We start from the raw sequence: 144,179 nt of genomic DNA on the forward strand, positions 1-144,179 counted from the left end.
AGTGCATTATCCCCACTGAACATCACTGCTGTAAACAGAGTAGTATTCGCAATACACAATGGCATTCAGAACCTCGAGTCCTTGCCACAGCAGCATACAGACACTCTGTAACTGGCAGAAGTAGCACAGCACCTTGCAAACTAATCACCCACCCACTTTGCCAAGCCCTTCCTGTTCCATTTGTGGACTGTCCTCATTAGCCATCTTAGAACCTATAAAATTAGAAGCAATTGATCCTTGATGTCTAGGAACTGCCAAAGAGGAATGAGGTGTTAATTATTCATAAATTGCCTCACCCCTTACATGATAAGGCAATCAACTACACAGTAACAGCTGTCTAGACATTTAAAGCATTAGATTGTGCAAACTGCAAGAATCTGGTAGAATGCCTTCATCAGGTTGAAGAAGTGTGGATTAATTATAAAATACATCCCCACACCTACTTTCAAGCACTATCTAAATTAGCCCATAAATAGTTAACCTTTATATTAATTGTATGCACATTTAAACCACGTTGTTTTATTTTGAATTTCAGATTATTTCATGATATTCCAATGTTCCCTACACAGTGAGTGGCTTTTGTTTCAACACAAGGCATCAATTATTTATAATTTTGTCCAGAGTTTTAGTCTAAGTGCAAATTACCTCCAACATCATTAGGCATTTTTACGGCTCCTCCATCATGTGCTAAATTTCAATTAAGCAATCTGCATCTCCCTGTTGCCAGTCATTTCAACTCCCCCTCCCACTCCATCACAGGTATGTCAGTCCTCGGCCTCCTCCACTGCCAGAAGAATTCCAAGCGCAAACTGGAAGGACAGCACCTCACTTTCTGTCTTGGAACCTTGCAGCTCAACAGCATGAACATTGTATTCTCCCACTTTGAGTAATCCCCACACCCCTCCCCCCCAACACAATGCCTCTTCTTTTCTTCCCTTTCCTAGCCTCTCTTTTTCCCTACTCCCTTTTTCCCTCCTTACCTTTGACCCATCCCCTGGTGGATCTGTTCTCCCCTCCTCCCCAGCATCTGCCTATCACTATCTCTTACCTACATCTACCTATCACTCCCTTGTGCCCACCCCACCTCCCCTCTTTTGTCCACCTATCACTGCTCTGTTTTTCCCTCCTGTATATTGAGCTTCCCCTTTTCCTACTTTCAGTCCTGAAGAAGGGTTCTGACGTGAAACGTTGACCACCTGCTCTTCTCCACGGATGCTGCCTGGCCTGCTGAGTTCCTCCAGCATCATAGTGTTTTTCATCTGGATTCCAGCATCTGCAGTCCTTTGTTTCTCTCTCTTTAGAATTCAGCTTGGCTTGTTGACTAAGATTTATAGCTGCATCACTAATGAATTGAAGTCATTTTAGTGTAGTCTCTTGCCTCTGATTCAGAAGGTTCATATTCAAACTCCACTCCAGGACTTTCACACAACCTACCAACTGACATCAACCTACTCTGGTTATTTGTGCTTACTTTTCTCATCTTTTGTAATTTGGCAATGGAAGTACTCTTGCTGATAAGATTGTTCCAGCAAACTGGGGCATCAAGACAATGATTGTTTTGATGAGTATCTAAATTGCTTATAGGTGGAATAACACTGCAGTATGAACTCTTCATTCAGGATACATCATTAGCTTAAAGATAGACCAGGAAAACAGGATTGAAATATGTGATTTTATTGAGTTTGTAGTCTTAGCTAAAAAACATATCTTGAAATCTACCCTACACAGAAGCATTTTATTAACTAATATTTTTAACCAATTTTTAACAAACTGTTTATGAATGCCAATGTTCATCTTGCATTTATAAACAAAATTATCATCTCTCATGTAAAATGATTCAACCAAAAGTTATCCAACTCTGAAAAGAAGTGGAACATTGTATGATAAACAAACATATCTTTTGGCCATTCTCAGCGTGCACTAACAAGTAAAAAGTCATTCAGTTCCATCCCCACTATCTTCCAATATTTAGTGCACTATCAGTTAAACCAATCTTGATTCCTTCAGTAAGGAGAAGGATAAACACATCATTCTTATTATCAGTTATTTTGTTGAAATATTTCCTTCAGAACACACTGTAGCAATAAAATGGCAGAGGTGAAAAACAATGCGAATGGCTATCTTCTTCATTTGAAAATATTAATACTTAAGAAAAATTCTGTACATCAATGTACAGTGGCAATTTTCTAAAAAAAACATTAAAGTGTACAACCATATTTTCTAAAACTTTAATAACAAAGATTTATAACTGGATAACTGGATATCTAATAAATCAAAACCGATTTGATGGAATGACACTGTCCATAATCCTCTGCAGGCAGTGTAATTGGCAACAATTGTTAATGCTGCAATTTCATGTGTAAGAACCAATCATGCTGCAATCGTTATTGGTTGCTGTCTGAACCATGGATCACTCATCACTTGTCTTCAGAAACCCTTCAGCAGCCTGAGCACAAAGATGTTTTGACAGTTCTTCATTGTCACCTTTGCAGTCATAAACATTCCTTCCAAGAGCTTTGAACAATGTGCCAAATGTTTCACATAAGAAAAGCAAATAGTAAATCAGAAATGGTAGTATATTGTTGCTTAAAATGAAGCATATATTTAATTGGTTGTGGTTTCTGCTTGTGTTGAAGATGCTGAGGTATTGCACAATTTGCCATTGTTCAGCTGGAAAACTCAATATCCTGAAATTTCGAGCCTCAGTGGGATATTCTTCAGCTTGAGATTCAACAAAGAAGGATGAAAAGTGCAACACTCCTCTGGCACCATCAAGTCATATTCTACACACAGTTCTGAAAATATAAAATCACAGTCACTAGTAACAACAGGTAAATATAGATGAATGCACTATTATCAAGATTGTAAAAAAACCTCACTTATTCAATATCAGTAGTATGCTGAACTGCACACATTGAATTAAAAAAACCCTCCATTTTTATTGCTACCAACAATTAACACGTATACATTTTAAAGGTTCCATAGTATGACTAACAATATAATTAAAGAAAGATATATTTGTATAGTGTCTTTCACATCCTATTCAATATATCCTAATGTTTTTTTTCCAACAATTACATACATTGGAAGTGCAGTCTATACTGCAGGAACAATGATAATCACAAACATCAATATCCCGAGAATCTTTGAATGATCTTTGTTGAGGGATAAATATTGGACAGAACTACGGTGGTAACTTCTCTGCCTTGCTCAAAAGTAGTTTGTGATTTCTAACGTCCATCAAAATGCATCTCTGATAGAGTGTTGCTGTCCCTATACTGCATTGCCAGGTCATCTGATATCTTTGAGATCAAGCCCCTGGATGTGAGAGTGTTAGCAACTGAGCTATGGGTGGCATGGTTTAAAAAAAAGTCATTAATAAATCATGATGATAAAAGACTGACAACTTTCTGGTTAAAGGTGTTAACCTTCCAGTTGGAGTGTGATGTGCTAACACTGTGGAACAATTCAAATCCAAATTTATACACACTTGAAATTGTAACAGACTTGGTGACACACTAAATGGTGTCATTGACAGTGTTATCAAGTGGCACCTACTCACCAATAACCTGTTCACCATTACTCAGTTTAGGTTTATCCAGGCCTACTTTGCTGCAGACCTGATAAAAGCTTTGGTCCAAACATGGACCAATGAGCTGAATTCCAGAGGTGAGGGTGAAGTGATGGCCTGTGACAACAAGGCAGCATTTGATGTGTTTGGCAAAAAGGAGTCTTGGGTCCCCAAGGAAAACAGGTATCCAGGGGAAAATGCTCCAATGATTGGTGTCACACCTTGCACAAAGAAAGATGGTTGTTGTTGTTTGGGGCTTGGAGGTCAAAAATACTAGCTGTTTGGCATTTCTGCAAGAGTTCCTTCATCAGAAGACTGCAGTGGTTCAAGAACATGACTTAACACCACTTTCTCAAGAGCAGTGAGAGATGGGCAATCATTGCTGAGGTTGCCAACAATGCCCATGTCCTGCAAAAACAGATTTTAAAATTGTTCTAATGCTTCAAAGGACCTGAAAATATAGTCACATAATTGAACTATTTCTGACTCAGAATAAAAGATCACAAGACAAGGGAGCAGAAGTAGACCATTCAGCCCATCGAGTCTACTCCAAAGAAAAGAAAAAAAAATGAGGAATAGGGGAATGTCCATGAGAAAAAAAACTATTCCTTTCTAGCCCCAATTTCTGGCCTTATCTCCATATCCCTTGATACCTTGACTAATTAGATAACTACCTATCTCCCCCTTAAGTGCTTCCAATGATCGGGCCTCCACTGCTGTACGTGGCAAAAAATTCCATAAATTCACTACCCTCTGGCTAAAGAAACTTCTCCTCAACCCTGTTTTAAACCTGTACCCTCTAATTCTAAGATTGTGCCCTCTGGTCCTGGACTCACCCACCAAGGGAAACAGCTTGGCCACATCTACTCTGTCCAGTCCTTTCAACATTCTAAATGTTTCTATGAGGTCCCCTCTCATTCTTCTGTACTCCACTGAGTACAGTCCAAGAGCTGACAAATGCTCATCATATGTAAGCCCTTTCATTCTGGGAATCATCTTCGTAAATCTCCTCTGAACCCTCTCCAACATCAGCACATCCTTCCTAAGATATGGGACCCAAAACTGCACACAGTATTCCAAATGAGGCCTCACTAGTGCCCCGTAGAGTCTCATGAACACCTCCCTATTTTTATACACTATACCTCTCAAAATGAATGCCAACATAGCATTCACTTTCCTTACTGCCGATCCGACCTGGTGGTTAACCTTTAGGGTATCCTGCACGAGTACCCCCAAGTCCCTTTGTACTTCTGTACTTTGGAAACAGAAATAAACGGGCAGATTATTATCTAGAAGGGGAGAAAATTCAAAATGTACAACGGCACATTTCTCAACATTGAATCTCGTCTGCTATTTCTTTGCCCATTCTCCTAAACTATCTAGGTTTCTCTGCAACCTACCTGTCTCCTCAATGCTCCCTACTCCTCCACCTATCTTGGTGTCCTCTGCAAACTTAGCCACAAAACCATTTACTCCATCATCCAAATCGTTAATGTACAAAGTAAAAAGAAGCGGCCCCAACACTGACCCTTGCAGGACACCACTAGTAACCGGTAGCCAACTAGAACAGGATCCTTTTATTCCCACCCTTTGCTTTCTGCCAACCAGCCAATGCTCCACCCATTCCAATATCCTACCTGTAATTCCATGACCTCTCATCTTATTAATCAGCCTCTTGTGCGGCACCTTGTCGAAGGCCTTTAGAAAGTCTAAATACACAACATCTACTGCCTCTCCCTTATCCACCCTACCTGAGATTTCTTCAAAAAACTCCAATAGGTTGGTCAGGCAGGATCTTCCCTTCACGAAACCATGCTGGCTTGGACCTATCTTGCCTTGCACCTCTAGGTATTCCATAACCTCATCCTTGAGGATCGATTCTAATAACTTTCCCGCCACCGATGTCAGATTAATAGGTCTGTAATTTCCTTTATGCTGCCTCCCATCTTTCTTATACAGCGGAACTACATTTGTGACCCTCCAGTCCTCCGGAACCATGCTGGAGTCTATCGATTCCTGGAAAATTATCACCAGTGCTTCCGCAATCTCTAAAGCCACCTCCTTCAGAACCCAGGGATGCACCTCATCCAGTCCTGTAGACTTATCTGTTTTTAGTCCATTTAGCTTTCCTAGCACCTTCTCTTTAGTAATCTTAACTGAACTCAGTTCCTTTCCTTGAGACCCCTGACTATCCGGTATATTGCTTATGTCCTCCACAGTGAAGACTGATGCAAAATACTCATTTAGTTCCTCTGCCATCTCTTTATCATCCATTATAATCTCTCCCGCACCATTATCGATTGGTCCTATATCAACCCGTGTCTCTCTTTTACTCTTCATATACTTAAAAAAACTCTTAGTATCCTTTCGAATATTATCTGCCAACTTCCTTTCATAATTCATCTTTTCTTTCTTAATGACCTTCTTAGTTTCTTTCTGCAGGTTTTTAAAAGTTTCCCAGTCTTCTGTTTTCCCACTAATTCTTGCTTCCTTGTATGCCCTCTCTTTTGCTCTTATTTTAGCCTTAACCTCTCTCGTTATCCACATTTGTGCCTTTTTTCCATTCAAAACCTTCGTTTCTCTTGGAATATATCTATCCTGCATTTTCCTTATTTCTTGTAGAAATTCTATCCATTTCTGTTCTGCCGTCCCTCCAGCTAGCTTACTCTTCCAATCAATTTGGGCCAGCTCCTCTCTCATACCACTGTAATTTCCTTTGTTCCACTGAAATATCAATATACCAGTTATCAGCTTCTCCTTCTCAAATTTGAAACTGAACTCAATCATATTGTGATCACTAGTTCCCAATGGTTCCTTTACCTTTAGTTCCCTAATCGCTTCCCGATCGTTACACAGCACCCAATCCAAAACAGCTGATCCCCTGGTGGGCTCATCAACAAGTTGCTGCAAAAAGCCATCCCGTAGACATTCTACAAACTCACTCTCCTGAGATCCACCGCCTTGCTGGGTTTCCCAATCCACCTTCATGTTAAAATCCCCCATAATTATCTTAACATTGTCACTCTGACATGCTTTTTCTATTTCTAACTGCAACTTATAGTCCACAGCCTGACTGCTATTAGGGGGCCTATATATAACTGCTATTATTGTCCTTTTAACCTTGCTATTTCTTAGCTCCACCCATAAGGATTTGCCTAAACATGCAGCCTGCAATAATAATTAAATGACAAGTCTGAGTTTTGGAATAAAATTCATTGCTCATCATTTTATAATAAACAGATCCCAAATTTCACTTTAACAAATCTGATATAGAATTTAGAACTCTCCTAGAATTCCATGAGTTTTAAATCAAGATAATTAGATTTCCTCTAAGTTAGAAACAATATCAAGCTTTAACCTGTCAAATGCCATTAGAAGAATTAATTATATGGTTGGTAACATGATAACCCATACTGGCGTACATAATTCAAATATAAACACAACTCTATATGTTTAAGTAGTTTTTAAATCTGTATCAATCCTACTTATTCTAAGTGTCACTCGTAATAATATTGACAGATCTGCTGGGCTTTTTTATTTTCACAAATTAAATGTATCTTTAAAAAAGGATTCTTCTTCTGTTTGGATTAAACCAATCAGCATAAATTTCTATGCTTTGATTAAACTTCCATCTGACTGTGACTATGTGTGCTTGTAGATATGGAAAAGAGATAAGAAGGGGACAGGCATCTGGATATTTCTAGTGTTTTAATTTGTAGGTTTCCTGTGCTTCAGCTGGGCTAAGTGCAATGTCTGTCAGAAAATTAGGGTCAGTTGGATATTAAATTCAGATTTAAACTGGCAGCTTCCATCTTTACCATTTTCTATCAGCAAGAGACTTCTTAAGCTACTGTTTTACATTGTCAGTATTTATCTGTCAAAGTATATTCACATCAACATTGAAAGAATTCAAAAGCAGAAAAACGTTGCTTGAATGTATGTTTTACATCTGTCAAAAAATCCAAATGGGTCACCTCCATCATTTTGATTGCTGCAATTGGCTTCCATATTGCTGCATATATTTTAATCCCTGAAAAACAATAGGTTAAACTTTTGGAAAATCCAAACTACCTCCTTCTGATCTCATTCCTTTTTCCATTAGTGAAGCACAACAGGCAGAGATCAACTGAAAATCTATTGACGGTAAAAGTAAGCAGCAATACAGGAATAATTGTATTGCGAGACTTACAGGCAAGTGACAATTTGCTCTCAAGCAGTATCCCCCCCAGCAATACTGATTCAACAAATGTTGCTCAATTGTCCATGACTTACTGCATTCAGAGCAAGTCCCCTCATACAAGATCCTATCACTAGTGTAAACATCTTGATATCTTATCCTGCCATGGCCCCTTAGGATTATATATATTTCAATAAGATTACCCTTCGTTCTTCTGAACTACAGACCCAATCTGTTTAGCCTCTCTTGATAGGTTAATGTGTAAGCATAATAAATAACTCTACTTTCAGTGAGTAGTACGAATTCATTGATTTCCAAATTTACTGAGGTTTGGTCCATGTTAGTATTATATAGATGATAAAGATTAAGATTCAAATGAAACATTGGTGGTAATGGAATTGATTATGATGCCTTACCCCATTATCTTCATTTGGAACTTGCTCCACATTGTACTCCATTTGGTTCTGCTCTTGGCCTCCATGGTTTAATGATGGGAGATCTCCGAGGTGTTCTGCACCTTCTTGTTTTTTGCTCTCTATATTAGTTCCATCTGTCTCAACTGAAAAGGATTGCAGACAAAGCGACTCAGGTTGATCCTCGTCTTTTGGGCATGTATCTGAAGGTGGGATTATTGGGGTTTCTATGTTTGGGCTAAAGACAGTAACGTGTTCTGGAGAAGTTTCAATGTCTGATGGGTGGAGAGACTCACAAGAAGAACCCGTGTCACTACAGTTAGAGTCTCGCATTAGAGGCCAAGCTTCCGAGGCATCACTATCAAAGGAGGGTGTAAAGACGTCAAGGAGAGAAGGTAGTATATCTCGACCACAGTCTTTGTTCCTGTGTGAGACAGAAAGCATGTTACAGTTAGCGAGGTGGTTGATAAAGACTAGCTGGCATACCAATCACTCAGCAGTGCCCAGACACCAAATATGATGTGATAAAACATGCAAAGTTTTGTGTATAAAACATATCATGCAACAGTAAATGAAAATTCAAAAGCTGCAGGTGCTGGAAATTGAACATAAAAGCAAAAAATGCTGGAAACACTCAGCAGATTAGGCAGCAGCTGTGGGGAGAGAAACAGAGTTACATCTCAGGTTGAAGACCCTTTGTCAGAATCGGTAAAGAGAAAAAATGTTAGTTTTGAGTTGCAGGGAAAGTGGGGGATAGATAGGGGAAAGGGAATACCCTGATAGGGTGAGGCCAGGTTTGCCATGGGGATGAGTTGTAGAGGCCAACCTGTCAATGAGTTAATGGGGCAGTTAGAGAGAGAAAAATTCTCTTCTTTTTCATTTCCTGTTATAATTTTACTCCTGCAAGTCGAGAAACCTGCTTTGGCATGGTATTATGTGGCAGGAATACAAGCAAAACTGCATGCAGAATAGGGGAAGGTGCAAGTATTCTCTCCGCATGAGGGCAACCAGAGACTGAGAATGAACAGAAAGGAACGTGAAAAGGTGCAAAAAAGGAAAGCAGAAAAAGCAGACAATTATAACACACAGACACATCAGGCAGGAAACAAAGAGACCTTAAGCCATGAACTAATGTTTCAAAACGACATGAGACTAACTGGTTAGCGCTGAAAAAATTGACTGTTAATTGTTGCCTAGGTGAACTGTGTGAGATTGCTGTTGGACGTGAATACTGAGATACTTCCAGCATTTACCTTTTAAGGTGCTCTGATGCAGATGGTGGGTAGGAGCTTTCACTACTGTACTCCAGACTGCAGGTATCATCAAAACAACAAGATGGAACCAAGTGAACAGGACCTAAAAGGAAAAGTGCAATGATTGCAGGGAGGAAATAAACAGAAGAGGGGACGACCACGTCCCTGCTGTCAATTTTGGAGGCTCACAATGTTCCTGTTAACCTTCTTAAGAGAATTCTAAAGCAGGTTGTGCCGATTTTCTTTTCTCCTCATTCCCATTTTTCAGTCCTTACTATTTTGCGACTTCTTGTTCTTTGTATCTTTCCCATAATCTGTGCTAGTTTTTCCATATTGTATACTTTTACTTGTAGTTTTATCTCCTATGTCTTTAGTTAGATGTGGCTGCTTTTTCTGGCACTCAGAGCTTCTGCCTCTCCAGAGTATGAACTGTTTCTGTACCACATTAAATCTTTTATCCTTTAACAGATGTACCTAGGCTGCAATGGCCCTTGGGCTGTCTCTGTCTCATTACATGCAAGTCAGTTGATCTAAATCTAGAAAATGTCGGCAGTGTTTGGTATTTCCCTCTTTCATACACCGCATTGAACACAATCATATAACAATTGCTATTAGATGAGTAACATTTTGCTGCGAACTAAATCTGGCTCATAATTGCTACTATGTCTAATATGGCCTGCCCCAAAGTTGATTCTATGACATACTATTGCAGGGAACTATCCTAAACACTATTCTCAGTATGCTCACAGACTTTATCTTCTGACAATGAGCTAGCTAGTCCGCTCATCCCTATCTATACGAGGGATTAAGTTATGCATTCTGCCATTTCACAGCTACTACCAGGCATGTTTACACAGTACTAACCTCAGTATTAAATCCATTTCTACTTCTTGCTTCTACTTCAGAAGTCTCTGCTTCCTATTTCCCTCTTGTTATATACATATAGCATCATTGAAATTATTTCTTTTTTTAATTTCATCTTTAGATAATTGATCACATACGAAATGATCTTCAAATATTATGTTCCTATCAAGTTTCCCTTTTTTGTTACTTTCTCTGACTTATTTGTCCTTTGATAATATAATTGAAAAGAGGCAGGTGACCTTCTCCCGAGCCTGTGGACAACCTCTTTTATAAATAGTTCCTCAGAACTGTAAGAGTCTGTGTGGATGACTCAGTCCCCATATTTTATACCATCCCTCATAGTCGTTCAAAGATTATGCTCTGTTGAGCAGACTTATTTGACCAGAAATATAAAGCTGCAGATACTGCTGAGAATGCTAATCTGTAAGCAGTTACAACAGGTGGAACTTTAGCTCAACCATTAATTTTAAGATGAAACAAAATGCATTAGAGAAAAGACTACTATCTTAAACATGCACAATTGAGCCAATGGGCTCAAATGATAGAAGGTGTAAATGTTTGATCAAGTTATTACAAAGCAGTATGCATTTAATTTTGGACAAGCAAAATTAGAGACACTACTTAAATTTATTGTTAGGTTTAATAAGTCATCTCCTCCTTGCTGACAATCAACACAGGCACACCTCAAGGATGCATGCTTGGCCCACTGCTCTACTCTCTCTACACTCATGACTGTGTGGCCAAACACAGCTCAAATGCCATCTATAAATTGGCCGATGATACCACTGTTATTGGTAGAACCTCAGATGGCGATGAGGAGGTGTACAGGAGTTAGATAGATCGGCTGGTTTAGTGATGTCACGAAAACAACTTTGCACTCAACGTCAGCAAGACCAAGGAATTGATTGTGGACTTCAGGAAGGGGAAGTTGGGAGAACATTGAAGGGTCAGCAGTGGAAAGGGTGAGCAGCTTCAAGTACCTGGCAGTCAACATCTCGGAGGATCTATCCTAGGCCCAACACATTGATGCAATCACAAAGAAGGCACACCAGCGGCTCTACTTCATTAGGAGTTTGAGGAGATTTGGTATGTGACCAAATACTCTTGCAAATTTCTATAGATGTATGGTGGAGAGCATTCTGACTGGTTGCATCACAGCCTGGTATGAAGGCTCCAATGCACAGGGTTGCAAGAGGCTGCAGAGGGTTGTAGACTCAGCCAGCTCCATCACAGGCACAACCCTCCCCACCACTGAGGACATCTTCAAGAGGTGGTGCCTCAAGAAGGCGGCATCTGTCACTAAGGACCCTCATCATCAGGGACATGCCCTCTTTTCATTACTATCATTGGGGAGGAGGTACTGGAGCCTGAAGACCCACACTCAGTGATTTAGGAACAACTTCCTCCCCTTCCCCATCAGATTTCTGAACGGTCCATGAACCCATGAACACTATCTCATTATTCCTTTTATTTGCAATGTTTATTTATTTTGTAATTTAGGTAATTTTATGCCTTTGCATTGTACTGCTGCCGCAAAACAACAAATTTCACGATATATAATTCAGTGATAATAAACCTGATACTGATTCATGGAGAAATCAATAAAACCCATACTTTTCCCATCAAAATGAAATTAATGGTAACAAAATAGTCAGATGAATGGTGCATGAAAACTAATGTAAACTGTGTTGCTTGCAATCTTACTATCTTTGCATTCAGCTTACATTTCACATGAAGTGTGACCCTCTGCTGTTTTAAACACCAAAGAAGTATAATTAAGGCAAACCACTGCAATGGATGTGTCAGTGTTCCCTGTAATAACACAGCCCTTTGGGCATCCTTTTTCATACTTACCACAAGTCTGTGCTGGACTTTGTTGACAGTATGCACAAGTTCGGTGTGGACTCAGATTAATCCTCTGCCTGTCAAGTGATGACAGTTCTGCTCTATTTAACTGAGCATCCTGCAGTCTCATTGACCCTTGGAAGAAGGGAAGAAATAGCGAAAGTAAAAGAATGGTGTTTTATGCAGATCTCAGTAATTCTCAACACACTGTTTCAGTAGCCCACACCCTCTTTTTGGGGACAAGTATTAGTGACATTGATTTGTTAGCTGCAGCTTTCAATGCTCAGTTTTTCTACTCTCAGACCAACAGAAGAAGTTTCTTGAGAAAAATAGTGACTCAAATTACAAATCTTCTTGCATGACTAGAACAGTTTTAATCTTTCCTTTACAAAACAAAATTAGCATACCAGTGGGTACTAATGTTTTTCCACAAAAGCCAAGAACGGATTTTGTCTTGTTTTTGGTGCACACATTAACATTGCAGAAGAGAGCTGGATCTTTGAGTAAAGGACATAAAAATAATATTGCAGATTGTTGTGTTAATCCATCCCTGAGGTACTCCAAATGAGATCAAAAGCATCATATTTTGCAGCAGTTTACCAATGAATAAAATAAGAACAACCAGCTCCATAACCAGCATTCTCAGAACTTTTAAAAGCTAGTACATTTCAATTATTTGGAAATCAATTCTCATGCTAAATACAAACAGTGTGTTTTTGCAATCCTTTCTGCATATCAATGCCACATGCATCAACCTACTGAACATGGCTGATAATTTGGAATTGGTCACTTCACTGAGATCTTTGTTCAGACATAGAGACAGGCTTAATAGAATATAATTGAAAACATTCCTTCTTCATGACAAACGTGTTTTTTAAGTTTAAGAGTCCTCTCCACCAGGCTTGGACTCAATCACTGTGTTAGACAGGTCATCTGCCTCCCAGATCAATCTTTAAATTTCACAACATATTTTGTATAGGTATAATAAAGCTGCTGTCTATGTGTGGTCTGTATCTTTGTGCTTGAAGTTAGTGGCTGTTTATGGGTAGTTTCAAATCCAATTGCGTATGTTGTCTGTGCAGTGAAAAGAGGTTCTATTTTTCTCCCTACTGGAAAAGGACTGTTAACTGTTTGGCTCAATGAAAGACTGGGAAGTAAAAGATATTTTCCACTTAATCCGTTCACAATGAGATCACTTAACTACACTGATATTTTAAAGTCATAATGACATTACAGAACCCTGAGGACTAGGTGGTTAGGAATGAACTCAGCTGATGTCCAAATTGCTCCCCTTTTTAGGATCTCTTCAGATTTGTCTGTACTGGAAAAATATATTAATAACCCTCTTCACAGCTCTTGTTACAATATTACTTTGCAATGATGATCTTATTGTCTGTGCATATGTACAATAGCAATATTTAAGAGGCATCTAGACATGCACATGAACAGGCAGGGAATGTTGGTATATAGACCATGTGCAGACAGATAGGATTAGTTTAAATTGGGCATAATGGTCAGCACAGACATCATGGGCTGAATGTCCTGTTCCCGTGCTGTACTGTTCTATGTAGCTTTTGCTGTATATATCAAATCCCACACATATTGATTAAAAAGTTGAGGCAATTTGTAAACTAATGAGCAGCTTCCAATGTATCAGCAGCTGCCAACTTTTCCCCTTGCTTTCCTGCAAGTGATGGGTTACTCAGTCACATTGGTGGCAGGAAAGACAAGGTAAAAGGTGTGCAGTCTATTTGACTGTAATGATACATTATTCAGTTCATTTCTTTCAGAATTAGTAGCAGGGTTCGATAAATATCCATAAAAAATGGCTGTACTTGTCCCTGTATTTGACACAAGCATGTTGTTTTATCAACTTTACCCATGATCAGTTGTCCTACCACAGATCAGGAATTAACTCTCGTTATTGATCTGCAGAATACCATTCCCCACCAGGCCATACATTTACACTGAGTGATTTCAGGTCAGAAACTTACAATTGGGATTTTTCTCCATAAATTGTTTCTTGCAATAGATGATGCAGAGGATGAGGAGAGCGAGTAGGACCATAGCCAATGCACTGCAGATAACTGCAGCCAATGCAGTGTCCCGAGGACTGGAGGAAGTCGATGGGATCTTCACGAGGTTCACTCTAGTGCTACCTAAAAACAAGAGTGAGTGGAAATGATTGTCAAGAATGACTACAAGACCTCAAAATCTTGAATCCCATACTTCAGCCAGAAATCACAACCATACTACTTTGTATTCTGAAATATACATAACAAGGCACTTCTACTGTTCAGGGCCAAAAGCATTTAGGTTGGGCAGCACCTGTAGAAAGAGAGATAGAGTAAATGTTTCAAGTCCAAGACCCTTTGTCAGATTTGAAACATAAACTCTCTTTTTCCATCCACAGATGCTGCCTGACCAGCTGAGTGTTTCCAGCATTTTCCACTTTTACTTCAGATTTCTAGCATTCTCTTTTGATTTTCCAAAAACAATAAGGTGTAAGAAACTGCCTAAAAAGGCATGACAAACAGCTGGTGTGCAGTGGGCCAATGAGTGTTTCATTCATGGGTCCATGTCTGTCAAAATCAGTACTGTACTAAATCTAAGAAATTACATGCCAGTGAATAGGCCAGAAGTCCCTTTGCTTCACGTGCTCCAGCAGTCAGGACTGGCCATGGGTGGGGACAAGGTTCAAGAGCAGAGAGTGGTCGGGAATGTCAAAGATTAGGCAAGGATTGGTAGGCAGGATCAGGATGAGGACCACCTGCTATGGAATGGGGAAGGGTGGCATTTATGGGAAAGAGATGTAGGTTGAGATTAGGAAGTGTGTTTGACATGGGTTGGAGGTCAGGTGTTGAAGGCATGTTAGTTTGAGAGGTAGAATGGTGGGTGTGGGGACTGTCGGGCAAGGGTCCTGAGCTTGAGGACAGGTGTGATTGGTAGTCAGGGCTGGGTCGTTGAGTTAGAGGGTCCAATTGTCAGTCAGGGATTGGAAGTCAGGTGATGGGAGATGTTAAGTCAGGTGGCAGATTGGTGGTTGGGTGGGGTCAAGGAAAGGTCATGACCTTGGTGTGGTTGGGGGTCACGTTCAAGGGCAGGGGCATTGGGGGTGGGTGTCTGGGTGGAGAAGAGAATAAATAAACCTGATTCAGGTTCCAACTGCCAGTCTGCAGCAATGTTCACAGACACAGTTTGGAAGTTTGAAGCAACGTAAAAATGTCTCCACCCATTAATTGAATCAGTATTATTAGAATAGTAGTAATTGCTGAAGAATGAAGAATATCAGATGAGAGTTTAGTACAAATAAACACTTGCAAACATACTGCACTTTTCGCATTCCTTTCTAGGACATTCAAAGTGATTTAAGACCAATAAGCTACTTTTGAAGGCTAGTCACTATTAAAATATTGGAAACCCAGCGGCCAACATGCACACAGAATCTCTCACAAACAGAAATATGAAAAGCAAAAGGCTGCAGGTGTTGGAAATCTGAAATAAAACCAAAAATGCTGGATATAACTCTGCAGGTCAAACTGTAATTTGACAAAGACCTGATAGTTTGTTCTTTAAGTGCTGTCGACTGAGGTATACATATTGGCCGAGACACAAAGGATAACTGAAAAGCAAAAAAAACTGCAGATGGAGGGATATGGGCTGAACACAGGAAATTGGGACTAGCTGGGTGGGCACCGTGGTCAGCATGGACTAGATGGGCTGAAGGGCCTGTATCCGTGCTGTATTGCTCTATGAATCTATTCTGGAAATCTGAAAGAAATATGAGCAGGTCAAGACAGTATCTGTGGAGAGAGAGATAGTGCCAGCTGAACCATAGCCAATGGACTGCTTCAGAGAAAGAAGATAAGAAAGATCAAAGGCAATATCTGAAATTATTCACAGTGTTGAGTTCCTGATCCCTATAACATGCCTGATTAGCTCAGATGCTGTATCTCAAGTGTACTTTAATTTTCATATAACCAGCTTTTCCAGTTTGTATCAGATTGCTTGAGTTACTGGGTATTTCCAGAATTCTCTTATTTCAGATTTCCAGCAACTGCTGAGTTCTATATCTCACACTTCCAGCACTGTTTGATTTTTCTTTCTTTCATGGCCTCATTCATCTCTTTCAGATTACATTTCCTCCAGACAGATCATTATAATTACCAGGACTTCAGCCATCAGCACCACCATGTGCATCACAGTCTTGTTTGGTCTCTATCCTATCACAGACAACTCTGTTGTTTACCCATTCTCTTCCCCCCTCCTCTCTACAACTTAAGTAGTTTGATTACTAACTTTTCCTAGCTCTGATGAAAGGCCATCAACGTGAAATAATAACACTGCTTCTCTTATTCAGTATTAATACTTAGTATGTCAATCGACTTACATACTGAGCATTCCCAGCATTTTCTGTTGTTATCAACGGGGATCACTCCTTTGCTCTTATTCAAAATTGTTTCTTGGGATTTATATTATGGTCTCCTGAGAGGGCAGGGTCTTAGTTTTAACTCTGTAAGACGACATTACCGAGAGAGCAGCAGTCCCTTGGTTCTGGACTGCAGAGTCAGCCCAAATACTGTATATGTTCCCAAGTTGATGTGGGACCCGTTAATTGTCTGTTAAAAGCACTGTTAATTTTTTAAATTGTTTCCCTGATAAGTTCAATACTATGTCAATGTCAAGTCACTACTTGTTTTCTCAGCTTCTTAAAATGCCATGAAATAATTTTCATGGAGTGGGAATTACAGTTTCACTAGAAATATTGAACATCAGAAACATTCACAAATACCACAACAGAGAGAAACCTTAACCATTTAGTAAAGACTTGGCATGAAAATTCAGAACTCTGAATGTTCACAGAAGAGATTACACTTCTCATTTTGGTCCTGAGGTAATTCTTTGGTTATATTGTTTCAGAACATCACTGTGTTCAAAGGGGAGAATTACATTGCTGATTTACTGCAGCAGTTCCAGCATTTCTTCCATTCACTCAGAAATAAATTATTCCTTCCATTGCAGGAAGCTGGCTAACAGGAAAACACACTTGGCAAAAAGGTTGAAATGCATTTGTTTTCTTTGTTAAAATAATAACAGTGGAGTTTTGAATTAATGAACATGCTTAATTTTACAGAATACAGAGCAATCTCCACCCTACTTGTTTTCTCTTCTTAAAATGCCATTGTAGCGGTTGCTACCGCGGAATAAAACAAGAGTCTACTCGGAGGATTGCCAAACAGAACTGGTTTATTTTCCCGCCTTGCGGGGGCCCTTTAAGGGAGAAAACTCCCGCCCAAAAAAAAACCGGCAATGACGTAAGTCCTACGTCATCAGGGCTTTCCCGTGCGCAGGTTCTCCCCGTCGCTCGGAAAGATGAGGCCCGCCGCCATCTTGGGCCTCGTCGCTCCGACGCCGCGCGACCCGACTGCCGAGCCGGTTCGCCCGACTAGATGGTGAGTCGCCACACAACCCCCCCCCCAGAACCGGCGAGACAGTCCCCAAGGTCCGTGGGCTGTGCCAGCTGCCGCTTAGGGGGGCGGCCTCTGCGTCGCGGCGTGGCAACCTCGACAGGCTGTTGCAGATCCAAATGGGCCGGTTTGAAGCGGTCTGCCGTGAAAACCTGTTCCCTGCCTCCAATGTCCAAAATAAAAGTGGATCCGTTATTCTGTATGACTCGGAACGGTCCCTCATATGGTCGTTGCAATGGCGCCCGAGGTGTGCCCCTGCGAACGAAAACAAACTTACAGTCCCGTAGTTCCTTGGGCTGGCAGGATGGGGCTTGACCGTGCCATGAGGTGGGAATCGGGGCCAAGGCGCCGAGCTTCTCGCGCAGTCTTTGTAGAACTGCTGGGGGTTGTTCCCCTTGGTCCTGAAGGGCAGGTATGAAATCCCCGGGGACAACTAGTGGCGCCCCGTATACAAGCTCAGCTGACGAAGTGCGGAGGTCGTCTTTGGGGGCAGTGCGTATGCCGAGCAGGACCCAAGGCAGCTCGTCAACCCAGTTAGGACCCTTCAGGCGGGCCATCAAGGCCGATTTTAGATGGCGGTGAAAACGTTCCACCAACCCGTTTGATTGAGGATGGTAGGCCGTGGTGGTGTGCAGCTGCATCCCTAGCAGGTTCGCTAATGCAGCCCAGAGACTGGAAGTGAATTGGGTGCCTCTGTCTGAAGTGATGTGGGCCGGAACGCCAAAACGTGAGACCCAAGTTGTGAGCAGCGCTCGGGCGCAGGAATCAGCTGTGATGTCAGTCAGGGGGGTTGCCTCAGGCCACCTCGTGAACCAGTCCACGATGGTAAGGAGGTACCGGGCTCCTCTTGAAACCGGCAGAGGGCCCACGAGGTCGACGTGTATGTGGTCGAACCTCCTACGGGTAGGCTCGAACTGCTGTGGTGGGACCTTGGTGTATCGCTGGATTTTTGACGTCCGGCAGTGCGGACAAGTCCTGGCCCACTCACTGACCTGTTTGCGCAGGCCATGCCAGACAAACTTGCTGGCGACCAGTCGGACAGTAGATCTGATGGATGGGTGTGCCAACCCATGTACCGAGTCAAAAACGCGTCTCCGCCAGGCTGCAGGGACTATAGGGCGGGGCTGACCAGTCGCAACGTTGCAAAGTAGGGTCCGCTGACCTGGACCAACCAAGAAATCCCGGAGCTGCAGACCCGAGACTGCGGTTCTGTAGCTGGGCAGTTCGTCGTCGGCTTGCTGTGCGTCAGCCAGGGCCGTGTAGTCGACACCCAAGGATAGGTTGTGGATGGTTGGTCTGGAAAGTGCATCAGCAACAACATTATCCTTTCCGGAGACATGTTGGATGTCAGTTGTGAACTCGGAAATGTAGGATAATTGTCTCTGCTGACGAGCTGACCAGGGATCGGAGACTTTGGAGAAGGCAAAGGACAGAGGCTTATGATCGGTGAAAGCGGTGAAAGGCCTGCCTTCTAGAAAGTATCGGAAATGCCGGACCGCCAGATACAGCGCTAGAAGTTCCCGATCAAAAGCGCTGTACTTCAGTTCGGGCGGTCTAAGGTGTTTGCTGAAAAATGCCAAGGGTTGCCAGCGGCCTTCGAGTAGCTGTTCCAGTACCCCACCCACCACGGTGTTGGACGCATCTACCGTGAGGGCAGTCGGGACGTCAGTCCTGGGGTGTATCAGCATCGTGGTGTCTGCCAGGGCGTCTTTGGCCTTAACGAAAGCAGCCGCAGCCTCGTCAGTCCAGGTGATGTCCTTGCCCTTACCAGCCAGCAGCGAGAACAGAGGGCGCATGATATGGGCTGCTGCAGGGATGAAACGATGGTAAAAGTTGACCATCCCAAGGAATTCCTGTAGGCCTTTGACTGTGTCGGGGCAGGCAAAATGGCGGATAGCATCCACCTTGGCGGGTAGGGGTGTTGCCCTGTCGCTGGTGATTTTGTGGCCGAGGAAATCGATAGAGTCAAGTCCAAATTGGCACTTGGACGGGTTGATCGTGAGGCCGAAATCGCGGAGGCGGGAATACAGCTGATGGAGGTGGGAAAGGTGTTCCTGGCGGTTACGGCTGGCGATCAGTATGTCGTCCAAGTAAATGAACACGAAGTCCAGGTCTCGGCCTACCGTGTCCATCAGCCGCTGGAAGGTCTGCGCGGCGTTCTTAAGGCCGAACGGCATCTGAGGGAATTCGAACAGGCCGAATGGGGTGATAATCGCAGTTTTGGGGACGTCATCCGGATGGACCGGGATTTGGTTGTATCCCCTAACAAGGTCCACTTTGGAAAAGATGCGGGCCCCGTGTAAGTTCGCTGCGAAGTCCTGGATGTGAGGGATGGGATAGCGGTCCGGGGTGGTGGCGTCATTCAGCCTGCGGTAGTCGCCGCAGGGCCTCCACCCTCCGGTGGCTTTGGGGACCATGTGCAGGGGGGAGGCCCAGGGGCTGTCTGACCTGCGAACAATCCCCAGCTCCTCCATGTGACGGAACTCTTCCTTTGCCAGGCGGAGCTTGTCTGGAGGTAATCGCCGTGCTCGGGCATGAAGGGGTGGCCCTGTGGTAATGATGTGGTGTCGTACCCCATGTGTGGGCCTAGAACTTGTAAACGAAGGTGCCAAAATCGATGGGAATTCGGCTAGGAGCTTGGCGAAATCGTCGCCAGAAAGGGAAATGAAGTCCAGGTGCAGGGCTGGTGGGCTGATTTCTCCCAGGGGATAGGTCCGGAGAGTGCTAGAGTGAACTAACCGCTTCCTTCGCAGGTCGACTAACAGGTTGTGGGCCCGAAGGAAATCGGCTCCTAGGAGTGGTCGGGCGATGGTGGCAAGGGTAAAGGTCCAGGTAAAATGGCTGCCGCCAAAGTGTAATTGAAGCGTACGGGTGCCGAAAGACCGTATCGTTGTACCGTTGGCGGCATTGAGTAGAGGACCTGGTGGCCTATCACGAGTGTCGCAGCCTGTCGCGGCCATCAGCGGCGGCTGGCCCTGGTGTTTCCCTGAAACTTGCAGGGTGGGCGGCATCGACGGGCCTCCGCACCCCACCTCTGATGGTAGAAGCACAGCTGGTCACCCGTGTCGTCGTCTGCGTTCCTGGGGCGTGGCTGCTCGGTTGCTGGGGCCGGGCGAGGCGGGCGTTGGGCTAGCGGCCTGGTGATTTGACTGACGGACGAACCACTCTTGCGCTTGGCCCTCCACAGGACATCTGCCCGGGCGGCCACCTCACGGGGGTTGCTGAAGTCGGCGTCAGCTAACAACAAGTGGATGTCATCGGGGAGCTGTTCCAAGAAGGCCTGTTCGAACATCAGGCATGGCTTGTGTCCCTCGGCCAATGCCAGCATCTCATTCATTAGGGCGGATGGGGATCTGTCCCCCAGGCCATCCAGATGAAGCAGGCGGGCGGCGCGCTCACGACGGGAGAGGCCGAAGGTCCGGATCAAAAGGTCTTTGAAAGCCGGGTACTTATCTTCCTCCGGAGGCGACTGGATGAAGTCTCCAACCTGGGCGGCTGTCTCCTGGTCCAGAGAGCTAACCACGTGGTAGTACTTCGTGGAGTCGGAGGTGATCTGCCGAAGGTGGAATTGTGCTTCGGCCTGGTCAAACCAGACGCTGGGCCGAAGTGTCCAAAAGGTGGGCAGCTTGAGGGCCACTGCGTTGGCTGCTGCGCTGTCGTCCATTTCGCGGGTCCAAAAGCCGTTTGGACCATCGGGGTCACCAATGTAGCGGTTGCTACCGCGGAATAAAACAAGACTCTACTTGGAGGATTGCCAAACAGAACTGGTTTATTTTCCCGCCTTGCGCGGGCCCTTTAAGGGAGAAAACTCCCGCCCCAAAAAAAAACGGCAATGACGTAAGTCCTACGTCATCAGGACTTTCCCGCGCGCGGGTTCTCCCCGTCGCTCGGAAAGACGAGGCCCGCTGCCATCTTGGGCCTCGTCGCTCCGACGCCGCGCGACCCGACTGCCGAGCCGGTTCGCCCGACTAGACGGTGAGTTGCCACACCATGAAATAATTTTCATGGAGTGGGAATTACAATTTTTAAGTTTTTTATAGTGATTACAGAGCAATTGTAAGGTTGTAATAAACCTTACAAATGCACTCTCACTCCACTTCTTTCAAGGTCAATACAGTAAGGTGTGGTAACCAGAACTGTGCACAGGACTCCAGATGTGGTCTAAACAGGGCTTTGTATAGTGCTGACAAAACTTCCTTTTATGTTCTACTCGTATAATTATAAAGGCTAACATACATTAGCCTTTTTGATTTTTTTATATGCTTATTGGTATTTGAAATCTGAGCTGGAGTCATCACACAACTGTTATAAAATAAACCACTTTAATTCTGGAACTGTGCAAGAAATAAAAAAAAGTTGAAACACTCAGATAGTCAAGTAGCATTTGTGGAAAGAGAAACAGAGTTAACATTTCAGCTCAAAGACCCTTCTTCCACCTGAAATATTAACCGTTCCTCTCTCCTCTGACCTGCTGAGTGTTTCCAGCATTTTCTATTTTCATTTCAGATTTCCAGCATTTGCTGTTTTATTTATTTTCATTTAAGATATAGACTCTTAATTTACTTATTTTTTACATTTATTCCCAACCTAAGCATATAAACGTCATGAAATTTTGATGTAAACATGCATTTCACACATAACCGTTGAAAATCTATAATAGCAACAACATACTTGGGAACATTAAAAAAAATGAAGTTGATTACTATTTGGAAAACAAAGTAGGGTATCAATACCTCCAAAACCCTTTCAATGACAGAGTTAGAGGTAACTCTTGAAGAATGTGTGAATGAAAACTGTTTTCCTATCTAAATATAATGTTATCTTCGTGTTTATATTGTGTGGAATTGTGCAAAATCAAAGTGAATCTTGAATGCATTTGCTGATTGGGAAACAAATCCAAAGGTTTGATGACCAAGTTTTTGAAGTGTGTGTTTTACATGCAATTACACCCAACATAAAGTCTATCTCCATACTTACTGAGTGATGACAGAATCTTGAATTAGGATGGGTAATAACTGAGGAAAGACTTAGTCATATTTTTGCAAGTTCCTTCAAAGTTGTTCAAAACAAAAAATTGAATTGAATAATGAGTGAAATTGTCCTAGTTTATTTCTACTGGACTTAGTGTGCTCTGATCTATTTAGTGGGAATATATGCTGCAGTATATTCATCTAAAATGCTCACTTCAGTGATCTAAGATAATTCGTATGCCTCTATAACTTAAATCAGTTAGCTTGATATAGACCAAGAGGCAGAGTTGCCTAGACTTTATGGTTCAGTACTAAAAATGCTTTACGGACTGCGTAACTGGACAACATTCAAATGGGCAAATTTACTAAAATATTATGATAAATTCTGGTACTCTTAATCTTGTTGATCCTTCAGGAGGTGCATGGGAGAGTTCAATGAATGTTATTTCAGCCTTCAAAGCTTTACATAATTGAGTGACTGCAAGGCAAAAAAAATTACTGTTATTAGACACACAACAGTTTAAGAAAAGTAAATCCTACATGAAAATAATCCCAGCATTATGAGGTCTGGCTGCATACCACCGTGACAAGGTGGTTGGCCTTAACTTGCAGATGAAAGCCCTGGGGACTGGAACAAAGAAGTCTGCTTAAACAAAGAATAGGAGGAAAGTTTTTTTTATTGGTGAAACAATTCAATAGAAATCTAAAATCTCGACTGGTTTCCCTTTGTAGTAGCATTTCTATGCTGTATTATGCTTTCTGTCTGACTTTACCTGAGTGAACCTATTCTGGTGTTCTAGGCAAAGCCAGGGTGAATCATCGACCTACATGGCAAGTATGAACTTACCTTTTACAGATCTGTCAATGTCAACTTACTGACTAAAGCAGTTTCTGACCTCAAGGGCAAGGCTCTGGGTGGTGGGAGAGTCATTTGGGCATATATGCCTTCATGTTGTATTTGGGGTGAAAATGGGAGGGGTGTGGTGCCGAGGGACATTGTGCAGGACAAAGTATGGTGAACAGAACAATTAAGAGAAACTTTTGATGGCCAGCTACCAGGCTCCCTTCTGGCCTTGCCACCTGTCAAACATGCCTACACCATGGAATATCCCTGCATGACACTATATTAAAAAAAATACAAAAACTATGAAAATTCAATCAAAAAATTAAAAATTATTAATTTTAAAAGCCCCGAAATCTAAAATACTTAAGAACATTCTGTACGCAGACAATTAAAAACACATACCTAGAATTGTATACAAATATTTGTATTATTGGCTAAAGCTTTAATTCCAGTTGTAAGTCACATTGATGAGGAAACAATGTGCAATAGATAGATATTAGAGTCGCTGGCTTAGACTCCCACAGTCTGAATTTAAAAAATTGTCAGCTTTTCACAGCCTTGGGACATCCCAAAGAGCTTTTCAGTCAAGGAAACTCTTTTAATTTGTCTCATTGCTGTAGGAAACAAGGCAGCCAGCTTGCACTCAGCTAATATCTAGGTTGATATTCTACTGATGGAGTGCTGCGCAGCTGGAAGTACTGAGGTATTAAACTGAGGTCCTATCTGCTTCTTCAGGTGAATGTTAAAAAACTCCATAGCAATATTCTGAAGTAGCAGAGGAATCCATGATTTCCTGGCTATATTTAACCACAAATGACATTACTGAAACATTTTATCACATTACTGTTTCGGGGACCTTGCTGTGCCATTAACTGACTGTCCAATTCCCAACGTTACAAAAGTGGTAACATTACATTGCGTGAATAGCACTCTGTGGTGTACCAAGACAGTCCAGGCCCCTGAGATGAGCAAGGTTTCTTTCTTTTTTTTTTGAATAAAATGACTTTATAATCAGTTGCAGTAAATGTTTGATGCTGCAATCTGCCAGTGTAGGGTAGGCGTTGTTTTGCCTGCCTTCTCTCTGGTTACATCTGCGATCCAGAATTACCTTCCGGGACCTTCCCGCATTGTACACTCAATGATTCTGAGATTTATTCACGTGCTTATAAATATTTAATTATTAATAATTACAGCTGCCAACACAAAATCTGGCCCTGAAGGTGGCATTGGATCTTCCTAGCTGCTGCTCTTTTGTATTCCCACAATTTTGTTAGTTCAGTATTTCAGCATTTTGATTCAATTACAATGGACAAAATGTGGTACATATCCATGAAGGTGTATGACTTGGAGGGGAAAATGAATATGGATGGTGCTTCCCTTTCCCCACAGACTCCCAGCTATCTTGACCATACTTCCTCCCATGGTGCCTCCTCTAAGGATTCCATTTCATTCTCTTTGTTCCTCTGTTTCTCCCATATCTGCTCCAATGATGAGACTTTCCGCTGAGATGTCATACCTCTAAGATGTCTTCCATAACTTCTGTAACCGTGGCTTCCCCTCTACTGTAGTTGAGAGAATCCTTGAACACATCACATCTATTTCCTGCACTTCTGCTCTGATACAGAAAAAGGAGAGAATTCCCCTCTTCCTCATTTTCCACCCTACTAGCCTCCACATTCAATGGATCATCCTTCACAATTTTTGCCACTTCAACAAGATTCCACCAACAATATATCTTTCCCTTCCTTCCCCTTTCAACATCCTGAAGGAACTTTGCAATTCCCTGGTCTGCTCAACCACCTCCATCAACTGCTCCCCTTCTCGTGGTACTTTCCCATGCAACTGCAGGAGATGCAACACCTGTCCTTATACCTCTTCCTTCCTGACTATCTAGGGACCTAAACAGTCCTTTCAGGTGAAGTAGTGACTCATTTGTATGCTTTTCACTGGAGAAATCAAATACAGATTGGTGACAGTTTTGTGGAGTACGTGCATTCAGTCCACAGGGATAATGCTGAGCTTCCAGTTCCTGTCATTCCCATTCTGACATGTCATTGGTGTCCTGCATTGTCCTAATTAGGCCCAATGTAAACTTGAGGAACAGAACCTCATCTTCCATCTGGGCATATTGCAGCCCTTGGGACTTACCACTGAATTCAACAATTTCAGGTAACTCGCTTTCCCTTTTAGTATCAGAAATGAGTAATTCTACTGTGGATTATGCATCTGTATTTCCTGATCTGCTGGGCATTTCTTACAGCTCTGACTGCATTTCACACCTTTCACACGTCCTTTTACTTGTGTTCTCTCTCTTTAACTGACCTCATTAGTCTATCTTCCAGATAGCTTCATTAAGTCTCATCCTATCAGACATAATCCTTTTATGATAATCCTTTTATCCCATCCATCACTCCCTCACCCTCTAAGCAACTTAATACAACTTTTCTCTTTTTCCAGTTCTGACAAAGGATGTTAGTTCAGTTTCTCGATCCACGGTTGCTGCTTGATCTGCTGGGTGTTTCTAGCATTTCCCATTTTTATTTCAGATACTTTTCTGAGGTTTAATTCCACAGATACCCAGTCTTTCTCTCTATTTTGTGGTCTTCCCTGCCCTGCTCTTTTCTTTGGGTGTTTTTGCCAAGTTCTGCATTTGAAGACATGAAGACAATACCTCAGAACAACAGCAAGAATGCATTAAAAGCAATCAATTCCTATTATTTGTCATTCACTATGTTCATAATTTTGCGCCTGCCAGTGGAAAGCCTGTGACCCTGGTGGATGGAGACGATTGGTATACAACTTACTGGCTATTTCTGTCTTCAGTTTTAAGATTCACTCCTAATTTTTGAGACCCAGTGTTACATGGGATTTGGATGGTGTTGTGAGAAAAGGTTCCTTGAGGTCTCAAAGGCCAAAGACTCTGGGCATAGTCTTTGGAGTTTTAAAAATGATTTATTCACAAAGACAAACGCGGGAACAGAATGAATGGGAACAGATGCACACTCGCGCGCACACACACACACACACACACAGCTGATCACGAACATGGGGGAAATTGCAACAGGGGTGAGGTGCGTGCGCGCGCACACACACACACACACACACACACACACACACACAAAACAAACTGGTTACAAATGATCAGGGAAAAAACAATATGATGCCTGAAACCCCTGACTCTGTGCAAGCATCAGCTCTACGCTACCGGGAATCTACTCAGGATGCCCCTAACCCCTATGGAAGTGCACACTCTTACCAAATGTCCCTTTGGCATGGTTTCGATTCCTGCAGCAATCAAAAAGAGAGAGAACCACGCACATGTGGCATTCTTTATAGTGCTGGAGAGCTGGGTGGAGCCAGCCCCGGTGATTAAAAAGGTCCAATAGGTCATGGCCAGGTACAAAGGTGTGTACAGAAGCCAATGGTCAAGAGTGTGCACTAAAGGGTGGGTGGAGCCAGACCTTGATTGACAGTGGTGTCGCTTTCGACCGGTGCTCAATGGTGTCACGTGACAGCCATGACCTTTCACACTACAGATGGAAATTTCAACAGGAATACTAACAAGCCTTTCTCACATTTTTGATTGTGGTCAGTGGTGGGTAGCATTGGAGGGTGGAATTTTGATGCCAATATTCCATTTAAGATTGTACTGTAAATGTTCACAACCTGACTTCAGTGATGAGCATTTCACAATAAATTATCTGCAACCCAGTTGGAGGTGACAGAGAGAAAGAGGGGCACAATGATGACCAAAAAAGAATAAAGGTAATTATCAAAAGAGCTAATTGTTTTCACCTGAGACATTATTTTCAAACATATCCATTTATGTCTTTTATTCCTTTCAAACACACTTTCATTGGTACTTTTTCCTGATATTATTGTTATAGAGGAAATTAATTTGTTCCAATCTCTCAATATGGTTGGACTATCTCCAACCTATGCTTGTTCTCACATAGAAAGGATCAGGCTGAGAGCCTGGCAGATAGGAGATGTGGATGAAGCTCATAGAACCAGATGTTGGGAGGCCATTGCAATGAGTGGTAGAAATCTTAGCATTCATTTGGTCCTGATAAATAAAGAAAAATCTAAACAAAACTGGTTTCAGGATGATCAAGTCTAAACTCCTATTTTAAAGTGAGTTTCACATATTTTTAAAAAATAAATGTAACATTTAATGAAGAAATACTAGAAAGAAATGTTACTTAAGTTATTATAAAACATGGCTTTCCTGCTGACAGTTTTGATATTACTTTCTCCCTTATCTAATAAAACAAATAATATTTTTGGCTAAGATTCAGCATAGTTTTGATTTGCTCTTTCAAGGGGTTCAGGAACCACCTTCACTCACCGAAATCGTGTTACAACTAAACTTGATATAAAATGATGGATTTTATTAACTTCCTGGCACATATTAGTTAACTCAAGCCATTCAACTCAATACAAGAATCTTATAAGATTTGTTAGATTTATGTTTAATAGTTATTTACATTCCATTTGTTCTTGGTTACTTTTTGAGGTTGTGTTTCAATCAGAGAAATCCCTTTGCAAAATATAAAGGTGACAATGCCAGTACTCAATATTACTCAAATCAACGGTTTGCTTTGGAGCAGCAATATCAGTTTCTACTGACTGAGGTGGCTAGGCTTAGAAACTTTTTTACAAGTTAGGGCAGCGTAGTGGAGTAACTAGAAGAGCTGCTGCCTCACAGCTCCAGTGGTTCAGGACAATCTTGTCCTCCAGTGCTGTCTGTGTGGAACGTACACGTTGTCCCTGTGATCACTTGGTGCTCCCAGGTGGGAAGTTGGAGAGAAGGTGTGGAGAGTACGTGTTAGTGTAGGATTAGTGTAAAATGGGTGCTTGATGGTTGTTTGTGGCCTGTTTTCATGCTGTACCCCTCTATGACTATAAGGGCAGATCTTCCGCTACTCTTGAGTTCACTGGTTGTCTGAGCACTGGATAATGCTGTTTTGCCCAGTGTTTTGGTCCATGGTATAGTTGACATCCTGGCTCCCAGCACCTTGGTGACTGACGCATGGTCGAGACAGTGACAACAACGGTGTTGAAATTGGTGAGGTCCCTCTCCCCCTCCCACTGCCCCCTTAAACATGCTGCTTAAATAGAATATTTGTGAATATCAGAAATATTCACAATAACTCAGGACATGCCAAACATTAAAGATTATGTTCATTAATGTCCTGTGGCCAGAGCTCTGCTTAGCAGAAGGCTGCAGTACAACCTCCGCTCCTGAAGTGCCCAGTTTTAGGCAGAGGCACCAGCAGATCTGTTGTGATCTTGGACAACTTGTTCTTTTACTTTTTTGTTTGGGCAGCTGAAGACCATAGTCAAAGATTAATCTGATGTTATTCTGCTGCCTTCCAAACACAAGGAAAATCGGGTAAGACTATGTGATAAAAGCAGCAGCTGAAATAAATTGAATGGATTGGTGGGTGAGGGCTCGGGTTGGTCTCTGTTTGGTCCCTGAGCACTCTATAAATTTACTTAGTTATCAAGATATGTGCAAACACAGTTTGGGACATTGCTCACTTGGGGGTATTACCCGCAAAGGAAGCAAAACGTATAGAATAATTAAGCCCAATAACATTAACTCCATGTATCAGTAAATGAAAGCTAAATTTATACATAACTGCAAAGGAATCCATAGTGAGATATTTTACTTGGGTGGGATCATCAATACCAGAAAACATAAAAATTTTAGGAGATGAATGTTAGCAGAGGATTAGTGAGTTGCCTTTGTCATTTGGGTTAAAGCACAGTTGAATCTGTCAAGATTAAAGTTTCCTTTCTTGCTCTTCCAAATGTTGACTAACCTGCTGAACAATATCAGCATTTCCTTCAGATGTCAACTATTCATGTTCTCTTAGCTTCAGTGACTGACATTCACCTGCAGAGCATTGGTGGGGCCTTGCGCATTTTCAGAACCAAACAGTCTGCTTTTCTGCATCCAAAAGTATGGCATTAAATGTAATACATAAGTGATACATACTTGTTATGTAATTAAAGGAAAAAATTGCAAGTATATACACGCTGATTACTGTGACTGGCCGGATGAACCATTTGTTGGTTGGCAGTTTCTTCCCTACCATGTAAACATACATTACTTTTGTGTTTCTTACAGATAGGAATAGTCCTTGTTAAATGTTGTCAAGTTAGAAATGTTAAAACTTGTTTTTGTGGCTACTTAAGTTGTCATGAATTGCAATTTGGGTGGGTAATATCACAATAACATTTCTAGTCAGTAACAGTACATTTTTTAACCAAAACGTGGATTGTAAGCAGAGGCTGCATTTACAACTAAAACCCCGAAGTCTTATCCCTGCAAACAAGTAGATGGAACAATTACTCATCATTTCCATTTGATACACCCAACTTGTGAAAATTATTCATAATTTTGCAAATATAAAATATAAGTAAGAAAGTGGCATGCAGCAATATAATGGTGTACCCCACCTCTCCCCACAAATACAAGTTAAATTTTAAATAAACAGTCCTTTCAGAGGAAAAGCAATGATAATGTTAATGAGAAGTCAAAGTGAATGATCAAACCCTATTATGCAATCACTAGTAGAGCTGAAACAGAAAGTTTGAAGGAAATAGAATAAGAGACTGGGTGAAACCAAGTTTACATTTTAAAAGCTATATAATGATAGAAGACAAAAAGGTCAATTAGTGATATGGACAGAATTTTGAGGACTGGAAAAAGGAATGCTAAATTATTTTATCAGGTTTTATGGGTAAGATTCCCATTCAGAGCTTAATTATAACTCACAGCTTAATTATAGTCTGAAGTCATGCTTTAGCCTGAACATCTTCCTCTCATAGATTTACAGAAAGCATGGAAATCATTCACCCTGAATATGTGCTGTCCAGATGCATAAACAATCCAATTAGTCCCACCTGTTTCTTCTCCCTGGTACCTCACTGTTGTGGATGCTTCTGAGACTCCAGCAGCATCATCCTCCCTAGTAATGAACAATGTAAAGTTCTCATTATCTTCCTCCATCATGTCCTCTGCCTCCATGTGCCTTTTAATTTCTTATGGAGTCTCTCAGGATTGAGGATGATTTGGTTCCACTCTAAATTTGAGGGTTCTGAAGTGACTAAAGTGGCCAAAATGGGAACACTGGATTTTTCTACAGATGGAGCAGAAGGTGGTCGACGGGATAGGCACCTAAGTAGTGTGTGAGGTGGTGCACTCCTTCCATTGCCTACACAGGGCTTCAGTGTGCTCCCAATACCATCCCAAATACTTCTTCTCCATTTTTATTAGTCAGGCACCAGAAGTCCCCAGGTGTCAGAGGGGATGTTGCAATTCTTCAAGCAAGCATTGAGCATCTCCTTGAATCTTTTTCTCTATTCAACTGGTAATCATCTCCCATGAAAACCTCAGAACAGAATGCAGGTTTCAGGAGTCTGATATTAGGTATGCAAACAATGCAATCTGCCCAGTGTGGCCAACAGAGATTTACTAGAGCCTCAGTGTTGGGGATGCTGGCCTGGGAGAGGACACTGATACCAATTCACTTATCCTTCCAATGAAGTTAGAGGATTTGGTGGACACAGTGTTGGCAATATTTCTCCCGGTATAGATAGTCCAGAAGCCTAAAGAAGGGCAGGGATCACTGCTGCCATGAGTTTTGTACCACATCTGAGATCTTGGTCTTTAATTATGCTTTTACTCAATTGATCAACGGCCGTGCTGCCACATTGAGGGTGTTGGTGAATTTCATTATTGCTGCTTGTCTTTTCTGAGAGTTGGCTCCTGAGATATGGGAAGTGGTTTACGTTTTCCAGGTTTTCACCAGGAACCTGTATTGTCAGGGGGAAAATGGTGTTGCTGGGGCAAGTTCAGAGACCCTCTATCTTGCAGGTGTTGAGTGTAAGGCCTATTCTCTTGCATGTTTCAGTGAATAAGTTAGCAATGTTTTAGAGGTTGGCCTCCAAGTGCTCACAAATGCAGGCGTCATCTGCTCAACTACTGTGGTTCGACCTTCGGAGCATCTTGATTCTGGAGTGTAGGTTGAACAGTTTCCTATTAATTCTGAAGATTAACTTCACTCCTACAGAAAGCTTGTTGCAGGTGAAGTGAAACATTGTGGTGAGAATGATTAAGAGGAGTGTTGGGGCAATGACAAGGCCTTGTTTGTCAGCATTCTTCTCTGAGACTGGTTCTGTGCAGACCCACCGGTTAGTTTCATGGCTTGCATTGAGCAAACGTAAGATGGCAAAGAAGCTTGTACCCACATGCGTTTCTACTTGCACACTTTGCATTGCCTAATGCCCTCACAGTTACTGGGCTCTCGTCCTCACACCTGCCATTTCTTTTTTGCACTGTACCATAAGCAGCTTCATATTCCTTCAACAGGCCACACACAAACAAACTCCTCTCTTCACCCAGGACAAGCTTCACACCACAGAAAGTTCTATGGACCAGACAGAGACTCACAGTATACTTAGCAATTCATGCCAATAGAAGTGGTGGCAATCTGTGCCTTGGCAATGGGAAAGGTCTAGGTTGGCAAACTTCAAGGTTGGAGACCCAGCAGGGTACTTGACCATTTCACCATCCCTTTTTCAAGAATGGAATCATGTACTGAATGACCTAGGGTACAGCCACGAAACAGCAGCAGAAAAGGTGACAGCAGGTTCCTTTATATATACACACACACACACACACACACACACACTTCTGGTATAAAATGATACACTTTAGGAGACAGGATAACTTATTGTGCACAGCTGAGTAGGAATGAGAACAATGGAGGTGGATGACTTAGAAACTAGCTCCTAGGGTAACCTAACTCCACTACTGAGGATGCAGACGAGCATTTCCAAGCACCAAGCTAAACTATTATTGGTGCGCATCAATAATAGTTTGCTGTGCTGTGCCCTCTGCCAAGGAGCAGTCCAAATCGACAACATGAAACAAAGAACTTGGCTCTACTGCCCTCATATGTTGTTAACCTTGGAAGACTGAATGCAGAGTCTGCACTTTACAAAACTGATTGAAAACACTCAAAAATCCCAGTATCGTCTCCATTGTATTCATAAAGGAGGCTTAATTTGGCCTTATTTATGCCAAATTACATATTTACGAATAAAGTGCAACCTTTGAGGTTGTGTGCAGAATAATGATTAGGTTGTTTGCAGCAACTAAAGGAAAATGGGATTTTGGTGCAGGACTCCCAAACAACAGGTTCCATGAATGATGTATATCAACAAAATGAAATGGGCTGGCTGCTCTACTGAGCATAGCCTTTGATATTAAGGTGTACAGTTTCACTGCAAGTTAGTTCAAGATATTGTGTATACCTCCCAAACAGGAACCCATCATCCTCCATATATAGGAATACACTGTACTGAAATGATCTTGCATCTCATCCTGCTCAATGCAATACTTTCCAGGAACACATCCCTCTCATAAATGAAGGAATGTCTTCTCGGAATGTAATTACATAAATTAAAAGTTGCACCACAACATTCTGATCCCATTTAAAAGTAAAGACAACTTGGAAGAACATATACCAATTACTTTGTTATTTGTGTTGCTTTTAGAAAAAAAAATCTCAGATGAGTAGGGCAGAGAGAAACACTCTTGAGTATTTCCTACCCTGTGCCTTTGCCAGCTGAATGACAGTGGGGTCCTCCAGCTGCTGCAGCATTTTCCTTTCATGGCATGAATAAAAAGAGTAACTGAGGTAATAAGAAATCATTTCTAGATCTTTGTGTGAAGAAGTATAGTATACTAATGGTGGGTCCTTGGGCAAAGCAAGCAGGATGGCATTGCCCTCAATAGATTATATCTAAAATCATAAATATGAAATGTCAATGTAGGAATATGGGAATGATATGAGCAAGAGGAGATAAATTGAGAAAATATTGTTGGGGAAAAGTGAAAAAACATTCAACTAAGTGCACATGTTGACATCAATAAGGAGGAACAACAATATCTTAGCAGGTTGGATAAAAAGGTTGGACTGCAAAATCAAACAAGTCCCTTGTTATTTTTGATTTCTGAATAGTTGTAATATAGCAATTGTTAGGTATTATAAAAAGTTGACTATGAAGGTTAGGGGCTAAAAATATTACGTAACTAATATGCAAACTACATGCCATTTTTTCTGCTTACTGCGAAAAGAATCTTTGGTTTTGTAATTACCTGAAGAAATGCTATAGAACAGAGACAATGTTCATTAAAGCATTAAAAATACAAAATGCTGGAAAAACTCAGCAGGTAAGGCAGCATCTGAGGAAAGACAAAGAGTCAACATTTTGGGTTTGAAATGCTGCCTGACCTGTTCACCACAGATGCTGCCTGACATGCTGAGGTTTTACAGCATTCTGTATTTTTTTTTACAGATTTATAGCATCTGCAGATATCTTAAATTTTCATTCTTCATTAAAGTGACCCTTTTTATGTAGTTCCTGTTCATGCAATCTGTTGCCTCTTTGTTATTTATAAAGATTGCAAACTAAAACAAGCCAGACCAAAACTGAATAGTCCTTAAATTGGTGGAGACAAGAGGAAATCAGTAATTGTTCAAAAGATTGGAGGTCTGTAGGAATATTGGGGTGGGAATGATGTATGAATGCATGTTGCAGTGGAGATGCAGAAACAACTTAACAGACTAGAGATTAAACAGCAAAGTAATTGTGACTTGAAATGCCAATTTCAATAAAGACTGTAGACTGGTAATCAAGGGTGATGTAAACCAAATGGAATTGGGAAATCTTCAGAGACATCTGAGAAGTCAAGACTATGGTCAAGAATCTCAGAGGAGTTCAGGAGCACAGATACTGGGTGAAAAGTTTTACTGATAATTTGGTGTCAGTTAAGCATTTTTCTTGTATATGTTACAACAATTTAATAAACCTCAGCTCAGTGTAAAACTTAAGTCCCTACATATAAGGTCTAAGTCAACAAGGACCCACAAGCTTACTGTTTTTTGTATTGTGGATATAAAATGAGTGGAAAAGGAAACCTAAATTTAGGTCAAGATCTCTAATCATTGGCAAAGGGAGAGTAATGACCTCAAGAAATGTTCTTCTTAAAGCTCTAACCATCTCTGTGTCAACGATAAAGATTGGAACATGCATGTATGATTAAAGTAGAAGCACAAAATCATAACATAAAATAAAAATTAACAAAGTTACTTTAAAATCTCTGATACTGCAACATAGTCATGCAAGGAAATTACAATGCACATATATAAAACTAGGTTTATAGAACCAGATGATTTGCTAAGCAATTATGGTTTGGTACATCTCATTCATTTAGACTTCATATAACTAAATGTAATATTTTCAGAACTTGGTAAATAACCAAAAAAATTAATTCAAGTAATTTCATTGTCATTGTGGTGAAGAATTTTTAAGTTGGAAGGCTGGGACTAGTGGACTGCCACAGGATTCTGGGCTATAGCTGTTCACAATATAAATCAATGATTTGGATAAGAGGACCAAGTGTGATATAACCAAGTTGCCTGATATTATAAAGCTGTGTGGGTTGTGAGGAGGATGGAGAGAAGCTTCAAAGATATACGAGCAGGCTAAGTTAAATGGATGAAGACGTGGTTAATAAAACAGAATGTGGAAAAAGGTGACGTCATATGCTTTGATAGAAAAAATAGGGAAAGGGAGATTTTGAAATAGCAAGCGATTGAAAGGCATGAGTGTTCAGAAGGACCTGGGTGTTCTTGTACATGGATTGTTGAAAGTTAATGTGTAGTTACAGCAAGCAATTAGGAAGACAATTGGCATGCTGGGGTTTATTGCAAATGGATTTGAGTATAAGGGTAAAGAAGCTGTTACTATGATACATAAGGCTTTGATGGGTTGTACCTGGAATATTGTGTACAGGTTTGGTCTCTCTACTCTGATATACTCTGACAGAGATAGTGCAACAAAAGGTTCACCAGAATGATTCCTGGTAAGGGGGAAATATCTTATGAGGAGAGGTTAAGCAGGCTGGGCCTAGGCTCTTTCGAGCATTAAAGAATGAAATATACAAAATTCTTTGAAGGAGGGAAATTCATATACTTTTGTACACTAGAGTAAACAAGGGATAAGGATTTCTGAGGTAGTAAATCAGCCATGATCTATTCGAATGGTACAACAGGCATGATAGGGTGAATGGGCTACACTGCTTCTTTTCCTTATGTTCTCTTGAGCAAGCTAAACCTTGTTGATGGTAACGTATGGATTTCTGCATTTGCCCATGCATGCACAAAAATCCTTAAGTTGCCACTAGTTTCATATACTTTGATGGCAATTGCTGGTAACTTCGCCGTCTTTATTACCACAGAATCCATATTTATCTCTTTTTTCAATGGAATGAGAATTCAAAGTCAGAATTCAGTTGAGGTTCTTGCATCAAATATTTTGCTAAGCATTAATCAAGCTGCAAAGTAAAAAACTTGTACTGAAGTACCTCATTGTGATATTGTCAGCAGATGGAATCATCCATCAGCCCACTTCTATTTGTTTTTACACCTGAATGTGTGCTTGTTCAGTCTGGAGCACACAGGCCTGACCACAAGCAAACAGTAATCTTCTGAAGAATGCCATACTGGGCTAAGGATATATTAACATTCAATGGGAATTCCCCACCTCACCCCCACAACTTCCTTTCTTACTGTAGCCCATATATTCTCACAGAACAAAACTGATAGGTCTGTTGTCAGTTGAACAAATCGATCAGCAAACAATTCAAATAAGTTTTTTCTCAAGAAACAAATTTACAACTCTGCAGATCAGTACTACACTTTGTTTAATTATTCAGATGCAGAACCTTTTAAAGCCATTTACGGGTTGCGTAAAAAAAAGCCAAGAGCCTGACAAAAGGGCTTTAATGTTGATAGGGTCCACCACTTAAGATCTGAGAGGAAGAACTTCAGTGATGAGCAATGATGGAAAACAGTGAAGGAATGCCACTGGACAATTTGTTATCCAAACATAAAACTGTCACCATAATGGACGAAGGCCCTTGACTCCACTTTGCTGTCCTTTTGGTCTGGACCTTCTCCAATCAACCCACACATATTTAGACTGCTGCACACTCAAGGGAGCTTTGTCTCCCAGGTTTTTGGCTAATGTATATGCATGAAAGTAGTCCTCAATGCAGTGTCATTTATCAGTCCTGATACCAAGTTGTCATCCTTTGCTTTAAAAGACACCACAGGAGACAATGATGTGAAGTCCCCAGTGACATTATTCCTTTACAGCTCAAGAAACAGTAAAACAGCAAATCCACTACTGGCTGTCATTCCTGCAAGTTTTTTAATGCAGAAAAGGTACTTGAGCTACAAAAGCTGATGATTAATTTGAAGGCAAAAACACTATAGCTTGTGGTCATATTCATTTATCACTGTCTGCTTCTCCCACATCTTAAAAGGGTTTGTGTTACATGAGCATGCTTGACTTGGCCACCTGTTCCAGTATAACCTCTGAGTGAGCACTGACTTTCTGCTTGCCCTTCCACACTGAGCTGCTTTCAGGAAATCACACTCAAACAAGAATCGAATGATTTTACCATATACTGGTTATCTCAGACCTGATAAATACCACATGCATATCCAACTCTTCACCATATAAAATAAAGCCAAGGTATCCTTTTTTTTGCAGTATAATCTGTTGGGCTGGGTTCTACTGAACTTGGAGCTTGCCCAGGATCCCTGACTTATTCACTCTTACCAAGGAGGGATGAGGAGAGCAGTTCTCATTGACTCTATGCACCTGGGAATCAGGCAACAAAGATTGTAGAAGGACCCAAGTGACTATTAGGTCTCAGATGGCATTGTGCAGAGGCCCCCTTCCTAGACACCCTGACAACCCTTGACAGGAGGTAAAGCTAGGGATGGAGCTTTGTCTCCTGTGAAAACTAGGGAGGGCTTTTACAGTATTTAAAAGTTTCTGAAATTCAGATGCACTGTCAGATTATTAAAAGTCATTGATGTAACTAGTCAATTGATATAACTATAAAAAATCAATAAAAGTTAATTAAAACCACATTAACACAGTTAAAAGTAAAGAAAAATTAGAATGAAGTAAATAATTAAGAGCACTTAGCTTCCCCATTCCCCAAACAAAAAATTATGGAAATAAATGGGGCCTGACTGGCATAGGATTGAAGAGGCAACTTCCCCAGTATAATAAAAATGTAAAATGCTGGAGATACCTGGAACACCACAGTTGTTGCCTGTCCTGCTGAGTATCTCCAGCATTTTCTGTTTTTCTTTTAAATTTCAGACATCTGCAGTTTTTTACTTTTGAATTCCCCAGTGTAATGTTGGGCAATTCAGCAAGACAGGGCTCAGCTGTTGGACTCCACACAGAGTCCTGTGACAGTAGAAGACAGGGCTCTGCTGTTGGACTCCACACAGAGTCCTGTGACAGTAGAAGACAGGGCTCTGCTGTTGGACTCCACACAGAGTCAAGCAACAGTGGGGCAACAGATACAATGACATATGTCATTCGGTATGTCTGAGTCCATGTAAATCTGGGATTTAACTATGTGAGAAAGGCCAAACACCAGAGATGCCAGCCATAACCTGCACCATTTGGCCCATTAAAATTGTCTCCATTTTCTCTGCTTTTCCACATGGAATCCTGCAAAAGATTACTAAAATATCGCAACATCTCCCCGCTCACGTTTTTGATAATGGTCACAGCATTGCAGTTTATCTATAGCATTGAGACAACATTTAGATTAATTCCAAATGATTTGATTTTCAAATAATGAGCATTTCAGGGGAAAACAAAATCAAGTACAACTACCTTAAACAAATGCTGGGGTTGATTATAAACCTACAAATTCATATTTGCAAATCTTATTCAAGCTTCTAGATGAACAATCAAGCTGCTTCCTTTAAATATGATGATCAGTGCCCTGTAGTATAGTTTTGCCCCAGCTAAGTATTTTAATTTAGGCCTAAATGATAAAACCACTTGGATTTCCCATCAGATCAAAGAGTATTAAAATATGCCAGGAGGATGAAGAGGCACCAATATTTTCCCTTTATTTCGATCAAATGGAGCAGAAGTGTGAGTCTGTACCTCCACAGCGAAGGTTGTGGCCTTCACTACTCCTGTATCCCTTGATGCCTGTAAGAACCTCCCTGAAATTATTCCTCATGCCTTCTAAACAGTGGGAGGTGAAAATGGCTGTTTATTACTAGGTTAACAAACAAATGAAACAAGCTCGTATACTCACAGTGAGGCTCATAAGGAGGAGGAGGTTCCCCACATGGAATGCACTCCATTTCTTGAAAACCACCCAATTTAGTCTTTCTATAAAATCTGGAATGAGAGAGGAGTGAAGGTCATCAGTTTTACGCAATATACATTTTGGGAACGTAGCAACACACTCAGTATTTGTCTTTGTGAGATTTTGGGACAAAGAATCAGAACTCACATGAACCACTGTAGTCTAAGAGTCTGAGAAAATCCATTTTCTCACCTCATACCCATATCAGCGATAAAGAACTGAAGGCCTTCCAAAAGGAAAACCAACTCACTAGAAGGAGATGGAAGTATGAATGTGAATTGCTTCTACCTTAGAAATAGTTATATTTTCAAAATAATATCTATGGTAAAGAAGGAGAAATATTATACTCTTACACAGTGTATTGAATTGACTACCAATACATGTCATTAGCCTCGAAGATGAATAGTAAGACAAGAGAAAAGCAATCTTACCCAGGTTAGGGGGTTATTGCCTTCAGAAAGGATGGAAATAAGATACTCATCATCAGTCCCTGTGCACAGGAATAATGACGTAAACCAAGGCACTGCCACAAAGTCAGTCTCCCAAACCAACATAGGGAACGAGATTTAACTGTACATCCCTACAAAATAAACTCTTATTTAACAAAACACGACTTTGTGGGGAAGAAAAAGAACTTCTAAATCAGTTAACGTTTTATGTTCCGTAGAAGCTTAATACGACAAAATAACTATGTATTTTGAAAAGGACTGTATCTCAAGAGCATCATCCAATCCATTCTACAAATATAGGAGTTATTTTGGTTACAATTCCAAGTTGACATGAACCTATATCATAAGTTGCCTCTAATACAACTCTATTTATTTGTCATTCCCATTGATTCTTCGGCAGCGAGGTACCTTTCTCATGTTGAAGCTTAGACCTATATCTGGATTTGAGAGAGCTTTCTCTAGGACCTAACCAAGATACTTGAACAGGAATGCTAATGCTGAAACAGAGTGGATTTAATGTGAAAAAAGCACAATCTCTTAAGAAAGATAATAAAAACAGATCGAAAAAATTCCTTCATAACTTCTGGCCTAACCTTCCTAACACTCTTCTGAACTTTCCCCGTAAGGTTCAAATGAACTACTTGCTTTCCCATTTCTTTTCTTCCCTGTAACTGACTGTAGAGAAATTAGCATGTCTTCCAGCATCCTAGAATCATTGAATTGTTATAACACAAGAGGCCATCGGGCTCTCTCTAGGTCAATCTTGTAAATCCTATTTCTCCATCTCCCTGCCTATTCATTTCCCTCAAGTGCCTGTCCAAATCCCTTTCCATGGCCCTGATTAACTCCATTTCCACCAGCTTTGCAAGCAGTGGGTTCCAAGCAATCATCACTCCCGCATTGAAAGATTTTCTTCAAACAGGCCTGTATCTTTTGCCTGTCACGTAAAATCTCTGTCACCATATCTACTAACAGGAACAGCTATTTGCTCTTGCCCTGTCTAAACCAGTTGTGATCCTGTACAGTTCTATCAAATCTCCTCTCAATGCCCAGTTTGTACTCATTTTTCCCCAAACACCTCCAAATGCTAGAACTCTTTACTCTCAATTTTCCTGACCTCTTACAATCCTCAAGGGTTTTATTAAACAAGGTCTTATCTAGTCATTGTGTCTTTTCCAACTTGGTGACACTTTGTACAGTGAGCAATGGTCCTTCAACATAGCCTCATTTAAAAAATGAGTTTTCCAATAATTATTGAAAAGTTCTGATTTTAATAGGTGAAGAAGTCAGATCAGCTGGAATAAAATGCTAACTGTGAAACCAACCACATAATTTTCAAAAATAGTTTCAGTTTTTGGTAATAGATTGATTGTTACTTGAATACTTCATAGTAACAGGAAGATTTTTACACATATTTAGATTGATCATTAATTCTACAAGTTGGAAATATCATAAGGAGAGCTTTAGACTGAGTGATATGTGCTTGTCTGAAGTATGTTTAGACTGAGAGTTTGCCTTTGATGTGAACATCCATGACACCATCACACACCTCACAATCTGTCACAACCTAGGCACTAACCCACCCCAGCAAGAGACTGAAAAGATCATTGACAGCTGTAAATAATACCTCTGAAGGAAAGACTCTACTGAAGTACTTAAACATGGTGATGAAGAGGAAAGCATGCAACGATATCTCAAGACCCTGTAATTACCACCTTCAAGATTGGAAAAATCTGATTGCAGTAATTACAGAGAGGTCTCGCTGATGTTTACCACAGATAACAAGGATCCTCTTCAATCACCTCCTCCCAGTTACTGAAGAGTTCCACCCTGATTCACATTTATCCAACAAGAGGTACAATGGGCATGATCTTCACTGTGTGATAAGTCCAAGGAAAATATAGAGAGCAGCATCAACCACCGTACATGGCTTTTAATGAGTTCATAAAAATCTTCAACTCTGTTAACTGGGAGTGATCATGGAGAATCCTTCTCAAATATGGCAGTTCCTAGAAATTTGATACAATCCTATGCATGTTACATAATGTCATGCAAATTGAAATCCTAACCAGATGGTCCACCACAGATCCAATACTAGCAAAGGCTGAGGTTAAGCGAGGCTTTGTCATTGCATCAATCCTCTTCTCAATTTTCCTTGTTGCAATTTTTCACCTCTTCTTCATCAAGCCCTCCCAGGGTGGAGTAAATTTACAGGACTAATGGAAAACCAAGAATACCCGAATTGCAGCCATATTCCAGGAATATGTAGACATTCCAATTGTGTGTGTTTGGAGGTCAAGCTCCATGTTATCCCTGACATCTTATTGAAAGGGTCTTACACTAAATATCTGTCAGATAATGTCCTCTACCTAACTGTCCAACACACACCATTCTCTGGCCATCAAGATCCAGGATGAAACCTTGAAAAACTTATCTCAGGATTATGTTTCAGTGAAAGCTGACAAATGACAAAATTCAACACCACCTCCAATGCGCTAGTGTAGCTTTCAGCCAATTGAAGAAGAATATTTTGAAGATCAAGATCTCAAAACTGGCCAAATGCCCACGGTCTACCAGGCAGCCATGATCCCACTCATCCTGTATGGTTTAGAGACATGGATAGCCTACAGCAGGCACCTTTGAGGAACTAGAAAAGCAAACCCTGCTAGCCTATTGGCAGGATAGGTGAACCAATGTTAACGTCCTCTCCCTGTCTAAGGTTGTCTACCATGAATTCCTGATCACACTCAACCATCTCCAATGGGGGAACCATAATGTGCACGTGACTGACACCAGACTCAAACACTCCCAAGCTCTGTAACAGCAAAAGATTGTGAGGAGGATTGGGTATAAATGTCCTCTCTGAATCATTGAAGTCCCTGGCCCAGGACCTCTCAAAATGGAGAAGGGGCTGCCAGGAGACCACCAAGTACCTTAGATCTCGACAAGGCCAAACGCCAATTGCTAAAGAAGTGTACGGCATCCCAAATAACCCACCCATCTGCCCTATCAAGCACATCTTCCCCATCCGTGCCGGTGTCTGCAGATCTCACATAGGACCTTTCAGCCACCTCAGAATCCACAGAATGGAATGGAAGCAAATCAGTCCTGACCTGAGAGAGGGCTGGACAGGACCTTTAAGTGACCAGATTCCACAAACCACTTCTGCACACTCTTCCTTGAATACAATTTCAAAATTAAACATCTTCCCTCCCCTCATCTGTCAACTCCTCTTGTAATTGACAGGCTTTTAAGCCCAAACTCAAACACCTTACTATTACTTACTTGTTGTAGCTCGCTCTTTATAACATTCTTTATGTGATCCCTGGCACTTCACCTAGGATTCTAGTTATAAACACTGAAACCTTTTCTCTCTAGAAGTGTTTCTACTAGAGTGAGATAGTTTACTTTTTTTTGCTGCACTCAGCTACAATTCCAAAAAATAAATCCTACACATAAAAATGACTATCTGAACAAGTGTGGAATATTTTTTTACTGTCCACCTTTGTTTGCAGTTCTCATTTCCTAGGTTAATTCCTCACCAAAGTAAATTGACAGGGTATTAAATTCAAGAATAGAAATAAAATGGTGGACATTCCATTTTACAAACTGACCTTCCGTAACAACCTTTAAAAGCATTATTTAGTGAACCAAGGAATGGGAAAAACCAGCAACAAAAAACATCAGGCTATCCAACTCAAGAGTGAGTAATAAACATAATGGCAGGCAATAAAACAGGAAAACATGCTAATGGCTTGTAAAAGTCAACTCTAAAAGTCAGAGTTGTCAGTGTTTGCAAAATGGTCAAGAAGTCACATACAAAAACAAATAAAAAGCAGGAATCGCAATTTTGACATGCCTTTGAACAGACTGATGTTCAAATTTAGCAACAATGTATTTAAGCCAGTACTTCTTAAAAACAATGCCATACTGTAACATAAAAAGTTGAGGGTGGTGGGCTAAATCATGGTAAACATTAATGGACTATGGGTAACACTAATCCAGGAGACATCAATGAATTAGTGGTAACAGAGATTTTAGGGATATTAATCAACTGGGGCAGTGCATATTGTGGGAGAATTGCATCTGACCACTGGCCCTACTTTGACCCCACTCCCCACACATCTTCATGTCTTCCCTAGTTCTTTGTTATCTTGTCCTATTGGTTGAACTCTTGACAACATAATAAAGCAAAGATGCCTGACATAGGCATGAATGGTGGGGGGGGGGGGGGGGGGGGGGGAATGAATGGAAGGTATGCACTTGCACTCTGTCCGCAATGGCCACCAGTTGCATGCCATTTCAATTCCCCTTCTCATTTCCACACCGACCTTTCCATTCTCGGCATTCTCTATCGCCAGGGTGAGGCCCAACACAAGCTAGAGGAACAAAGCCTCATATTCCACCTGAGTAGTCCACAACCCAATGGTATGAACATTGAATTTTCCAGTTCCAGGCAACCATTCCCTCCTTTGTCCACCCACCCCACCCCACTTCCAATACACCTATGGTCCTCCTATTTTTGTCCCCTCTCCCATACCCCCCTCCCCCAGATCCCCATCCATTTTTGACCCCCGTCCCCTTCCCTCTCCTGGTTCGATCCACTTACTACCCACACATTTTGCCCACTGGATTCACCCCCTGCCCCACATCTGGTTGCATCTGCCTACCTCTCCCCTCATTGCTCCGATTATCACCTTTCTTACTTATCAGATGACATCATTGGTAGCCTTTGTGTTCCCAGTTATCACTCTCCAGCATCTGTCACCACCTCACCCTCCCCTCCACCCACCTTCCATGGCTCCACCTGCCTTATTTTGCCTGTCTCCATCTATCATCCACCTGACTCTTTCCCAACTCCACCCCTCCCTTTCCCCTAGCTGGCTCCATCTATCCATTATCTTTTAGCCATCTTTGGTCGACCAATCATCTACTGGCCCCTGTCTCACCATTCCCATCTCCTCTTTATACTGGCTATCCTCCCACTCCACACTCAGCCCTGATGCAGGGGTTGAACCCGAAACGCCGAAAATTCCTTTCCCTCCACAGATGCTGCTTGACCCGCTGAGTTCCTCCATCAGTTTGTTATTCCAGATTCCAGCATCTGCAGTTTCTTGTGTCTCCATGCAAATGGAAACATGGGGAGTAATTACACTAAGGCTGGAGAGCTGATGGCACTGGAAGTGGTGGGAAAGGGGAGAAGGAGGATTTCAGGAGGCATGAATGTTAACATGAGTTGTGGGAGTGTTTTTGGGAGAGAGGAATGGGAATAGAAAAGGTAAAGGGACAGAAGGTTTGAAATAGGATGTGGGATCATCACCAATGTTTTCTTCTACACATTTCCTGTATCTGTCCATATTATGTGAACTTTCTGGTTTTACTGAATTGTTGCCTAGTGCTGTGCTAAATGATAAAGAGTTACCATCCCTAACAGAACAGTCCACTGGCAGGGTAATGTTTATGATGATCACCCTAGGTGAAAGGCCAACTCCTAATCACCCTTCTTTTCACAGGAAGTTTGAGTCCTGGCATATTTAGATTAATGCAAGGCACAAATAGCATTGGAATGGAATTATTGAAGTACAGATAAGTGCCACTAAAGAGGAAAGGACTGTGGACCCAGCTGAAAAAATACGAAGAGTACAGTATAGAAAGGAAAGTGAAATGGTCACCCAAACAAGGTTATAGTGGATTCCATATGCAGTCTCATTAAATTTCCCAGATCAGTTTCTATGGTACACTGTTCCTTTAACATTTTCCATCAACAAAAATAGCTATTAAAACAGAAAGTGAGATGTCTCCTGAATTAAGATGAATAGGGCAGATTATGAAAGATTCCGGTCATTTATTTTCCAAAATCACAAAGATACTGAGCACACTTTGTTTGTAGCCAAGCATCCTGTGGGAACTGATGTGGGATTTTTCCAGCACTTTATGACTTCAAAGAGATAAAACTAAGTCATCCCAGATACTTAAAAGGTATACAGATCACATCTGATGCTCCTTGAACCTACCCTGTCAAGCAGTCTCCACATACTGCGTTACTGGTGGCTGTGCAGTTGGCCTTCTGGATGCGATTTACGAGAGCACAGTCCAAGCATGGCTTACACTTCTGAAATCCCCAGTCTTCCTTGAACCTGCTTGGCCTGCAGGTCACGCACTGTCCATCATCCCCATATCCAAACCCACATTCCTGTAAGGATTAATAAGAAAAACCCAGTGTTAGAGATAAGAGAAAAGGAGTGAGAATAAGGGGAAATTACTTGCATAAAAACAAGAGGCATGTGTAATGAACACTGCAGACAGGCCTCAGTTGTGAGACAATGGCAACCTTTCAGCGGATTCAAATGCCCCTTTCACTGTTAATAATCTCGCTTACTGCTTTAATCAACACTTAATCATTCAGTTATTTCACAACGCACAGATAATTTGAATGACAATAAGGCTTGAGGTCCCCAACAGCTACATTATTAATGGCTATGGTGGAGTTATTTTTTTTAATTAACTTAGTCACGTGGAATGGAGTAAATGACATGTTTCTGCATTCATTCATTGTGTTATTCTAAAATCTGAATAGTGTAGAGAGGTTAATTTGCTTCCAAAGAAACGATTATATTTGTCCCTTTTAAGGACTCCATTTGAGGCTAAAATTCTACTTGTAAATTACGAAACTTGTGTTATTTTGCAACACTCTTTCCCCTGTGTTTGCAAATTAAATCAATGAATTAAACGTGAACCTTACTGATGCTCTGCCTAGAACCCTCAGTATAACATAAAAATTCCCTTCCCTTACTCAATTTACAAGTATTATTAATTATTTGGGCCTTTTTGCCAGTCAGTTAATGATCCCAAAACTTTATGTCTAAGCCCCAGATTGCAATTGGTAGTTGAATTCAGGATCCCAGCTGTCAGAGAAGTAATTGAAGTAAAAAAAAATAGAAATGTTGGAAGCACCCTCAGCAGGTCAGGCAGCAACTGTGGACAGAGGAACACGGTTAATATTTCAGGTCAAAGAACCCTTGTCAGAAATGGGAAAGAGAGAAAACAAGTTAGTTTTAAGTTGCAGTGAGGGGAGAGCAGGTAACTTCTCTTTTCCCGGTTCTGCTAAAGGGTCTTCAAGCCGAAACATTAACTCTGTTTTTCTTTCCAGGGATGCTGCTTCATCTGCTGAGTGTTTTCAGCATTTACCGACTTCCAGCACCTTTAATTTTTCACCAGTCAATTAATTTAGCATGAATTAAGCCTAAATGAACACCCAATAGCATTGACTCATAATCTATTTCATACAGATGATTCTAGGTCAATTCTCTGTGTTGTTCCCTTTCCAGTCTTGCCCCTTTTATCAATATTTCTCACACTTCCAATCTCATTTTGGGAAGTCAAACCCGGGCAGGACATACAGTGAATGGCAGGGCCCTGGAGAATGTGTAGATAAGATATCTTTATTAGTCACATGTACATCGAAACACACATTGAAATGCATCTTTGCATAGTGTGTTCTGGGGGCAGCCCACAAGTGTCGCCACACTTCTGGCGCCAACATAGCATGCCCACAACTTCCTAACTCATATGTCTTTGGAATGTGGGAGGAAACCAGAGCACCCGGAGTAAACCCACGCAGACATGGGGAGAACGTACAAATTCCTTACAGACAGTGGCCAAAGTTGAACCCGGGTCACTGGCACTGTAATAGCGTTACACTAACCGCTACGCTACCGTAGAATGGAAGGACCTCGGGATACAAATACATAGTTGAACAGGGTGTTGAAGAAGGCGTATGGCATGCTTGCATTCATTTCTGCGCACACATACACTCATATTCCTCTGCTCCTGCATGTTTGGAATTGTGCTCTTTAGTCTACTCTGTCTCTTCAAAATTCTTTCTGGTAAACTATAGCACTTCACATTTCCCTCTATTAAATTTCATTTTCCACTTGTTTGCTCATTTTGCTAGCCTATCTACGGCTTATTGATCACTGTTTACTACACTTCTGAGCTTTGTACATCTCACAAATTTGAAAAATTTATCCTGCACATCCCTGACTACGCTATTGATATAACAAAAAGTTACAGTGGTTCCACCATTGACCCTGGGAATCACTGCTGTCTGCCTTGCTCCAATCTGAAAAGCAATAATTTACCATGACACTCTGCTTTTTACCTTTAAGTGTTTTTTCCTAAACATGTGGCTGGTAACCTTTTTAATTCCAGTGCCTCAATGTTGCTGTGCAGCATTTTATGCCGGACTTTATCAGCTGCCTTCTGAAAGTTCATGTCCGTGACACTCCTCTGCACTCCCTCATCAACCTTCTTCATAACCTCATTAAAAAATCTGGTTAGTCAAGCATGATTTGTCTTTAATAAATTTGTATTGGCTCCTCTTTTTCAACTCAATTTAGAGAAGTCGATTAATATTATTGTTTCTAAAAGCTTCCCTACAACTAAGATTAAGATGATTGGTCGGCTATTTCTTGGCATGTCCTTATAGCCCATGTTGAGCAAGGGAATGAAGCTGCTATTTTCCAGTTCTCCTGCACCTCTCTTGATTCTGGCAAGCTCCACCCCCATCTCCATCAGCAACCTTGGATCTATCCCATCTGGACCTTGTTCATATGTAGCATATCCACCCTGTTTAGTAACTCCTTCTCAATTTTCACTCCACTCATTAACATTGCTACCTCTCTCTGCTGAGATTTTGGCAGCATCCTCTAGATTGGTAAGGGTTGAAGCAAAGTATTGGCTCAGTGTTCCAGTTATTTCTTCCACCTGCATTCACAGATCATCTTCTTTATCCTGAATTGCATGATCTTTCCTCTTATTGCCCAGTTTAGTATCTACGTACCTGCAGGAAACTTTAGATTCCCTTTTATGTTAATAGCCACTTTCTTTCTTGTACTGTCTTTGGTAATTTTCTTTTCCTTCTTACTTACCCGCCCAGATTCCTATATTCAGCCTGTTTCTCCCTGGACTTATTCATCTGACACACGTCATACTCCCTACGTTTTCCCTTTCATCTTCACTACCTCCTTTGCCATCCAGGGAGCTCTGGCTTAGTTCCCTTATTTCCTCCTTGTGGGAATGCACTGAGCCTGTAACTGAAACATCTGCTTTTTAAGTGCTACCCATCATTCCACTGCAGTTAACCTTCTGCTATCTCCACTTTTCCTCAGGAGCATTCTTCCTCATGTTATTGAAATTAGCCTTCCTCCAATTTAGTTCTACTTTGGATTTCTCTTTGGGCCTCCCCATTATTAATCTCAACCTTATGGTCCAACAATCACTGCCTTCCAAGTGTTCTCTTACCGTCACATTATCTACTTGGCCTACCTCACCCCCACCCCCACCCCAAAATTAAATATGAACATAAGCAGGAATGGGCCACTTTGGTTCCTCTTCACTTTCCTGTACTTTCCTTATATCCTTTGATTCCAACGTTCTCTGTTTTTGTCCCAGTAACAATGCCTCCTTCCTTGCTGGGTTGGCCAGCATGGATTGTGGATTGGTCAATGGACACAAATAGAGTGTAAAAATAAAACAAATTACTTTCAGGTTAGGGTGCCACGGTAACTGGTGTTGGGATCAAGAAAGTTCTCTTTAAGAATGCCCTTTCCTTCTTTACCCTTCACTCTAATGTAGTGGCAATTGAAAGCACCCAAAATCAATATTCTACAGTTCTTGCACATTTCCTTGCAAACTTGTTGTCTTCTGTCTATTTCCCACACGCTATTTGGTGGCTAAAGAATACTCCCTGTAGTGTGAATAGTGAAAAAAATGCATTTTCCAGTTCTTTCTAGTTCTCTTGGTTGGCGTACAGGCAGCAGTGGTCTGAAGATGCCATAATGTCAGTTTATGATGGTGAAACAAGACAAATACCATAAAGTTCAGCTGATGCTCAAAGTGAGCCTGTCAGAGGTAATCTACTGTGCAATAAATCTAAGTGTAGGCTTAAGTGATTGAAATAATTTTCCCTGTGGTGAAATAATAAAATTATTTATTGGAAATTTTAGCTTCTAGCTAATCCTAGTTAATTTTGACAATTAATGGATAATTAATACTTGAAATCTTCATAGATACCTACGTAGGTTGACTTATTTTCACTCTTGTTCTTTGGTTTTGAGGGGGCTAACGATCCAGACACTCTTGTCATACATGGGGCTGGAGGTAGTTGATGGGGCAGTTGTGTGCAGTCCTTTCCATCAGTTTTGCTGTCCTCTGTGTGCTCCTGAGTAGTGGCTCAAGATTAGTGCCATCCTGCATATTCCTTGTCCATTTTCAGTAGTCATGTCCTGGTGGTTCCCATGAATCAGTGAGGATATTACATTTTATATTGAGGGTTTTGAGAACACCCTTGAAGCTTCTGTCTTCTTGGAAATCTCTTAATGTGGGTCTTGGAATGAATTCCTGAATTTTGCAGAGAACATATTGCTGGTACCTCTCCAGTGCTTTGAGGTACCTGCTTTTTTTAATGTTCATTTTCATGTCTGGGCATCACCAGCAAGGCCATCATCTATTGCTTACCTCTAGTTGCCCTTGAGAAGGTGGTGTGAGCCACCTTCTTGACTGGCTGCAGTCCTTCTGGTGAAGATGATCTCACAATTCTGTTGAGCAGGAAGTTCCAGGATTTAGACCTAAAGACCAATAATGTATTTCCAAGTTGGGATTGTGTGACATGGAATGGTATCCACGTCTCAGGAAGGCACAGCATTGCTGCCTAGTAGGCTATGAACTTTGTGCTGAGTTTGAGGTCTAGATCTTCATACGCTTTTTGTCGCAGATAGCTGAAGGCAGTGCTGATGTACTGGAGGCATGGTGAAAGTCACCATTGATGTTCTCCTTTGCAGAGAGATAGATCTCAAAAAATGAGAAGTGGTGTTCATTTCAGTTATAAGAACTGGGGTCTACTGAAGGTTCTTCGACTAGAAATATTAACTCTTGTTTTTTGTTCCACAGATGCTGACTGACCCGCTGAACATTTCCAGCAATTTCTGTTTTTATTTAAAGCTCAATCATTGTTGAGTTAATAAAAGCGATTGATCCTTCAGCGTATTTTCTTACAGCCATATACAAAGGAACTTAGATAAAGCAATTTTTGTACTGATATTATCAGTTCCCCATCTTGCACCCACTCAGATCATGGGGCTGAACATGCAGTAAAGACATATTGAGACATCTACATATGCACTTGACATAATACTAAGACTAGAACAATTCTTGGACAAGACAAAATGAACAGCAATATTGTTCATGCAAAGTACTGAGTTTATTAGGTAACACTAGTTGACAGACAGCTGGCAGCATTTGGTCTCTAGTGCTCCATGAATACGGATGATGTTGTCTTCAGTCTGTTCTTCTTATGAGGTCCTCAAGCCTGTGTGAATCTTTCTTCCACGTGTTTATTTTTATCCCTCATTCTTCAGATAATTGCCACTAACTAATCTCAATAAATCATCTTTAACAAAAGTTAGTTGATTTAATTGGCTCTTGTGGTCAAAAATGTCACAGCCACTCTAGATTCAGGTGACTTTTTACCTTCACCCAGGTCCATACTTAATGATAGGTTGGCCACTGTTTACCATTCTCTCCTTCACACAAGTCATTGACACACATTCCTCTTGACCTTGTCAACATAATAACAATACAGGCTTGGTTTGATTTGCCTTTGCATACAATTTTTCTAAATAACAAACGGACAAGTGATTGCACCAATGGTCACTGCACAGAAAGGCCACTTCAACAAAGAAACATTTACATCTCATATCAGTTCTGCAGCATCACCAAGTCTAAAGACCATTATCAGGATCAAACCAACCAATGTATGATTTACATATTAGCTACACTGTTCTTTAATCCTTAACCTACCCAGGCAAGCTTCCCATCATTCCTTACAATTACAAGTTTAAGAGTATTCACAAGTAAAAGATCAAGAGGGATTCGTTCAATACGACAATTCAAATGGTCGGATGGAATAAAACACACCTTTCACATAAAAACTCAGATTCTAACTGCTTTCACTGAAAATCAATGTCAATCTCACCTTTGGTGAAGGTCAAAGTTTGAAGACTTCACTACCAATTGAGAACTACTTTCATATAGGGCTATGTGGGAGGAAAAGGCTAGATAAATCTTCGAGCGGGATAAAATGTCGGCACAACATTGTGGGCTGAAGGGCCTGTACTGTGCTGTAATGTTCTATGTTCTATAACAGAGTAGAACAGTTCCTTCAATAGTTGGTGAGTAAGTAACTGTCAATCATCATACAGATCAGAAGCATAGAACATTACAGCACAGTACAGGCCCTTTGGCCCACGATGTTGTGCCGAACTTTAACCTACTCCAAGATCACCCTAACCATTCCCTCCCACATACCCCTCCATTTTTCTTTCAGAAGTGTGTAGGATCAGAACCCAGTCTGAACTGAGTACATTGATAAAAGCTAGGGCAACATTTGGGGTTCCTAAATTACTTTCAGTGCCTGTGGAAAAGGATGGGCAAATCGTTCTTCATTCTGATCTCTATCTGATAAAGTGTTGTGAGGAAATGTGTTTATGTACATACGCCACAATTCATTGTCAAGGCTCACAAATGAAGCCACGGGCAGATGCCATAATAGAACTAAACCCCAGCCACAGTTCATAGCTATTAGAGAGGAAGGAGCAAATTGGAATCAGAAAACAATTAGAATATATGGGAACAACTTTTAAAATAAATCTACATGGACTATATTTATTTTGAATCCTAACCTTCTGTTCTGAGCAGTTTTTCAGTCATTAGCTGCGTTTAATAATGTTGATAATTTGGAAAGTTCCTAGCTCATTGAAGTAATTTGCTTTGGAATCTCCCACTAGGTCAGCAGCAGATCCAGTCCTAAGGAGTTCAAATTTGCTCTCTCTTGTTAAGTCATACCATCTGTCTTGTGTGTTATCAACAACTGGGATCAGTACAGAATTTTCTGTCCTATCTTCATAGGAGATAACAGTGGAGATTTCAGCAAGGCCACCAGCTACAAATGATGCAAAATTTAGTTTTAGATTTTCAGTGTAATTTTCAAGATAATTAATTGGTGATGTGATTATGTCACTGATCATAACAATGAACTCTTTGTTTAGTACCTGGCAAACAGCCTTTAAAAACCACGATTCAAATGGACAAAAACTCAGACACTGAAGAGGGGCTCATATTAAATGGCTGTTAATCAAATGCTATTTGAAGAAGTAAGATTGTTCCTTCATTAACTTGATAGATATGGACAAGAATGATGTTTTCAATTTAGATCAATTCTGGCAGGTCAAGTGGGGTATGCTACAGATTCATGAGCCTGCCCTATTTGACCTGCCATTAACTTATTTGAATAAACACAGACTATAAGGGTTCTTTGGTCTATTCAGAGAGAAAAAAAATCTTTTTTGTTATCTTCTTATCTAGTGGCACATATTCCCATAGATGCATTTTTACAAAGGAAAGAAAGAGTTTCCCAAGTTCATTATCATAGTCATAGAGTCATACAGCATGGAAATAGGCCCTTCAGCCCAATTGGTCCATTCCAACCAAGATGCCCCATCCAGGCTAGTCCCATTTGCCAGTGTTTGGCCCATAACCTTCTAAACCTTTCCAATCCATGTACCTGTCCAATTGTCTTTTAGAAGTTGTTATTGTACCTGCCTCAGCCACTTCCTCTGGCAGCTCATTCCACATGGATACCACCCTTTGTGTGCGGCATGGTAGTGTAGCGGTTGGCGTAATGCTATTATAGCGCCAGCAACCCAGGTTCAATTCCCGCCGGTGTTTGTAAGGAGTTTGTACATTCTCCTGCGTGCCTGTGTGGGTTTCCCCCAGGTGCTCTGGTCTCCTCCCACATTCTAAAGACATACAGGTTAGGAGCTGTGGGCATGCTATGTTGGTGCCGGAAGAGTGGCGACACTTGCGGGCTGCCCCCAGCACATTCTCAGTAATGCAAAACGATGCATTTCACTGTGTGTTTCGATGTACATGTGACTAGCAAATAAATATATTAAGTACCTATCTCAAACGTTGCCCCTCATGTTCCTCTTAAATCTTTCCCCTCTCACCTTAAACCTATGCCCTCTACTTCTTGATAGCTCAACTCTGGGAAAAAGACTGAGTGCATTCACCCTATCTATGCCCCTCATGATTTTACACATGTCTATAAGATCACCTGTCAGTCTCCTATGCTCTAAGGAATAAAGTCCTAGCCTGTTCAAACTCTCCCTAGAACTCAGTCAAGTGACTGGAGATTGTAGTGGCCCAGCATTGGATACAGGGACAGAGTGGTGCATCCAGGCAGTCAAGAGGTGGACTGTGTGACTCCTGTTGGCATATGTTCCTCTGGCAGCACTCTGATACTTCACCTTAGCCGTCATCTTTCATCTGCAAGATTAAATAGTGATGACAGACTTTTTTTGTCATTGGGGCATTCCAGGTATGATCGAACCTGTCCTTATCCAATGATAACATTTCTTTTCCATCAGGAGTGACTGCATGACAATGAAAATTCAGACTGACCTCTGTTCTGAATCTTGGATAGATATTACAATGAAGTGCCTCCATTATCAAAAGGAGATCATCTGACTGTGCACAGACCATCAGAATCTATTTTCTGCCTTTATAGCTTGTTTTCTCAGTTTGAAGTACATTCATCATTTTTAAATTAATTCTGTCTTATTCTTTCTTTGACAAAAGGAATGTGACCAGTATTAGCTCCTGCAGTATATTTTCTTGTTGATTTAGGCTTGCTTCAAAAACTATCTCCTCCAAGTAAAGGGGCCAGAATCAAAATGAACTTTAATTAGAATTTCCTCTGCCAAAAAATAAAGGGCCTACAAATGAGATCAGTGTATTTCAGACTGCATTGGCAGAACCAAGTTCTTTATACATAAACGCTGCAATATTAACAAGTTCTAAAGACTTTGAAGTGTGTGTCAAGAATGAATTATAAAAAATGGCTAATGAAAAGCCTACTTCCTGACTTTGTTTAAAAGAATGTATGGTAACATTTAGATAAGATGTGGGTTGGGTAGGAGTCATGCAATTCTTCAAAGAAGGATCCACAGATCCCAAACTGGATGTAGACATGGTTCAATCCACTACATAAAGGAACAGTTTTAAATAACCAGCAATTCACTTTTCCATCCATGTCTACACTTGTCACATTGTTTGCTGAGCACCAGTAAATGAAACTTTGTAGTGCAGATTACAGATTCATTTAGGCTTGTCATAGAAATAGCATATTTTGCATCATATCTCTTTTTGCCTGCAATGTATAGAATCTTCTGTTTTCTGTCATAAGAGTGGTAAAACTAGTGCAGAATTTATTTAATAAAGTTAATTGTTTGGTGCCTAAAGGGTAGCAGAAATAAACAATGCAATATATTTTAAATTTTTTGTTACTTTGAATGAATCAGCATAAAGAAACAATGATCAATGTATAACGGTGACAGTTGCTAGTATCTTCAAGAGAAACACCTCACTGAAATTTGTTTAGGTATATCGCAGTCTATCCATAATGTCGTAACATAAAAACAAAGAGCTTGTATTTAAAAAGCACCTTTCCTGTTCTCAGAACTTCACAGTTAGTGAAGTACATTTCTGAAATATTGTCACTGTTGTAGCATAGAAAACATGATGCTGATGTTGATTGAAAGAGTAAGTATTGATCAGGATATCAGGGGCAGCATCACTACTCTCCTTTGAACAGCAGCATGCAATCTTTTATTTTCACTAGTGTGGGCAGAAGAAGCCATGGTTTATTATCTCATCTAAAAGGCAGTGAATGCAAAAGTGCATAGGAATGTTAAGTTTAGATTTTGTGCTCATATTGCTGGAATGGGACTTGAACATGACTCAGAAGGAAGAGCACTACCTTCTGAGCCAAGACTTGTAGCTGGAAATGGCTCCCTCCAGCTATGGATCAATTGGAGATTCCTATCCCAACACCAGCCCATGACCTCCCTCTGTTTCTGAAATTGCTGCTGATTTAGTCACAGACTTGAAACAAAAAGGCTGGTTTTCTCTCTCCACATATGCTGCTTAACTTACTGAATGTTTCTAGCACTTTCCATTTTTATTTCAGATTTCCAACACCTACAAAATTTAGCTTTATTTTCTATAATGAATACAGTAGTCTTGAGATTTACAGTAACATTTCAAATGAATAAGCATTACTAATCAACTAAAAGATCAACTGAGATTATAAAATTATTTTACTTTTATTAGGCTTTACAACATTTTGTAAGTCAGGTTCTTCGTAACGCATTCTTTTGACTTGAGGTTATGCTGAATGGCGGCAGTTTTTATTATTTTCTTAGTTACCATAGTGATAAACCAACATAAATTCACAAGTTGGCCAAGACATCAAAGATGTAGCCAACTATAACCAATTTTTGAATGAACATTTCATTTAAACAATTTCATAAGTTTATTTTCTTTTGTACTTAAGAGTTGTAAAAGAGAATACATCTGACAATACTAACTATGCTTCACTTGAATCAATTCCAATGTAATGACGTTTGTTCCTTTTTACAGTTCTTTTCAGTCCTTTCATAAGATATATGTTAAAACAATTCAATAGATTGCATGTCTCAACTTAGCACATTTTCAATTATCAAATTTTCCTCTGTCTTAGAACTGCCAAGAGAATCCTGAGTTGCTTGAGTTCCACTTTTTTATTTTTAATTCTTTAATTATAGCCTTTAAAATGTTTCAAAATGTTCTCTGTGCTAAAATAAGAAAAACTAAACCTGCATAGTCTGTGTGAAGTGAGTCAGTGTATCGGAGATCACTCTTCCTTCCAACCATTCGCGTCACCAAATTTAAAGGCATTAGATCCAAAGATACATTGTTCTTTGGTGACAATGATAAATGAAAGTTGTTTTGCTGGCTCCTCATAGCCAGAGGTCAGGCAAAGGTAAAATGCCAGATTTTGTGAGATTAGTGTTGAGAAACACTTATTTTCCTGCCTTCCTCCAAGTGGCTGCTCATAGTTTGCAATAAACTAATGCTAATAAACATGCCGCATCTATATGTCTCGTATTGTGCTACATGCACTTCCCTTATGGTGCTAATTTAGATAAACATGATTTAAATATAAATATAGAAAAATTATAATGTGTTATGAAACACAGTGGAAAGATCTGTTTAACCAGTCAAATACCACACCACCACTGCAATAATTTCACGCATCTAGGTCACACTGACCACATCAAATTCTGCTGTGAAAGTTTTACAACTATTTCATCACATATATTGAAATATTATCACATAATTAATGAATTATATAGCTAATGAATTTAGTAGCCCACAAGCCTGCTCATAAATGTACCTAATCCACCTTCTGATTTTTTAATACCTCCTGCCATCATACAAAATGAATCCGGCATCCAGCCTCTCTCACTCACAAACATTAACACACCTGGATTTTGTGCTGAAAAGCTCATGAGGTTATCAACCACAACAAAGACTCTTATTTTACCAATGATTCTGCCACACCCTATGCTCTGTGGTGCCTGCAGCACATGCTGCCTGCTCTCCTGTGTTTACTCTGCCTGGCACACTGTGGTTCGTTTCCAGGAAGATTAACAAAACAAGGAAAACAGGAAGAGAGAGCAAGTAACAGAAACACATAGTGTAGAAAGAAACATGGAAAGAAATAGAGTGAAAAAGTGGGTGATGTTTACCCCTAAACTTCTCTCCACATCCCAGGAAAGCAGGTATACCAGATTAGAAAAATGAAGGCAAACTTTCAAATGAGCACTTATCCTAGCAGAGTTAGTTGCCCCTTAAAGAATCCATTTGATTTTCATCCATTAAATCCATTGGAATGAAAATTGATTGTGTTCTCTAAAGGGCGACCAATCTGATTTTAAAGATTATTACTTACATAGTGGAAATGAAAGACCAAGTCACCTGCTGTCAAGACATTCCCACAACATATAAATATTCACAATCCAAAATACACAAGAAGGACCACACAAACAATTATGACTGGAACCAGCCAATCTGACCTTTCCTCATTGTCACATGGCACTGACAAACAAACAAAGCCCTCAAATATAAGATAAGATCTCTTTATTAGTCACATGTACATTGAAACACACAGTGAAATACACCTTTTGCGTAGTGATTTGGGGGGCAGCCTGCAAGTGTCGCCACGCTTCCGGCATCAACATAGTATGCCCATAACTTCCTAACTTGTACGTCTTTGGAACGTGGGAGGAAACCAGAGCACCCAGAGGAAACCCACGCAGACATGGGGAGAACATACAAACTCCTTACAGACAGCGGCCGGATTTGAACCCGGGTCGCTGGCGCTGTAAAGCATTATGCTAACCACTATGCTACCGTGCCTGACCTGATACATTTTTTGCGTAGTGATTTTGGGGGGCAGCCCACAAGTGTTGCCACACTTTCAGCACCAACATAGCATGCCCACAACTTCCTAACCTGTACGTCTTTGGAATGTGGGAGGAAACCAGAGCACCCGGAGGAAACCCACACAGACACGGAGAGAACGTACAGACTCCTTACAGACAGTGGCCGGATTTGAACCCAGGTCTCTGACGCTGTAAAGCATTATGCTAACCACTATGCTACCATGCCTGTGTAAGACCATGAAAAAAAATGTTGACAGTTCTGCTTTTCGGGTTATAGCAATACATTACATTGAAACTGAACACAAAATCAGAGCCACAGAATATGTGCACAAGTAGCAGACACGGGAATATTATTCAAGTGATTTATCCAGACTGCATTAAATAATGCATATAAAATATTAAAGAAGGAAACAAATTATACTGGAGTAGCATAGTGTAGTGATAAATAGGTTTTAAGAAGCAATCTGGAATAGAAGAAAGAGCTTTGAATCAAAGTTCCAAAGTACTCAATTAGAACTACACCTAGTAAATTGAAAAATGGTAAAATGATTCATTCAGTAGGCTGTGTTTTGAGAATATCTCTGTTAAGTATGCACTTAAAAAAAAAATCTTTTGTACAAAAATGCAATGTATTATATAGGCCAACAAGCCCTCAAACCTGTATTGTTTTAGGATATGTTAATAGTGCTCCATCTTTTGATCTCAGCCAGGTTAAGTATTGCCCTCATTTTTTTGAGCCAACTCGCTGTTAAAATTTGCACAAATTAATCCCCGTCTAATTTCTCCATATATACATGAATTGGTGGGTTGTACAATGCACTCAATGTTCAAAGCACTTTGCAGGTAAATGGACAGAGCAACTTGCCTTGGTATCTGGAACATGTCCAGATTGTGTAACTTGTGATTCAATGTCTATAGAGCCTCTATCACTACAACATATGCAAAAGCAGGAATGGACCGATGAAACAGCAGAAGAGATCAGTAGAAGTTTTGTATTATATATGTGCTGGAGTAGATAAACCAGTATTTTCTCCATTTTTGGGTGTTATTACATCTAATTATTGCACATTCCACAGAGTGTAAACCAAATTTCACCCTTTAAATGGCTAGCAACACTAAAAAAAACACGAAGCAGTAACATTACAGATATATTATCATTGTTTGATTTTCTGTCATTGCTTCTAATGAAATCCCCATAGAGAACCAGGCTTAGCTGGAATTTTGATTGGCAGTCATTCAATTCTACAAAAAAAACATATTAAACTTGTTATAGATATAAACCCTTATGGTTGCTTGGCTCCTGCGATAAGCGATCAAGTGTACGTGTATTCACTAAAAATTTGAGGATAGGAATTTCCAATGTTGTTCACTACAAGTGCTCAATATTCCCATATTGCATACATTCTACATGTTTTACCTTTAAAATAAAGATCAGGGAACGTGCAAAAACAGCACACACAAAGGAATGTTACTCAAGGACGTTAAAGCTTTTAGATATGAATATTAGTGATTGGAAGTTCTATTCTTTGAAGACAAAACAATTAAGATGAAAATTAATGAACTGCTTCAAAAGAAAGCTGAGAAAAGGCATCTAACACAGAAAGTATTTCAAAGCAGCCAAGAGCAAGCTGGGTATTTACTCAGCCCTTTTAAGGCCAAAATCAGTATTTGTTTTTGATTGGAGAAAATATAAACATTGATAAGAGAAAATATTATTATTGATGGGTAATAAGTGGGCAATTATGCAAATAAAAATAAAGAACCTACATTTGTATAGTATCATATCATAGTTAATTAATTACTTTTTAAACGTAGTCATTACTGTTATTGGACAAACATGGCTGGCAGTTTGCACAATCCACAAACAAAAGACAGGTTAACATCTGAAGAAATTATTTTTAGTGAGATTAAGGATAGTCAACTCTCTGCCATTCTTCAAATCTTTTACATCCACCTAAGCAGGCAAATTAGAGTTTATTTTAACATCTCACTTATCATTGCATAATAAGTGAGTTTAACCCATATTATAAGGCTTTATACCACATACTTCTGAGCCAGATTATAGAATTCTCCAAATGGTCCAGAAAGTTGCAGAAGACTTCTGAATCAGACTTGTTTTCACTTGACATACACATGCATTTTCCAGCAGGAATAACCTTAATAGTGATCAGGAATTGCAAATGTGGCTGATATTTCCACTCCCTAGCTTGGGGCACTCAGCCCAGTTGTAGGACTCCTGCTGCTTCCCTAGCTGAGATTAGCAACTCACCACATAATGCCGTAAGGTCTAACATAAACGTTCTTTCCAAAATAAAGGGTTATAAAATGAAGGCAAGGAAGGCAGTTGTGCTGGCAGTGCAGGACTACCAGAGGAAGACAACAAAATCATAAACAGAAATTATTAATTTTATTACCCATGCTTAAACATGTGTGTAATTTTTCTCCTCATTTCCCAGGCCAATGATCAAAATTCGTAATGGTCCATGAACAACAAAGACTTTGTTGAACACAAAGGCACAATGTGCATTAGAACAAGCACTTGAATTTCAATGGGTGACATGGCATTCTCACTAACAAAAAGTCACCATTGTCCCTGACTTTTTAGCATGACCATGTAAAGCAGTTCTAATGTGGCTAGGAACAAGATGACAGAACTAAGGATAACTTGAAGCCAAAATAGTCATCAATGTCTAACAAAGTAAACAACAACTTAATCTAGTTCCCAACAAAAGGACTTCTAAATCACTTCTCTCTTCACACCCCACCAACAATTCTACTTTCATGCTAATCATTAATCAATTTTAACCAGGTTGCATTTTAAATCAGGATTTTAGCTGTTGCAAGTCATTTTGATTATTTGATGCCACATTTATTAACTATTTGAGAATTACTGGAAATTTTTGGACCTGCTTTAAAAAGTACATTTTTGGTCTGAGAAGCGATAAATCGATTAATCGCAGTATGTTGTCACTACATTCTGTTCACTTTACTTTCAAACACAAAATTCCATTGTCTCACATCACACTTGCTCCAGAATCCACACTGAATCACAAAGTGTAGACAGCATAAGAACTCTTTACTGCACCCCTGCCTTAACCATAACTCCCTTGGACCTTTCTCTGTTCAGAGAGCCAGAAATGACAATCAAACCAGGCAGTTGGGGGGGGGGGGGGGGGGGAAAGATATGAAGTAATCAGTGATGATGAAGACATAGAGCCACTCAATTTCACACCCATAGCCAATAATTAAAGATACTGAAATGTCATGCAACTTGGAGGACAGCATAGAGGTGGAATCTGTACATAGTGGGATATTGGGAATTAGCCTTAAACCAGCCAGAAGGATGGACAGTTGCCAGCTCAGCAATGAATGAAGTTACACACAGATGTAACTGGAGAGGATCAGATGAAGATTTTGAAGAAGATGGGTATGCGCAACAAAATACATTGAGAAGGCTACCAGAAACGTGGAAGAACATGAAACGTATCTGCAATAACGTGGCACGTGGGTTTGCATAGAACCTGGAGACCATCCTTTCTGGCATGGAAGTGATGGCCAACTTTATGTGCACACTTGCCAGTCTGCTAGCCAGTGTCACAACTTCCATTACAGAGCAATCTCTGAGCACTGCAGTAGAAGGTCAGGCTGCTGCAATGTCAATTTACAGCCCTGCAAGTTCATATTGCTCTCATGTCTGTGGTATAAAATGTTCAAAGGGGCCTGCAGGGGGCACCTTCAATATACCAAAAAAGGAAGCTCATGTCTTTCGAACAATGCAAGTTCAGGTTAAAAGAAGGCATTACCTAGAGTGTAGCATGGTATCGTATTAGCACTGCATGCTGTGGTGATCTCTGTTCTGTATAATTCCAGTGGATAAATAATGTGTGTACAATAATGCCTTCGCCCAAGTAAACCAGTGAAAATGGTACCAGCATTGTGAATGCTGCCATGGATGTAATTTTGGTCACCAGTGAAGAGTAGGGAGCCTTATTGTTGCAGTCACAGCATTTAGAATGAATATTTCTTTTCAGGTAACTTTGAGAATTTAACAGTTTCTGACCATAAGAAGTTAACAAATCCAATGATCTATCTTTATAAAGAACTGGGTATGTTTTTAATATCCTTTTTCAAGAAAAGCCTCCTTTTAATCATTTCTGGTCTTCAGCTTCATTTCCACAGGGAAACTGGAGTCAATTCTGTTAAATACTGCTTTGAACTTCCATCTGGAATTGGCAGAGCCCCCAGAAGATCTAAATCAGGCTAACCCTCAAATTCCAGCACTGGGATGCCAGATCTATAGCTTCAGTTATGCATTATCATCAACAAGACTTCTGCTGCACACATTTTGAAATCACTGCTGACCACCATTTTATCAAATTGCTTGACAGGTCAGAAGGCACCATAAAACTAAAGGCAAACTGAATTTTTTTTAATCAATGGTTATAAATTTATTCTAAAGTGACCTCTAACCATTTTTACAACACGGCATACTTCAGTACAAATGTGAGTTTATTCTGTCTGAGTGTGTGCCCTCAGTGTAAAAAAGCCTTTAGAACAATCACATTGACTCAAACCCTCTAGTATGTGATTTCATTTTGCATGCACAAGAAGACAATAGTGAGCACAGCAGGGGTCAGGCCTGATCTTTTTGTATTTCCTTGTGATCTCTGAACCAGTGCCCCTTTGTATACTGGGACCCATAAACAAATCCAAATGACTTGAATTCACTCATTTTTCAAGTCTAAGGCACTGACTAAGATGAGTTATTTCAAATGTACCCAAGGCAAGAAGCATTAACACACTATAGTTGTGGCTCTTTGCATTTTCTTTTTGTATTTTGCCAGTACTAGTTTGACCTTCCATTCACTGAAAACTTTTGCTGGAAAGTGTACGCAGTGCAGATTCAAATTACATAATGAACTTAATCTGATCAGAATGAATCTGATACATTGATGTATTCTAAAACTATGGGCAGAAGAGAATGAAAGTGGAGAAATAATTTCTTCAGCTCTTTGTACCTTTGAGAGTTCTTGCCCTGGACCACACTGTTTGCAGGCCGCACAGTTCCCAGCCTCGTCCCTGTACTCCTGCTCCTGGCAGTCTCCTGTTTCACCTGCAGCTCCCAGTGCCTAATGAAAACAGTTAAGATTTACTGAACAAGCCCAATTCAAGGAGTTTTTAATCTTTCACTTAAGTTGCAAGAACAAAATGCTGGTGAGGAGTAAGTAGATAATTGAATTTTTTGGTGTATTTGTGTCTCAGTAGAGCAATATCCAAAAGTAAGATGTCGATAAATCCAATACATCATTACTCTAAACCAAATTGACACATGGGGAATCAAAAACAGATAAAGCCCTGAGGAAGGTCTGTTAAACTTAAAACAGCAACCAACTGACATCTGCTGTTCCACACATGCTGTCTGACTGAGTAGTTTCAACATCTTGGTTTTCAAATTTTCAGCATCCACGTATTCCAATTTGGGTGCTGGTGGAAAACTGACGTGGCATTAATTCCAGTGCAAGTTTCCTTGTTGTTCAAGCTCCACATTGGCAATCCCATTGCAGACAAAGCTTCCGGCAAATCAATAAGAGTCCATTTTTGATCTGTGCCTTCAGGACATTGCAAGGCTGGCAGCAATTTTCCATGTTTTGTTATCTGATCTATCCACTTGCATAGATTGATATCATGGACTAAGGCTTGTCTTGGTGTAATGCTGAAGACACCAAACATTGCAGCAGGACACAGAATGAACCATACCTGCAAGACTTTGTGGGGGAGATAACACTATATAAACAGTGTGATCTCTGACATCAAAGTCCTCTCTGACAAAAGTCATTTTACTTTTGGAACTTCTGGCATTTGTGAAATGTAATGGCCTCAGCATATCAACTTAAGTCCGGAATTTATTATTAGACACTAACTATTAGACATAGTTATTCATATTATATGTCTATAATATTATAGTTATTCATATTGTATGTATCATATAATATATGATATAATATCATATATCATAGTTATTCATATTATATGTTATTCATAGTTATGCATATTATTCTGGTACTCTGGTAATTGGTGGTTGTCTCTGGTTTTATTTAATTCAAATATCTTAAAACAGCTGTGGGAATATTTGGCTCGAGAAAGACAGCAGTGTAAACATTAATATAAAACTGCCCTCCTAAAATTTGGATAGAGATAAAAAGAGTGAAGGAATGGCAACTATGAGAAGGTCCTTAAAATTAATTCAAGGAGACAAAATAAACAAAGGCTTATTCATTTGGATTCAAGGAAACAAACATTTGTGAATTGAAGTGTATTGCCATTATTCATGGCAATATATGAAGGGACATTAGACTGGCACTACAAGCACTCTACTTCATCTTCCTGAGAGTCCATTTTTTAGCAGTTCCCTCTCTATTTTGCATAATTAAAGGTCACTTATTTATCAGAGTTACAACTGGACTGGTCAAGAACACAACAGCACAAACTGCCATGCATTAAAAATGACATGATGGACATATCTTCAGAATGGTAGGTCACTGATGAAGGAAAGCTAATAGTAACAAGAAGAGAAAGGAGAGAATGATGTTAATACAGACAGTCCCCAGGTTACGTAACGGTTCCTTTTCTGATAATTGATTGTAAGCCAATTTCTCCGTAATTCAGAAACATCCATTTTCTTTAGCTACCTATATCATATTTTTCTAACTACACTTGTTACAATTCTTTCATTTCACTGAATAATCACCCTAACACTATCTATAGTTAAACTAATGGAATGTATATTGCATCCAGTCATTAATGAATACCATGAAACATTTTATTATTATTATTATCATCATTATTATTATTACTAGCTTGTAAAATGCTTTAAAAATGTATGGGAGAATTTGCCCAAAGTCGGATTTTTGTAAGTCAGGTCATTCGGAAACCGGAGAACCCCTGTACAAAGTAAGGTAAGAGGCAAAGTAAGGTAGGAAGAGACTGATGTGGTGCATAGGGCTCTTGATTTAACCACACTGTTTCTCTGTAATTCCATGTAATCAGCTAGGTTAAAGTATGAATTAAGTCTAATTTGAGAAATAACATAGACTAAAAATTTTATTAACTTTTGAGTCAGACTGCCACCTAGTGCAGTTAATTACAACACAACTAATGAAATCAAAAAAGAATTGGAGAGATTTCTGATTCAGTGAGGAGTAGAGTGATATAAAGATGGGAATAATTCAGGAGGAATCCTGACAGACGTCATGTACACCAGATTCTCATGGAGATTTTATGAGGAAGTAAAAAGGAAATCTACTTTCTGAAAGTTTCTATGTTACACAGACTTTCCATATTTTGTTTGATTTCTTTCAGTATTTTGAGAATAAAACAGGGCCTAAAATGTTTCACTGATATTTGTGTATTTGTTTGGTGATTTAAAACAAAGGCAGCCACTATTCAGGGGAACCATAATTACAAACAGTTCAGGTCAGCCACCAAAAAGGCCAAGCCACCAAAATCTAACTCTCTGATAAACAGATAAGATTATCAAACGTCTGTAATTACAAAATCTGCTATATTCGTTTTTTGCACAATCTATATTAGGTAACCTTTACCTTGACCTTCCTGAATACACAAGAATTCCAGAAAATGTGTGAAGTAAATTATCAATTTAAAGGGTTAACTGTAATTTATCACTTTGTAAATAGTATTTTGGACTAATTATTTAGAAAGAATATTTTGGAAAATAGTGGTACATGGCAAAAAGAAATGCAACATACCTTACAGACAGACTGCAGTCCCAATCCTTTGAAAATTACTATTACATGAAACCTTCACATATTGTACTATGAGACTTAGAGAGCAATTTGCATTACTTTTCAAATCTCTTTGTCATCTGCATAAAACTCAATTGTGCTTCTTTTGTGGAAGTATTTGAACACAAAATGCAACCCTACCGCACTGCACACCGACACAAAACAACAATCATAATTTGGGAGTCTTATGATATTTGCATTAGTTCCTGCAATGACGCAGCGTAGTTTGCTGCAAAGACTTTCTCAAGGACTAGTACAAAGAGAAGCTCCTTACCAGACAAAACAGAGTGATCAGCAGGTGCAGCAAAATGCCTCTTTGTTTGTTGTTCATCCCTACTCTTTTTCGTGCTGCACCAAGTATCTGGACTGAGGTCAGCCCCGGCTCTCCCATCAACAAGTAGGTCTGGAAAATAAAAGTAAATCTCAAGTAGACAAGCCATCAATCCGACCACCGGCATATCAAACTACTTAGCTGGAGTGATAAATAAAAATCCCTCGCTGGATATAACTGATACTGTTCCACACAGATGAATGCATTGCTGCAAGTTGTGGTTCAAACCTGGTAAATTCTTCAATATCAGAATAGTTCACGAGCAACCACCCCGTACTCCTTCTTAACATTAAACAAACAAAAAAGTATTTTTGCGGACATAAATAAATCCCCTGTCGAAGATGAGCGTCTCCTTTCTCAGCAGAAGCTGTTGTGAATTCCCAACATATTCTGGCCTTGGGTCCAGATTCCCCGCTTTTCTTTGCGCGCTAAGGTGTACTTTTAACTACAAGTTTGTGAGGCGAGTCGAGTGACCGGATTTTGCACCGTTGTGTATAAAACGGCACCCTTACAGCCGGAGCCCCGGCGCTGGGTGAAGGAATACAGCAGCGTCCCCCCCCCCCCCCGCGGGCAGCTCGGTTTGCGGCTCACGGGTGCGGAGAGGGGGGCGTTTCGGGGTCACCCGGCTCCCGAATCGCCAGCGGGTGGCCGGGGAGCAGGAGCGGGACAGCTGCCGACTGCAACCCGCTTTATCTGAAGCCCATCTTCAGGGCAAAGCGCGTTTTCTGGTGGTGACAGGGTGAGTTAGTTTTTTAAATAGATGTTAGTGATGCGGTTGATGATTCCCCCCCCCGGAGCAGTTCCCGGGTTCTAACAGCGTGGAGTGAGAATTCCGCAGTCTCTTAGTCCTCGACCGCAGAGAAACGGGCGGCATTTATGTCGCCACCAAGTATTTAGTTTCCCCAGGGGAACCAATGTTTAATCGAAGCGCGCAGTCGGGGGGGGGGGGGGGGCATCGATGACAAAGGGTGGCCGTGTAGTGAGGCGAATGGCGAAGTGTGGAGCGGCTGAGGGGAACCGGCCAGTTCCCTGCGCGGGGTGACTACCCTCGCCCAAGTACCGGGCATTGCCCCTGCGTGTGCACGAACCGGTCCCCGCGCACGCCTCTCTGTGTGCTTTAGTTTGTTTCTTTTAAACCGGTTTTGTGGTCGCCAAAGTTCAGTCGACCATTGGAGGAGGAAGGGGGAACACAGACTGCCCTCGCTTTGTGGACAATTAAACTCGGCGCTCGTTTCCTTCCACCGTTTTACCTGCGCCCGACTCGCCCCCGACTTCATTTTTTTCTTTGCTTTCGCTGCTTTGCGATCTAAAGATTCCCGCCTCCGCCCCCCCGCAAACTTGCCGAGCTCGGAGCCGCAAAGCCCTTGCCCGTCGGATCGCTCACTCGATGCAAGAGCAGTCACTTCAAAGGAGCAGCCCGGGCCATCAGGCGCTCGTAATCTGATCGGAGATCAGTGTCCGATCAAAGGCTGCCGTGAACCCGGAGCATTTAAACAGGTTCAGCACCGACCGCACACCCTCTTTAATGTGGTGTCTACCTCGAAAACCTTGACTTCTTTTTCCAGATCCGATCGCTTTTCTTGTATCCAGCAGTCCAAAACAAAAAGCTGGCGAGCTCTGCCAGACTTCCTGCGCTGTGTGATGTTTTATCTGGGTCTGATCGCTTGGCTCTGGAGTGTTTGTGAGTTTCAGACTGTGTGAAGTACTTCTCAGCGCCAGGGGTTACAGTCTATCCCTTTCATCTCGGTCTTCAAATCCCATGACATCATCTAAACTTCAGACTGCAAAGCGGATTGGTTGGGAATGAGGCATCCTGGGGAAAGTTGGTAATAGTATAGAACAAAACTTTAATCCTTCTTCAGACTGGTTTTAAACACATGCCTGCTTAAATTAAGAACGTAATCCTGACAAAGATACGTGCAACCACAGCTAGAGGCCATTTCTCGTATACTGTCAATACATGCGTCTTTGAAAATCATGTTGATTCAATAAAGTTCTGCATTCGCAGTTACAATTATAATAAACGACTGGCAAAACTATTTTGCTAAAACGAATTTTCATGGGATATTATTCTTTGTAATGATTCGAAATAGATACAAACGAATGCAAAAATCGACCTGTATGTTGTGGTTTGCAAAATGGGCAGAATTGTGATGGTGACAATTATCATGCATCTTGACATTGGGAGGAATTGTTATTCCTCACTCTGCTTTTTTCCCTCCTGCTGGTCGATAAATGTCGACTTCAGCTGAAGGGTGGGTTGCCCTCCAGTACCTTACCCAAGCGATTATCACTGGCGGTGCAAGCCTGGACGGTGAGGGCCAGCAGCCTACTTGGCTGCAAGCAGCACCTGAACTGAACTTTAACTCATTCAGCCTCAAAACATTCACACTTCTTGTAGAGCTCATTAAATGGCAAAAAGAAATTGAAATCCTGGTGATATTCCTCTCCTTATTACAGGGATACAGTGCTCTTGAGGTCACTCTGACTCATTTAACTCAGTGCAGACTGGGAATGTACCTGGAATCTTCCTGTTCATTGAAGTTTGATTATTCATTAAACTGTTACAGCTGATAACTCTGTAACAATTCTGACTGAAGTTTGGAATCATGAATACAAAAATATTTTACTATATTCTAGCTTAGAGATCAACATGTTGCAAGACTAGTCAACATCAGGCATTTTGTAGAAATTAGATGTTTTAGGTCAAACCAATCAAATGAAGAAATTCACCAAGAATACTGGTTAAACCAAAATTGCATTGTAATTCATGAAGAGGTGACTATGAATTCACCTGAGTATAACTGACAAATACAAGATACACAAAAGGAAAAACAGGATTAAAGGCAGAAAATACTGGAAGTACTCAAGAAGTCAGCAGCATTGACGGAGTAAGATAAGCAGTAACTTTGCTTTTCTCTCTACAGATGCAGCCTGGCTTGCAGAAATGTCAGACTTATTATAGAATGATGCAGCACAGATAGTTATTAAATACATTGTGCTTATGTCCGTTCCAAAAGAGCTATCGCATAGCCTGGAAATTACTTTTAAGTTTATATAAAAATGTTTGCAGTTAGATAATGCCTGCACAATTTACCCTTGGTTTAACACAATATGTGGAAAGTTATGTTAAAACAGTCTTTTCAAAAATTAATTGTAACATATTACGAGGTTTAACATATTATGAGCTTTACAAAATGATGAGGGGCATAGACAGAGTTAATGCAAGTAGGCTCTTTCCACCTAGATTAGGAGAGATAAGTACGAGAGGACATGGCTTTAGGGTGAAAGGGGAAAGGTTTAGGGGGAACATTAGAGGGAACTTCTTCACTCAAAGAGTGGTGGGAGTGTGGAATGAGCTGCCATCTGATGTGGTAAATGCGGGCTCACTCCTAACTTTTAAGAGTAAATTGGATAGATACATGGACGAGAGAGGTCTGGAGGGGTATGGGCTGGGGGCAGGTAAATAGGACTAGCAGAATAATGTTTTGGCGCAGACTAGAAGGGCCGAATGGCCTGTTTTCTGTGCTTTAGTTTTTTATGGTTCTATGGTTCTATTAAGATCTAAAAATGATCTTTTCTGGATTCTGGACCAATAGCTGTTCTGCTCCCATTCAAGGACAGAATAAACTAACTATATTGTTTTACAAATGTATACATCAAGAAAACAATAAAAGTATCCAATTTGTAGCCTGTCATCTTCTAAGGCATTTGTCAGTTGCTAAGAGTGAATTGCAAAAGCCTGTTTAACTGTTTGAGTTGGCATTTCTCTAATACAAGTACTTACAATACCTGTGTCTCAGCTCAAAACGTTGACTGTTTGTTTCCCTCCATTGATGCTGCCTGACCTGCTGAGTTCCTCCAGCACTTTTTGTGTATTGCTCCATCTGCAGAATTTCTTGTGTCTACATGAGAGACATGGTTAGTTGACCCTCTTAGTTTATGTTTCAGACTGCTTTCTGTTCAGATAACAAAGGTGTGGAAAAATGTAGTTCTCAATGTCTTTATGTTCCTGTTGCATTTATGCTTTGGTCACATGGATCACCATACTTAGCTGAGAGGACAGAGAGGTAACAGGTTCCCAGATCTGTGCTACAGATAGTTCTTTGAGTGTCACCCAAAGTCACTAATGTCTCAAGAATACTGAAGTTTTTGCATCAGGACAGAAAGGTTGTGTGAATTTCTTTTTTATCCAAAACACCAAAACTACTACTACATTTTAAACTTTTGAGGAATGGGTTTAGCTGATCTGCCTACGCAATCTTAATGGGCTGGGCAGAGTTTCCATAATCTGATTACCCAAACCCACAATGTTTTTTTTCCATAGGAATGTCACTCTCCTGCTGGCATTTTGGGAACTTCCTGCTTTTATGCCATCTTTATGCAATAATGTCTGCTACCATCATCTACAGATAAAACAAGTCCTTTAAGGGCCTCCTGAAGGATGAGTTTAAAGAATATGATTATCCAAGGTTGCTATTGCAAACTTCTGTGCCTTTCTTTGCAAGGAATTTTAGATCATTTCAAGGTGTAGATTCTACCAGGGTAGCTCTTTGGCTGGTAATAAGGAAATTCAGAGCTGCAAGGTCAACAACTTCTGCATCTTACGGAGAGAGCTGCAGGGTGCTATTGCATTGAGAGGGTTGTCCTATCACCAGTGGCTAAAGAAGTAGATCTATATTCTTTGGCACTACGGAGAATATGGCTGAGTTTTTTAAAAACAAATATAAGATCCCAAGGGGGTTGAAATATTTCCATGAGTGGGAAAACCTTAAAAGAGGGGACATGGGCAGGGGCATGGTCATTTAAAACTGAGGTGCATAGGGTGATGAATCTCTGACAAAGAAGAGGAGGTGAAGGTCGGAGAAGATCAACTACAATTATATTGAATGGTGGGGGAAGCTTGAGGGGCCGAGTGGCCTACTCCTGCTACCATTTTCTTACGTTCTTTGCCAGGACTCAGTCTTCTGATGTTGCCATGTGTGCACAACTGGTCTATGGATGCTCATGGTCCTGGTAACAGGAACTTCAGCTGAACATGGGAGATGACCAGAACTGATGAAATGTGATTGAGTTGGCAAAAGCATAGCTGCAGCCTCCCTTCTTGTCTCCAGTGCACTAATGAGGATGTTAGAATGAAATTTCTGAACCTTGGGTTGCTCATTTTGTTTTTAGAATACACTTGTCCAGAATGTGCATCATATGCTAATAGTCACAAATAATAACATTGAAGAAACCATTGGCTTGAGTGCTTCTCCAGTGCAACAACATTGCTGTATAATCATAAAATAAAATATACACACTGAAGTTGCTGATCTGATGACCTTTGTTCTGAAAATCATTATAGGGTTGATAAATCAGATGGCTTTTCATCAACATCGAAAATGGAACCAACATTCTGAAATTGGCTTGTGAGTTGTGCAGGAGATCTGAAAGTATGTTGGTGTGGAATTGCAGTTTCTTCCAATTCTGACAACTTCCAGCACACTAGCTAAATTCTGGTCATAAGAGCAGCATGTACAGTAGATAAAGGCAACTTCTATCAGATGCTTTTGTTCCTCCTGCAAGGTAACAACACACTGTTCAATGAAAGCAGTCCCACTTTCACATCAAAGGCAACATCCATTGTGTTGTATGGCACTACCGCTGTGGTGTATGCAGTCGATTTAGACCAGATTTAGCTGCTCAAAATTGGGTACCCCTGAGATGCCATTGGCATTTAGCTTAAGGGAATTTTATGCCACGATTAATATCATCAAGGGATCAACCCAGATTCATTGAAGAATGTAGAAGCTAAGAGCAGAACCTAGCATAATTAAAAATGAGGCACCAACTTGATGACCATGGAATGATAAATGATGAAAGCAACCTTCAATGGACACAGACAAGCAATCCCACAGATCAGATCAAACTCTGTAGTCTTATTGCAGCTGGTTGTGAGTGGCTAACCAGGGAATAAATTCTGAACCATTCCCATCCTCATTAATAGTGGAATCCAGGGTGTCACCACCAATGACAGTGCTGAAGTTTGGGAAACCACTGTCAGTCAGAAGTTCTGAGTGGATGACCCAAGCCAGCCTTTTGCTGAGCTCACCATCGTTACAGAAATCTTCAGCTAACTCAATTCACACTACATGATATCAAGAAATAGCTAAAAGGACTTGAAGCAGTGAACATTATAGGACCTCCCAATATCTCAGCTGTATTGCTGAAGATGTGCTCCAGGACTCCCAGCAGACAGTTCGGGTAGCAGCTGGGCTAATTGGGCTAGTTACTTCCCAATCAGTCTCCTCTTGAAGTAATAGAAAATGTTGCTGGCATTTACTCATCAATACTCATCAAGGCTCAATTAGGATTTTGCCAGAGTATTCAGCTCCATAACTTCAAGAGATGAAGTGAGAATGACTGCCCTTGACACCAATCATGACAGCACTTGTCCAAGTGTGCCATCAGGGATTCATGATAAAACAGAAGTCAATGGGCATCAAGAGAAAAACATTTCAACAGCTTCAGTCATTCCTTGCACAAAGGAAGATACTGTGATTGTTGGAAGATAGTTATCCCAGTCCCAGAACATTACTGCAGGAGACACAAGAGACTGCAGATGCTGGAATCTGGAGCAACACGCAAGATACTGGAAAAAATCAGCCAGTCAGGGAGCATCTATGGAGGGAAATGGACAGTCAACATTTCGGGTTGAGACCCTTCATCTGACCCCAGAACTGTATTCTAAGCTCAAATGTATTCAGCTGCTTCACCATTGACCTTTCTTGCATCATAAGACCAGAAGTGGGGATTTTCACTAATATGCACAAATGCACAATTTGCACGCACTTATTTTTTAATTCCAGCGTGATCCCTGTATTGAATATTTTATAATTCTCTTAAAAATGCAAAGCATTTAAATAATACTGACAAAAGCAGCACAGTGTATCTCAAACATTTTAATTCTTAGATTTCCTTACAACATTGAAAGAGGCCATTCAGCCTATCTGGAAGAACTCAGTGGGTCAAGCAGCATCTGGGGAGGCGAAAGGTGTTTCGGGTCGAGACCCTGCATCAGGACTGAGAGGAACAGGAAAGATTGCCAGTACATAGCAGTATGTAGGGACAGAGAGTGGGATAGAGGCTGGTAGATGAGAATGGAACCAGATGGGGAGGGGATGATGAGCAGATGTTACCAGATGGGGAGGGAAATGGGAGGGTTGAATAAAAGGATTAGAAAACTAGGTGGACAGGTAAATGTGTGTGGGAGGTGTGTGTGGGAGGAGAGCACCAGAGGTGTGGGTTACCTGAAACTGGAAAATTCAGTATTCATACCATTGGGTTGTAAGCTACCCAAACAGAATATGAGATGTTGTTCTTCCAATTTATGTGTGGCCTCACTGTAGCAATGGAGAAGGCTGAGGACAGGAAGATCAGTGTGAGAGTGGGAAGGAGATTTAAAATGACATGCAACTGGAAGCTCAAGATGGCCTTTGCAAACAGAGAGCAGGTGCTCTGCAAAATGCTTACTTAATCCAGGCTTGGTTTCACCATTTAGAGGAGGCCACGTCGTGAGCACCAAATGGAGTGGACCAGGTTGGAAGAAGTGCAGATGAACCACTGCCACACCTTGAATGGCTGTTTAGGTCCCTGGGATAACTTAGAGTAGCCAATTAACCTAGTAATCTGGACATCTTTGGGATATGGGAGAAAAAGGTAGCTCCCTGGGAAAACACTAAGGGAGAAGGTTCAAACTCCACGCAGTGACACTAGGTAGAGATTACTGGGATAATGAGTAATGTGTTCTAAATGTTGATGGTGTGTTGGTTGAAGAGGAATTTGGAGTTGTTAGTAATCCCATGAGTTGATGCAAAAAAATGACTGAAGTGATCAAGGATTCACACTTGGAGGTTACTGTTGAAGGAAGCTTAGTGACTACCTTGCAATTAGAGTGCCCTGGAAGTTCAGGAGTGGGGTACTGATCAAGCATACAGTTTTATCTTTGATGGTATCGAGAGTTTTGTAGATGCATCAACTTGGATGAGTTGTGAGTATTCCATCAGATGATTTATCGTCTTGTGGAAGGGTTTTAAGTAGTCGGTCATATCAGAACATCCAGCTCCTATTCTGCTCTTACACACATATTGCTGATATGGCCAGCGAAGTTAAGCTTCTAATTAAGTGTGCCCCAGGATATTAATGATATAACTATAGTGCTACCACTGAATGCTGTGTAAAATGTTTGGACCTACTTTGTGGAATGTAGTTATGCACTGGTAATTACATGATGTAATCTTACATGTTGCTTGTTGCAAATCTGGGCTCTCTTATTGGGCTGCCTAATTACCAAAGGAGCTGTGAATGGAGTGGAATATTGAAAACCTATCAGCTCCCCTTTCCACTCTCTACCTTATGACAGAGAGAAGACCATTGCTGAATCTGAAGCTGACTGGAGAAAGGATATTGTCCAGAGAAAATCCAGCATCAATGTCTTGGGGCTGCAGTGACTGACTACTGATACAGATAACCATTATCCTATATATTTAGTATCACTTTGCCCACTGCAGGGATTCCCCATCAATCTTCCTTTAGCAAGAGCTTGTTAACACCATACTCCGTTGTGTGCAGCCTTGACACTTAATGCAGCTGCTCTCATCTCTCCTTTGGTATTTTTTTCCATGTTTGGATTAAGACTGTGATAAGGTCTAGGGCAAAGTGGTCCTGGAAAAACTCAAACTGAACTGTGACAAGCAGATTAATGCTGAGTTGAGTTTGTTTAATGCACAGATGATGACTGCTTCAGCCACTTTATTGATGATTTTCTGAAAAATGTTGGTTGATAACTGACCAAATCAGATGTATTATGATTTTTGTGGATAGGATGCATTAAGCAATTTTATGCATTGCCATTTTCATAATTGCACCGGAATATTTTGTTTAAAGAACTATAGAATCATATAGAAATAAGGGACAGCTAGTTCTTGTGCACAAGCCTTTAGCATTACAACTCAAAAGGTCTTGAAGCCTTTGGTATGTGCAAGGATTCAACCATTTCCTAATGGATTGTTCAGCCTTATGTTTTGTTTTCACATGATGAGGAGGATACTTATTGGTTTCCTCTCATTAGTTGCCTGACAAGATGTTATCACATCTTGGCAAAATGTGTCCAACTTCAAATGTAAGATGACAGGTGGCAAATAACATTCACCCATAGGTGCCAGACAATAACTGTTCTCAACAAGAGGGAGTTTAACCGCTTTCCTTTGACATGCAGAGGTATTGCTATTGCCAAATCCTTCACTATCACTGCACTGGAATATTTTGTTTAAAGAACTATAGAATCATATAGAAATAAGGGACAGCTAGTTCTTGTGCACAAGCCTTTAGCAACACAAAAGGTCTTGAAGCCTTTGGTATGTGCAAGGATTCAACCATTTCCTAATGGATTGTTCAGCCTTATGTGGCTGGAAATGGCTGCTGTTTGTACCAAGCACAAAATACATGGCTGCAATATTTTAAGGCTTCTTCAACAGCATCTCCCAAACACAGAACTTCTATGCCCAAAAAAAAACGAGCCCAGCAGTTGCACGGCAACAACACCACAACCACCACCACCAAGTGAGCCTCCAAGTACACCATCCTAATGTAGAAAGACAAATGCTCTTTTTCACTGTTGCTGAGGCAAGATCCCCTTAATTAACAATGCTGTAGTGGGGTGCTTTCATCACAATATCGCAGTGGTCATAGAAAGCAGATCCTCATCACCTTTTCCAAAATAGTTGGGTTGATTATTAAATGCTGAACTGCCTTTGATGCCCACATCTCTCTGAGTGAATAAAAATAAATAAATTAAATTCTCATTCCAACAGAATTTCCATCTTTCCTTTGTTGCTGATTATCTCAGCTTCTGGGTGAACACAGCTGGTAAATATAAATCAAATTCAACTGTTCATAAATCTCCATGTCATCTTACCTATTTCTTTAATCTCCTTCTATTCCACAACCCTATGAGATCTCTACACTTTCTGGATCCAGCCTTTTGCTTTGCATTGATTTCACTGACAGTCATGATTTTACCTTGGAACCTAACTTGTGGTATTTCCTCTGTAAGTCTCTCCACATCCTCCTTCAAGAAATGCTGTGCTGTGTTAGTAGTCCTGCAGAGGTCATTGAAGTTCTTGCACAGCTATCCTGCCATCAAGAGGCTGAAGAATTTGGCACTCATGTTGGTAGCATCTCCCTCCAGTCAACGAGAATACATTCACACCACAGAATCTGTGATCTGCCATTAATCTCCTTAAGTAGGCTTGGGAGTACGTATCAGTAAAGTTCTCTGTTTTGTGGTCTTTGTCTTGTTACCTCTTGGTACAGATGGTGTTGCCCTAGTATAAACAAAATCTTAGAAAAAGAAAGAAATAATTTGATAGAGAGCAAAAGAGTGAAACACTGTACTTGTTTGAAATCTTGTTCCATAAATTACGCTGGACAATGCAGAGAAATGGCACTTTGATAAGTCTACATAGAAAATTCTCATTCAGACTTCTATACCCATTTTAATAGAATTACTCCTGCACCGATGAGCATGCAGAGGAGCATGCATAGGAAGTTTGCCCATTAGTCTTTATGAAGTCCCTTGACAAAAATAATGGGCACTATAAATCGGGATATGGGAATTTTAGGCCACAATGTTGAAGCTGCTAAAATGTTTCTTCAGTAAGAATGCTTTCCCCTAGATGCCTTAGAATGTTTTTTTAAAAAATTATGTATGATTTTTTTGTTTTTCTCCTAGCCCACTCCAGTAGCTTTGATGCTAGATTGGTGGACATTCAATTATGCTTTGAAACTGTAAACAATGATTTTCCATCAAGATTACTCTAGTCAATCACAAGAGCCTCCAGGAAAATTCCTGCATGAGATAATCACAGATCTCATGTAGCTCCCCCTGGTTATTATAAAATCTTACTAATTGTACATTTGAGTTTGAAAGGAATTGATTTAAATTTTCACTTATACTTCTTAATTAAAATTACTTCTGTATGTACATCTAGATCATAGAATTGCATATATATAAAGTAAATCATTGAGAGTGGTTTATAAATCTTATTATGCAAAATGAGATGATTGGTATTCAGATCTACATTATGTGTTATGAGCATGAATTCTTAATAAGTCTTACACAGGTAAAAAAGTGAAAAGTGTGCTTTGTGCTTTGGCTCTTTTGCCATGGTGAGGCAGTAATTATAAAGGAATCCCATTGTATATAACAGTGACTGACAGATGAGTTATGGACAGATTTTCATAAACAAGTCTAATGAAGGAACAGTGCAAGGAGCAACATTGAATTCTGGTAATAATTTGCGCACACTAGGATGGTGCCAGAAATTGTGTTTATTAAGATTGTTTTTATCTTGATTTGGCTCCATGTTTGTTGTTTATTAAACCGTCTGAGTTTGATTTGAATTCTAGGATGTTTTTCCCTTCCAGCAACTAGACTGAAGTTATCACTGTGCTCCCAAATTTTATGTTGAATTTATATTGCTACTTCATTAATTTTGTTATGAATTTGGTTCTGGGAACTTAGTCGAGTAAAACAGAATGTTGTATTTTACTTTAATTGATATAAGTGAATGTATCAAGTTGTTTGTAATTATGGATGTACTTTGTTGCCATCAGTGAAAGGTGTTCAGTATGCTCATTGGACCAGGATACATATGCAACTTGAAAACTTACCACCAATTTTCTCTACCCCATGGAGCACTAATGGACAGGCATGAACATGCCATATACATTTTCTATAGTACTTGTATCACTGCAACTTATGTGCCAGACATAAATTGTCTGGCACATAAGTCTTACTGATACAAGTACTGCAGAAAATCAGTGCATCCAACATGCAGCCCTACTAACCTGGCTGCACACACCTAATATCATCTGATATAATAGAAGTATGCTAGTCTCCACTTGTACTGGTAATTACACTTTGGGTGGTTTCACCATATATCATTGAATCTTTATAAAGGAGCTACTGTATACTGGGAGGTACCAGAAAATTGGGAATAGAAAGGGAATCAAATAGACACAGATCATCATGGATTTATTAGACTAGTTCTTATTTAAAGTAGAATAATTAAACCAATTATCAGGAATACATCTGAGGTTCAGTGGTGCAGCTAGTAGAACCGCTACCTCACAGCTCCAGAGACCAGACCTTTGGTGCTGTCTGTGTCGAGTTTGCATGTTCTCTTTGTGACTGTATGTTTCCTCCAGCTGTTCCAGTTTCCCAAAAGTGGACTGGTAGGTTATTTGGCCACTGTAAATTTCCCCTAATGTGTTAGCAAGTGGTAGAATCTGATGGGGGGGTGGCATTGATAGGAATGTGGGGAGAATTAATATATTAGTGTGGATGAGTACTTGATGGTTGGCACATACTCGGAGCATTCTAAGGGATCTAAGGGCAGGTTTCCAATATTAAAACTTGAAGTTTCAGGAAAGCCCAATGATAGCTGCTTCTGGGAGATGATGGACTACTTTCTGTGAGAAATGATCCAGGGAATGATGTCTTTGGATATGTATCCAGGCTGAAAGTTGTGTTAAATCCACAAGGACGTTATGCATTAGAAGCAGCTCAGACAAAGTTTGCTGGATTAACACCTGGGACGGACAGGTTGTCTTATGAGGAAAATTTGGAAAAGCTAGACTTATATCCACTTGTCCTGATGGATGGATGTAGGGAGATGTTTCCTCTTGTGGGAGAATCTAGAACGAGGTGTCCTTGTTTAAAAATAAGAGATCATCCATTCAAGGCAGAGATGAGGTGATTTTTTTCCTCTCAGAGGTTTGTGAGTCTTTATATCTCTCTTCCTAAAGAATGAACAGAATTCTTGAATATTTTTAAGGCAGTGGTAGATAGATAATTGATAAACAAGGGGGTGGGGGGGGTGAAAGATTATTGTGGGTGGACAGGATTATGGAGTTAAAATCACATCATCACATCAGCCATGATCTTATTGAAAGGCAGAGCAAGCTCTAGGTTGGGGGGCGTGGCCCATTCCTGTTTGAATGTTTGTAAGTGTGACTTACACTGGGAATTGCCAGGTTGAATTTCTGCTGCAACATGAAGTGGCCTGGAAATGACCATTACCGCATTTCATTCTGGTTAAAGTCTTTTCTCAGTCATCTGCAGATGAAATAAACAGCACTGCGTGATTGAATTTGTCAGCGTTGAATCTTACATCAACTCACTGATGGAACATTGATTACTTTAGTGAAGACTGTAATGGCCCATGCTATGGAGGAGCAGGGAATCACTGACAACAACCTATGGATTTCTCCATTGAACTGACCATGTTTGCTCCAAATTTTGCTGTCATGTTTCATCCATTAAAGTGGAAACCTGAGCATAAATTAATTACAAGTGCAATTCATTTACATTTAAAATTCCTTTATTGTTTGCACTATCTGATTTGGTTCTGTCTAGATTAAGCTACATCTGGGCAGAAGTCATGGGGAGACTCCAGGCCACTGAGCTCTTTTTTTTCTGATAATCCTGCCCGAAATTGGGAAATGAACGGCAAGAAAAATGAGGCAAAATCCAATGTTGAGGGCTGGTTTCCCTCCTTGCTCATTGTGGTAATGTGAGTGCCTGCAGAAGACTCCTGGTATTAGTCTCTGGACTAGTGGTGGTAAAGCAAGTAGAGAGACGACCATTTTTTGCCTCATTTGAGCAAGCGTAAAAATAAATTATGGTTGCCATGCTCTTTATTGTTTTTCCACCTCCTTTAAATTGATGGGCCCTCTTTCGGTGGTACAGCTTCAACCCGTAGTTACATCACCAGAATTTTGAGGCCTCACTGCAGCATCTTATCGAAAAGATACCACACTTCAGTATTTGCTGGAATAGTACACTAAAATATCATGCTGGATTACACACTTATGTAGGGAGTGAAACCAAAATTTCTGCTGAAGAGACAAAGGGCTTACTGGTGATCCAATGCTAATAACCAACAGACATAAAAATTGCTAACATCATTAGAGGGCTTCAATTTGAATTTACACCATCGTTCAAATTGAGAAATTTGTAGAAGTTGCAATTTTCCATTAAATATTGAAGTAAATGGAACACAATACTGGTGCCTGGAAACTGGATTGTACCCATTTTGGTCTACTAAATACAAGCTAAGGACAGTGCTAATGCCAAAATGAAAGTCGTCCAAAAACCCCCATCAAGTTGGACATTCTTGCTTTAAAAAAGTGTTGGTGTGATGTGTGCTCTTAAAAAATGTGAAAACCTGACCAATGCTTTCTACCCGCGCTGTGGCTCACAAACCAGGTTATAGCAACTCTGTTCACCTACTGACTCATAGAAAATGGGTCAGTACTATTGAAGTGATCTTTCCAGAGAGATTCCCCACCCTGGAGTAGGCTGATTGCCCCCAGATCACAGGTGGTCCAGAGCCCTGGGAGCCAGCAGCACCATCAGGTTCCTGATAGAAGGATCTGTGAACAGTAATTATCAGTTCACAAATCTCCACTCTGTGCCAATGTCTGCAGGCAATGGAGTTTCATAGGTAAAAAAGTACTAGGGATACTTTTCATTGTGTAAAATATTCCACTGCAATAGTTTAACTTGTGCAGGTTTCACTACTTTCAGCATGACATACAGGCAGTTCTGCTATAATGCACGTTTCCAAAACACAAATTCGTTATAATGTAAATGATGGATTAGGGAACATTATTTGCATTACACCGGCTGCATTGGTTACAGTGCAATCATGATTAGGATAACCTGTTAAAATCTGTGCTTTGAAGCCTGTACTGTTATAATGCAAATTTCTATAACGCAAGGTTCCTTAGGAACACAACTATCACATTATAGCAAAACTAATTGTAATTGCACAGATCCTAAATCGTGGCTTTTTGTTCCAGTTTTGATCATCAAATAAGTAATACATGGTTTTCACTTTGATGAGGTCATTATGGTGTGTGAAATATGACAGGGAAATAACATTGCCATTAGTGTGGATTATGCCATGAAGTGCCTGGTCCAGTTTCACAATGATGAGACTTGATGAGGCACAAACACTGCAAAACATGCACAAGTTTGCGTGTTATGTATTGTTAACACATTAAGAATGCGTGCAAGTCGATTTAGTCTAATATAGTTTCTGGACTTGACTGTTGAAAACAATGGGGTTTGCAATCAGCTTTTATCATTGGCTTGTAAAGAGTATGTAGTCTGCCTTTTGCCACTGATTTAAATTTTCTAAATATCTTGGCAATTTTGCCTTGGAGAGTGAGAGGAAGACTTTGAACCCTCAAAGTGAGACTCTTACTTGGAATGCATCAACAAAGTTCTTCCACTCCAAACAGCTGGACGTCAGAGTGCTCTATTGGCAATATATCTGAGATGGATGTCAACTTTCAGCAGCTGCCTCCATCAGTTCTGGCACAGCTCTTGCAGCTGCTGGGCCATTGCCTTTCAATTCTATCCTGTGCAGTTCATTCTAAAGATCATTTCTGACCATTCACATTCTATCACTTTACATCAAAATTCTCTCTCTCTCTATTACTTTGTGTTTGTTGTCTAACAAAATATCATGCTCCAATTACATTGTATAGACAAGAATAGGAGATCAATTTAGATAAATTGTCACCCATTTCTATTACTTGTCACTTCCTTGATGCCCACAATGATGAGACAGCAAAATCCAATTTGTCAGCAAGTCTGTTATCCACTATTAAATATGTTACCATGTAACTAGATAGTAATTCCTAAACTTCAAAATAGGTCTTTCAGGATATCATCTGATATTTTGAATGCTACCTACAGAGTGCCATTATCATAAGGGTCTGCAACAGTATGATGACATAAGGTTATCCTGTTGGTTTTCCAATGTGCATTTCAATCCTGTATATTAGAAGAAGGATTGTTATTATCAAAATAATCATCAATTTCCCATGCTTTAGCTATTATTACATTTCTGTTTAAAGCTTAGATATCTTTGGTGTAAAATGCATGTAGAAAAGGGAAGGGATATAACCCTCCAAAACCTTTGTGGAATCTTTTAAAGTATTGTTTATAATAGAAACAGAAAGTGCTGAAGAAACTCAGCAGGTCATGGAGCATCTATAGAAAGAGAAACAGTGAATGCCTCATCAGAGTAGAGCAGAACATCTTCAAGGTTGGCTAGAAGAACATTTTTGACCTCTGCCTGCTTCAGTCTGAGTTTCCCACCTGCTTTAAGAAGACCACTATCATCCTGGTACCTAAGAAAAACAAGATAACGTGCCTTAATGACTACACACATTAACTCTAGCCTCCCAGAAAACCTTGACCCACTATAATTCACCTACCACCGAAACAAGCCTAGGGCAGATGCCATCTCCCTGGCCCTACACTCATCTCTGGAGCATCTGGACAGTAAAGACACCTACGTTAGACTATTGTTTATAAACTACAGCTCTGCCTTCAATACTATAATTCCAAGCAAACTCACCACTAAACTCTGAGACCTGGGATTCAACACCTTCCTTTGCAACTGTATCCTTGACTTCCTGACCAACAAACTGTGATCAGTAAGGATAGGCAGCAACACCTCTGGCATGATTATTGTCAACACTGGTGCCCCATAAGGCTGCACCCCCAGCGCCCTACTTTACTCCCTGTACACTCATGACTGTGTGGCCAGATTCTTCTCTAACTCCATCCACAAGTTTGCAGATGATACCACTATAGTGGACCGTATCTCAAATAACGATGAGTTGGAGTACAGGAAGGAGATAGAGAACTTAGAGACATGGTGTCTTTACAACAACCTTTCCCTCGATGTCATCAATCCAAAAGAGTTGGTCATTGACTACAGGAAAGGGGGTTATACACATGCTTCTGTCTACATCAACGGTGCTGAGGTCGAGCAGGTTGGGAGCTTCAAGTTCCTAGGAATGAACATCACCAATAACCTCTCCTGGTCCAATCATGTAGACGCCACGGCCAAGAAAATTCACCAGCACCTCTACTTCCTCAGGAGGCTAAAGAAATTTGGCATGTTCCCTTTGACACTGAACAATTTTTATCAATGCACCACAGAAAGCATCCTATCTGAATGCATCACAGCTTGGTATGGCAACTGCTCTGCCTGGGACCACAAGAAACTGCAGAGAGTTGTGGACACAGCTCAGCACATCACAGAAAGCAGCCTCCCAACCATGACTCTGTCTATACTTCCCGTGGCCTCAGTAAAGCAGCCAGCATATTCAAAGACCCCACCCACCCCCAACATTCTCTCCCCTCTCCCATTGGGCAGAAGATACAAAAGCCTGAAAGCACGCACCACCAGGCTCAAGGACTGCTTCTATCCCACTGTTATAAGTATTGAATGGTTCCCTAGTACGATAAGATGTACTCTTGACCTCACAATCTACCTTGCTATGACCTTGCACCTTATTGTCTACCTGCACTGCACTTTCTCCTTAGCTGTGACACTTTACTCTGCATTCTGTGTTGTTTTACTTTGTACTACCTCAATGCACTGTATAATGAATTGTTCTGTATCAACGGTATGCAAAACAAGTTTTTCATTGGACCTCAGTACAAATGACAATAACAAACCAATTCCAATTCCAAGAATTGTATTGTATAGTCTGTGCAATTTCAGCAACACTCTTATTCTTACCACTTACTTTACCTCATGGCTTTCCAATATTTTGATTAAATTTGGTTTGTCTTTCTCACCATTTTACCAACAAATGCACAGAAAGTTTTAGGTATAAATGCATGCACTGCATGAACTTAAAACAATGATTTACCCTTTGAATTTGTGAACCAAAAATGTAGCTATTAATCACGTCTTTGATGTTAAATACTGCACTATAGTGTCCTTGACTGACATTTATCCAGTTTATTGAATTCAGTTTTCCAATATCACATTGAGATTTGATACCTTCTGGTTTATTGGTCCAGCACCACAGTATTAACTTCAGACAAAAATGTATCTTCTCCTCCTGCTTTTTTCCCCATTCTATAATCGTATTTGTTTCCTCTCTGTCCTTTCCTTCCTTTTACCTCCTGCTTCATCTATCTTTCGTTTTATATACTGGAATTGTCACAGAGAGTGCAATACCAGAAGAGACATTGAGCACAAGCAAAATAGCCTGGATGTATGAAGGCTCAAAAAAAGGTAGTGGAGGCCTTTCAGAACACAAGTCTTCAGGAACAGATGGCTTGAATATGACAGAAGATGAATGTGTTGGGAGGCAGCAATTCATCAAGCAAGCAGTTATTGACCTATATCACATGTAGTAGCAAGAACTGGAGTCAAACTCCTGGGCACACACAGATTTTCCAGTGGCTGTGAAGGTAATAGTGGCCATTAACTGCTATGCCACATGTTCTCCAGTCAGAAAAAAAACTTAGCATCAGCAATATGTAAGGTTGGTGTCAGTAGCCATTAGGGAGATGACAACTGGCTTCATTGCAATCAGACAGATAAATCATCTTTTCCACTGAGTTGAAAGTGATGGTGTTCTGACTCCATTGCTTGATGAACCAAAGAGCAGTGCATAATTAACTCTGCTCATGATCCCTTGTATTCTCTTATAAATCTTGCAAAGGAAATACATATTTTATATCACTCCCAGAATATATAACTGGTGTGTGATAGTATGCCCAGTTTCCTGGCTGTAACCAATCACTTGTTCATTCTGAACCAGTCTTCTATCCTTCCCTTTAGGATGGCTGCTGCACTGACTATCACACATTTTGGTCATAAGCTGGAGTTCTTGGGCCAGTTATTCAATAAGTCTTTTCTCTGAAAGCCATTAGCGTACAATCTATTGTACCATTCTGCATTTAAAAAATATGTTGGTATCTAATTGGGAAATAAGGTTAAGATTCCTTAAAGTTTTACTGCACATGAGGCCAGTCAGCCCTTTCTACCTGTGCTGGATCTTTGAAAGAGCTCTCCAATTATTATTAATCTTCCATTCTTTCCACATGGCACTGCGTAATTTTTCTTTACAGATTCAGATCTAATTCCCCTTTGGATATTGCTGCTAAATTTCCTTCCAGAACACAATAACTGGCATCTCTGTTAACTTTTGCTTAACATTCACATTCAAAAGAGAAAAATCTCAGTTTCTTTGGTCTTTCTACATTACTGAAATCAGATTTGTACTTTCTTCCATTTGTTAATCTTAGTGAAAAATTAAATCTGACTGTAAAATTGGGCATACTGCCAGAAATAGTGAATAAATGAAAATGTACAACACAGAAACAGGCTCTTCAGCCAACAAGCACCAAATTAACTAATCATGTTTTATTGCCTCCACATTCCCATCAGCTCCCCGAGATTCTACCACTCCCCTGCATACTAGAGTGGCCAGTTTACAGTGGCCAATTAACCTACTGACCTGCATGTCTTTGGGATGTGGGAGGAAACTGGAACACCCAGTGGAAACCCATGCAGTTTCAGGGAGAACGTGCAAACTCCGCACAGACAGCATCAGACCAAGATTGAGTCTGGGTCACTGGAATTGTGAGGCAGCAGCTCTACTCACTGCACCAAGGTACAGTACATGACTTGGAGGTGTGGTAGTGCTTATGACTCACAGATAGCTGTCTATTATATGTCTAAAGTCAATATGCTCAGAAAACAGAGGAAACAGGACTTATAGCAACTTCCAATAAAAGCAGGGTAATTTCTCCAGAACAAAGGCAGTGAGTGGCAGAGAGTTTTATATATAAATTATGTGTATCGTTTCAGTTATTTACAACAATGTGGTCACAAAGCTTGATTGACATATCCACTCTGGCTGCCGTTTGCATTGTGATTATGTGCAGCTTTTTTATTATGTCTCTGTAAAGCAGTGGGACATTTTGCTGCATTAAAGGTAACATTTAACTGTAAGTTGTTGTTGTAATACACGTGTTCCTTTTTAAGTAATCTATCAAACACAGGATCCACAGTGTTGGTACACTCTTAAACCTTGAAATTAAGATCCAGGATAATATGATTACATTTATCCAAGACTACTTTGCCTGTCATTACAACCAAATTATTACTTCCCTTTTTGTCGTTTATCTTTTGGGATGTAGAGGTTGCTGGTAAGACCAGCATTTATTGCCACCTCCAATGGTCCTTGAGAAGGTTATGATGAACCACCTTCTTGAACCACAACAGTCCTTCTGCTAGAACTACTCCTGCAATGTTATCGGAAGGGAGTGCTAGGATTTAAAGTCAGCAGCAATGAAGGAATAGCGATATATTCCCCAGTCAATATGGTGCATGACTCGAGGGGAACCTATAGGCAGTCGTGTTCTCATGCACCAACTGCTCTTGTTCTTGGTGGTGGAGGACAGTGGTTTGGGAGGTAATTTTGGAACCCTTGACATGTAACTGAAGTGTGTTTTATAGATGACACATACTGCAGCCATTTTGCTCTGGTGGTGAAGGGAATATTTTAGAGTGGTGGATGGGGTGCTAATCAAATGGGCAATTTTGTTTAATGCTGATCCTGCCAAACACTGTGGCCATTTTATTTGTTGCTATATGCAATTTGTGTTCATCTACTAACAAAGTTACTGGTAACTTCTAGGCTAATATTACTGAATACAAATATTCATTCTAGATTTTCATATGATCAATATATGTGTAAGGGGCACAAGTTGTATTCAGTTCTAATCTGAAGAAGCTTTCTATTTTTGCTGTTCCCTTTTTCTCGTTCTTGGCTTTAATGGGTTTCTTTCACACACCAATGTGACAGAGGAACATGACAGGATACTTCTGAGGAGATTCTGGAATCATAACCCAATTTTGCTTTTAGCAATGAAGGAAAGGCATTCACTATTTACCTCGCTGAGAATTGCTCGAAGAGTTTTTGTGAGCTTGTAATGTCCCCAAATATGACATCTGTTTCAGTTTGGTGCCCTCTACAGGATATTGTATTTTTTGTGCAAGCAGGAAAGTAAAAGTGAAGCTCTTCAACTGTTTAGATTTAAGAAACCCTGCTGGACAGGTAGGGAGATAGTTAATTCTTGATCAGGTGAGTTGTAAGAGAGGGTGGTGGGGCAGGGAGTTGTGGGTTTTAATTGAACCAACAGTCACGGAGTATCAAAAATCTGATACCAACTTGTCCACCTCCATCGTTATCTAAATGGAGCAAGTTCCATGTGGGAACACTCCTCAGGACAGTTGGGTTGGAAGTTGACTGAATATGGAGTTAAATTAGTAAACTATACAGTTTAGTTTCCAAACTTTGGGGGAGATAACTTTGGGGGAGATGACTTTGCAGTTCCCAATGGCCACCTTCACCTTTGATGTAGCTTGTGCCCCAAGGAGAACCAATAGCAAGAGCCCTAGGATCAGCAGCAGGTTCTTCCTGATATATACCTCCTTATGCATAGGAGAGCAGGAATTAGTAAAGTGGTGCAGTGTTCAGAAGGCCATTCGGGGAGTTGACAAAAGCTGCAATGGCATATCTGAGATGGCTTAGGGCATCACAGTGGGTGGTCATAGATACTGGAAACAGACCCACAGGTTACTTTGAGAGATGATTATGATGTTACATTTCTGTTGACTATCAGTGGTGGTGGGACAGATTGGGGTATGAGGTTGACAGAGAAGGATAAGTGGATGTGCTTTGCATGTGTTCCATGCATCTGTTCATTTCTGTCACTGACAGGTATCTCTCACCATTCAGGAGAAGAGACAGAAAGGGAGAGAAATACATGTAACACTTCCAATTGTTGAGGATCCAGCACTGCAGGTAACCAGGCTGGAAGATTGTATGGCGATCATAACCAGGAAGCTGGGGCCTGACAGGCACCTGCTGGTAGGATTCTGTCTCTTCCAGGTTCACCATGGGTATCATCAGCCACCTTTCTCTTCAAGCAGCCAACCAAGTCTGCTTGAAGGTGTGACCATTGAGGGAACACTGCTAAAGATGAAAGCCATAATGGTAAAAATGCAGATTGAAATTGGGTGGTGAGGTAGGTGCAGGACAGAAGTGAATTGGAGCAATGCACCCATATAGTGTAGATGAATATACCACTCCCAATCTTCCCTGATTTAATAAGGTTATTGAGTTGTCTGTGGCACTGAATCCAGGATTGAAAGACCTCATTCCTGCTACTCACTTCTGGGTCAAACTGCAGCTATGCCTTATTAATGCTATCTCCAGGCTGATTTCTCCCAATCAACCAGGAATATAATGATCCTGCAGACCTCACAATGACTGCTATGACATTCGTTGAGAAGCCACTGGAGCATTGGGCAGCCTTTGCACGTCTGCAGTCCATCTCTTGCTTCTTTTGTGCAGTTAACTCCAGAATACATCAAAATTTGTGTTTATAGATTAACTTTAAACAATGGAGTTGAAATTGCGCTATGAATGACATCATCATTCCTCTCAAACTAATTCTTTGGGGAGTATCAGAAATAATATGTTAACTTGACAATTAGATGAAACAGCTCTGACAAACATGCAGCAGAAAATGTTACAGCTCCATTTCTTACCAGCCAGCCTCTTGCACAGATGATGCCAATGTAGGACACATGGACTCTGAGAAAGGTGAGACAGGAGGTGCTTGACTGGATGAGAATGTGGGGAGTTTGGGAGGGTGTTGCACTTCTTCCACCATTTACGCTGGATTTTTGTGTGCCAGTGATGAATGGACTTAAGGTTCTCAATAGTGTCCTAAAACTTCTTTCTCCATTTTGAGCAGTCATGGGCCATGGATTCAGACGATCAGGTGGTGATGTTATATTTAATCAACAAGACTTTGAAAACATGCTTGAAATATTTCCTCTCTGCACCTGTAAATCTTTTGTAGTGACGGAGCCTAGAATGCAGAATGTGTTTCAGTTGTCTGGTATCAGTTATGTGGATAACTTACCCTGTCCATTGGAGCCAATTGAGTTTACTTAGGGCCTCAATGTTGATCTGGGAGAGCAAGCTGATGTTGGTTCACTTACCCTGCCAGGGGATTTTGGAGAATTTTTTAGAGGCAGCATTGGTGTTATCTCTCCAGTGCTGTGAGGTTTTTGCGGTAGGTAGCCCATGACTCAGGGATGTTCAGGAGTGCAGGATTACAGCTGTCAGGTAGACCATGAGCTTTGTGCCAGGTTTGAGGTACTTATCTCCACATAATCTTTTCCTCACATGGCCAAAGAATGTGCAGAATTTTATCATCAATTACTTCCTTTATTTCATTGAGAGCTTGCTCCCAAGATAAGGAAAGAACGTTTCCCAGAGTATCTTTGAAGACTTGTATTGAGTGGTTTGTTCAGTAGGGACACATTGTTAGAGAACCTTTGTTTTGTGAATGTTTAATGTAAGGCCCATCATTTCATATGTTTCAGAGTCGATGGTGACGTGGAGCTTGATCTTTGAACATGTATATAAGCAAATATTGTCTGCATTTGCAGTTTGGCTTCACAGATTGAGTGGTTTCCTATTTGTCCTATAGGTTAGCTCCATTCCAGTGGGAAGCTGGTGGAAGGGGAGGAGCTGCATTGCGGCAAGAAAGATTGATGTAAGTGTCGGGGAGATGATGCAGTCTTGGTTGACACCTGCCGGGCTCTGTTGTGGTCCTGTCGGTTAGGATCACTGCTTGTATGCCATCATGTAGCAGATGTAGGATGGAGACAAGTTTCCAAGGGAAGCCAGATTTGAAAAGGATGGTCTACAGTCCCACTTGATTGATGGAGTCAAAGGTTTTTGTGGTCAAAACCTTAAAGTAGCAATTGTTTCATGCCTGGGCAGCATCTTTAAAATTTTGTTAGATTGCTTTCAGTATCCCCACTATGAAAAGAGTTCCAGTAATCCTGCAAAAAATTGGAGTTGTCTCAAAAAACAAGTTTTGGCTACACTTCCATTAACCAAATTCTTCCACTCTGTTCACTTATTTTTCCACAAGATGCAAAAAATTCTTAAATCAAACAATTTTTATGGTATTGACCCAATCTGTTAGTTTGTCTGCTACAATATATAATATTCTTATTTTAATAATGTAACACATTGTGAAGTTTTGTTTCTGACAACAAATTGCTCGTGGTAAAATGAAGTAGTTTGTATTCACTAATGAGAGTCACAGCTAATAATATGGACCATAACACTATCATTGCCTCTTCTTTAATTGAAAACAACAACCTGTAGGTTTGGTGTAAATAAAACAATATTTTCAATGCATGCATATTGTATCCCTAGCCCCTGCACCCTTGAATTCTTGCCAGCAGAAAATAAACAGTAAACTCAGTAGCACCAGGAGGACCCCCTTTTTAGGATCACCCATCACAGTCTACAGTCTATTGTGAACTTAAAACTGCCAGTGAAATGGCTTTATGGGAATTGAGTTTAGTGATGTTGGATTTGACTATTTTAATTAGTTTTTTTTAACATGTATAGTGTTTAATACACCTCAGGTGGCTGCACAAGGAATGGCCGCTTACTAACATTGGTTCATCCATCAGGTGAATATGTGGTTTTTTCATTGGTTGGTTTGGCCACAAGTATCTAATAGGTTTCCTGATTGGACTATTGTTAGCTAAAGAGCAGCTCTTATCTCAGATATAAGAGGTGTCACTTTTTGTTAATTTCTCTCTTGCTCTTCCTCCCCCTGGCCTGAGCTTTCTTTTGTTCCTTTGTCTCGGCTCATCAAAGCTAGTGCCATGTGCTCTGTGACTGTTAAGTTGTTTCAACTCATTTCTGGACTCTTGAAAGAACCTGTGGATTTGAAAATAACCGGATCTGACGATTTTGGTGTAGTCGGCAAAGGATAGTTATGAAAAACAGTTTGAAAATTCCTCAGACAGAAGGTAAAAGCATCTTCCATTTCTGAATTGTGGGGGAAATCATTGGATTCTGCTTTAGTACACCATCTGAAGGAAGTTTAAGAGTGAGAAGAAAACTCTTATTTTACCTTGCTATTTGAAATATTTCAGGTTGAAACTCTATTGATAACTGTGATTAACACCTAAGTGAAGAGTATTCATCTGAGATTGAACTGAAACAATGGCTGGCATTAAGAAACAAACCACAGCATCTCCAACTGAGAGAGACCTGATAGCTGGGGGTTTAAGTGCTTACTTGGATAAAGTATCACAATTTGATGTGACTAACAAAACAATCTGGAAGAAATGTGCTATTGATCCTGACTCTAGTGAAAATTGGCTTATGAGTGATGTTGGAAAGATATGGAATAAGATTCAGAAAATGTGGTCAGGAAAGGCAAACTGGCTGGACTATTGCAGTATTAACAGAGCTAAGAAAGCGTGAGCGTGCAGTTGAAAAGCCAAATCACTGAATCTGAGTGAGTGTGCCAAGTTAAAAAGCCAAATCACTGAATCTGAGAGTGAGCGTGCTGAGCTAAAAAGCCAAATAAAGTGAATTAACCGAACAATTGGGGAAGAAGGAAGAAATGTGTAACATGCTGAAGGAACAGTATGATAGAGACAGTAAAAAGTCCAAAGAATAACTTTATGCATTAATTGAATGAGTGAGAAAACAAAGCAATAAATGTAACCAACTTAATGCAAAATGTGGGGAACTCCAGAGCAGACTGAATCAGCTGCAATAGTCAGGATTTTCAGTGGCGGTCCTTCCAGGGGCACAGCATTGAGCAGACCCCAGGAACAGCTCCACCTTTGGAACTCTACGGTACTGTGGGATGGATGTAACACTGACTCAACAGAAACCTCGGGTGACTCAAGTGATGACAGCGATGAAAGAATTGGTCTGGCAGCCATGTCACAACTTGCCCCAATAAAAATGAAGGCAATCAAAGCACGCAAGAATGAGAATGGAGATTATGAAAGGAGGCGAGAGGTTTACCATCAACTACTGGATCCAGAAAAGATTGATAAATGGTCCAAAGAAATTCCACATCCTAAAAAAGGAAACTTAAGGACTTGCACTGACCTTCAATGAGTCAAGAACATATACCAACTGCATCCATATGATGGCCTCCAAATTTTGGCCACTGTTGTCTTCTCAGCAAACCAGGCAGTTGAGTGAGAGAATTGATGACTGCAATGGGAGATGACAGACAGGACCTAAGAGGTGGTTGGAATGCAATTAAGGGATGGCTGAAAGAACAGGCCCCAACGCAGATTGATTGGAGGAAAGTGATCATTGCAAACAAAAGGCTTCAGAGGATGTTTCTGAATACGAAGACCAGTATAAGACAGTTTGGATCAATTATTCAGGAGTTCAAGGAATAACTGAAGATAATATAGAAGAATCCAAATATGGCCCCCTGAAGTCAGCATTCATGGATGGCTTGAAAGCAGATGTTGCCAAAATGGTGAGGCTAACAAAAGCAAATTGGAGTGAAGCTGCCGTTTCCTACAGTGATCTGGTGCAAACTGCCAAACAAGTGGAGAAAGATATCGAAGTCCAAATAAGATCGGTGCAGACGAACCAACTGTCCACACCTGCTAACCAACAGGACAAGTGGGACTGCAATGCACAGCGATATCGGTCTGGGCCATGTCCACAAGGTAATAAAATAAGATGTCAGCTCTGTGGTAAGAAGGGACATAGTGCAAAAAAGTGTTGGCATAAACAGCCTCAGCAACAACAATTCCAACCACAGCCTCAGCTGCAAGTTCAATTCCCTACCTCACACAGAATAGGGCACTTTGATGAGATGGAGCAGGTTCAAAGTACAACTTCGGATGCAGTGGACATGTGGCACACATTGTATGATAGTTTGGTCGATTACTGTCGGAACTTAACCCAAGTTGTTTAGTCTGCTTCCCAACGGGTTTCTGGTGCTTGAGCAGTCCATCAGAAGGAGAACACACCCTGATTCCTGGCAAATGGGTCCTGGTCAAGAAACCACACAAGGAACCACTGGGAGCTCAATGGGAAGGCCCTTACCAAGTATAGCTGATCACCAACTTGGCAGTCAAGGTAGAAGGTAAAAGCAAGTAGATCCATGCCAGCCACTGCACGTGGACTAAAGTGGTGCCAGATGAAGGCAACAAGTGCTGTGGTTAATGTGCTAGTAACCTCCTGGTCACAGTATTTACGCTGCTGGGCTACAGTGAGCAAATCACTAACCAGCCAGAAGACTTCAAGCAAGTTGACAACTACTGGACATCACGAAGTCTATTCTAATATTAGTTGTTGTTGTAGTTTTAATCACAATCTACATCCTTATTACTTGTTTAAAGGCAATCTTTAGTAGAATTATTCAAACTCGTGCAAGTGCATCCACTGATCTGCCTAACCATGACACAAGGCTACGAATGTTTTGAAGGACATGGGTATATCCTTGTACATATTTTTAAGTCTCTTCTGCAACTGAATTTTCAGATATAATAATTCTAAATGGGTGATTTAGAATCAAAGGGGGGATTGTTGGATTCGACTGTTTTAATTGGTTTTTTAACATGTATAGTGTTTAATACACCTCAAGTGGCTGCACAAGGAATGGCCGCTTACTAGTTTATTGGTTCATCCATCAGGTGAATGTGGTTTTTTTCATTGGTTGGTTTGGCCACAAGTATCTAATAGGATTCCTGATTGGACTATTGTTAGCTAAAGAGCATCTCTTATCTCAGGTATAAAAGGTGTCACTTTTTTGTTAATATCCCTCTTGCTCTTCCTCCACCTTGGCCTGAGCTTTCTTTTGTCCCTTTGTCTCAGCTCATCAAAGCTAGTGCCATGTGCTCTGTGACTGTTTCTTTGTTTTAAACTTTTCCAATAAAACTTTGAAGCACCAAGTTGTTTTCAACTCATTCCTGGACTCCTGAAAGAACCTGTGGATTTGAAAATAACCAGATCCGACAGTGATTATCATTTCAAGTTTTCCTAGTCTGGCATCCATCACATTACTGGAATGGAAATGAGGAAAGGCTTTTCATCAAGACAACTTCACCTCGAGTCTCCAACCTTTTTCCATTATCACTAAGGACCTACCTAAATTGAAACATTGTGCAAATTGCAGATTCTGTGATCAGGTAATGTTTTAGTACGGGCCATTGATGTTGAGTCAACCCTGCGTATTCCTTCATTCACTGAATCTCTGTTCTGAAAGCCCATTCTGGATAGGAGTGAGATGGTGTAGTGATAGTGGTGGTGGCACAGATGGGAGAGAATGGCACAGTTGACACCCCCTGGATCAAGTCAGCACCTGGCAGGAAGTGGGGAAAATTCCTGGTCTGCCTGCAGAGGTTTCAGGGTGTCCTCCATTGTGCTAGTGAGGGGCAGTGGTAGAACCTGCTCTCTGGATTGGAGTAAGCCAAATGTTGGGCTGCACCTCCCGCAGCTGTTGTGAAAGGGATTGAAGCAGTCCTCTGCCCTGGGTTACTTGTGCCATCCCACTCACTCCCTTGTCCTGGAAGAATGATGGTTGGTAAAATAAGATATCTTTATTAGTCACATGTACATCACAACACACAGTGAAATACATCTTTTGCGTAGTGTTCTGGGGGGCAGCTGCAAGTGTCACCATGCTTCCAGCACCAACATAGCACGCCCACAACTTCCTAACCCATGCGTCTTTGGAATGTGGGAGGAAACCAGAGCACCCGGAGGAAACCCACGCAGACATGGGGAGAACGTACAAACTTAGACAGTGGCGGGAATTGAATCCCGATCACTGGCACTGTAAAGAGTTATGCCAACCACTACACTACCGTACCTGCCCATGATAGCTCAGAAGGTAGCAGCTGGTTCCTGACAGGAGCCACAAGACAAAAAATTATCAGGTACATAATGCTCTTTAAAAGTGTAAACCAGTGTATATGTAACTTAAGACGTTTTCTGACTAGAAACAAACGTGGCTACTGATTTATGCAAATTATTGCTAATAATAAAAAGTCAAATGAAAATCTTGCAGATCCTGGAAATCTGAAATGAAAACAAAATATTAGAAGCACTCAACAGGTCATGCAGCATAAAAATTCAATATTATTTTTCAACAAGTTCTGTCTAACTTATCTGCAGCTCAGTTTTTGATCTACCCTGCAGTTTAGATAAGGCTTGTCATCAGTGTAGGTGCCACCTAGTGGCTGGATACAAAATTGTATTTACTATCATTACATGGAAATAACAATAGGAGTAAAGGCCCTAGATGTTCATTAGCTCCTTAATGGAAGTGTTAAAATATGGTTGCAAAATTCACCTATGCTGATTCATGCCATGATATTAGGATCACAGCATTTAATCACAATCCCTGAGTAACAACACAATGCTTCCTAAAAAAGAAAGTGGCACTTGTGATCATTGTTAACAATTCAGTTGCTGGGACTGAACTGTAGCCAAAATGGAGGTTTCTAGTCCTACATTGGAAAGTTGTCATAAAGTCACACCCACCTTCCACAGTGGTTAAGGTTTGGAAGAGAGGTGAGGTTAGGTCCATAGATTCAGAGATCCTTGATGATGAATTTCACTCCCATTGTTGAATGATTTTTGTGCCAGATAGTGTGAGACCTGAAAGGGTACATTTAAAGCTAGTAGAGGTGCTAGCCAGGTACACAGTAACTCAAAGCATGGACCATTGCTGTTGAAAGTACTGTGACCTCAAAATATGTCAATGTGAGAACTCCAGTATTTCACCGGTTCTACAATTGTCCAGGTATCTACTGACTTATTCAGACCCTCTATCCTAGATCCCCTCTTGCACACACGCGCACACACACACATGCACATTGACACACACAATTCTTAACAGCCAGTCACACACACACAGAAAACTCAAGTGATTATCAGTTTTAGTATAAGAGTTTCTGTGTCTTTCAGGAAAATCTTGCCCTTGATTTCTGTCTGTCAAGAAGATGGGATTGAGGGAGGACAGTGGGGCATTTCTCTTGTGCTCAGAGCCTGACCTGGCTGAAAGGAAGGGTACTCCTCCTGATGGACTCTGGGCAGGCAAGTAACCAAGCTGATTACCAAAGAAGGTATGTACTCTGATATGCAATTATCTTGTGCTCTCATCACTCCCCTCTCCCTTATTGAAATTATAATTTTGTCTAAAAGAATTTGCCTGTGTGATGGCCATTCTCTGCCAAAGGGCAATGCTAATAGGGCCATTCTATTGCATGTGTTTATCATGGCAGGCTCTCCAGACAAATACAGAGTTCTGCTCTGTATATACATATTCCCCAGGAAAAAGAAAGACCAAAGACTGTAACTGCAGAGGCAGGAATAGTGTATTATGAAGACTCCAGATAATGCATCTCCTGTAACCTTGAGGCATTGGGTAGGTAGGAGAAGATGTTGACAACCAAATTTAATTTCTCCTGAGCAATGTATGAGAGAGCTCTGTAGATATCGAGTACCCTGCTTCTCAGGAGTTTAGGGTTCCTAGCAAATTCATCTCGGGTATGTAGTGATCTCAGCAGCTCTGTTAAATCTGTTCTGCATAATTGAGATCAATTGTTTGAATATTAATAATGGCTCACTGATCATGGCAAAAACATATAAAGCAGCAGCTGAGGACCACAGTTCAGAAGGAAAGTGTACATCCCTTAGCCTAATAATCACTCAGCCTTAAAAATGTCGCTGTTATTTTATGTTTTACTCTCCTTGTTTGAATGCTGGGATAATTCAGAGCTAAATGCCAAATAGCTTTCACTGATATTTAAATCTTGATGATAAATGTTGTCTATTTAACAAAAAGGCTATTCAAACACAAGGACAAGACACCCCCAACCCTGTGGAAATATGTACTTCCAGCAGAAATCAATGAAACACAATCAGAAATAATGATTTTGAACCAGAACACTGTACAGATTTTTTCACATTCAATCTTTGGTATTGAGACACACTGAAACATCCCTACCACTGTCCTGGCTGAGATCAGTTATATCACGAGAGGCAAGAAACAAATTTAGGAATTCCCTAATCTGTATGATGGAGGTATTCACTTAATAAACTTCTTTAACTACCAGGAATCAATTTGGATTCTTAGTAGTAATGTGCAACTTACTCATGATTACTATTGGTCCTTGTGCTTCAGATGGAATGCCACACTTTTGATTCAAAAAGCAAGTAGCAAACAACAAGGTCTTCACTTATTGCTCACTTTTCATAGAATTTTGTTCCATTGTTAAAGAAGTATGATGGTAACTGGGGGTGAAAACCTATCGCTGGGCATTGATTTATTAATTCATTGATTAGAGAAAGGAAATGTACTTAAATATGTTTGTTGTTTCTGCTATAGGAAGTGAGAACAGAATGAAACTTGGTTGGAGGGTAAGTACAAGGCTCATTAAGCTGCTAACATTCTTAATTTTAAAGGAAACCCCTAACCAAAACCTCCAACCATAGTGTGACTGGAGTGTTTCAGTTGTTCCTGTTAATAAGCAATGTCGCACTTTTAAAAGCCATCTTGGTGCCTCTTCCAGTCTTTATCCTATCTTTCAGTATGAGAGTGGTGGCATTCCTCCTCAATATTAGTATATCAGATCTGGCTGCCAGCAGGTCTTCATTGACTGCTGATCTCTGATCCCTGTAGCTTGGCGGTCATGTCTTATCATGCCAAGTTCCCCAGAGCAAAAAGAAATATAGCAAGTAAGTTGGGTTTGTTGGAATAATGTGCACTGGTATCACTGAGAGCTGTGTTATCAGTACGGGTGTATTACTTTCAAGACAATACAAAAACACTTCAAAATAAAAACTTTTGGAATACATTTGCCTGGTGCTAAAAACTGATTCCTCAGTTGCCCCCACTCTTTCCCAAAGTAGTCATCCAACTCTACCTGAAGAGAGACTGGACTTTTTCCTAATCAGAGCTTCAATGGCACACGGTCTGATCAGAAGAGACCACAACCTATTGGCAGTGGGCCCATTTTTTGCCTCAGAGGTATATCATTTACCCAGCAGTAAATTACTTTTTAACTCTGCTGTGACTACAGCAACATTCCCTGTTTCCAGGGTGCCAGAGCCCCACACAAGTCAGTTATAATGTGCAAAATTCTGCCCATTATTGAGTGGTTGTGTGGGAGTGAGTATGTATGTGAGGGAGCCGACATGTGAGCTGACCCATTTTTGTGGGTTTGAGGATATCTAACACCCGTACACCCCAACCTATTGATTGACATCCATCTGAAACCTTCCTTCCTCTGGCAGCACCTCCTGTAACAATGGGTAACAATTGGCAGGCAGAACCAATGAACTCCATTTCAGGCTGCGGCCAGCCAGCACAATACAAGTGAAGCTCACTTCTGATAGTTAATCCAGCTTCCTGCCAGGTATGACCAGATGGCTAGCCAGCACCTTTTACCAGCCAGCTAAACAGATAATGCTCAGGACGAAAAAGAAAGGAAAGAGAGAGAGAGTCACCCAAAAGTATTTAGTCATCTGAAAAGACTGAGAAGTCTGGAAATCTTTACACAGGACTCATTATCCACTCTCCACTGCATTAAAAGCAGTGCCTCACATTTTACTGTTGTGTGAATGTAAGTGCTGATTATTAACTCAGATAGGGGAGAGGGAGAGAAAGAAGCTGCATTGAGGTGAGGACACCTGGAAGAAGGGTCTTGCCCAATTTAATGCCTGGATGTGGTCACTCTCTTGGTTTGTTTGATGGCTGCAGCTCGCTGGGATTGACAGGGTGGCTGACTATTGTATGGGTAAGCTTTGGGTACCAAGCTGCAGTTGTTGAGTAGGGTGGAGGGAAAGAGTAATCAGAGGCCATGATGAGAAAATAAAAGGGTCAGATGGAGAGATTGCAAGTCTTGGAAGAGATCAGAAATTGGTTTGGGGGAATTTTGGTGGATTTCAATGCCTAATTAACATGTACCTTGAGTGGAATGCACTTATGTTATCCTCATTCTGCTCAGTCATTCCCAGTGACAACAGCATCCTTCCAGAGATAACCACACTGTCGATTGGTTGTGTGTCTACCACAGAAGCCAAAATAGGGGCATTATCTGTATCTGAGACACGGCCACAATAATGTCCTGCCAATTGTTAGCATCTTGCCATTGGGAAGTGGCTGTGTTTCCACGGACCAGAAACATATTGTTCATGCTCAGGATGACAGAATTTGTCCTCTCCAAGGCTGCCACTCAGTGTTCTTGCTGTTTCCTGTTGACCAACCCAGAATGCTGCCACTCTGACCAAGATGCCATGTTCATAACTGGGGCCAGTGTGCCTCAGGGCATTGTAATCCTTCTGATGCACTTATAGTCTCCTCTCACAACCAGGCATCTCTCCATCTGCCATGCTACAGCCACTATGGTAGCATTGTGAAGAAGTAATAGGAAGCAAAGCCACTTAGATGGTAAGCACAAAGCGAATGCACAGAGGTACTTGATTGATAATTGTGTGGCATATGATCATAAATTTAGTTTTTTTTTATTTTTCAGGAGCTTGTATTTTTGCATTTGACCAAGCAGATACAGTGATGTAGAGTTCACCTCAGGTAACACATTAATCCAAACCCCACGGCCACTGACCACAGCTAATCCAAACCCCAGCCAAGCTGGAGTACTTAGCATTTGTTCGAGACCTGACATAACCAAACCTAGAGGCATTTGCCGAAAAGTAGAAAATAGACACTGTCCTCCACATATGTTGCTTTGATCAAAAACAGAGGAGACATGTGGCATCTAGAACCAGGGCTCACTGTCTCAAAATAAGTATTGGATAGTGAATCTCTGGAATTCTACCCAAGAGGGTTGTGGGGGCTCAGTCACTGAAATTGATGGATTCTTATATATTAAGGGAATCAAGGGATATGGGGTAAGTGCAGGAAACTGTTGTTGAGCTAACTGATCAGCTGTGATCTTATTGAATGAAAGTAGGCATGAGGAAGTGAATGATCTGTGTCTAATTCTATTTTTTTTATTCTTAGGTTCTGTGGCAGAGGAGTTATAAGTGAGGGAGGTGGGCACAAGTCAGAAAGTTAGTTTGCAATCAGGAGAGCAGATGCTTGAAGCATAGCAATGATGAAGCAAAATGTAGGGTAAGAAAGCCCTCTTTTTGCAACTAATTAATTATAAGTCCATGAAATACTAGTTTTAACAAATGGATGCCTCCTATGAATCTCATACAATTTATCAAAACAAAAGGAAAGTTGAGCTTACATGAGCCAGGTGCAAACGCTGCCCAAATTCTCAGTCCAATACATACCATTGAAAGTTTCCATATTTAAATATGTTAGTCAATGAACAAATGCAATAATAATTAGAATTAATGCTAATAGGTGTGGACTGATCAGTTAAATTGCAACTGTCTGTCGTGGGTCATCTTGTAAGAACTTCGTTACAGAGTTAGAAAGTTGTGGATTTAAGTTCATCACTCCAGAAATTTGGGTGCAAACATCTAGGTTGTCACCTCAGTGCAGTACAATCGAGACTACTTCACTGTCGGGGGTGCTGTCCTTCAGATGATACTAGCTACTGAAGATACTGCCCACGGCACCAACCTGAAGAAGAGCAAGGGAGTTATTCAAGGTGTCCTTGCCAATCTTTATCTCCCAGTCAACACCAAGTCATTTTTACACTGCTCTTGGTGAAGGAGGATGCAAATTGCCTGCTGTGCTTTGAACACTGATCCGGAGCCTACAGTCGAAAGCGCGATGGGACAGTGTGAAGCAGTGAAAGGTGCCGCACAGGTGGAAACTTTACAGGTAAGAAATATCTCGCTCTCCAGATTTCACCAGTGATGTGATAGACTTAAAGGGTCCGAGAATTTCTATGTAAAAAAAAAAGTTGCTTTCAAATTAACGGACACAACTATTTTCATTCGCCAGCGATTTCTGTCGATGTTCAGGAGAGTGTTGACTCTGTCATGAAGGTCGGTGACCCTTTAAATGAGCCAAACGCGTGCGCAGTGCGGTACGTTGGTGGTGGTGAGCGGCGGGCCAGTGTTACTGCAGTGGACGTGTGGAATGTGTGTGGAGCCTCGGCTGCGGCATGAGCAGGGCTTCCACCGACTGATTTCACAGAGACATGATTGCATGCCGTCGAGGGCTGCCACAGCACCGTTACCTTAGTCCTCCCGCTGTACAGATCTGAATTGTATCATCACTTCATTATTTGAGATTAAAGGAAGAGGCAGTTACAGATACCACAGAGGACAAAGACTTTGGAGCTAATAGTGTAAGTATTTAAACATCGCCCGCTGAATGAATGGGCAGCACTAGGAAAGGGAGATTTGTGTTTTAAACAATAATTGTATCCATCGGGACAATCTGTAAAATGAGGTAGCAATGGATCTGATAATCTCCCCGCAGTGCCAGCCGGTGCACGGAGGCAGCAGAGAGGCAGTTTCATTGTCTCCTCGTCGTGGGCTCCAACCTCTGCGGCTTCACCAGCATGGCCTGAAACTGGATTCTTGCTTGGGCTTCTCCAGATGGTTCCCCCAGCTGTGGGTGTGGGTGTGGCGGTGGGGGTGGGTCACACAGCTTCCCATAACAGCTGTAATGCGCAGCAGTAAACTGCAGGCAACCCCGATGAAAAGGTCTGACATCGAGGTGGTGCAGTGTACTTGAGGCATGGGTGTAAATGTTAGCTGATAGATGGTGTTCTATTGAGAAGCGCTGCCTGTAACGAATCGCAAATTATAGATTTTCTTCCTATTTTAATAATAAATAACTTTGGCTTTATTGAAAGTAGAGGGTCCTGATTTGTTTCTATCAGGTTGTAAGCAAATCAATGAAACCGACCTTGACCAAGTGCAAGTATTTTATTTAATAATTTGAATGGGACAAAATCATGGTTTCCTTTTGAATAATCTGAAAATAGCAATATATACCATTAAATGGAACTAAGAAATTACAGTTGAAAAACTACCTCTGATTTTGCTAATTACTCTATTTTAGCAAATTGTAGCAGCAAAAGTCTCCGTAGTGATGTCTGCACAAAGAACATAATGTTCCGTAAATAACAAAATCTTGTTATCTATCGCTGTATTGGTTCACTTTAAAACCCCTTCATGCACTAATTTGCTGCTTTGCAGTGCCTGTTGTTGGTTCAAAAGCTAATGGAATTGGAGGTCGCTTGAAAAACTGGAGCTCAGAACTTAGTGGGAGTAAACTCAGGAAACCCACTGTGCCCTCATGGGATAGAGGAAAATGAGATTTATAAACATTTGCTAACTAACTTTAAAAAAGCCACAACTGAAATGAACAGTTGTTTCCCCTTCACACTTGGATTAAATGGTTTAATTTTGAGTGGTTTAATGGCTAAAACACTTTGCAATAATAATTGTATGAGATGTGGTCCACATTTTGCTTTGTTTGCTGCCCATGTCTGAAAAGAACTAAAATGCCTATTGCTCAGATGTAAATCAAAATGTCTCAATTTAAAAGAAATGAAGAGAAACTGGAGCAATGGCAGAGATTCTTACTGGTATATTTTTCTCTCTGATGTTAATTCTCTGAAAAGTGAACACATGGTCAAACACTAGCAAGAAACATCAGCAAGCTGAAATCCTTTAGTTGTTGCCAAAGGTTTGGAGAATGCAGCAGTTCATTTGGGAGCTCTGACACAAGTGCATCAGGTTTGTAATTATATGTCTACTTCATGTGCAGAACTGCACTTTTATGCCAGTTATCCATGCACAGTTGAACAAGTGAAGAGAATCTCTGCACTCATTGCAGCTTTAGTTTGGATAGTTGTGCAATACTCCAGTTAAGTATGTACACATTGTTTACAGCATTCCTGAAAAACAAAGCTCTTACCTCATCAAAACTATTGTCAAATGGAAAGAGAAATCAGCTGTAACCATACCTTGGAGCCCTTTTCTATGCTATGTGACCCTGACTCTATACCAGCAATTACTGCTGGCTAATGCCAATTCACGTAGCTAGCTATGTGATGGGCAAAGCCTTGCATCATGAGTGGAAGTTTTACATTATCCTTGGTCATTACAACAAACCCTCTTTCCTGGCTGTTGACTCAATCCCACTGACCAGGAATTGTCTGGTTGAATCAGAATGATTGCATCCTTAGTTTTGTATGTACACTTGAGATAAGCTTCTGAGAACCAATCCATGCCATTGCTGAGATCATCTTTTCCATCTCCTTAATATTTGCTTGACTGTGCTTTTGTGAAATCTAGACTTGATTATTTAAATCCACTTCTGGCTGGCTTCCCACTTTCCATCCTCTAAACTTGAGTTCATCCAAAACTCTGCTACCCATGTACACTTTGCACCAAGTCTTTGTCCTGTACCCCAATGCTTGTTGACCTACATTGGTGCACAGCAGGACAATTAATTTTAAACTTCTTATCCTTGTTTACAAAATTCTCCATCGCTTTAATCTCCCTGTCTGTAAAGTCACACAGCTCCATAAGCCTTAAAGACATGTGCACTTGTGCAATTCTGCTGCCTTCCATTTACCTCATTCAGCTGAAAGGACCCAACCTCTCCATCTCTCTACCACTTTCCTCTTTTGGGATGCTCCTTAAAACCTTCTCGTTGATAAAGTTCTGATTATCTGTCATAATATCTCCTTATGATGCTTTGTGTAAAATTGTGTTTGAATGAGCATAAACCCTGACCTGATATTAACTCCCAGATTTTTGCCTGCATAGGTTAGTCAGATGGCTGTGTACAGTGGGCAGGAAGTAATAGTTGGCCAGTGGGCAGTAGTGGATGTTTAAGTGACTGGTTGCTGGCTGGGACCAACAAAAAAGCTCGTGATCGAATAGGTAGTTTTCCAGGAGGGGCTCTGAGAAGATCTTATTACACTGCAGTTAGGGAGTCAAGGCAGGAAAACTTGGACTCAACTTGCAGGTTATGGAGAAACACCTGTCCTTGGTACCAGACAGCTTATTCAGATTCTTTGGGACATTGTCCTCTTTCCATATAACCTCCCTGGCCAGAGGGGTACAGAAGCTTCCTAGCTCAGGCCTCAAATACCTTATTGGACTTTGATCTAAAAGTATCCCACTAGTTTCTGCTGAAAGGTGCCTTTGTTGTCTGATTAGGAAGCCAGGTTGAGATTTAAGTTGGCAGGTAAATTACACAGTCAATTTTATTTCTTCACCCATTGACTTCTGCTGGGTCTGTTTAAATATTTATCCTGAAATGCATTGACATACATGACTTAACTCTAAGTGAATAGAGAAGGTATTTTTCCTTGCACATTAATGTATTTTTGGAAAACATTTAAATGTATCTCCATTCTTGTTGCTAATCTTCACTTCTGCCTACTATGCATTTGTACATATGATCTTCATATTGTCATTCTTATAACCTAATTCATTTATTCCAAAAGGTAACTGCAAATGAAAAACGACCATTTAATTTCAGCCTTTCACAACACACATCCAGGTGTTCCATAAATTGATCCAGCTTGGATTGGACCACCTTTCCTATCATCCTCTACCCATCATTACAGCATACTTTGTGCAAAGATCAACATCCGTGTACCTCACTTAACCTTTTATTTGTTAAGCACCTGGCATAATTTTTGTATCAACCCATACAGTCCAGGAGCAGTACATGTGTGGAGGTGACCATTTCCAGCAATAGTGTACATAATCCCAAGTTGCTATAGAGAAAAGTTGAAAGCTGCTGTGGCACACATTTTTTTTTTTACAACAATAGCCTTTGTGTCTTGAGCATTAAAATCCTTTTTAGTACAGATGCTGCAAAATTTTCAGTCATTGGAAACCTACAATTCATTCTGATATTTTGCTACATCCCTTTAAGTTACTGCTGGAGGTCAACCAAGAACATAGGAAATAGGTGCAGGATATAGTAGGCTATAAGGCCTCTCAAACTTGGTCCATCATTCAGTATGGTCATGACTTATTTGATCTTAGCATCATCTGTTTTCATGCATGGTGCCTAAATGTTGCCTAAAAAGGTCTCACCTTTGAAATAATTCAGTGATGGTCTCCACATCTTTCTGGAGGAGAGAATTCCAGAGATTCACAGCCTTATGAGATGAAATTCCTCCTCATCCATCTAAAATGGAAAGCACTTTATTCTGAAACCATCCCCCCAATTCTAAATTCCCCTATAAGAGAAAGTATTATCTCTATATCTGCACTCTCACGTCCCCTCATGTATGTTTCAATAGGATCCCTCACTCAATGAGTACAGGCTCAACCCTTTCTCAAAGGACAACACCATTCAGTCCAAGAATCAACTTAGTGAACCTTCTCTGAACTGTCTGCAATGTAAGTATATTTCTTAAATAAGGAGAACAAAACTATAAGCAGTACTTCAACTGGGGTCTCACCAATGCCATATACACTTGTGCCAAGAGTTCTCTACTTTTATAGTCCATTGCCCTAACAATAAAGGGCAACAATATATTTACCTTCCTAATTACTTGCTGTACCAGCATACCAACTTGTGTTTCACATATAAGATACTTGGATCCCACTGTACCCAGGATGCTTTAATCTTTTTCCATTGAAACAAAGAACAGCTGCTCTCTTGGCTACTCCACCATCTAGTTGGCATACAGTTGGAGCACAGATAGTGCTGGCAACTTGTACTGATGATTTGGCTGATGACTTTCTACTTTACAGCAGTTTAAAAATACATCAATGGCTATAAAGTGCTTTGGGAAATCCTGAAAGGCATCCATCATTAAGTACCCTCACCATCTGGGACGTGCCCTCTTCTCGTTACTACCATTGGGGAGGAGGTACAGGAGCCTGAAGACCCAACTCAACGATTCAGAAACAGCTTTTTCCCCTCTACTATCAGATTTCTGAACACTCCATGAACCCATGAATACTACCTTGTTATTCCCTTTTGTTTCGCATTATTTATTTATTTTGGTAATTTATAGATTTTTATGTCTTTGCACCATACTGCTGCGGCAAAACAACAAATTTCACGTCATGTGCCTGTGATGGTAAATCTGATTCTGAAAGGAATGTGAAATGGGTCTCGCACTTAAAAATTACCCCTACTTGAGTGTGCTTGAAAACATTTATTTGGCTTTGCACCTTTATATGGCTAGAGGGAAACTTGGTATGAACATGAAATACAATCCTTTTATGACAGCCAATATTTTGCTCACTCCTTGTGGTTTCCTCTAAAATTTTTAACCTTTAATATTACTGAAGGACATCCATTTGATTTACATTGGTGCTATTGTCCTATACTTTGATTTTTTTTAAATTGGTTCCTACGTAAGTGGTTTGGTAATCCAACAGAAATGGCATATATTCTCACTGTTTCTAGATTTGTTTTTCTCTCTCTCTCTTTCTGATGTAGCATTTGGTGTTCACTACGTCTGCCTACACACAGATGTATAAATTCTAATGATGTGCAAACACATCCTATAGTGTATATTCTGTCACTTTAATCATGACGTATAGTGGGGAGGGGGGAAAGAGCAAAATTTAAATGTTGGCATAGATTAGCAGGGCTTGCGCTTGTCCAGAAGTTAATCAAGGAACTGATTCATTTTGATAAAAGTTGATCATGCATCAAGGTATCTGAACTCTCATGTAAATAGACATGAATGTTATAGCTGATGAGATTTTGGAAATATTTGTTTATGTTCCAGATGGTTTTGCAATTCTGGTAGCATTGCCAAGTAAACAGCTTTGATCTGTATGACACCAAGATGATGAGGTTTAAAAGTGCATATGCTTTTAAATCCAAGAGGCATGTTAGAAGCAGTTCACTGATGCAGATGGAAACATAGTGGAATTTGTTCAAGTTGACATATTAAGTGGTTGGGTTAGTTGGACATAAACAACAAGAAAGGCAGATATAGTCACCACACTGGACATCATCTGGACAGGTAGTGTTAGCTTTTCTGTCAGTGAAGCTTGACCAACTACAGCTCATTTGAGTAATTCTATGAATACTGTTGGGAAAAAGCAAGTCATATGACATGAAATTGCAGCATAGAGAAGCACTGAAACAGTCTCCATATAGGAGATCTGCCCCAGTTTCTTAAAGCACTGTAGGGGAAGGAGTTTCTTGCATGATGACATGAGAAAGTAAGTGACATAAATCCTGGGCCTTCAGAACATTCATACACAGAACTGCATGTAATATTGGGAGACGCCATACAAGAAGCAGCATAAATGTATGGCATGCAGTTGGATGCTGTCATGGGAGCTTTTAAGCCTGTGGTTCACAATGGAAACAGTTGTCACAATTAATGGGCTGAATTGGAGAATCTATCACTGAGTTGCAGGGTGGACCTGAGTAATAGGTACTCTACTTCTTCAATGCATGATGTGACATAACATCAGCAGAGGTTGGTGTTCTGGTAAATGGTCAAATGGTCAGGCCTCACTCCATGCACTGTGGTGGTTACTTAACATGCCATTAAGTAAAGTTTAAGCTGGCGTTCATCCTTCTGTTTTCTTGGTCAAGACCAATGCTATTTCTTCATCATGAATCCCACTTCTATGGTGCAAGAGATGCACAGTGGTGACATCAGTTGAAATAAATGCACATCTAACAACTCCATGGATGGACACATCATGTGCATGGAAGCCAGTTTCATATGCATGAATGCATGTGGTGATTGTATTTAGCATTTGATTTTACACTTCATGCACACAGTACAAAATGAACCAGAATTTGAAGGTTATGCGGCTTTACATGGATGAGGTCTTCTTTGTTTGTCAATTTTGTAAACATGCATGATAAAATCTTAATTTTACAGCAAAGGATGAATGTGTATGCGATGAGCTCCCTGAGAATAAAAGTATTAACCAAGAGTAAAATTAGTCATACAATTCTGCTATCTCCCTCACAGCACAAGTAAGTCACTGTCCTCCTTTAGCCAGACAAGTCAGTGTGGTTTGCTTATGAGATAAATACTCGAGTCTGAAATGCCAGCAACTCCATGTCGTATGATGCAAGCGAACACAAAGCAAATATGCAAGAGATGTTAAATCTTGGAATATTATGGCCATGTCAGAGCCTAGAGCAGCAACTGACAGTGTTAGTTTCTTTGTACCACAGGATTTTGCTTAGATTCTGAAAAACAATGACAGAAGGAAGCCTTTGAATCCCTCAATATTTTTTGCGATTTAATGAGATCATGGGCACATCTGTGAGCTTGACTCAGATTCTTCCCCATTTCCCTTTGTATCTTTGATCAATATTTAAAATTAACACCATTCTATCAATTGCCATTTCAGAAGGAATTTCTAGGAAAATGCATGTGGTGGCACATGAGTGTGCAGACTGTTGCAATACTGTGATCCTGAGGAGGACCACCATGTTCAAACAAAGACCTCTGTCTACAGTGGCAGACTGCTCCTTATGTAACTACAGCTTCCAGGTGGTTGCATCAGGAAGCACAGGCCTAGATCAAGCTTCCTTGATATGTCAGATTACAGGTCACAGAGTACGAGTATCACGTTAGTGTTGGCAGATATCAGCAGCGTTTTGGAATAAGACCTGCCTGTTTGACATGGCAGTCATAATTTGCCATTGGTTTTGAAAGTATCTACTGCCCTCAATTACATTGCAACGTCCTGCATGAGGCCAGGGATGATCCTACAGCAGTTGGCTGAATACAAAGGCGAGAGGAAAATGATACCATCTTTTCCAGTTTAGCTAATTATAGGAGTGTTTTCACCAGTGAGACCCATCAGAATGAGTGAACACTCAGGTTTGTGGCTTTAATTGGTTTCTCATGGTGTGTCTCTTCTCAACTGGAGAGAAACTTTGGCCATCAATGTACAGCTGGCCTGTTACCACAAGAAGACTTACATGCAGGATTCCTGGGCCAATTCTATCTTGCATTCATTCTTGTGCATTAATAAGGTTTGAAGTCTAATGCAGAATTAGACCTGGCTATCCAGATACAAGATGGGTCAGGGAGGGAAACAACTGGTGAGAAATGGAATGAATGTTCTTTGATCTGGGTCCCTTTTTTCTTTTCTTTGTCTCTTCCTAGAAATGAACCACTTGTTCTTTTTGCTGCAGATGCCTGGAGTGCACAACAGTCAAGGCTGGGGTACCATGAAAGTGGCATCATGGTCTCAAATGCCTGAGTTTGATGATCTATGCATTTGGCCAATTATTCTATGGATGAACACATTAAATGCTTGTGACTTCATACCACTTATGCTCCAGGGCCATTTCAATCTCGTTCTATGAAAGAACAGTGCAGATGGATACCTGTCAGTTTATCCACCAATGTTTGGTCTGTTCTAGAAGTATCCTGTTTGTTGGCTGTTGAAGTCCAGTTTCTCTCTCCAGCTGACAGGTTGGACAATTAAGTGGAAAATGGCTCAGACTCTGTGTTCAAGTTGACACATTTTAGCAATAACATTTTTTGTGCACTTGCTACTGAATAGATTAAACTGGCATAGAGTTATACAGCACAGAAACAGACCCTTTGGTCTAACTGGTCCATGCCGACCATTTTGCCCCATCTAAGCTAGTCCCATTTGCCAGCATTTGGCCCTTTTAAATCTTTCCCCTCTCACCGTAAGTCAATGCCCTCTAGTCTTGATTCCCCTACTCCAGGAAAAAGACTGAGTGCAATTACCCTATCTATGCCCCTCATGATTTTATGCACTTTTATAAGATCACACCTCAGTCTCCTATGCTCTTAGGAATAAAGTTGTAGGCTGTTCAACTTCTCCCTATAATTCAGACCCTCAAGTCCTGGCAGCATGCTTGTAAGTCTTTTCTGCACTCTTTCCAGTTTAATAACATCTTTCCTACAACAGGGAGACCAAAACTGAAACAGTACTCCAAGTGCAGCCTCACCAGCGTCCTGTACAACTGCACCATGATCTCCCAACTTTTATACTCAATACCCTGACTTATGAAGGCCAGCATGCCAAAACTCTTCTTCACCACCCTGTCTACCTGTGACTCCACTTTCAGTGAACCATGTACTTGTACTCCAAGGTCCCTCTGTTCTACAACACTCCCCAGGGCCCTGCCGTTCATGTGAAAGTCCTATCTGGATTTGACTTTCTAAAATGCAACACCACACACTTATCCGAATTAAACTCCATTTGCCATTCCTCAGCCCACTTACTCAGCTGATCAAGATCCCCCTGTAATTTTTGATGACCTTCTTCATTGTCCACTATACCACCTATTTTAGTGTCATCTGGAAATGTACTAACCATGCCTTGTACATTCTCATCCAAATCATTGATATAGATGACAAACAACAATGGGTCCAGCACCGACCCTTGAGGCACACCGCTAGTCATGGGCCTCCAGTCCAAGAAACAACCTTCCACCATCACCCTCTGCTTTCTACCATCAAGCCAATTGTGTATCCAATTAGCCAGAACCTTTGGCTTACTGAAGTCCATATTAACCACATCTGCCACCCTGCCCTCATCAACTTTCTTGGTCACCTCATCAAAAAGCTCAATCAAGTTTGTAAGACATGATCTCCCATGCACAAATCCATCCCCATCTTTCTAGATGTTTGTATATCTTATCCCTCAGATCCTCCCCAGTAACCTACCTACCATAGATGTTTGACTTACTGGCCTACAGTTCCCAAGTTTTTCTTTGGGAATTCTGCACTATCTGTAGTGTATATGTACTATATATAGGGCAGGCGCGGTAGTGTAGCAGTTAGCATAATGCTGTTACAGCGCCAGCAACCCAGGTTCAATTCCTGACGCTGTCTGTAAGGAGTTTGTACATTCTCCCCATGGCCGTGTGGGTTTCCTCCCACATTCCAAAGATGTACAGGTTAGGAAGTTGTGGGTATGCTACGTTGGCACCGGAAGCATGGTGACACTTGCGGGCTGCCCCCAGAACACTGTATGCAAAAAGATGCATTCCACCATGTGTTTCGGTGTACATGTGACCAATAAAGATATCTTACTATCTGCCTACTCCATTTTCCTTCTTGGTGGTCATCCAATTACATTCTGCCTGTAACTTGGGTGTGACCACCTCACTAAAACCCATATCTATGATTCAGCACCTGTGGGAAGTGTGTCCAACTGCAGCTTCTTCACACGCAGTCAGCCAGGACCTGCAGCTGGACACACTTCCCACAGGTGAAGTCATCAGGGACACTGGAAGTCTCCCTGAGCTCCCACATCCTGCAGGAGGAGCATACCACTGCCGTCTGAATGCTCTAAGACGAAAAAGGAAAATGAAGGAACTTTACCTGCATCTCTGCTCACCAAAGACTCTTTACTTACCACTCAAACACTGGCCCAGTCTCACTATGGCCACTCTGCAAGAGCCTGCGTTCCTTTTACTGGCTGATGTGTCTCACAATTAGCCAATAAGAAATGCTTTCCCAAAGAGCTCTATTAGCTAATCAGAAAGGCTCCTCTTTAAGCTTCCTGCTGCCGCTCTGCCTCCTGCCTTTCATGACCTTCTTTTGCCTCTTAACCCGGCTTTTAACTCATGTGATTACTGTAGGAAAATGTGGCAGCCAATTTTCACACTGCAAGGTCAAGCAATGGAAACAAGATAAATGCTGAAATAATCTTTTGGCGATTTTAGCTAAGAGGTAGATGTTTGTCCATACATTATGCAACTTGTCTGCTCTTTGAATAGTGCCGTGGGTTATGTGTAAGACTGCAGGTACCAATATGCACATTTGAATAAAGATAGTGGATGAATTTACCCAAAGTGAGCCTGAGCTGCATTGTTGAAGTGTCCGAATTATGGTTCTTTTAATATCAGCAAATATGGGTATAGAAGCAATTTAAGTATGTCCATACCCAATAATCTCAGTGTTTTGAGTTTACTTGATACAAGATGCATATTTTACAGACAGAATTTTGATATTAAATTCAGTATTCAAAGTAATGATGTTTGGTTGAAGATTACAAACAATGTGCATGTACGTGTAAGTGGTTTGTATTTAACTATGAGTCTATTCATATATTTTACTTTACCACAGTTTCTTGCCCATCTTGAATACTGTTGCTAACAAAATTAAGCAAAAGAGAATGTTTAAAATATTTCATTTGTCTGGTGGACAAAATGTAGCCAATATACTTGAGTCGTACTTTGAGTAGAATGTATATAGCTTATAGTTGTGCTTTGAGTATAATGTATTATAAACTCCAGATAAAATGAACTTGACACTTTTAAAGCCCAGTGCACGTAATTATACATTCAACAAAAAAAAGTCATCATCACCAGCACCACCAGCAAAACATCACCAGCATGTCTTTTATGCTGGAGGAATTCAATTTCTATGGTGTGAATATGTTTTTAAAAATAGGGAATTATATTTTGTGTGCTGGTTTTAAATAGAGAAAGTGAAGTGTAGTTTCGTTCCCAGATCAAGTTTATATATATGTATGGTGGCACAATGGTTCACACTGCTGCATCATAACATCAGAGACCTGGTTTGATCTTGACCATGGGTGCTGTTTGTGTGGGATTTTCAGGTTTCCCCTAGGTGCCAAAGATGTGCTAGTTGGTAGGTTAATTGGCTACTGTACATTGGCTGTGTGGGGGAGGGGGGTGGTAGCAAGAGAATTTGGGGTGGGCAGAGTTATGAGGAAGCAAGAGGAAATATGTGATTAGTGTAGGTTGGCACTTGATAGTCAGCACACATATGGTGGCCAAAGTACCATTTTCTGTACCATATTCACCTATGACTCTATACATTTTGTGCATGGCTGAGGTAGACCATGTGACAAGATTGACTGTGGAGTGTTTTCCTTAAGTCTTGCGAAAAATAATGGGAACATTTAAAGAAAAAAATACACCTTTTTTAAGTCTTGAGAAATGGTTACACTGATTTTTTTCCAAATATAAAATTACTAAAACACAAACCATTTTTTGTTAAGCTTGCTTATTTTTATTATTTCTTTTCTTCAGAATCACTTTGACTAACGTGGCAAGTAGCTAGCTAACACCATTCTTGATTTGGTTGTTAGGAATGCACAACTATTAGAATGCAGGTTGCATTTCTGCCAATTATTTTACCCCTCATTCCCATTTCTCCCACTAGAAATTTAATTAAGTTTTATTCCACTAATGGTGCAGTGGAGATTAGACACACAGTACATATATATCATGGGAAGTTCTCAATAGTGTTGAGTCCCAGCTCACAGTAGAATTTTAGTGCCCAATTTCAGGATGGTGTCCTGCAACAATGAATCAAGGATCTATAGCAATTGCATTGGAGCCACTCTTTGAAAATGATCAGGGTCAAATTCTTATTTTTGACAGAGATAATCCATAATTAATGTTTATCAGTGGAAAACAAAATACAGCATTCAAGTTACTAACCTTTTAGATGTATCCCAACAGATTTGATTATCTATCAATGTTAAATTACAGATTTGTGTGCAGATTTAATATACTGATTGCCGAGTTAACTTTTCAAATATAATTTGTAATGTTTGCACATTGTTTAGATCATGAGATTTGATTCAGCATTAAATAGTCATTTGTTGGTCAGGCAGATACATTTGCATATTTTATTTTAAAATCACCATAATATTAAAGCATATTGGAGTGCCAAAAAATTGAAGCAGCTAAGTTGTTTACTGTCTTGTGATTTTATTGTAGGTTTTCTCAGTGCTTGAATGCAAATTTCTTCTTTCCCCAGCTCCCCACCCCCTGTATGTTTACTCTAACAATAGCTGGTAGTAACATGTAGCATATGGATTTCTTTGTTACATTTTTTTACTTGTGGAACACCAGAGGCAAGGTCAGTGTTTTCCCCATTGTGTGTCATTGAATACAAGTTATATACAGTGATTTAAAAATTTTATTAGGTATTGTTCTCAGCATAAATATCTTCTTTTCTTTTACAATATTTTTATTAAATCCATGAAAAAAATACAGAATATATGCATCAAAAAAGAGAGTAAAAATACTACTGAATACGTTGTGTTAATTCATACTTAAGATCACAATACTCCCAATTACTAATCACGTATGATAGTTAATAAAGGAGAAAAAAATTGAAATATTTTATTATAAAAGAAATCTACTTCCACTACCAAAAACTGAAGCTGTTTGATGGAAAAAACAAGGAAAAACCCTTAAAAACATAACAGTGGCAGCCAATATCTGCGTTTTAGACACCAAATCAGAGATTTTGAAAATAATGAAAGCATAAATATCTTCAAAAGTGATTTGATTTTTAGTCTGGGTGGGGGGTGGTAATTCAGTTTGCGGATAAACCTCATGGACATACAGTAATATTGCATCAGGTCACCAGAATTGTTTGTTTTCCAGGGTTTCTCTGGTACTTTCAGGAATTACAGATCTAGCTTGAAAACACTGCTGCCAGGACCTCAGAGGGAAAAACTATGGGGCCAATTCAAATAAAAAGGATTTTTTAAAATGCCTTTGTTTGCCAATTATAACTACTGACAGTAGTGGAGTATTCACTTGGGTAAAGAGAAGTATTTTTACTATCTAATTGGTGTGCAAGATACCAGTACAGTACACAAAATGGCATGTTGTGGCATTCGTGTGTGTTTTGGGCAGTTGGAGGCAGAAAGTCATGAAATGAAATTTCTCAGTTCTAGTGTTTTAAAGTCTGATCTTAAAATCATTCCCTTTGTTTAAAAAAAATTTAGTCAGTACTCCAAAGTTCATTTTTTTCAGTAAAGTTTAGTAAAACTGCAAAACAACACTGGAAGCCTCTAATTTTGAGCTATCATGATTTAAAGGATATGGGGAACTGTCAGTCTAAACTGGTGGTAGGTGGAACATTGGGCCCACGGAACGTGACGTTGCAATGGTTTCGGATGGGCATCAGGAGACTACAACTACCAGCATGCAAAGTGCAAGCGCTGAGTAATACGTTCCTCAGCGGAGTCGAATCCAAGCAATTTATAATTGGTAACACATTCAGATCTGCTGTATCCATAACTGTAGCAGGAAGTGACTGACCCTTGACTTCTAATGATTTCCTTTTTATTCTCTTACAGGGGAGATGGATCAGTGCGGGGCACGAGTGGTCGAAACAAGAGCCCAAATATAAGTTTCATTTAAAACAAATAAGAAGCGGGAAAGCAGACCCGAAAGTTCTTGTGATTGGGGGAGAAAAAACTTCCTGGGGAAGAAGAAGTACAACAAATTGTAATCGAAAAGGCGAATGGTTTACACGAGCAGAGTTTTTCTTGGACTTTGAGAGGACAGCAGGATCAGCGAAAGGTTCGGGACATAACGGTACTTCTGAATGGCTGAGACTGCCGGCTTTGTACGGGTGGCGTTGCAGCGAATCGGATCCATGAGTTGTCCAGGCTGCTGGCGGCAAAGCTAGAGGGAAGCAATGGAAAACCGGCTGGGGGCCAGGTATTGACAGTACACCCTTCACACTTCTCCATTAATTTCATTATGAAACCCGGACTAAACACTGGTCGGTTTCATTCACATTAATGAAACTGACTAGCCTTTTCCATGAATGGTGGCGGGAAGTGTGTATGTTTGACGGGGGTGGAGGTGGGGAATGGAAGTTTTGCTTGCGGATACGATTCAAACTCTGCTTTGTGGTTAGTATTAAAGTTCAGAATTTTAGGGAATGCCCACCGGGTCAGACAGGATGTGTGGAGAAGGGAAGAATGTCACAGAGACGTGCAGCGCAGAAACAGGCCCCTTAGGAAACAGTTAATATTTCTGATCAATGACCGTTGGAAAAGCTAAGATTCTGAGGAAAAAGTGGGTGTGGAGTGAAGGTCAAAAGGGAAGGGCTGCCAACTGGAGTGGTGTTGAGTGGGTAGGCTGTACTGATAAGAGGCTGTCTCTTAAGCTTGTGTTGACCTTCAATGAAAAGGTGCCGGAGACTGAATATAGGGAAGTCAGATTAAAAGTGAGAAGGAGAATTAAAGTAACAAGCGACCAGAAGCTTGGCCTTGCTAGTGTTTGGTCGCCCCCTTATAAAGGATGCCTCATCCAGAGCAGCAAATAATGTGCACTGAACTGAAAGAAATCCAAGTAAAACGTTTCATCAGAATAAAGCGGTGATGGATCTGAGATGTATAAGGTCAAGTTTCGTGTTTCATATGATGCAAGGAGAAAACGCCACAGCAACTGGAGGGCTGACAGTGCTGATTAAGGACTAAACCAAGGTATCTTGGGAGAGAAGATGTTTTTATAGTCATAGAATCGTACAGTATGGAAACAGGCCATTCGGCCCAACTCGCCCTCTGCTCAAGCCTCGGTGATTCAGGTGCTCATCTAGACACTTCTCAAATGCTTTCAGTGACCCAGCTTCACCACTTCTCTCAGGCAGTGTATTCCAGGTACTTACCATCCGGTGGGTAAAGAAGGACCCCTCATATCCCCTCTAAATCTCTTCCCCCTACTCTAAATCTGTGTTCTCTAGTTTTATCTGCTTATAATATGGTGAAATTTTCCTGCAGTCTACCCTATCTATCCCCCTCATAATTGTATACATCTCAATCATGTCCCGTTGTAGCCTCTTCTGCCCCAGGGAGAACAAACCTGGCTTCTCCAGTCGCTCCTCATCCCAGGCAACATCCTGGTGAATCTTCTTTGCACTCTTTCCAGCGGTATCCCATCCTTCTTATAGCATGGTGACCAGTATTTCAGATGAGGTCTGACCAAGGCTTTATAAAGTTGGAGCACAACTTCCCACTTCTGTATTCAATGCCCTGACTAATGAAGGCCAGTATCCCATGTGCCTTCCTAACCATGTTATCTATCTGTTTTGCCACCTGCAAGGATCTGTGGACTTGTACTCCAAGGTCTCTCTGTTCCTCAGTGCTCTCTATGACCCTACCATTCATGGTGTATATCCTAGTCTCATTAACGCAAAAAGATGCATTTCACTGTGTGTTTCGATGTACATGTGACTAGTAAATAAATATCTTATAAAATGCATCACCGCACATTTGTCTGGATTAAGCTCCATCTGCCATTTTTCACCGAGACATCAATAACACTCTGTAGCCCAAGATTACTTTCCACACTATCAACAACTCCACTAATCTTTGTGCAATCCATGAACTTGCTGATCTTGCCACCCACATCCACATCAAAGTCATTTACATAAATTACAAACAGCAAGGGTCCCAGCACTGATCTTTGTGGAAAACCACTAGTCACAGGCATCCAATCCACAAACAACGCTCTACCATTACTCTCTGGTTCCTATTGCAAAGCCAATTTTGGATCCAGTTTGCCAATTTGCCCTGGATCCCATGGGCCCTAACCTTTTGAACCAGTCTCCCATGTGGGACCTTGTCAAAGGCTCTACTGAAGTCCACATAAATCACATCTACTCCCCTGGCCTCATTGATACACTTTGTTACCTCTTCAAAGAATACAACCAAATGGGTCAGACAGGATCTTTCCTTGACAATGTCATGTTTGCTGTCTCTGATTTAGTCCCTGTCTTTCCAAGTCTTCTCCCTCAGAATTTTTCCAGTATCTTCCTTACCACTCATTTATACTCATTGGTTGATAGTTACCAGGCTTTTCCCTGCTGCCTTTTTTGAAAAGCAGGGTCACATTTGCTGTCCTGAGTTATCTTGTATCTCACTTGTGTCCTCCAAAGATTTAAAAATCTCAGCCATAGCAGCCTGGGATGAATTTCATCCAGTTGTGGGGATTTATCCATCTTTAAGCCCGCTAAGGCATTGAGTACCTTCTCTTTATTTATGGCAACCTGCACTAGACTTTTATCTACCCCTTCACTGAATTCTCCAATGACAAAGTCTGTTTCTTTTGTGGATACCAATGAAAAGTATTCATTTTAGGACCTCACCTAGACCTCCTGGCTCCACACACAGATTGCCCATGTTGTCCCTAAAGGGCCATACTTTTTTCCTGGTTTTTCTTTTGCCCTTAATATACTTATAGAATGCCTTCAGATTTGCCTTATCTGCCAGTGATTTCTCGTGATCTTTCTTAGCCTTCCTTATTTCCTTTTTAAGCATCTTCCTATGCTTTTTATACTCTCGATGGGCCTCTTCCACCATTAATTCCCTATACTTATAATATGCTTCCTTTATCCAACACTCAATATTTCCTCAACATCTAGGGTTCTCTGTCCTTGTTTACCCTGGTTTTTACCCTTACTGGAACATGTTGGCCTTGCACTTTTGCTGTTTCTCCTTTGAATGCTTGCCACTGTACGGATGTAGACTCAGCTGTAAGTAGATGCTCCCAGTCTACCCTTGCTATGTCTTCCCTTACGTTAATGAAATCGGCCCCCCCCCTTTATTATTGGTCCACTCCTATCCTTTTTGCATAACCACTTTTCAATATACAGAGTCCACCTACAAAATGAGGTATTTTGCTTCCACTGCCTCCACTTAACTAGCTACATTCCCCAAGACAAGGTCCATTAGTGATCCTTCCCTTGTTGGTCTATCTACATTCTGCATCAAAAAACCCTTCTGGACACATCTCAAAATTTCTCCCCTCTTTGAGTCTTTAATGCTAAGGCAATCCCAGTTAATATTTGGGAAATTGAAATCCCTCTGTACAGTAACCCTATTTGTATTGCATCTCTCTGATGACTGCCGATATATCAGCTTCTCTATTTCCTGTTGACTATTGGGAGGTATGTAATACAGTTTTGTTTCGAATCTCTACCCCTAATGCCTTGTTTGAGGAGCCTTCTAGGATGTCCTGCTCAATACTGAAGTAATGCAATCTTTGACCAACAGTGCAATGTCCCCTCCCTTTTTACTCCCCCTCAGTCTTGCCTAAAAATTCTATACCCTGGCATACTGAGTAGCCAGTGCTGTTCATCCTTCAACCATGTCCCAGTGATGGCAACGATACCATAGACCCATAAGTTAAATAAAGCTTTGATTAATCTACTTTACTAGTGATTCCCATGAAGTGCACCTAGTCACTCGTTTTGCCTACTGGACTTAATATTTCCCCTCTAATTGATTGTACCTCTCCACCTGAACAACTACTCCAAGCCCTCTTCCCTTACCATCTCAGTTTAAACCTTCCTCATTTATCATATATTACATATACATGTATATATGCATAGATATATGTGTATTCCCCATATGTTTTTGCACTGTAGGTTCCAAGAATAGTAGAAGATGAATTGATGTAGACAGCCTTTTCTGGTAACTTTCATGTAGCCATTGCCAGCAAAGCTAGCATTTATTACCTGTCCCTAATTGCTTGGTAAGTAGTGGTGAGCTCCATTCCATTGGTAGTTTGGTTAGATGGGCACTTCCAGCATTTTGACACAGTGATAAGGAATGGTGCTAAATTTCCAACTTTGCTGCTTTCAGGACACAGCAGCCCAGTTGGTTTGCATCTTATTTGTTAGCCTATAAAAACACATACTTGCAATCATCATCATAGTGGTTAAAGTGTCTTCTTTTTACAGAAGGTTAAATGAAATGTATTTGCAGCACCAAAGTTGTGACTTCTACCACCTAAAGGGACAAGAACGTGGGAATCACGCCAAATATACCTGCAAGCCATATTCCATTCTTTTATTGTCACTTAATCAAAATCTTGCAATCCCTTCCTCGTATCCATGAAGTAACCATCATTGCACAAGTTGCAGCAAATCAAAGTTCAAGCCCTTTGCCACCTTTCTGTAGTTGCCCAGACTGCATGTAAATCAGTTGCCAGTTGAGGTCTTTTGAGGTGTAATTCTCCAAGTCTTCTTACGTAAGTGGAATGTGCAGATGTGACTTTGAACGTCACTTAATGCCTTCTCATTGAGCAATTGAACTATTTAAAGATGCTTGTTCAAACAGCTGACTGAACTAGATTTTTCAAATCCCTGAATGAATGCACCCATTGTAGAATATTATTGCTGCATATTGATTTACAAACAAGGTTCAGATATCACTGCATATGCTTTTTATGACTGGTTTCAGGAAAATTTCAAAGGAAATATTTGACATGGTCAGAATTTAATAAGATGCAGATATGGGCACCAATTTGAGTAGCTTTACAAAGGACAACCAGACAAGAGAAAAATGCTGAGCTAATGGCTTAGCTTGAAACAAAACTATGAGAGTAGCTGTTACTGATGTAATGAGGGAAATGGGGAAGCAGAGAGAACTGGATCAAAAGCAGGAAAATAAAACCTGAAAAGATGAGAAACTGGAAGAAGGAGACTTCCATGTCTGTTTTATTACTTTGAAAAAGACTTGTGCTGTTTGGAGGATTGTGTTATTTACTCAGTTGTAGAAGAGAATTGCTTTGATTGATTTTATGCATTCTTGGACCTCTCACCTGAAGTCCCTTCCTGCTCGAGCTATGAGCTAGTGTATGATGGTAACACTGTGGTTAAGTTACTGCACAAGGTGTGATCTAAATCCAGAGACCTGAGTTCATGACTGCCATGGGAGCAATGGAATTTAAATTCACCTAAAAATCTGGAAATTGAAAAAACGGCAGCGAGTCATTAGTAACAGTGACTACAAAAACTATTGTTTTGTTGTTTTAAAAACCCATCTGATTTACTCATTTACTTTGGGGAAGGGAATTGGAATAGGTTTATTACTGTCGCTTGTACGAAGGTACAGTGAAAAACTTGTCTTGCATACGGATCAATTCATTACACAGTGCATTGAAATAAAACAATAACAGAATGCAGAGTAAAGTGTCAGAGAAAGTGCAGTGCAGGTAGACAATAAGGTGCAAGGCCATAACGAGGTAGATTGTGAGGTCAAGAGTCCATTTTATCATACTAGGGAACCGTTCAATAGTCTTATAACAGTGGGTAGAAGCTGTCCTTGAGCCTGGTGGTACTTGCTTTCTGCCATCCTTATCTATACTTGCCTATATGTGACTTCAGACTCACTCCATATGGTTGACACTTAAATGCCCCCTGAAGTGGCCCGACAAGCCAGTAATTTGCTTCATTACTGCTACACTCCAAAGTGATAGAATAAAGCCCGGTGGCTCTCCAATACCTTTTTGTCAGCAGTGCCTGGATTCTGAAAAATGAATTAAGAAAAAACATGGAGGGTGGCTCTCATCTGGACCCTGGGATTGGGCAGCAGGGTGTCAGTGGCAACTTGGCTGTGGGTAGTACAGTGCTGAAACTGTGCCTACACAACTCTTTGACAGAGGTGAATTTAACAATTTTTAAATGTCTTTGAAATTCAGAAATTAATAAACTATTAACATTGATGTAAATAATTTTAAAACATTTTTTAAATGAATGAAAACTTCAAAGCTTAAGTTTGGGTGGGCTGGCGGCGCAGCAGGTAGTGCTGCTGATTCACCACCAGTGAGCCGGTTTTGATCCTGCTGAGTTTGCACTTTCTCCGTGTGACAGTGTGAGTTTCTGCTGGGTACTTCAGCTTTCTCCCACGTCCCAAGGTTGTGCTGGTCAGCTACTGTAAGTTACCCCTTTGTATCTGCTCGGCAGAAAAATCAAATGGGAGTTGATGGGCATGTGATAGAGATTAAATTACAGGGGTACATAAATAAGGAGAGGGGGAAATGGGGCTGATGGGATTGCATAGACTGAACTGTCTTCTCTGTGCTATAATAAGTAAAAACACATGTAAAGTTACAAATCCAATTAACTAAAGTAAAATAATTACATACCTTCTGGATAAAAATATCCATCCAAATGAATAGGGTGTCTGATCCTTCATGAGGTCCACCTGGAGAGAGGATAACAGAGATGATTTTCCCTTGTGTAAAGCTGGGAATCCCATTAAGACCAGGCTTGTCCACTGGATTCTATATGGAGAATATTGATGAAATGTAGTGATAAATGTAATGGAGTTTATCACTCACAAGGAACAAAAGAAATAGAAGTAGGAGTAGGCCATTTGGATCTGCATTCAGTAAAATTACTGCTGATCTTTTACCTCATCACCACTTTCCTGCAGTTATGCCATATCACTTAACATTCAAAAATCTATTGGTATCTGCCTTGAATATACTTAGTGCTAAAACCAGTTGTACCAGGGCCCTACATAATTTTAGTAAGGCATCTTTATTCTTGTACTCAAATTTTTTTTAAACAATAAGGCCAACACACTGTTTGCCTTTCTGATTGCTTTCTGTACCTGTACATTAACTTTCATTGATTTGTGTACAAGGACCCTCAGGCCCCTTTCAACACCAAGACTTTTCAGTCTTGCCCTTTAAAATGTACTCTACTTTTTTCTACCTTTTCTACTAAAGGGGATGTGTTTGCATTTCTCTATTATATTTCAGCTGCCATGTCCTCACCCATTCACTTAGCCTGTCTATATCCCCTCGATCCCTATCGGCACTTTCTTCACAACTCACTGCCACCCAGCTTTGTATCATTTAAATACCATAATTTATTACACTTGGTTCTCTCAATCAAATCATTCAGATAGATTGTGAAAAGGTGGGGCTGCAGAGCCAATCTTTGCTGCACTCCATTATAGTTACAACCCCCTCAACCCAAAAAAGATCAGTTTATTCCAACTGTCTGTTTTCATTGAGTTTCAGATTTGCAGTGGACCTGCATAGGGCTGCGAGTTACTTCTGCGGGAATGGCTCTATTCAGAAAGAATCATTCCAGTCTTTGCACGTCCATAATTATAATGTCTGCAATTAGGTTTGAAAAGCCAGTTGCAGCAGCAGCAGCTCCCCTTCCCCCACCACCCCCACTTTGTTGTTGCCAATGCAAAAAAAACAATGCTTTATTTTCAAAGGTTGCCAAGTGTAACAGTTCTACATGAATACATTGGGAGCAGAGTGTATAAGGTTGCATCGTCTGCATCTGTTCAAGACATCAAGGAGTTAATATTTGTGGAAACGGATTTCCCCGCTTCTGAACAGCGGTTGCTGCACAATGGGAAAGAGGTAATCTTGGCTTTGAACTGTGTGTGGTAATGGTGCAGTAATGTGACTAATTTTATTCAGTTATCTATGAAACCTTAAAACAAAAAGCTTTTTTGGTATAAATTGGAAAAAATATGACCGCGCATGGGTAAAAATTTCCACAGAACCTTTCCTTTTAAGGTTAGGACTGATAGTAAAAGGTTTCCAGTCCTTTGTAGAATCAGAGGCTGTCTGACATCATGATTTTGAGTTCACTGGTTGCTCTGCTCTCCCGGCTTGTGTATTATGCATTAAAAACAATCTTTTTGTTTCTGTCTTATCTTTTCCTGGTTCATCTCTGTGCACGTCCTTTGATGGGTTCCATTCCTACCTGTCCCAATATATTCTGCATATTCATTCCAATATCTTCTGCTCCTGGCCCCCTGTGACCACCTTGGGTGCTGCTAGAAGTTTAATCTTTGTAAAACTGCTAATCCTGGGCTATGTGCTGCCTCTGGCTGCCATCATCTACAGGTATAGAGTCCATTTTCATCTCTAACTGACACCCAACCCCACCCCACTACCCTGCTTCAACTTTCTCCAGGTCTGCACTGCCCCATTATTAAACAATAATGTGGTTGGGTGAGCTGGGGTGGAACTTGTAGGATGCATTGTGACAGGAGGGTGGTGGAGGAGGCTGCATGCATTATGATTGGGCCAGCCATGCCACGTCAGGGAAGGGGGGGGGGGATTGGGGTGGCTGGTGGGAGAGGAAATGGGAGTTCAGCTGCCCTGGTAAGTGGCTGAAGTAGAGGTGAGGGGAGAGTGGGGTGGTCAGAAGTGGTATAATGGAGGGTGGAGGAGAAAAGAAATGCAGGGGAGCCACAATTCAAGATACAGGCAGGATATCAACGGTATTAGAGTGGCTGCATTCAATGCTCTGTGGTTCCGGGAGCACCCTGGAAAACTTGCTGAAACACACAGGCTGGCAGATATTGGTAGAAAATCATCTTTGAATTACTCAGAATATCAGGACTGTCCACTGTCAGGTACAAACTGAGTGAGTAGGTGGAGAAGGGAACAGAGTCTACATCGAGTACAGTACTTGTAACAGCATCTGAAATGGACGGCGAGATAGGACACCCGATTGAACGGTGCCGCAACAACAACCTCTCGTTCAACGTTGACTTCAGGAAGGGGAAGGAGGGTGAACGTGTGCCTGTCTACACTAGTGGATCAGTGGTGGAGAGGGTCAGCAGCTTTAAATTCCCGGGTGTTAACATATTGGATGACCTGTCCTGGGCCCAGGACAGAAATGCAATTACAAGGAAGGTATGCCAGCGTCTTTACTTTCTCAGGAGGTTAAGGAGGTTCAGCTTCTTTCTGAACACTCTAACGAAGTTCTACAGATGTACTGTTGAAAGTATCCTGACTGGTTGCATCATGGTCTGGTACCGCAGTTCAAATGAGCAGGAATGTAAGAAGCTGCAGAGAGTATTGGACTCGGCCTAATAATCATGGGCACATTCCTTCCCACCATCGGTAGTATCTACATGAGGCACTGTCTCAAGAAGGCAGCACTTAGCATCTCAAAGGTCCCCATCATCCAGGCTATGCCATCTTCTTGCAGCTATCAGCAGGCAGGAGGTACAGAAGCCTGAAGTCTCACACTACCAGGTTCAAGAACAGCTACTTCCCTTCAACTATTTGGTTCTTGAACCAACCTGTGCAATCCTAATAACTACCTCAGTAGAGCAACACTATGACCACTTTGCACTACAATGGACTTTGATTTTTGTTCTAATTATATTCTTTCTTGTGTATTATTTATGTTTAATTTATATTTTTCTTGTGAATATTGTGTAACTGATGCTATGTGCTGGTGACGCTGCTGCAAGCAAGTTTTTTTCATTGCACCTGTGCATACATGTACTTGTGCATATGACAATAAACTCGACTTTGGCTTGGATTGGCAGTGCTAACTTTGTCTACCTCTCTTACCTCATCTTTCCACCTCTTACTGCAACAACCACAGCCCTGATTTTATCTGTGGCCAACTTCCCTTGGGACAAAAGTACCGGGCAGCATATTTTTGTTCACAGAAGGGTGCGATGCCTGGTAACAAGTGACTTTTGTGCGCTGGAACAGCAACCAAAATGGTTGTTGTTGCAATGCATTAATATTGTTTCAGTGCAATATCCAGGCATGAAATAATGAACATTGCCAAGGCATAATATTCATCTTTTATTATGGCAATATCTACTGGTGAATTATGTTCATAGATTGACTTCCCACAGTCTGTGCAATGTAGGAGAATGAAATTTTTCTTTTTTTGTATCACCTACTTAACTCTTTATTACCCAGTGTCAATATTAGCACTCCAAAATGAACTATTGCATTACCCCATTCAAAGCAAATATCCCTCAACTTTGCTCCCAGTGCTATCCCTTAATCTTCATCTCAAAATAGTATAAAACTGCATTGCAATAACCAGAGACATGAGATTCTGCAGATGCTGGAATGTAGAGCGATGCACACAAAATGCTGGAGGAACTCAGCAGGTCAGGCAGCATCTATGGAGGGAAATAAACAGTCAACATTTTGAGTTGAGATCCTTCATCAGGACTGGAAAGGAAGAGGGCAGAAGCCAGAATAAGAAGGTCGGGGGAGGGGGAGGAGCACAGGCTGGCAGGTGATAGATGAGCCCAGGTGAGAGAGGGAAGGTAGGTGGGTGGGTGAGGGATGGAGATGAAAAAGAGAAACCCTTCCCTCTTTCCTGTGGTCCCCTTCACCCATTCTCTTTACCCTCCCCCGCCCTCATGACCTGCCCATCTATTCCCCGCCTCCTTCCCTTTATTCCATGGTCCACTGCCCTCTCATACCGGATTCCTCCTCCTTCAGCCCTTTGCCTTTTCTATCTATCACCTCTCAGCCTCTTGCATCTCCCCTCTCCCCCACTCACCTACCGTCCCCCTCTCACCTGCCAGCCTGTGCTCCTCCCCCTCCCCCAACCTTCCGGCTTCTGCCCTCTTCCTTTTCAGTCCTGATGAGGGGACTTGATCTGGAACATCGACTGTTTATTTTCCTCCATAGATGCTGCCTGACCCGCTGAGTTCCTCCAGCATTTTGTGTGTGTTGTGCGCAATAACCATTCTTCTACTTCACCTTTCTGGTTCCCAGCAGAAAAAACCACCCCCATACCAATTTGTATGGAAGCATTTATGAGCATTTCTGGTTATTAATCAAATGTATTTCAGCTAGGGAACAAACTGTGATTATAACCTCCATGTAATTAAAAAACACTGAGATAATGTTGACATTTTCTCAAACCCTGACCACCCCTCCATTTGGTTTATACTAAATTTATTATCCGATTCATCATTTTCTTGTCTCCATGCCTTTATCCGTTGTTGGTGTGCTGCTAACTTTGGTGCCTCTCCACTTCAGTTTAATAAATTATCCTCAGCATAAGTGTTGAGAATTTTCCTACTTTTCCTCCTTTTCATGTCTTCAGACATTTGAAATGGAGAACCATCTCAGTACTTTATAATCTAACCAAGTAGTTGGCTAATATTTGTAGTTTATTTTGTTCCAAAGCTGGACAGCACCTATCTGCTGCTGCTTAATTTCCTTTGCCTGGTATACTGCTTGCTGGTGTCTCCCAACTAATAACTTCGGGGAATGTATTTGGTTTTCTAATTTTCTTCAAAATTTATCCTGTTGTTATTTCTTATAGTGTGTATAATATTGTCCACTTTTAACTAAGGCCCACTCTGTGAAAAATCTGTTGCATTCTTGCACAAACCAAATTGCCACTCTTGGGATTAGTTCAATTCAGTGCTGTGACGGAGTAAGTACTGATCCTGAATATCATTTCATTGCCAACTTCTGTCTCTTTTCCTCTCCCCGTCAAGCCTTATTTCCCTCTAAACGTTATTGTTTGAGGTCCAGTCCACTGGAAATTTGATTGAGTTATTCATTATGCAGGGAAATTGATTCACTTTCAAATACTGCAAAGTAGTTGTTATTTTAGGTGAAATCATGAAATTAAGTAAGTTACATTAATTCTGCAATTTTGGGGAAATCTAGACTGCAGTATGTACTGTATCTATCCTAATATAATGGCCTCTGTTTTAGTTTGAATAGATGTAATTATAATATTACATAAGGACATTAATTCTGTTTTTATCTGTTTATCAGAGTTTGCAGAAAGAGATAATTTGCCTGTACTGTTGATTTGTTTTTAATATATTGATTCAAACATTAGATTGCAGAAATTTTATCTTGTTCTCTCCTCTAGTTGGAAGACTCGACACAGATTGGGAGTTTGTTACAATCTGGGACCCATGAGATTAATTTGACTTTGCAAGGAAGAGGGCTAAAAGGAGGAGGTAATTGATGTGGAGTATGTAATTTTCAGTGTGAATAAGGTTGACTTGGTATCCTCATTTTAATGCCAATAAATCTGTTCTGTAATGGAATAACTGACAAATTTAGATTGAAGATCTATGATAATGTAGAACTGATCTTGGGTGCAGTGGGAGGATCACAGTGCAGAGGCATTATATTATTACATCCTCTTGGTAATGCCCTGAAGTGACTGGGTGGCTTTAATAATACCTTTTATATCAGTTTTTTGGTTTTGATTCTTTTGGAAATGGGCCATTTTTAACTTTATTTTTGCCCCTCTTGCCACTGTATATCTAGCCAGAAGATTGTAGTAGTAAATTTTCATTCACGGTAAATCAGTACTCTTGAAAACTGCATGGGTCTAGGTCTAACAAAATATGGTTATGTTATTTATATGATGAATACTGCTCGTTGTTTTTATTTAACAGGCAGGTTTGGTCAAACAACACCACCACTTGTAGATTTCCTTAAGGATATTTTGAGAAGGTATCCTGAGGGAGGGCAGATTCTTAAGGTGAGAGTTTTTCTGTTTTGTTATATCCAATAATATGCATATCCCTTTTTCCTAGTTCAGATTGGTCACACAGAGTGATGTGTCATACACAGACCGCCAAAGTTGAGAATGAGAGTGGGCATTCAATACAGGGGTGATCAAGCTGCTCATTTCTGACTCCAGGAATTGCAGTGGTTTGCATAGGTTTGAGATACTAAGTGTTTTGATGTTTAGTGCCTTAGTGTACTCAAACAAAAAAACTTACAAAAATGTATAATGTACATATACCAAGATATAGCAGTCAGAAAACAAAACTTGTTCTGTTATATGTTGGAGTTTATAGATAGCAAGACTGTTCCATGTGAGTGGATCTGTAATGGAAGGCTGTCTAATCACTATGGCTCAGAGTCATTGTGCAGGTTTATAACTTGAATTCTCCCCCACACAAAAAGAAGAAGTATCTGAACACTTTGGCCCAGATTTCATCACACCTTGCAGAGAGAGACAGGATTAATTTGGGGTTGGTGTGGCTGATAGTATATAGCGTAAGAGAAACAAAAGTGAAATAGACAAGTGATTCTTTGCGACCTAATCCTTGGCGAAATCCAATATAATGGTTATAGGAAAGATGGGGTAAATGGCATTGAGTTTTTAAAAAAAAAACTCAATCTCTTTGCTTTTAGGAACTGATACAAAATGCTGAAGATGCTGGAGCTACTGAGGTGAAGTTCTTATACGATGAGACTGAATATGGAACAAACTCGCTCTGGTCAGATCTGCTAAAGGAATATCAAGGTAAGAGAGCTCCACATCAATAATCATTGCTTCACGTCAGAATTAAGGCTTCTTGCGGCATCCTACTTGTGATGATAATGGGAGAATAGTGGCCTTTATAAATGGTGGGTAATTGCTTTGATGAAGGGTGGGGGGTGGAAGGTGCTTGAAATCAATGTTATTCCTGTTAGAAAGTCTGTTTTCAGCAGAGTTTTAGTCCTAATCATCAGTCATTGCAGTAGGAACTTGGCTGGAGATGAGAAGACAGGCATGGTGGACAGAGGCTGGAGCTGGATAAACTAGTACACTGGCCATCGCGTTTTAGGAAGGATGTAAGAGAAAGGGTACAGAGGAGGTACAGGAGCATTTTGCATAGAGAAGTTTAGTTGTGGGGATAGTTCGGTTAGGTTGGGATTATTTTCTTTGGAGAGGGGAAATTTAATTGTGATGTATAAAGATTGAGAGGCCTAGGCAAGGTGAATAGAAAGGACCTATTGGGCAGAGAGACCATTAAGGAATAGGCATGGAGTTTAAGGTAACTAGATTGGACGCACATTGGAGAATTTTTTTTTTACTGTGTGGTTAAGGTCTAAGGCTCACAAACTGAAATGGGTCTGCAGGCAGAAACTCTCATGAAATTTTAAAAAGTATCTGGCTGAGCACTTGATATGCCATTGTGTAATAAGACGAGAAACTGAGAATTGGGAATTGAGCTTAATCTCCATAACTCTGTCTAGATTCCTGCATCCCTGCTCCATAATTCTGTGAATAAGCCGATTCTCCGAATAATCTGCCTCTTGTGATTTAGCTTTTGGTTACTCCTCCGACTGTATCCTCCTTTGGTGTGGCACCCGCTCTTTCATTCTGAAACATTTTTGAACTAGGTGTGAGCTGTTGTGAAGTATGTATATAATGTGGATTCCAGGTCACCAGGAATAACTGAGGATCAAGTAAAACCTATTTTTGTGCTGGTTTTTGCTTCATAAACCTTCCTAGCTTTTTAAACCTTTTTCTCCTTGGCCGAGTTTGTGGAGCATTTATGCTGACTGCCAGTGTTTTGGGAGCTCAGCCCACATGCTGACCTCTGTTGATGGACCACAGTCAGTTCAGGAACTCTGTGAGAAGACGAATGCCAACCCACTGTACACAGAGACCTCAGTTCCTCCCATTTGAACTGGGAGTTGCATTAGCAGCTGATTGTGGGCAGAAGCAGAATTGAGTAGAGTGTATATCATGATGGGCATGATTAGGGAAATGCTTAGCAATGGTTGACAATAAAATATGAGAAATAGAAATCAATGAAAAGTAAAATAGCCAGTAATTGGAAGAAGAAAGGTAAAAATAATTGTTTGGAAGGACAGTTTTCTCTCCTTGTACCGAGGATGAGTAGTTTTCCCTCAACATAGTGTTTTTTTTACAAATAGTTGGATAGACATTTTTTCACATAGATATTTCCTGAGGTTTTAAGGTTGGTGCAAAGCTTAATACCAAGACTGACTTTTCCTCTTGTAATGAAAGCAGTAAATCTCTTGAGAAATTTGTATTCCAAAGACATTTCTTTTAAGATGATTTAGTTGGTATTATGTAAATGCTAGTACCATTCCCTTGGATGTGCGTCCATGATCATAAGACCAAAGAGATTTGAACCTGGACAGGTGATTGTGTGGTGCAGAGTGACAGCAGTATACAGTACCTTTCCAGCTATGCTAAAATCAGTAGGAGTAGGCATTAACATTCCTTTTTGCTATAAGTTTCATACAGAGCATGCATAGCTTTTCTCTTCAAAGACAACAATATCTAGGTGAATTTCAGTAAAATAAAACATCTATTGCTTCTTCAGGTTCGGCACTGTACTCGTACAATAATGCAGTGTTTACCCCTGAGGATTGGCACGGAATTCAGGAAATAGCAAGAAGCAGGAAAAGAGATGATCCCTTGAAAGTTGGTCGCTTTGGAATTGGTTTCAATTCTGTCTATCATGTAACAGGTAAGTGAATGGCTCATCTTGCCACCGCTAAAGTTAACTTAGTTTCTGGATTCTTGGTGTAAAGTTAATAAATAGGATTTCTGTAGGGATTTTCCTTTTGAATTATTTTTACAAGCAACCTGGATGTCTAGCTTGCCTTGTCACACTTCAGTATCTAAGTATGAAAGGAAAGCAGCTATTTAATGCTGGCTCCTTCAAGCCTGGTGCTAGAAATTTAGACCTAACAATCAATCTATTAATAGTCTTCACCAATAACAAAATAAGTTCTTGAAGGCCTGGGAGCAGCCTACTTACAACTAAAGTTCATGGCCTTAAACGAGTTTTAAAAACCTGTGGAGCCGGAACAGAGTATGTAATATGGCTGCTGTAATGAAATAACCAAGAGCAACTACTGAAAGTAGTACACTTTTTATTTGAATCATAAACATATTCATTTATTAAGCTGTCCATTAAGGAATCTTTCTATTATTGTCTGTCTGCGGCTTGGTAGCCAATTCATGTCCTGTGTGACTGAAATTGATTCTAAGCTTGAGTAAAATTTTAGGTCATTAGGGACTACATTTTTATTGAAATTCAACTTAGAATGAATGTTAAATCTTTGTAAAGTTAATTAGTGGGATAATTTTCAGATTTTTCAATCTGCTTTTGGATTTCCATAATTGGCTTTAAAACCTAAGTCAATTTAGACATGCTTGTTTTGTTTTATTTCTTCACACAAATTAACATGCTTTTTGTATAAATTAATTGAAGGTCAGCTGAGGTATGTCTCTGTGCCATACCCCAGCCTTAATCCCTCCTACCCACATAGTTATTTCTCAAATAGGAAAGTAGGATCAGAAGAGTAGGTTGTTTATCTCTTCTAACATATTGCAACCATTCTGGTGTACCATGGCAGATCTGTACCACTGCTTCACTTACTTGCCTCCTCTGCAAAAGCCTTGGTAGCCTCACCTACCAATAATTATCGCATCTCAGTCTTGTAAGTTTTAATTGCCATCCATGGTCTACTGGGGACAAATTTACTGCATAGTATGTCATTCTATCTGTTTGCATAATGGGCACAAAGATTCATTTTAACCAGCTGTAGCATTGACCTACTTTTTGCTGACAGTTCCAATCTGTCCATAGCCTCTTGCTTCACATGACCATGATTTAGACCCGACAGCCATCCTTTGAGCTCTGCACTTTCATATTGTGCTTGCCTCATTCAGGCTGCTCAATGATTAACATTAAACTTGTTAAGTTAATGCCTTCCTCCTTCAATCTACATTCTTTTTGTCTTGTTCTTACATCATGCTGAGAGTATTTTGACCTACTTTTGCTATTGCCTTAAAATGTCTATGCCTGCTGTAAGTCTTTATTTTTTTTAACCAAATTATTTTTTATTTGTAAATTTGTTCAAGAGGACGTCTGCAATGTTGGCAGAGCCTGTCCTTGGTAGTCGACAGATAGCAGATGATATTAATTGTCTAACCTAATTTCTATCACTGAATCAGCCCAAGGAGCTCTCAATCTTTTTCCCAGTTTTCAAAATAAATCTAAAATTCAAGACTGAGTTCAAATAAATTGAATGTGATCTGAGCTTTATTTTGCGCCCAGTAATGGTGCTAAAGCTTGTGTGATCTGAAATGAGGTCCCTGTTTCTGCAGTTACTATCAGAGTCCAGCCTTAAGCTTAGTAACCTGTTAACGGAATGCCCAGAGGTAGGATCTGGTATCTCAGGCATTTCCTGCAGAAAGGTAGCGCACAATGGATCCAGTCAAGACTTTGTTGCCACGAGACCAAAGCCAGCTCAGTTCCAAGAGACTCTTGTTTCTATTAAGCTGCTAATTGCATCTCATGACACTGGCCCTCAGGGGATGTCCAGATACAGCATCAGATAGGGACAGAAAAGCAAGTTAAAGCCACTGTGGGCTTTAAGAAGTAGCCAGTTACAGTTAAAGGAAAGCTATTTCCTCCTGGAGCAACATATAAAATGCTGGAGGAACTCAGCAGGTCAGGCAGCATCTATGGAGGGAAATGGACAGCCGATGATCATTCCTAAAGATCCTAAGGGTTGCTGCAGATTGCTACTGCAATAAATTCTGAACAACAATGTGACGTGTGACCTGCCATGTAAACATAGTGGCAGAAGTTCCTCCAGCATTTTGTGTGTTGCTCCAGATTTCCAGCATCTACAGACTTTCTTGTGTCTCCAAATTTCTTCCTCCACTTTATTTGACTACAAGTCCATGTTTATGAGCTCTCAGAAAGTTTGGTAGGATAAAGTGTTAGATGTCAAACATATAATGGAGCAACACACACAAGATGCTGAAGGAACTCAGCAGGTCAGGCAGCATCTTTGGAGGGAAATAAATAGTTGACGTTTCAGGCTGGGACCCCTCATCCGGACTGGAAAGGAAGAGGGCAGAAGCCGGAATAAGAAGGTCGGGGGAGGGGGAGGAGCACAGGCTGGCAGGTGATAGGTAAGTCCAAGTGAGAAGGGGAAGGTAGCCTAACACAGCCTACCACCTGACACAGATTGGGTGATCTCTTCGTTGAGCACCTTTGCTATGTCTGCCTCAAAAACAAGGATCTCCTCATGGCCAGCTACTTCAATTCCACATCCCACTCCCATACTGACGTGTCTATCCATGGCCGCCTCTACTGCCATGTTGAGGCCAGACACAGGTTGGAGGAGCAACACCTCATATTCCGCCTTGGGAGTCTCCAACCTGATGGCCTCAACATCGATTTCTCTAACTTCCGGTAATCCCTCCTCTTTCTTCCCCCCACCTTTTTTTTTCCCTTCCTTTCGTTTTCCCTCATTCCTGTGGCCCCCTCACCCCTTCTTTTCCCCTCATCCACCCTCATGACCTGCCCGTCTATTTCCCACCTTCTTCCCTTTATTCCATGGCCTACTGCCCTCTCCTACTGGACTCCTCCTTCAGCCCTTTTTGCCTCTTTTTCTCTCAGCTTCTTACATCTCCCCCTCCCCCACCCACCTACCCTGTTCATTTCCCTCCATAGATGCTGCCTGACCTGCTGAGTTCCTCCAGCATTTTGTGTGTATTGCTCCAGATTCTAACATATGTAGAATCCCTTGTGTCAAACATATAATGGAGTTGCTGGAATGTGTCAGGAGATGCTTTGATGAAATGCTGTGCAGCATGACGTTTTAAATCCAAGAAGAAAAGTCTTGCTTTTAATTGGCAGAAACCAGAGTGAGGAGGGAGACACTTAAAAATGGAGAGGGAGAACTTAATTACTTTTATCCCACTGTGTTAGATTCAAACCAACAAGGACGTCAGCTCTGACTTCTTTCACATCATCAGGGCTGATCAGGAGACTGTTGATGATTTTTCGGGCTGGTAGATAGATGAGTCCCAGAAGTGTGACTCCTTCATTCCAGTAGCAATAGGGGAATCCTCTGCTACTCTGTAATATCACTTGTTATGGACGATTGCTGGTGACGAGAGTAATAGTAGTATTAAAAAAAGTTGAGATTTACTGCAAACTAAAATATTTTTCCTCGCAGATGCACCATGCATATTTAGTGGGACTCAGATTGGAATGTTGGATCCCCATCAGTCACTCTTTGGATCACATGAATCAGGTCAAAGTTGGAATCTAACAAGCGACCGGGAAGAAATTAATGAGCACCCAGACCAATTTGCACCATTCATTGGAATCTTTGACAGCACCAAAGAGACTTTTAAAGATGGTTTCTTTCCTGGCACCATTTTCAGGTTCCCTCTCCGTAAGAAGCCATCCTATGTGAGCAGTAATGTTTACAATAAAGAGAAAGTTCTTGAATTGTTTGAATCATTCAAAGCAGATGCAAGCTACCTTTTGCTTTTCCTTAAAAATGTGCAAAGTGTAACGTTGTATAGCAGGGAATCCAATGGGACAGAGAGAATGCTTTTCAGGGTGATTGCCTCCGAGGGCAAGGAGTTGAAGCATGAGCGGCCAAACTCCTTAAAGATCCTAAGGACTGCTGCAGATCGTTACTGCAATAATATTCCAAACAACAATGTGACATGTGTGACTTACCATGTAAACATAGTGACAGAAGATGTGACCCTAAAAGAAATAAATGAAATGTCTTGGCTTGTTTGCAGCAGTGTCGGCGGCAGAGGAATGTGCAATGAATTAGACTGTTTGGCTGAAGACTTGAAGTACATTCCCAATATCGGCATTGCCATGCCTCTCCTTGGTAGAGAGGAACCGAAAGGGGCTGCAGCTGAGTTCATAGGGCGAGTATTCTGCTTTCTTCCTTTACCTCCGGGTGAAGAAAGTAAGACTGGTTTACCAGTGCACATCAGTGGTTTCTTTGGATTAACAGATAACAGAAGGAGTATTAAGTGGAGAGAAGTGGATCAGTGGAGAGACCCTGCTGCTCTGTGGAATGAGCTCCTTGTTAGTAATGTAGTTCCCAAAACATATGCCACCCTTATACTAGAAGCTATAAAACGAATGCAGGCTGGAAAAGATCAAGATTCTCCATTAACTCCTGAGGCAATTCACAAAGTATGGCCTGATGTTAACAAAATTCGTGTACACTGGAAACCAATTTTAGAGCCTCTCTTTAAGGAGCTGATTCAGCATCCTGTTATCTATTCAATGAGTAACCGTTGGGTGAAAGTTGACTTGGTTTATTTCTGTGAAATGGACAATAGCAGTGAATGCACAGAGACTGTGCTCAACTTCCTCAATAAGGTAGGAGTGCAGATAGCGCAAGTACCTGCAAATGTCTCTAATGCCGTGCAGGCTTACAGTTATGATGCAAGGAATCTAAAGAAAGTCAGTCCTACGCTGGTGCGGCAGATGATTAGGAAATTTCGACATCGAGGCAGCGCTGAGGAGAAACTTCAACTTTTGGAGTATGTACTGAGTGACTGTAACTTTGGAGAATTGATTGGATTGGAACTACTTCCGCTACAGAATGGAAGCTTCAAATCTTTTGACTCTTCTGCAACAGACAAAGATGCTATTTATATCATCACTGATGATCATCCCCGGTAAGATTTCACCTTGTAATGATAACGTAAAATGGGTCTGTGTTTGGGGGTGTTGGGGAATGGAGAGATTGGAGGTATGGAATTACTCTTCACCAGCATCATTGGGGTCTGAGCTGGGAGTGATAGAGAGCTGATGGTCAGGGGAATAAACAACTGGATGGCTAGAATGGAAGAGATCTGTGCTGAAGAATTTGCTGACACAGTGCTTTCTTTTCAGTACTGCATAATCCACAATCGAATCTTGTGTGGAGTAAATTGCATTAACAATCATTTCTGAGTGAAAACAAGCCAATCATGAAATTAGATTAGACATTAGTGCACCTGACATTTTCTCAGCATGAGCTATGCACTGAATGACATTGGTTACTGTGCAATGAAAGTTTCAGGCAATACTGACGTAAACTGGTGCTCAAAGATCCATACAATGGAACCGTCTAAAGAGAAGTAGGAGCACGAGGTATTGTGTTCTTGCTTTATTTGCAGTTTAGAAGTATGCCTTGTTGACATGGGGAGATTTGACTGGGCAACTTCAGAATTGACTGAATGTTCAAACACTTCCCAAAATACAGAGAATACCAAAACTAACAGGAAACGCTCAATGCAGCTTTTAGCTACCGAGCTCCGTGTTCCTTAAGTGCCTGTTCAGGATGGGTATGGCAGGCCACACATGGAGAGTTAGAGAGCTCTGAGCAGGAGGCATGAACATGTCTGTTTGTGAGGACCCTATTTCCAGGGAGTCTCCAGAGATAAAACATCATATCTGAATCTGTCTGGTGAACAGTTTATTTGCAGACTCAGATTTTCAAAGTCCAACCACAGAGATGTGTGAAGCTCTGCAGGATGAGCTGTGGCCATGGTCTCGTGCCTGAGCTGCTATCAAGATAGATAGATATCTTTATTAGTCACATGTACATTGAAACACACAGTGAAATGCATCTTTTGCGTAGAGTGTTCTGGGGGCAGCCCGCAAGTGTCGCCATGCTTCTGGCGCCAACATAGCACGCCCACAACTTCCTAACCTGTACGTCTTTGGAATGTGGGAAGAAACCGGAGCACCTGGAGGAAACCTGTGCAGACACGGGGAGAACGTACAAACTCCTCACAGACAGTGGCTGGAATTGAACACAGGTCGCTGGCGCTGTAAACGTTACGCTAACCGCTATACTACTGTGCCTGCCCTCTCACCATAACTGACTCTCAGCTTCATGGCTGGGTCATTCCAGGCAGCTGCAGCAGAGCTATGCCACATTTGCTACTCACTGCAATATTGTGCAGATCATCAGAGCTTTTTACTCATGAAGGAATTGTTTTATCTTTAGTGATGTTGGTGAGGTGAAAGTGAGATCTCAGTCACAGAGATTTGTCATCTGGCTTCACGTGAGAGCAAGCAGCCATTCCCTGCACTTGTGTGACCATAAGGGGTCTGATTATCAATTTGGTTTTGGTTTTGTGATCAGAACAGGTTTCCACACTCTAAATTGTCTGAGGTGAAAACATTTTATTGATGATGTGTGTCATGCAGCCCCCATGACTCCCTTTATTGTGAGGCACTTTGCACTGTTGGACATTTTCAGTTGCCCAACAGGTCCTGTAGGTGAAGCGCTGCTCTGTGCTGTCACTTCTCACACCAGTGTGTTCGCTAATTGCACCAGTGGAATCGAGGTACAATAACAAGTCGTATGATATTAGTGGAGAGCGCCATTTGTCTCAAAAGAGATTCCATTGCCTTCATTAAACTGGGGGCACCCTGCAGCATGCACCCTGCAGCTGTGGTGACCTCATCGTAACGTGCTGCACAGCTTGGCAAACAGTAGACAATGGTCAGGGGCAGGAGCAGAAAGGCCAGGAGATCTTGAGCCTCCGGGTAAGGAAGCAGAGTCCAAAGACTGGCAGGAACAAGAGGATGATGAAGACGACAGGGGGATATTGCTGCCTGACAGTAGCAGCTTCAACTTCCAACTGAGTAACTTACTCACTTGGGTAATGAGGGACTCCCTTTATACAGAAATACTTTTCCTAAACAGCCTGGAAAGTTAACATTCCCAATGGAAGCTAACAAAGAGTAAAGAGGTCTCTTACTGCTACCATAGAATGCCAAGAAGTGAGTGAAGAGAGTGATCTACTAGTGCATGCACCTCTGCTCCTGCAGGAAAGCAGTCAGCTGGTGCAGTTCCCCTCTGTCCATGGAGAATGGCCAGCTGCTGACACGCAGCATCCCTTTGCCACAAAGGCGTTAGCTGCTCCTGGGTTCCTTCCCTATGTGCACTGGGGACTGTAATCTGCCTAAATGTGGTATCTCCATCCTCAGGGAATACATCACCCTGTTCCCCAGTGATGTTATCTCTGTTCCTGAGAAGGTTCACGCTGCTCCTGTGCAGCAGAGCTGGACCAGGCTGAAACTGCTTAGAAGCAAAAAAAACTTTGTGGCCATTGTCTGTGCCTCCATACCAGTTGTCACATGGACCAGTAGGCACTAATAGGAGATTGCCAACAAGCCGTTGAAGATAAGTGTGAAGCCCTTGCTCTCCTGGCTCAGCAAAGGCCACATGTTGACCAAATCCTGGGTGTTGCTAATGTTTTGTTCTGTACTTGATGTTGGAGGAACTCACAATGGAAAATGGAGTAGTTCCAGCCTTCCTGGCTTTATTTCCTATGATTGACTCAGGGTCAAGTCTGCTCAGGGTGCAATACATCATTCAACTGTTTTTGAAGCAAGGAGTTGATTTTGGAAATCAATCACCAGAAGAATCTGCAAGATAACTTGCTCAAATGTAGAGGTGACCTTCAATATTCTTTTTCCCTTCCTCCTCAATAGATCACTTTTTCCTGGACTGGAAGGAAGATTTCTAGCTGAAAATTTGAAGCCATCTATCCTGTCTGCCCTGAGGGAAGCTGCTGAAAGCCGAGGTAAGGCACATGCAATACATTGGCATTAACTATTGAAATGAATGTTACTGCACACCTTTATTTCACTCTGTTTCCCTGCAGCAGCTGGGGCTAGATTTCATACTGTTGGTCTGCACGTCCTCAGGGAAAGGCACTAATATGACAATTTAAGACCCACTACATGTGTGGTTTTGTTAAATGGGACTTCCTCCTTTCTGGGGAGAATCTTGTAGGCTGAACAGTTCACAAACTCTATCTCTAAAAGCAAAGGAAGGTCAAACCCCTTGAGCATGTCCAGCATACTCTCACTACAACTTTGGCAGATGTAGCCTGGAAAGAATGAATCCAGGTAAGAACTGAATTACTATTCAGAGATATAAAACCCACCTGCAGTACTGATGGGGTCTTCCTATACTGGGATTTCCCAGATGTCAGTCTACAGGTACCAAAATCACCTTTTTCCTCCCATTGCCAACTTTGGCTGTAGTAACATCAGAGGCCCTGAGTGTTGAATCTTGACACTTGCTCCTCTTCTACACATTGGCCCAAATACAATAGCTAACAAGGACTTTGTTTTAAACTCAACTTGTATGTATTTTTCCACAAGATATTTTCAGTGTTTAACCCAGCTTTTAGGAATATCTAATATTCTAACATGAGTAATCGGTTTAAATGGATACACTTTTTTTTGTTCTGTAAGCTTTGTCACAACCTGTTTTTCCAGGTACAGCTCTTTAGATGTGTAAGATGCAGGGCATTTGCAGCAAACAAGTCTCTTTCGACACCATTGATCTGTTTGGGAGACGGGACAGGAGAGACCCAAGGACCTGAGTTGCTGATGTACATGGGTTTCCTAGAGCTGGAAGAGCTAGGACATCCAGCCATGGTCCAATCATATCCCAGAACCCAGAGTGGGAGTAATTAGTGCGGAGTGTTTGGTGCATCTGCTGTTTCTGGAATTTCTGGGTCATCTGCCACAGTAGGGTGCCAGAAATTTCAATGTGGCTTGTGGCTAATATATTGTGGTGCCAGTATATTCCTTGCAAACAGATCTGAGAATGTTTTCAAAAAAAAAAGTCAGATGTTTGTATGTTGTACAGTCTGCATCTAGAAGATGGGCTTGATGTGCATCTGCCTTCATCACTGAGCTACACTTTGGCCTTGACTGCTCTAGAAGTTTTATAGAGGTTATCATGTTAATTTTGCAGCTCTGGTAATATCCAGACTAGGAGTGAGGAGGCGGTGGGTGGGGCAGTGACTTGTACCTGTGGGGAGATTGTTGGAAGTGGAGACTGAATTTGGAGGCGTGAAGGAGGAGCATAGAACCTTGTGCTGTCACAACACTCCCTTCCCCAGCCTAGAAATTTCAGGCCCAAAAGTAGGGCCAGAGTGGAGAATTTGGGAGTGACCATACGGTGTTTGTTATTGTATAGGCATGGAGTGTAATACTTGAGCTACTGGATCTTTACAGCAGTGTCTTGGAACACAAACCTGCCCAAGAGATTTAGCTGGCATTTGGCAGTACTCTTGGAAAAAATATTGATCTTGGTGCTAATGCACTGAAAATGACCACAGGGAACCTATGTAACTACTTAAAGATTTAACTGCCTTTGTTTTATGTGAATAACACAAAGCAATGTTCAAACAAAATCTCATTTTCACTGATACTAAACAGACACTGCTTCTGGATCCATTGGGTATTCATTTTGCTATTGTCTCGTTCTGGAGTTGTATACATTTAAAAGGTCCATTTAGCCATAAGGATTAAATTACAAAATCCATTCACTTGACAGAACAGTCTCTTTCAGCCCAATTAGTGTGAAAGCATATCCTAATCATTTAGCTTTAATTGCATCTTTATTGTTTCTCTGTATTGACATTTTGAGCAGGCAAGATCTTCCTTTTGAATACTTGAACTATGTTCTTATAGTTGTTACTGACTCCTGTGTGATGAGTTGGAAAGCAGTCTTCAGTGGAAAAATGCAGACGAGGTTATTTTATTGAGAGTATAATGGTGGATTGCTTGTGGTTTCACCAAGTGGGAAAGGCACCCTTTCTGGTTTAGTTCATTTAAACAGTAATTAGCAAGCAAGTAATTAGTGACTGAGGACTGAAGCCCAATAGATATCCTGTATAGTATTAAAATGTGCACGCTTGGAAGTTCTTCCCCAGCAGGTAGTGTAGTCAGTGCATTGTACCCTACCTTTGAAATTAAAGCCAATCAAATGAATTTCACTCCACTGAGTGAGGATGAATATTTTGACACTAATGTTTTATTGTCCAATAGTTTGGAGTCTTGTAGATGGAAGACACTTTTAAGAATAACAGCACAATTATTTTTAAAGGGCCATACTCAACAATTACCACAAGCTGCCTGAACTGCTGAGCACTTACATCACTCTCAGCTTTTATTTCTAATTACTGAATTGATTAGATGCTCATAAACTAAATATCAGCCCCCATTAATGCAGTATTTTTTAAACAATTAGGATAAAAAGAAAATGAGGATGGTGAATCCAGAGGAGGAAGGCGGGGTATGGAAGTCAAATAATAAAAGTGAAAAGAGACAGAAGTAAGCAGGCAAGAAGTGTGCACAGTAGAAGAAATGGGAATGGAAGTTGTTGTGAAACAAGGTCGAGGTCTCAAAGGACAAGGACTCTGAACACAGCCTTAGAGTTAAATGACTTATTTACAAAGGCAAACATGGGGAAAAAGTAACGGGCGACACACACACACACACACACACACACACACACACACACACGTGATAGCGAGCGTGGGAAAATTGCAACAAGGGTAAAATACACACGCACACACAACAAACTGGGTACAAACAATCAAAGAAAAGCAATGTGCTACCCGCCACCCCTTGACTTAGTGCAGGCACAGCTCCATGGCACCGGGAATGCTAACTTAAGACGTTTCTAACCCTGTCGTTTCGTGATTCCTCTGGGCAAACAAAGAGACTGGACCCAGCACATGTGACACACTTCATAGTGCTGGAGGGCTGGGGGGGTCCAGCCCAGGTAGTTCAAAAGGGCCAGTGGCCCGGTGGCAGCAAAGACTAATTGATCACCGGAGGCCAATGGCCCGAGGCCAGGTACAAAGGTGCTTAAAGGGTCCAATGGTCAGGTGTGCACTGATGGGTGGGGTGGAGCCAGGCCTTGATTGACAGTGGTGTGTCTTTCAGCCAGGTACTGGGCAGTGCTGTCACGTGACAACCCCGGCCCTCCACAATACAGAAGCCGGAACCACATGTGCAGGCCAGCACGTCTGAGGCACTGTGTAGTAAATAATGTGATGTCCAGTAAAGTGGCAAAAACAAGGAGGCATGGGGTCCAGGTGGAGAAGCTGGAACATTATAGGAAATGGTAATAAACAAAAACTTTTAATGACCAATACTGTTGAGTAAAGTGGTGGTGGGAGTTGTGGTGATGACCAAGGGCAAATGGGATTAAGGGTTAATGGTCAATAGGAGTATAAGGAACAAGAATAATGCAGAAAAAGTGGAAAAGCATAATCAAATGGGGCTGGAAGTCAGGTGTGATATGTGACTGACATCTATGGATGTGAAGTAAATTATTTTACTTTTGATATTTTAAAGCATAAGGTAAAGCTCTGGCAGTAAACTCCAGATGAACCTTTCTACAGCAGTGATTGTGGTGCGGAGAACCAAGTATGACCTAGAAATAGTGTACATTAGGAATGAGAGCCAGAGCATGACTTGGTGCTCAGTCCGTACCTTCCACAGAAGAGCACCTATAAAGAGTTACAGTTTGGAGCTCGGTGTTCCTGCACAATTGCTCATTCTTTAAAAGTAATGAATGGGAAATGATGCAGCACACCATGACCACTGCGTCCAACTATCTAATCTATGCCCTATTGAGATAAGGTTTTGTAACAGGAGTGTTAGTTTGTAAATTTGGGAGCACAGTTTGAGTGAAACGTGCCAGACTTTCCTACCCATCTGATATTTGAAAAACATGGTAATCAATGGTGAAAAACACTGTGATGCTGGAGGAACTCAGCAGGCCAGGCAGCATCCGTGGAGAAAAGCAGGCAGTCAATGTTTTGGGTCAGGGCCCTTCTTCAGGACTGAAGATAGGAAAAGGGGAAGCCCAGTATATAGGAGGGAAAAGCAGAGCAGTGATGGGTGGACAAAAGTGGGGAGGCAGGGTGGACACAAGGTGGTGGTAGGTAGATGCAAGTAAGAGATAGTGATAGGCAGGTACGGGGGAGAAGAGGAGAGCAGATCCACTGGGGATGCGTCAAAGGTAAAGAGAGAGAGAGAGAGAGAAAAAAAACGGAGGTAGAAAAAAAAGAGAGAGGCTAGGAAAGGGGAAAAAAAAGAAGCATGGTGGGGGGGGGGGTGGAAATGTAGAGATTAGTTAAAGTGGGAGAATTCAATATTCATGCCATTAGGCTGCAAGGTTCTAGATGGAAAGTGAGGTGCTGTTCCTCCAGTTTGCACTTGAAATCCTCCTGGCAGTGGAGGAGGCCAAGGACTGACATGTCTGTGATAGTGTGGGAGGGGGAGTTGAAGTGACTGGCAATGGGGAGATGCGGATTGCGGTAATGGATGGAGTGCAGGTGTTCTGCAAAACAGTCACCTCATCTGTGTTTGGTCTCGCCAATGTAGAGGAGGCTACACTTAGAAAACCGAATGCAGAAGATGATATTAAGGGAGGTGCAAGTGAATCTCTGTCTCACCTGAAAGGACTGTTTTGGTCCCTGGATGGAGGTGCTGTAAGGGCAGTGGAAAGTTCCCAGGGTGGGAGTGGGGTGTCTGTGTGTGTGTGTGGGGGGGGGGGTGGTGGTGGGGAAGCAAGAGGAGTGAACTACGGAGCAGCAGAGAGCGCGATCCCTGCAAAAACAAGGACCCATCCCCCAGTGGATCTGCTCGCCTCCTCCTTGCCCTACACCTGCCTATCACTATCTCTTAACTGCACATACATATCACCACCTTGTGCCCACCCGCCTTCCCTCTTTTGTCCACCTATCACTGCTCTGCTTTTCCCTCCAATATATTGGGCTTCCGCTTTTCCTATCTTCAGTCCTGAAGAAGGGTCCTGACCCGAAACGTGGACCGCCTGCTTTTCTCCATGGATGCTGCCTGGCCTGCTGAGTTCCTCCAGCATCATAGTGTTTTTCATGTAGATTCCATCATCTGCAGTCCTGTGTTTCTATGGTATTTTCTCCTAAATTGTATTGGATGAAATTTATATTATAACTTCTAACTCTACTCTCATACAAAAACTTGAGAAGATGTGCTTAACAATACTTATGTTTACAGGGCTGTGAATAAGATAACATTCAGAAAGATATAGTTGACTAATCATGGGCTCTTTTCATTATTTTTCTCTTCATATCTGTGGAGTTATTCTTGGTTAGACATACTGCATAACAATGGAAGGATTCAATAAGTAGTCTATGGTTGAAATGATTTTTGAGAACAATACTTCTATGATTTCCTTTCTCTCTTTCTCTCAAGAAACAAAAATAATAATGATTTACTAACTCAAACAATGTGTTATCTGTTTATTTTCCAAAATGTAAGCTGCTGATGCTTTATTCTTCTAAGATGTGGACATGCATTCCTTGAGCGGTAATATTGGCATTGAGAGTTAATTGCCACATTGATTGGAGATTTGACCTTTGCCATAACTTCCATGGGTGCAGTGTTCGTAGACTGCTCTTGCACTTCCTACACTTGACATTTAAGCATTTTAGCAATGGAAATATGCTTAAACTATAATCTCTAACAACAGTAAACCTTTTTATTTGATTATCACTCATGACTGAACTATTTTCAATTTAATAAGAAAATGTCAGATTTGCAGAATTGTGGATACCTCACATGATAAATCAAATTCTCGCCAAAAGCTGAATTGACTGTTTCTTCAGGAGGATTGTTTATGGATGGCACAGTGGTGCAGCTGGGGGATCTGTTGCTTCACACCTCTTGTTCAACTCTGGGTTCAATTCTGGCCTCCAGTTCTGTTTCTTGTAGAGTTTGAGAGATTCCCCCCCCCCCCCCCCCCCCACCCCGACTGGGTTTCTTCTGGGTGCTCCGGTTTCCACCCACATTCAAAAAGATGGATGGGTTGATAGGCTAATTAGCTACAGTAAATTTCCCTAGTGTGTAGGTGAATGGTAGAATCTGGGGGAAGTTGATGGGAATATTGGGAGAATAAAATGGGTTAGGGTAGGATTACTGTAAATGGATGCTTGATGGTAAATGCAGACTCAGTGGGTTGACAGGCCTGTTTCAATGCTGATTCTATGACTTATAACCAATTTGATGACTGTCAATGAGTTAATGGAACTTTTAAGGTGTTTCTGCCTCTGACAAAAGATTGGGTATTAAATACTGAGTTCAGAAACCTTCCCTGTCTCGCATCTTCTGAATAATTTTATAAGATTATGCTAATGAACTGGGCATTTGC

The 144,179-nt window shown here is 40.9% G+C and overlaps 2 protein-coding genes across 4 annotated transcripts in view; one reads left to right on the forward strand and one right to left on the reverse strand.

The window, feature by feature from the left end:
• Positions 1-1,653: 1,653 nt before the first annotated feature.
• On the reverse strand, positions 1,654-67,423 carry LOC127575944 (tumor necrosis factor receptor superfamily member 19-like). Of its 3 annotated transcripts, none has more exons than XM_052026210.1 (10): positions 67,195-67,423; positions 65,600-65,728; positions 62,542-62,652; positions 45,152-45,330; positions 38,635-38,720; positions 14,118-14,282; positions 12,133-12,258; positions 9,415-9,517; positions 8,165-8,585; positions 1,654-2,795 (listed from the first exon to the last, which is right to left on the reverse strand). In XM_052026210.1, exons 2-10 carry the CDS (start codon positions 65,714-65,716, stop codon positions 2,784-2,786), a joined length of 1,320 nt encoding a protein of 439 aa, XP_051882170.1. In that variant the 5' UTR covers positions 65,717-65,728; positions 67,195-67,423; the 3' UTR covers positions 1,654-2,783. The 3 variants fall into 3 exon arrangements, with proteins under 3 accessions (XP_051882170.1, XP_051882169.1, XP_051882171.1); XM_052026209.1 differs by lacking the exon at positions 67,195-67,423 and adding an exon at positions 66,248-66,376 and having other exon boundaries at positions 1,677-2,795; XM_052026211.1 differs by lacking the exon at positions 62,542-62,652 and having other exon boundaries at positions 1,677-2,795; positions 67,195-67,378.
• A 33,036-nt stretch (positions 67,424-100,459) lies between these two features.
• Positions 100,460-144,179, forward strand: part of sacs (sacsin molecular chaperone) — a 76,375-nt gene continuing 32,655 nt past the window's right edge. Inside the window, exons 1-9 of the mRNA XM_052026372.1 lie at positions 100,460-100,695; positions 114,398-114,764; positions 122,075-122,225; positions 126,484-126,574; positions 127,022-127,107; positions 127,770-127,881; positions 129,701-129,847; positions 133,365-134,847; positions 137,663-137,754. Of these exons, the coding sequence (XP_051882332.1) occupies positions 114,742-114,764; positions 122,075-122,225; positions 126,484-126,574; positions 127,022-127,107; positions 127,770-127,881; positions 129,701-129,847; positions 133,365-134,847; positions 137,663-137,754 (2,185 nt within the window). The 5' untranslated portion in view covers positions 100,460-100,695; positions 114,398-114,741. The remainder of the gene's footprint in view (positions 100,696-114,397; positions 114,765-122,074; positions 122,226-126,483; positions 126,575-127,021; positions 127,108-127,769; positions 127,882-129,700; positions 129,848-133,364; positions 134,848-137,662; positions 137,755-144,179) is intronic.

Source organism: Pristis pectinata, chromosome 11 (genome assembly GCF_009764475.1).
Source record: "Pristis pectinata isolate sPriPec2 chromosome 11, sPriPec2.1.pri, whole genome shotgun sequence".
Lineage (NCBI taxonomy): Eukaryota > Metazoa > Chordata > Chondrichthyes > Rhinopristiformes > Pristidae > Pristis > Pristis pectinata.

Coding starts and splice junctions, on each gene's coding strand:
- LOC127575944 (XM_052026210.1), bottom strand. CDS start 65,716: ATGGGAGAGCCGGGGCTGACCTCAGTCCAGATACTTGGTGCAGCACGA. Junction 38,721..45,151: donor TGTGGAGACTGCTTGACAGG/GTAGGTTCAAGG, acceptor CTCTCATTCCAG/ATTTTATAGAAAGACTAAAT. Junction 8,586..9,414: donor GCATCAGAGCACCTTAAAAG/GTAAATGCTGGA, acceptor TGTCTCACACAG/GAACAAAGACTGTGGTCGAG.